Here is a 125,336-nt window from a genome sequence, read left to right on the forward strand (position 1 = left end):
TCAATTAATATTTTATGCTAGGATTTTTTTTATTACAAGATAGACTACATCGGTGTGGCTAGTATATATCTCGCACACTTATATAAATTATTAATGGATCCGGTTCTATTTCCAGTAGAGGTTATATGACCAAAATTGATTCTGAAAGGAATGAGCGCAAAAACAATAATGGCCGGAAGGCCTTAAAAAAGAACGTTATTTTAGGAGGACGGGGTATGGTATAACAATAGTGATAACAATAGTGAAAGTCATTGAAAGTATCTTATAATCAAAACAAATCCATTCAAAGATAAGTGAACTTAATCAATAGAGAAAATACACCTCTTGGTCCACTGTAAAACATAGAAATATACTTTTCGTGTGAAATGAAATAATGAAAGGTCGCCCTAGAAAATTGTTGATATCATCTTCATGTTAAAATAAATAAACAAATAGCTAAACCCACATTTTTAATGACCATTGAACAATTTTCTATTTTGCTTAGAACATTCTTGATGACTTAAGGGATGAACTTTTTTCAACGGGTAAAGACAATAAATATTATACCAATACAAAATCGATAAATACATTCTTATCAATTAATATTTTATGCTAGGATTTTTTTTATTACAAGATAGACTACATCGGTGTGGCTAGTATATATCTCGCACATTTATATAAATTATTAATGGATCCGGTTCTATTTCCAGTAAAGGTTATATGACCAAAATTGATTCTGAAAGGAATGAGCGCAAAAACAATAATGGCCGGAAGGCCTTAAAAAAGAACGTTATTTTAGGAGGACGGGGTATGGTATAACAATAGTGATAACAATAGTGAAAGTCATTGAAAGTATCTTATAATCAAAACAAATCCATTCAAAGATAAGTGAACTTAATCAATAGAGAAAATACACCTCTTGGTCCATTGTAAAACATAGAAATATACTTTTCGTGTGAAATGAAATAATGAAAGGTCGCCCTAGAAAATTGTTGATATCATCTTCATGTTAAAATAAATAAACAAATAGCTAAACCCACATTTTTAATGACCATTGAACAATTTTCTATTTTGCTTAGAACATTCTTGATGACTTAAGGGATGAACTTTTTTCAACGGGTAAAGACAATAAATATTATACCAATACAAAATCGATAAATACATTCTTATCAATTAATATTTTATGCTAGGATTTTTTTTATTACAAGATAGACTACATCGGTGTGGCTAGTATATATCTCGCACATTTATATAAATTATTAATGGATCCGGTTCTATTTCCAGTAAAGGTTATATGACCAAAATTGATTCTGAAAGGAATAAGCGCAAAAACAATAGTGGCAGGAAGGCCTTAAAAAAGAACGTTATTTTTGGAGGACGGGGTATGGTATAACAATAGTGATAACAATAGTGAAAGTCATTGAAGTATCTTATAATCAAAACAAATCCATTCAAAGATAAGTGATCTTAATCAATAGAGAAAATACACCTCTTGGTCCACTGTAAAACATAGAAATATACTTTTCGTGTGAAATGGAATAATGAAAGATCGCCTAGAAAATTGTTGATATCATCTTCATGTTAAAATAAATAAATAAATAGCTAAACCCACATTTTTAATGACCATTGAACAATTTTCTATTTTGCTTAGAACATTCTTGATGACTTAAGGGATGAACTTTTTTCAACGGGTAAAGACAATAAATATTATACCAATACAAAATCGATAAATACATTTTTAACAATTAATATTTTATGCTAGGAGTTTTTTTATTACAAGATAGACTACATCGGTGTGGCTAGTATATATCTCGCACATTTATATAAATTATTAATGGATCCGGTTCTATTTCCAGTAGAGGTTATATGACCAAAATTGATTCCGAAAGGAATGAGCGCAAAAACAATAGTGTCCGGAAGGCCTTAAAAAAGAACGTTATTTTTGGAGGACGGGGTATGGTATAACAATAGTGATAAAAGAATTCATGTCCCACCACTTGTACCGAATCCCATCTAACACATACGTGAATTGTCATTGCATGTAGAGGCCTATCGGCCTGGTAGACGAGAGGGAAAGGCTTGGCCCCGAATTTCATCTAGTACATATGCTACTTGTCTTTGCCTGGATCACAAATGGAGAGGCTGCCGACAAGAAGTTAAGACATTTCTTTCGACCTAGTATAGGAGACAGAGAGGAAAATAAAGCGATATGAGAAGCGCCCCGATAATCGAGAGGCAACCCCGATTGTCTTGCTCGATATCTTTGCTTTTCAGAATGCCACGAGTTTGTTCTTCATTGTGGTTCTAGAGCTCGTCTTAATTTGACCATAATCAATGAGACAGTCGAAATTATTGAACGTGATCACTTGACCATCAGCAAGATATAGGAAAATGTGAAGTTCTACATCAGGTTGGTCTTCCTTATCGCGTGAAAAAACATGCAGATAGCCCTCAAATTTGTTAAATTAGATTCAAACATGACTCAGAGACCTAAAACGTTCCGCATTTATGAAATCTGGACGTCGAACTTTCATTGGGCAAAGAGAAACACTAGAACAAGAAGTTACACCCGTAAACTCATCGGAATTTTTTTTTTTGGATAATGAAACGAGGCAAGTGCCAGAAAAATCATTGGAAATTAAATCGAGGATGCACATAATTATCTTAAGATTCACCCTTTTACTTCGTTAATAAATCAACATATTAGCTAAGAATATTCATTTTTCTCTTTTTAGTAATTTTTCGAAAACCTTTTCTTTTTTTTTATGCCCATAATTTTTTGGTTATTTACTTGATTACAAACTTCTTTCGGTGATAAATTGATCCTAATTAAAAGCATTTGCTTATATAAATCAACGTTGATAAGCGTAAGCAAGTGCTCTTACTCTCGTTTGAACACGAGGAAAAATATAGTATGATGATAGCCGTACAACATAGTAATCAATTATCATCTCAATAATAATAGATTATTTAGCCAATCATGGAAAAAACTGAGGCGGGCCTAAACATATATATTATCCCGGTGGAGCGCCGGAAAGAAAATGAACAAGAACCAAAAATAACAATACATATATATATTATTTACCCAAAAAAACTAACTTATATATATATATATATATATATATTAGTTGAATCTTTGTGTTTTTTTAATAATTAACCAAAAATTAGTAGGAGCTAGTCCAACTCTTAACATCACGGCATACGCAACGTATAATGTATTTACACTTCTTGGCTCCCGTCAGTGGGAGTCCACATCGTCTGCAGTAGTGACTTACCGCCTTGTCGTTCGCACTATTTGTTCCGCATATCATGGCTTCATCATTTCGAGCCACTAAACTAAATAAATTACGAGAAAGAGGTATATCTGTATAGTGGCATTCGTCTTCGATTATGAATTAATTGAATTAGAACTTAATTTTCGCTAGTGAAACTTTATGCATCCTTCTACTTCTTAAAATATTATGTCCGATTAGATTCACGAGTTTTATAATATGCGTAGAGAATTCTCTCCTCATATATCGGGTGCATTATGGCATTTTATAGTCTCCACGTTTGGGGCATAACATGTTGAACAAACCTAGCTACGTTATCTTGCAAAGAGAGACTCAGGTGACGAATGACTCCACTGTTACATAGCATGGGACGTGCAGCGCGTAAAATTTTCATTAAATTTATAAATAATTGGGTTATCTCCAATTTAAAAGCTCTATTAGGGGGGTCTATAATTCAACAAAGTGTGTCCCATCCGTTGCACAGTATCCGCACCACATGGTAGGATATACTCGGTGCTAATTGTTCCCGCAAATGAAAGGGTTGACTGCGAAGGCCGTTGTTGTTGCGGAACCATCAGCCTTGCCTTCCCACCGTCTCTGTCATTTTCACATAAACAGTCAGAAACATCGTCCCGTATTTTGAATTTCTTCCCTTGAATCTTTCTCTCTGTTTTTTTTTTAATAAGTAAAATGGTAGACAATAGCGATGGCAATCTTACCGCCCCGCTACGTAATGTTCGGACTCTCGTATTCAATCCTGAATATATCAGATAAAATAAACAACTAGCGTAAGCACTAATCTCGTCGGCTTAGTACTACCAGAGAGCCCAGTATAGTTAACAGAAGCCAGTATCTTCTAAATCCAAGCGAAGAACACACTTTTAGCAAATGTTTTGACACAAATGCATAAAGGAGATACATTTGAGTCCCTGTCTCCATCTCTGAACGTGAAAATATTAGATGACATTAGCGCATATACTGTAATCTTTTTTATTAGGATTATTCAGGAAACTAAAAACATTTTAATTAGAATCTGAGGTATTATAGGGTGATACCTATACAATCTAGTTATTTGTTTCACATTTATCTTAACATTTAGTTGAAATTTACATATACAATTTTAGTGAGTGAGTCTCATCTAATAATTTTTTGATTTATATATTACAGTATGCGACTTTCTCATCAGAATCTGACTCACTGTTTTGTAAAAAAATCTACCCAATCTAGCTATTTATCACATTTATCTTAACATTTAGTTGAAATTTACACATATACCATTTTAGTGCGTCAGTCTCATTTAAAAATTTCCCGATTTATATATTGTAGTACGCAACGTTCTTTTATTTCACATTAACATTCGATTAAAATTTACATGTGCCATTTTAGCGAGCTAGTCTCAACTAATAATTCCTCTCTGATTATGTCCAAATTCACAATCCATTGTCTAATATTACGCGGTAAAGAAGTCAAAGTCAACAACATGCTCTTGCTTCTTTCTCTCTCCCTCTCCCTCGCCATTTAATAAGCACTTCCCTCTTCTCCCCTGCATACATTTCAAACTACTACTGTGCTGAAGCCTCCCCACAAAAAATATTGTCCTTCCTTCCTCAACTTATCTCAAGAAACCTCGTCCAAGTCCGACCCAATTCGCCTGAATATACTCCAGCACGAATTGATCCACCAGCCGCTGAAGCAGAGGCCGTGGATGAGCTTGGCCGAGTCTCTTCCCTTCTCCTCTCCGCCGAAGCCTAATAAGCTTATTTCTCCAGTTCAGTACATCCCATGGCGGGACCATCTAACGGCAGATCGCTGGAGCAGACACCAACATGGGCAGTCGCGGTCGTCTGCTTCGTCCTCGTTCTGGTCTCCATCATCATCGAACACATCATCCACCTCATCGGCCAGGTATGGAGAGCTTCATCCTTCTGGTTTTACTTCACCACGACATGATGAAGAGGGAAAGATTCTTTTGTTTCTGATGGGCAATGGTCACTGTTATTTTAAATCTGTGCAGTGGCTGAAGAAGAAGCACAGGAGAGCACTTTACGAAGCCCTTGAGAAGATCAAATCAGGTAATACTCATCATCACCCAGGGAACATTATGATCGATGACCCAAATTTTCGGTCGTGATCTATGATTATTATGGTCCGTGAGGGCTGCTAACCGTTAGATCAACACTTGAGATGGACGATATAAAATGGTCAAGACCGCGTCATATAAAAATGGCCAAGACGGCATCATGAACCGTAAATAATATGAAAAGTGAATTTTTGTTCACACTTGTTAATGATTATGTCTTGTCGGCGGGCTCGGCTGTCATATGTCAGAGCTGATGTTGTTGGGGTTCATATCGCTGCTGCTGACGGTGGGGCAGAGCACCATCTCCAACATCTGCATCTCCCAGAAGGTCGGCTCCTCCTGGCACCCCTGCAACGAGCAGGCCGAGGAATCCAAGTACCCGTCCACCGAGGAGGACTCTTCCGAATCCGACTCCAACCGCCGGAGGCTGCTCTCGCTCGCGGGCTACCGTGGCCGTGTCCTCGCCGGCGCTGCCACCACCGACAAGTGCGCTGCCAAGGTGTGTGTGGATGCTGTAGATTTTATGTTTTTTGTCACTCGTAAAAACGTCGGGACATCCCACACCTGCGTGGGGCCCGTAGGATGTCGGCTCTTCTTACCTCTTTCTTTCGCCCAGTTCAGACCATAAATCGTCTCTCGTTCATACGCGAGGCACAAGTTGGATACCTCTCTAATTTTGACACCCGGAAAATCGACATGAATCGTAGTAATGAATCCTCCAATAATACAGAAGAAAACCTTTCCCGGAATCAGCGCCATCTTGGCTACTCGCGTCTGCCAGCCTGATTGTTTTAGCAAAATCTTTACGTGTATTATCGGGACATTCACATTGAATATGACATAGGCAATGTCATGAATCCGAATTCATCTTTTTTCTCTTTTGTTTTTTTTTTTGTTTATATGATGCGAATATGATATTTGCAGGGCAAAGTTCCATTTGTGTCGTCGGATGGGATACATCAACTACACATTTTCATCTTCGTCTTGGCCGTCTTCCATGTCCTATATTGCATCCTTACCATGGCCTTAGGGAGATTAAAGGTAACACTAACATGCACATGCATGCAAAAATAAGAATGTTCAGGACTACGCAACGTTTTGTCATATGAATCAAACGTAACGCTGGGTTGTCACGGTCCGTTACGGTTGTTTTCAGATGAGAAGATGGAAAGCATGGGAAAAGGAAACGAGGACGGCCGAGTATCAATTCTCGCACGGTTAGTAAACCTTTTTCCCCTTGCATTTGGACATCATGTTCCAAAATTACTCTTATTATTGTAATTAGCATATAACATTATAATTTTCTTCATAAATATTTGTAATTAATTAAGGGAGCAAGAAAGGGTTAATGAATTTTTATTTGTGGTGTGGAGCAGATCCGGAGAGGTTCAGATTTGCAAGGGAAACATCATTCGGCAGGAGGCACATGAGCTTTTGGACTAACACTCCTGTTCTCATTTGGATTGTAAGTGCAATTACTCCTTGGCCCCTCTTTTTTTAAAAAAAAAATTTTATTGCACAAAGCTTTATTTCTATTTGCGAAAATAAGAAAATAAAAGTTGGATGATGCAATTGTTTTTCTTGCTTTCCGCGGTCTCTTTCTTCCATGACATTCATGCTAATTCTATTTTACTAATATATTCTCAATCATTTCCTCGCTTATTTATCGGTGTCGGTCTCGATTAAAATAAAAATCATATTGTTCCAGTTTAAAGCAGGCGCAATTCATAATTATATAAAGAAATTACAGATCTTTCATTGATGCACATAATTTTCAAACGGTCATGGTTTATGCGAGACCGATTGATTAATATTTTCCGGCATTTTTAATGTTAAGAGCTGCAAAACAAAATGATTTTTTAAATTTCATCGAAGTCGTTGACTTCTACTTTCTGATCTATGAAGGTAGCGGTCTATGAGGATTACGTTTGAGAATTAAATATGAAAGAAAGCGGCAACAGAGGAAACGGTCTAATCGGGGCGGTTTGGATGTGATGACACGAACAGTGACACTGTTGGACCAAGCATCATTTTGTTTTTCGGTCTGAACCCTATATTCAAAAACTCATTTGGGCCCAACTAATCTAATCGAACTGTCTCGACCTATTAAGAGATGAAACTCTCATATCATGGATTTTCTACATTCACAAGATCTCAAATGTGAACATTTCTTGAGCGGAATAAGTATCGAATCGTTTGAATAAATTCATGGTGATCCACTACTATTTTGAGGATTCATTCATTTTCACTAGTAAATATTAATATCTCTTTAGTTTGACCACTTGATCATTTGACTTTCAATTTCTCTTTTTTTTTTTAATTATCAATCCGTAAGGAAAAAAACTAACTATTTACATTTGTAATTTTCCCACAGGAATGATTAGGCCTATTTGAATTCTTAGCTGTAATTGGTTTATTATTGTATAATGACCGCGTAATTACATAAAGGTTTTTTAAGGATTATTTTTAGTAATTGTCATATATTTCATCTCATTGTTTTGACTTATCATGAATGATGATGATTTCTATTATTTTTCCATGGGCATGTTATTATCTTTTATAATTATAATTGGAAAAATCTGATCTCCTGATTCCCCGAATTAGTCTCTAGAATCTCTTTGATTTTCTATGTTTGACTTGGGCAGGTCTGTTTCTTTAGGCAATTTGTGAGGTCGGTTCCCAAAGTTGATTACTTGACCTTGCGACATGGATTCATCATGGTAACTTATTAAGCTCTAATTTAATAATAATCACCCGTTTCATTTACAATTTATATAAAGTCCCGACATAATACTTTCATTATTTCAGGCACATTTGGCACCACAGAGTCAAACCAAATTCGACTTCCAGAAATACATAAACCGGTCCCTCGAAGAGGATTTCAAGGTGGTCGTAGGAATCAGGTCTGTTCTACTGATAATCCATTATTTTCTGCCATATATACATTATTTTCTTGTCCAAAATCAGAGTCGATATAAGTTGCAACGGTTAATGTCATTTCCAGTTCGTGCACAATCTGATGGTCAGCCTTGTCTGATCTGTTTTTATAAAGTAGCTAATGGGGAAAAGCTTGTTGAAATGTTTTCAGCCCTCCAATCTGGTTCTTCGCGGTGCTCTTCCTGCTCTTCAACACGCACGGTGAGTAGAGAATGACCCGATTCTTACTTATCGACATGCATTGCTTCATTTTCAGCAGTTTTGGCTGATCTTCTTTATATGCGTAGAACTCATTTCAATTTGTGATCTTGGTCAGGTTGGAAATCCTATTTGTGGCTGCCCTTTATCCCACTGATTGTAAGTACAGCTCAACTCTACCACATAAATCCGGTTTCTCAGGCCTGTTAGGACGTTGGATCTGACAGCAGAAACTGAATGGACTTGATGCAGATAATCCTCCTGGTCGGGATGAAGCTCCAGGTGATCATAACCAAGATGGGTCTCAGAATCCAGGAGAGGGGAGAGGTCGTGAAGGGCGTCCCAGTGGTGCAGCTTGGCGATGATCTCTTCTGGTTCAATCGACCCCGCCTCATTCTCTACCTCATCAACTTCGTTTTGTTTCAGAATGCGTTTCAGCTAGCTTTCTTTGCATGGACTTGGGTAAGCAGACTTCGGTATATATCATCTGCATATGGATCCATGTATCTTCATATGGTGAACATGAAGTGTAATGAGATCTTATGTTCAATATTTTCAGTGGCAATTTGGGATGCAATCTTGTTTCCATAAGCAAACCGAGGATGTCGTGATCAGAATTACAATGGGGTGAGTTTCAGTTCATTCTTCCGGTGTTAAGCACGGGATCCCAAACAGTTTACTTACCTCTTGGAAATTGATTTTGGTACAGGGTCTTGATTCAGATACTCTGCAGCTATGTCACTCTACCATTATATGCCCTTGTGACACAGGTAAAAAATGCTACATCGACACTCTTGATTTTTGTTGTTCTTGTGATTGCCTATACTTGATCCAACCAGCATATGCTAGGAAACCCAAAAGAAACCGGAACATGAATTCAAACCTGACATGATCCGGGCGAACCTGAGATGGATTGCTTCTTAATAATGCTATAAAATGATGTACAAATAGTACAATATCAAAATTCATGTATTGGCATATACAGATGGGTTCAAGTATGAAACCAACAATATTCAACGAGAAGGTGGCAACGGCACTGCGGAACTGGCACCAGACGGCGAAGAAGAACATCAAGCATAACAAAAGCTCTGTCACGCCGATGTCGAGTAGGCCCGGGACGCCCTCCCACCACATGTCGCCGGTGCACCTCCTCCGGCACTACCGGAGCGAGATGACCGACAGCCTCCAGACAACTCCAAGGAGGTCCAACTTCGATACGGAACCCTGGGAGACGGACTCTCCCTCTCACCCCCACTTCTTGCACCCCGGCGAGGGCTCCTCGTCCTCCCATCACCACCCTCTCAGCAGCCGCCAATACCAGCGAGAGACAGAGCTCAGCCCTGTTGCCACTGAAATGGCAGAGACCCAGAGGTCGAGTCCAACCCAAGTGGCTCCAACTTCTCTGCCACAACCGGATCGCACACAACACGAGATCCATATCGGGCCCAAGGACTTCTCATTCGACAAGAGAGTGGGCGGGACATGATAGAAGCAACGTGTGCCACTAAACACGTGGGGAGATAGCGAAACGGGAGAAAGGAATGATGATTTTCACTGACTAAACTGATCTGGCATCCTTTCTCGGGCAGTTTTTCTTGCGAAAGTTCATAATTCAGTGCAGATATAAATTATAATATGGTAATTAGTTTTGGTTTGTTCTCCTGGTTCTTTCCTTAAGACATGTAGTTAGTAGAATTCGTTAATGTAAATCGAAGTTCCAAACCACACAACTAGAAACGTTGTTGTCTAGAAACATGAGGGATGACATCTTTCTAGTGTGATGTGGTTGAGAATAGTCATTATTTTTTTGATAATAAGGTAACTCTTCCGAGAATTCCTGAAGCTTAGACACACGTTCTTATTTGATCTATTTTTTTTTTCGGTTACATATTTGATCTTGTTTTTTATGTTATACCTTGTTGTACACAACTGTGACTTTTTAAAGAGCCATGGAGATTATCGACGGAATCGGTGCTCAAAGGGTTAAGGAAATTTACATTCATGGATATTCATGCATCCAATTATTAGTAACTACAGGGTTCATCTAGCTAGCAGAAGAACTGATGATATCCTGTATTTGCTGCGCTTTCTACGTCTTATTCTGTATAGCTGTTTAATTTCCCCTTCCGAGTTTGCTAATTGTGGTACACGAAGGAACGGAAACTTCCGGGAAAGGAATCACCAACGTATAAGTCGCGGCTGTTACCACCTTTCCATTCGGGTTTTATCCCTTTGTACCATACGTAATGCCTTACGGCAGGGCTGTGAGCAGATGCTTCAAAGCCCAGTCATTGAGCTCCGGGAAATCAATCATGCAGTCTGACACCTGCAAATTGAACAAGTCGTCCTGATTCCGGCGTTCATTGTATTGGTTTGTCTCTAGCGTGCCGAGAAGCAGATCTTCATCCGTGATGTCTTCCTTCTGCTTCTTTTGCGGCTGAATAAGGTCTCCCGTCACATCATCCTCCACAGATGTCCTCTTCAACGTGTTGACTTGATCGTAAATGTTGGGAACTGCACCGGGAGAATTGTTAGATCCCTGAAAGCTTATGCTGCGAATGTTTTCCATGGCAGGCAGGGATTGACCGGCAAGTAAAGAAGCAATCGCTTGGCAATCTCCGTACAGATGGTCCATGTTCATGCTGGTGCTGTATTTGGACATGGGGCGTGCAATCTCAACCTTCGGTGACTGTGAGTACCACACAGGCTCGGAGCTTTGTTTCTCCTGGTCGTCTGCGTATTTTGGAATGTTAACTTTCCGTCGCACTCGGCATAAGACCCAGTCGTCCAACTGTCAAAGAGATCCAAAGCACTTTTCACGCGTTCTATGTCATCCCAGAAATAACAGAAAATGGTGATCAAACAGAAAGCTAGTGTATATGAACTTATTATTTGAATATTTCATCTTAGGAAATATTTAAAACTATTTGTAACTGGAGTTGGGTTCAGAGTTTAAGATGTACCCACTTACTCTCATGGAACCTTTCAATCTCGGCAGTTTGATGGCAGCATCGGGCAGTCTGTACTCGCTCATAGTCCAGTCCGTCTTGACCCCCTTAGGAGGCCGACCCGTGTAGAAGACAAGAGATTTCTTCACCCCTATGCTCTTTGATCCACCAAATGCAAGTATTGGCTTGTCAGTTCCAGTAGCTTTCCAATAACCCGAGGCTGCTGCCCTGTTCGGCCTCGCCCCATTAGGATACTTCCTGTCTCTTGGACTGAAGAAATACCACTCATCCTCCCCGAACAGAGCTTTCTCTGCACACATAAACAAAGGAGTATTTAGCAAACTTGTCGAATGGATATGGAAAATGAAAGGAATATATGGAATGTAAAAGAGAGGGAGAGTGAATGGGTTTAAGAACAGACGAGGCAGCTCCCACGGGTTATACTTATACAGGTCAATTTCAGCGATCACCGTTGCTGGAAGTGGGTGTGAAGTCACTTTGTTCTGCAGGTAGTGAATGATGAGCTCTTCATCTGATGGGTGGAACCTGAAACCGGGAGGGAAGTGGAATCGGGTTGAAGGGAGCTCCAGTTTCTCCATTTCCAGAAGGCGTTCTTCCTTGTGAAAGGAGAATGCCTGGGATGGGAACAAGAGAAGGAGAATCAGTCCGATGATATCGATTGAGTAATTTTTCGGAAAGAGGGAGAGAGCACAGTGTCCTTTCGATGCAATATATGGTGAAAATTCCATGCAGATGTGGACGTCGATTAAGATATTCGACAGGGAGAAGCCAAAAATAGTTGACAAAGTGAGAGATTTAAGAACAGGTCCGAAAGCAACCGGCCCTCCCTGTTGGAAGTCGCTGTACAGTACTACCCGATCATAGTAATGGAAAGTGTACATAATTGCAATGGAAAAAGCTTGATTGGTTTGAGGTTTAGGTCCGGCCAAACTAATGGTTTCGGTTTTGAGATGTTTTGTTTCGGTGTTAGTCATGGAGCCTGCTTTATATTGAATCTGCATATGATTCTCATGTAATCATGATCAGTAAGTAAGTCTTTGGGCCAATGTTTCTGATAATGTAATGCAGAGTTATTGGACCATTACATTTTAGTGTGTGCAGCAATAGTAGAGCTTCTATATTCGTGAGCCACATTTCGAGGAGCTTCAGTAGATTAGAGTTCCTGTCCATAGAACATAGTTTTCTCCGGGCAAAGCAAAACGTAGGTGCTGTCATCACTCATCTCCGACGACATAGTAATGCCAAGTGCCAACTGGAACAAGCTTGGACCCTTCCCTAATTTGAAGTTTGGACCCGAAAGACTTCTTCGTCTTTCATTCCAACTTTAGCCCAAATCTCATCTATCTGGAAACTTGCAGCATATTTTGCCTTCACTCGCAGCAACTCTGTTCCATTTCATCGTAAATGTGTAAGAACGCAGCCCGTATTTAAGCCACTTATTTTCTTCCGAGATTGATTTTGAAGGCTATCCACCAGATCACTTCTTTCTCAACTGATATCCTAAAGTGAAAGAGCGGAGTCATTAGACCGATGTCTCAAGATTTCTTGATCACACAACCAGAAGGATATGAAAAAATCCTTACGGTGTTCTCAGAATCAGATGTCTTATCGATGATAGTTTTCAATGATGATGACTTCTTAGAACTAGTCGAGGCGGCTAAATCTGTCAATTAAACGCTTCCATCTGTCGCGTCATGATAAATCCGAGAATGATCATCTCCTCGAGACAATCCTTGTTCGTCATATCCACTAGTCTATACACACTTGAGGCCTATCCAGTTCACAGGGATGGAACAGGAATGCATTTTCACGAATATCCAATTCCGTCCCGACGGCTTCCCACCGTATATCGTGCAGCCATTGTATGATGCACTTATCTGTGCCGATTATAATCGAAATGACCTGAAAGCCGAAAGTCAGGATCTTTCAACTGACAATAGGGGAAACAGGTTAGGAAATTGGGAAAAAAAATATATTTGAAATCTTTTATGACTACAAAACAACGATAATTCCTAGGTTGTAATGGAAGCCGCAGAATAAACTTTGAACAATATCTGCTAGTAGTAGACTAAGCATACAAAAACCTACACCTTGATGAGATCGATGCGTATTGTGTCGATGGAATCCTATGTGCTTTTGTTTTATATTTGCAATTCTGTCAATAATTTAACAGTGGATATCGTTGTTTTATTCGTTAATGGCTCGATAGGAGGAACGAGAAGCTATCCAATTCCCGGAAATTCTGGTTCTCTTTGAATAGACCGAATCAATCTACATAGACAGATTCTGGACCCGTCGACGATGGTCGGTGAGATCGGGTATATGTATAGCTTTCATTGGAAATTCTTCGCTCCATGTCAGAAGATTTATTTTCATTCTACAGGCCATTAATCTTGAGCTGCTATTGAGGATTTTACTGTTGTCTGTCATATGAAACTCATGCTCGGCAAACTACAAAGTAGATCGACGAAACGTAACTTAATTTGATCCGCTCGAGAATTATATTTGGCCTAACGTATAATGGTGCTCTTCCTTGTTCAGGAGAAGTCTACATATGTGCGTGAATATGCTATTTGGCCTAACCTATGCGCGACGGAGAGGTATTATACCCTCACTTCGGGCAATTGTGTCATAAAATTTTCTAGATAGGCCTTCATTTTTCACGCACACACGCACGTAGAGAAGGTCGGTTTTAGTCCTCAATCTTTGAAACATTAATGCTGCGTTTAGTTTGTAAATAACATTTTAAAATTAGATTTTAATTTTGAAAAAAAGTTATATAAACGGTTATGTATGGGACTCACTCTTTAATTTTGTATGAGTTATTTTGTTTTATTGTTGGTAGAATTAAATTAAAGTGTAATTTTAAAATCACACTAATAAACCAAACAAAGCTTTATCATTATAGTCAATTTTGTTTTGGTCGATATTTGCCCTCAACCTTTTTCAAAAGAATTGGTTTTAGTCCTCCCGTCAACTCAATTACTTTTTCCGTTCAAAAAAAAAACTTTTCTTCTACCAAAATTATTTTCAAAATAAAGCAACTGAAAATTTGCAAAAGGGGGAAGAGTGGCGGCGGGGCCTCGCCGGCAGCCCTACTGGGCCGATGGTGGTGTGGGCGTGGGGATGGCCCCACCGCCCCTCCCCTTCCTCGTTTGATCTCTTCAGTTTTTTTTTTTTAATTATTTTGTTTCTAATAAATTATAATTTATAAAATGACTTTTTTGGACGGAAAAGTTAAGAATTTGACGAAAAATTGCCTAGAGGACTTAAAAGTGATGCTACTGTGAAAGGTTGAAGACAAGCTCAACAAAAAAAGTGAACGATTCAGGACAAGTTCTAGCACAAATAAAAGTTTATGACTAATTAAAATGGAAAAAGTGCGAAAGGTTGAGGACCAAATATGTCATTTCCCCCTTTCTTAAATGTTCGTACTCATTAATTTTTTGAGCATTTATCTAATTTTGAGATTTTCATATGAATAATAAATTTTAAGTAAAATACACATATTTTGAATAAGCTAAATAAATTTAAAGTCAATTACTTGGTTAATAATGATCTTTTCAATTTTATTACAACAAGTGAAATAAATCACACGGATTTCAAAAGTTTATACTTAGACTTTTAGTAAATACTTGATTATAACATACTAGAAAATAGGGGTTTATTACAATCGTGGCACCACCATCGATCTGAGGTGAAGATTTCGTTCAAGTCCCGATGTTATTCTTCTTGCCCTTATATTTTCCCTCCTAAGACCGTGGCCCTTCGTTTATTTTAAAAAAAAAATTAATTGTACCCTGCCTTCATTTTTATTTATTATACTATAAGATCTTCTCAATATTCACTATATCTATAAGATGGCAACCGAATTATTGGTCCATGACATTTTATTCTTGAATATCTGGGCCATCCGACAAATAGTAGATATTTATATGCTTAAATCTAAACAAGGGTTCTAATAGCACACTCCAAGATTAAGGTGGCATTTGGTTTGAGGATTGTTTAGGTAACTGAAAATACCTTAAAAAAATCTGTTTATCAAAATCCTTAGAAATATAGGTCGAGCTACGAAGATTGTTTAGGAAGTATATTGGATTTTGATAATATCAAAAGTAGTATAATATTATAGCAGTTGATATGTGAAATAATTTGACGAAAATGATGGAATTATTTACAGCTATGTACATGTTTGATAATCATAATATATTCGCTGAAAAAGTACAACATATTGCCTCAGAATTAGGAGATTGGTCTTACCTTAACTGAATTAAAGTCAACTGCTAGAAACTAATAAATTATTTATATTAATTCAGTTATTTATAAGCACAAATTGCAGTTATCTATTACAATTTCAGGAGTAATAAGGAAAAGAAAGAATGACATACTGACATCATAGCAATTTTTTCACATTCCCTAGTTTGTCCCACCTCTCAAGATGGGTATCTCCAGGAATTGCGGGATTTTAAGAAGAATTAGATGGTGAAATATTAAAAACTCTATGCCCAATTGGCCTTTCAAATATCAGTGTTCGTATCGAAAATATAAAAAACTTTTCATATTTTTCGATGAAATCATGAATATCCTCAGTCTAGTGGTTGAGACTAATTTCATTCTCGTTCGAGTGTTACTTGACCTTGTCAAAAAGTGTTTTCAAAATATTTTAAACCTCCGCATTGAAAGTAAAGTCCGGTCACTCACAACAAACTTGTCATTGCACCACGTCCTCATGGCTTAGAAAGCATTGACGTTTGGTCTTCTAAATAAATAGTTACCTAATTAGTTTTATTCGTTATATAATCATTTATGGGGTTAATAGCAAAAAAAAACATAACATTTATACTTTTTTTTTTATTTTAGCACGACCTTTCGAAAATTATTCAAAAAAGCACGACTTTTCATTTTATATCTCAAATCTAGCACGACATTAAATTTTCTGTCAATTTTAACGGTAGTGTCACGTGTCATTACGTTATTGGATGAGTTGATCCTACTTATTTTTATTTTAATAAAAAATTTCTTTAAAAAAAAGGGATGGGTCGATTGAGGCTCGAAGGAGAAAGGGGTAGGCGGTAGTGGCCTCGACCCCTGCTATCGTCACCGACCCCGATTGAGGTGGTGATGGCCGCAATCGAGATCACCACTATCGGAATCGAAGGAGCCCAAAATTGGAGCTCCTTCAATTTCGGCGGTGGTGGCCACGATTGCGGCCACACAACTTTGATCAAGGTCGGTTACGACCCCCATCATCATTGCTGACCCCAATTGGGGTAGTGGTGGTCACAATCGAGGCTGCAACCACCGGTCCCCACCTCCTTCAGGCCTCAGCTCATCAGCCGACTCTCCTTTTTTTTTAATTTCATAAATTTTTTAATTAAATAAAAATAAGTAGGACACACTCATCCAATGACTTGACGACACGTGACACTACCGTTTAAAATTGACAGAAAATTTAACATCGTGCTAAATTTAAGACTAAAATGAAATTTCGTGATTTTCTAGACAATTTTCAAAAGGTTATGATAGAATTAGGGAAAAAATGTAAAGATGGTGATTTTTTAGGTTATTAACCCTTATTTATAAAAAAAGTAGCATATAATAGGTTATTTCTTTTTTCTGAATTGATGTTCACCTAGTAACGTCTTTCCATAATTTGATGCTAAGCCAGTAATTAACCAATAATTATTAAAAATAGGATTTATTATCAATATAATGATTTCATTAGAAAAATATATTTTGTGTCCTGCTATTGTAATATTATTAAAGTTTCATACAGATCATTTCCAAGTTTGCTTCATATAGAGATATTTTCAGGTTTTACATGGATATTTCTCCATAAAATTCAAATAAATCAAACATACGAACTACTATATATTTTGTGGATTGGATTGCTGATACAGAGTTAATTAGATATACCTTTTTCTTAAAAAAAAATAGAAATAGAAATAGAAATAATTGAGGGAGAGGAAGCAAGGTTTGGTGGGGGCACGGCCTTGAGGATGCCACAAGCTTTACTTGGGCATTTCGCCAACCCACACCCCCTCTCTCCCTTCTCAGCTTCGATCATCTTCTTTCCTTTATAATTTTTCAAAGTTGTATTTTTAAAAATTATTATTTATTTTTCTAATGAAAAATCTAATGAAAGTTACAAGTGGTTATAAATAAAATGAAACTATTTTAAAGGTACACGCTTCAATTTCTAGCAATTTTGGATTTTCACTATCTATAATCTATACCTATATATATAACATAAATAAAAATGTAAAGCTCACAAAAGTGTTTTTCGCTTTTTTAAAATTCTAGTTTTGCCCTTCAATGTACATAGACATTTTTTAAAATGCCTATTTTTTTCTGCTCAATGTTTCTGGCATTGTTATCGAAACCGGGCCGCACCAGTCGGTTCGACCAGTCGAATCCGAAACCAACACCATGACCAGTCCAGTTCCAACTTTAGATCGAAAATGCACTTTGAACCGTTGAACCCACAGAACCGACCGGTTCATGGGTTCAATGGTTGGACAAATATATAAACAAAATTATGAAGTTAGTCAACAATGTGGAGTTTTGAACCTCTCCCCTCTCATTCCAAGTGCACAACTTCCCCTACTTCTTAACCAACTAGGCAAAATCCGGCGTTGCTTTGTTTCTTTATCAATTAATTTTCTTCCCTAAATATTATGCATTTTTAATGAAATTAGATACATATTATGCATTTAATTATCATTAATATTACTTTAAATATTAAATATTATGATTAATTAAATATGCGGTCCGACCCATCGAATCTCCAATTGAACCCATAAGTCCATGAACCCATACCTATGTGGTTCGATGTCCGGTCCGATTCTAATAATACCGGTATCTTGATACATCTTCGGTTTTTTGTTGTGCCTTGATTATTTTATAATCGAAATGCCTTTTTTAGTGGGAACTCCTCACTCTATATTCACACATGACTACCCATTGTGCCTTTTCAATATAAATTTATCTTCATCTATAAAATTAATATATATGTTAGTATAAAACTCCTTAAAAGTGTTTTTCGATTTTTACTTCACAAAAATAACATTTAATCTATCCGATATGTAAAAGTATGAAGCTCCTTTTGGTATTTCTTGATCTTTTAGGTTCCAAAAATAGCCTTTTCATTTTCTCTACACGATGTTTCCCATATAAACCCAGTCTCTGTTGTTATCTGAACTCCAATAAACGCTCAAACTGTTGATCCCTCCTTCTTCCCTGCTTAGTGCCCACCAGATGCTCGACAAATTGGCTCTTCCATCGCTGCTTGAGACCTTACAGAAACATAAAAACATTTGTTCCTATCTTATATTCAATTACTCGCATAGAAGATTACCGCCCATGTCTGCCCAGATTGTTTGAGTTTGTTGATTATGGTCTACGCTCATTAACATGAGCCAGCCACAGAGTTTACACCACCAATGTTGCTACCACCTTGTGCATTTTTGGTTTGTATCTGTCCCTAACATGTAGGGCCATCTCATTTTGGTGATCAATCATACGATATAAACTTTCGTGCTGCCTTCAAAACGTACTGGTTCGAGTATTTGACCGGTATTAAAGGTTTGTATTTGATCCGTAAGCAAATAATGTCTGGGAAACTTAACAAAGGGGAGAAATTATTGTCCCCAATTTGATTGGTAGATGCTTTCAAATTGTTTGCCAAGTTGTTTCCCTCATGACAGTCCTGTTGGCAATATTGGAATGGCCAAAGCTTCTTCGATCCCAGTTTCCCTCTTCTTCTTGGCCTGTATTATTATACTTTCACTGAATAAATAGATATTCCTCTGTTGATAAGGACTATAAAGTATGACCCATGACTTCCCTATGGTACTATTGAAACAATGTTGCTGTATCTGACAGGAAAAAAGAAAAAAAACAATGTTGCTGTAATGAGCTTGAGAATATGCCAGACCAGGAGCCGTTGAGGAGCGAAATATCGTGGATTCTTTATTAAATATCATTGGTCCCATGTTTGGCTGGTTCAATAGGATTGGTAAGGCTCATAATTTTATATTTCACGAGGATTTCTTGTTGCTGCCCATTTCGTGATTCATTTAGTTGATTAACTTGATGTTTCGTGCATGGCTTCTTCTGTAGTAATAAAAGAGTACTAGAAGATTGGATGAAATGCTAAAACCTTAAAACTTAGTTTATGAGCGAAAGTAATTGACAAAGATTGGGTTTGTTCCCCGCTATCTCAGGAGCTCAATGTCTGGGTTTTGCTAGAGACTTGCTCTATAGTGCTAGCAAAACGTTAACAACGGGTACACTTTGGAGAATGAATTGAAATCAAGCTATGAGACAGTCGTCCAAGGTAGGCTGGGAAGGCCATGACAAGGTAAATTGCAGAAGAGAGCAGCTTTAGTGAGATCTATCTGATTCCAAAATGGACCAATGATCTTTATTTATTTTCCAACTGATCCTTTTTGCGTAATGGCCAAGTACTCTAATGGATCACATACTAAAACTTCTGCAGATATCTTAGCTTCAATAACTTTAAAGGTGAAATTCTCACGGAGCTTGCCGATCGTCCAGGACTTCGCTATCTCTATCGACAATAAAAATGTATGACTGGGAGAATACCGACGGGATTATACTCCCTTCCAAATCTTCAGCATTTATAAGTCTCTGATCAACTAACGCATCTCCAGTTACCTTGCTTGTGATCATTAATCTTAATTGGTTTTCTTGTAGGGATGTTGGCAACAGCCACTTGGTACTCTGAGGGAGTTGACATGGAATTAAAGGTTGCTTTCCAGCTCTGAGAGTATAAAACATGTGAGTCACTTGTGCTTGAGTACCTCTTCTGAAATTTGTTCTAAAGTACATGCTCCCGGGGATTAAATCGAATCGCAGTTTCCTGAATAATAACTACTTAACCAGGGAAATTCCCTCACAACTTGCCAATATGGTCAGCTTGGAAATTTTGATTTCCTCTTCAAGAGCCCTTTGTTCATTTGTTAACATGTATATTTATATAATGTATTGAATTTTCGGAGTACATATATTTTTCTGTTTATAGACATAATTCACACTGCTTTCTCTATTTAAAGTACTTATAAAACAAGAAAACTTCTGGAGCAATGGCTACCGAACTTGCTAGTATGTAGCTCTCAGTATCTGTCTACCTTCCACAACTCGTGATATGCAACTTTACAATCTGTTCACATATGTTTATAGGTACATCGAGGGGAATTCACTCAAACCGGGTGTGAAACAGATCTCCACCTGGTCCTCGAATTTTCTGACTCGGAATTCATATTTTAGTATGAGAGTCCAAAACACTTAATATGGTTCCACATCATATTGATCCTTGAAGCATTCTGACTTTCTCTCTTCTATCTTCCTTTTCTTTCTTCGGTGCCTTCTTCTTCTTTTTTCTCTTTTTTTAAGCCGGAACATGATGACCTGGACTTTTGTTCTTGCATCTCAATTTAATTGCACACTCCTATATCTGCAAATTGGACATCAAGACTCTTGAGTTTTCCAGTCGCGTAAGTTTACAACAACAGTTGGTAGAATGCCTGTCAGGGAAGTACTCCGAGTGAGTTTTTCAATCATTTCTTGCTTTCTTTTGTCAAAGAAACCTCTTATGCTGTACCTGCTTCAGAGGTCAATATAAACTTATTTTGAAATACCAATATGTAATGCAGTTTATCGCCCGAGCTGCGTAAAATTAGTTTAATTCTTTGTATTTTGTTGATCTATAAATAATTATTTATAGTGTCGTGTTACTTGAATGCTTGGCCATTCTCTCTGGATTTTCCTTTTGAACAGCTTACGGGCCATGTCAAAGAAATGATCATCTTTGTGATCCTCCCAAATAGAAGCAAATCAAACACTGAAACTTATCACTGCATTTATATAGTGCAAATATGAAGGATTGTCAATATGTCCTGATTTTTGCATTGATATTTGAGATTCACAAAACAACAGAAACACGTGCGTGTTCTTTTACTAATATTTAAAAAAAATGAGGAAAAAGTAGTTTGTCACTGAGTTTTGAAAGTGGTAAAGGTTTACTCCATGATCTTTCAAAAGTTGCACGTTACCCCTAACCTCTATAGGAAATATGCAACTTCTGAAAAGTCGGGGAACAAACTTTTACCACCGTCAAAGCTCAGGTGGCAAACTGCTTTTTCATCTAAAAAAAGGAGTATGAACCCATTAATTTTATTAGCCCAAAGCTTTTCCCAAAGGTAATTCCCAAGGAAACTCTATCAGAAATAGATAAGGCAATCTAAGCATTAATAAAATCTAGGTGTCAAGTTATATAGAGTTTTTCCCCATATTAGACTCTCTCTTTTTAACTTATTCTCAAACTAGATTTACTTTGAAAATAATTTCCAATCTAGACTTTTTATGTAAAATCATTTCAATTCAATCCCTATTCTTTAAAGTCTTCTAAAAACACCCTAAAAAAGTATAACTGGATAACCATTAAAAAAAATAGTTGTTTTGACAATTTGGTTAACCGGTTAATCGTGTTTTTAAAAATAATAAATTCTATATAGAAATTAACCGGTTCGGCTATTTTGGACAAAATTCTTAGGAGTCAAATGTGAATTGAAGCCAATTTTTGTACCCATAAAGATACTCCTATGTTTTATTTACTATACCCATTTTTCCGATTTATTTAACTAAAATCTACATAAACATTAATTGGGTTCGGCTATATTAGACGCAATTTTTAAGAGTCGAATGTAAATGGAAGTCGATTTTTGTGGATTTTTTAGTTTTGCTAATATAATTTTGAATTAATTTTACTATTTAAATATTTTAGTTATTTTACTTAGTCATTTTATTATTTTATATTTTTAAAATTATTTATAATTAAAGATCAGTGGACTGTGGGTAAAATGATTGTAGTAAGTCACTAATCAAATCGGTTGTTGGTTACAAGCCAAATTGAAGTAGAATTGATCCTCAAGTACATTCTTGATTTTTTTTAACCAAACATACCCATCCTCGGGCGTTTTGTGGATGAGCAAACATTTAAGAATTTAATTAAGGATAAATGATAATGGTGTTTTTTTTTTCACCTATCCTCTATTGAGTTAAGGACTTAAATCAAACAAATTAAAATGTTTCGGGAATATACGTAAAAAGAGGAATAATGTTACCTATTTCTTATTGGGCAAAGGACTTAAATCAAACGAATTGAAAATGGGGAATGTAAATAAATAAATAAAATAATGTAAGTCTATTATGGAAATTAGTTTTCAAAGAAGTTTATTATGGGAAATATTTCACAAAAGAGATGCAAATACTTTGCTCATCCACCAAGGCCAATTAATGGGTCGAGCGGATTATCTAATACTTTATTAGGGTTGGATTCGAAAATACAGAAGCAAGGGAGAAATTTTTAAGAAAACGGAAATCGAAAATGTGAAAATAAATGGTTCGAAATATAATGATCAAATCATTTGGCCTAACAAATCAACCCAATTAACTGGTACTTTATTCGAACCGAATTCAATTCGAAAACACGAAATAAAGAGAAAACAAAAAAAACTCAAAAAAAGGAAAATAAGTGGCGAGCCAGGAAATGTCCCCATTCGCCCCAGGTCCACTAAATAAAGGGGAAACAAAAAAAAAAGAAAGAAACTCAAAATATAAATAAAATAAAATAAAAAGAAAAATAAGTGGCGAGTGGAGAAAATACTCCCACTTGCCCCCAAGTCCCATAGTGGGACCCGGTTTCATGTCTCGTATATTATTTGGTAGTTCAATTAAAGAAGGATTTGGAAAATGTATAGAAATATATACCAGGCTTATGGACCCTTCTCTAGCCGAGGGGGGCAAAAAAAAAAAAAAAAGCAGAGAGAGAGGGAGAGGGGGAGTGGGGGTATCTGAAGAATGTCCTTTGGCCACTTGTCATCGCCATGAAACAAGTATAGAAGCTAACAGAAAATAATCTGTGATTGCCACAAAAAATCAAAAGGGGTTTACCATACTAACGCCACCCAATGGGTTCTAAGTTTGACATCCAGTAAGACTATCCGTACCATTTTATTAGCTATTAATATTTCTATTTCATTATACTATGCCTATGGATCTTCTTCATATTCGAAAAAAAAATTCTTAAAAATATTACATTTCAAATATCTGGATGCAAAAAAATATTATATTTTTTGATTGATTCAAGCGGTTCACCGCTTGTTCTCCTCAAGTAAATGTATCAAGTTCGAGTCTTGTGCATATAAAAAATCTACGCTGTGAGAGTTTTATCCATTTGCGGGCCGACTCGGCTCGACTAGATTAGTCATGGCTCAATTGAACTTCCGGATACTAGAGTTCACACTGAAAAAATATTTGATTTGAAAGAATTGTAATTTTTTATATTTTACTCTTTATAAAAGAAACTTTACTAATATTTCTTTATAAATTTACTTTTCACTGTTTTCAATTAAACGAATAATATTATATATGTGAAATAAAAATGGTGTTGAATTAACTAAATGTGCCTTTTTTAAAAATATAGAAATTAGAAATTGAATAATGAAATAGCAATATTAAAAATAAAGTTTGAAAAAAAATCGTTGCATAGAGTATTATCAATATTAGTAGAAATAGTGCTTGAAGAAAATGAATATATTGAAAGCATATCATTTTTATTTTTTGAAATTTTTTAATCTTATAAGTATTCGTATCTTTTATGATTTTGGAATATAAAAATTTTTAAAAATCAATAAATATAACTTTATTACACTTGATTTTGCTTCTGATATGATTATGTAGAATATCTATCTAAAAGATTTTGGAAAATAATGATTATAAGATAATAATGAAAAAATTTGGAGTCAAATCGTGAACTGAAAAAAGTTGGCCAGAGGTTGTAAAATAATATCATAGTATGGGGAGTAAATTGTAAAAAAAACTGAATAACGAAATTGAAATAATAAAGGATGGGAAAAGAAAAAAAAAAAAAAAAGAGTTGTCACCCCATGGGAGAGTTAATTGTGAAAATAAAAATGATGTTTAATTAATTAAATGTACCATTCTTTTTAAAAAAAATATATAGAAATTTAGAAATGATGATATAGCTAGCAATATCAAAATAAAGTATTGAAAAAAAAAATAGAACCTTAGAGTATTATTGACATTAGCAGAAATAGTGCTTGAAGAAAATAAATATATTATCATTTTTATTTTTTAAAAATTTTTTATCTTATAAGTATTTGTACCTTTTATTATTTTGGAATATAAAAATAAAAAAGCACTCAATAAATAGAACTTTATTGCACATAGGTTTGCTTCTGATATGATTATGTAGAATATCTATCTAAAAGATATTTAGAAAATAATTTTAAGGATTATAAGATAATAGTGAAATTTTTTTGAGTCAAATTGTGAACAAAAAAAAGTTATAAGACATAGAATAATATCATAGTATGGGGAGTGAAAATATATGTGCCACTTGATACTTGTCAGCCGTGGGAGAGTTACTTGCAACTCTCCTTTTATATATATATATATATATTCTCTATCGATTCATCATATCAAAAGGGATTGACAAAATGTTCTAGAGAAATTTTAATGAGAAGTTAGCATCATCAAATTAACTCATACAATTGTTTTCCGATCAGGAAGCGTGGGCTCGTATGTAGAGATCACAAGCATATGATGAACTCATGTTTTCCCAAGTTCTATAAATTTAATTAGCTATTTATCTGTTGCATGACTAGTGCATAATTAAAAACAATTAACTGTAGAGGAAGATGCTGAAAAGACTAAAAAGGAAGACATCATTGCTTTAGACATAATACCAAACAAAAAAGAAAAGCCTTAAAATTTCCAATACATAAAAAATGAAAAAGAAAAAAACAATGAAGGAAAAGAAAAGAGAGAGAGAGAGAGAGAACAGAAGAAGCACAAGACTCAGACTTGACATCTGTTTGCCCTCATCACAATTTCTCTCATACTACACTTTGACACCCAAATGACATGCAATTATTCAAACGAATTCACCTCCACTCCCATTCACCAAATTCTCATACCATAAGGCAAAATTTCACATTCTTAGATCCCACGTCACTTCACCTTTCCCATGTCACAAGTAAAACTTCCCAATCAACATCGCCCCGATGATCACCAGCCAGTAACTTGTGCTCGATTTCACCGCTTCTGATGCATCGACGGGGGCACTATCTGCTGCAGGCCCTTCTGTGGTAGCGGCTGCGCTCTTCTTCTTGGACTTGGCGGGTGCCGGAGCCGGTGCGGGGGGTTTGGCACCGAAGATGCTCATTGGAAGCAAGACCTGGTCGACCTGATAGACAGCCAACTGGCCGTCGGAGAAGATGGTGTTATCAACTGCCGCGTTGGTGACCCCAGTGGAGACGTTCACCTGGTTTCCCGAGGTGGTGATGTTCATGGGGAACTCATAATCGCCGCTTCCGCCAGCCTGCGTCCTCAGTGGGTTGCTCACCGTCTGGAACTGTGCCGTCGAGAGGAAGTTCGGAATGACGTGGAACTGGATCAGTTCGACCTATGCATTCGTTCATATTGGAAAAAATCAGGAGATGTTGCATGTTAAATGCAATATTATTAAGTACTAGGTCCCTTGAAGACCCATTTAACGTGGCCTATGAGAAATAGGTCAGCACAAATATTTAATCAAAACTCTCATATAGTGGACCTTAGTCAATCTAGACATGCTTATTTATATCTCGAATGGATGAAATTCGAAAATTTGATGAACCTGGTCCTCGTTGGAGAGCGAGTTGAGGGTGCCAGACCGGAGGCTCGCAAACGCATTATCGGTCGGGGCGAAGACCGTGAGGCCATTGTTGGAGTTGTTGAGCTGGGCATTGATCTGGTCAGCCACAGCGGTGCTCTTCATCAGCTTGAGAAACACGGTGAATTGGCCGGCCTTCTCAAGGACCTTGGTGATGTTATCGGGGCCTGCTGGCGCTGGAGCCTGAGCAGGCTGGGCTGATGTCGTGCCGCATTGGAGGAGGAAGAAGGCCACAAGGAGGGAGAGTAGGACTAGCTTCACCATCTTTTCTATATGGAAAATAAGGAATGGAATAGTGAATATACAAGTGAAAGGAAACTCTATTAAGGTTGTGTGAGGGGGAGAGGGAGATGGAATGGTATTTATTTGAGAAAATGGGGAGAGGGGTTTATTTATTTATAATCATTAAAGTTGGAGAAAAATATTTAAAAAATTAGGTAAAATGTTGCAATATTAGTTCGGGGGTATTAAAAATAGTAGTTAGCACATTATAATTGGACATGAGAGGTCGGAGAATGATTAGAATTAAAGCTGTAAATTTCACTGTTGCAGCCACTAGCTTGCTTGAGGAGGCAGGAAATAATGCTGGATCGGAGGCAGATCCCAACTGGGCATTGCCCAAATAAAAGTCATGAATGATTGCATTATCGCTTAGCTCGTTTTAGGCCGTATGAGTGTCACGAGGCTACGATCATTCATGGTTTCTCGCAATGAAAATACTTCGTGAATAAGTATTCTTCAGGGCAAGCTACGCTAGCAGAACGATCGAGGGTGATTTGAAGGTCGATGTCTAGACTTTCTTATAGTGTTTCTATGGAATGAAGGAATGTCTATGAATGGAGGTTTATGAGGGTTTCTCAAATGGGACCCAACTTCCTCAAGTCTTATCACGTCCCCCAATTTCTTTCTTCTTCTTCTTCTTTTTTTTTTTAACAATGCTTGTTGTTTAAATCTCAGTGTGGGGCCTTCCCATCAACACCATTGCAGATGAAGGGTTGACTTAGATGTATGATATTTTCATCTTTTGTTTCCTCTCTAGAAACTTTTTATCTCATTCTTTTTAGAATTTTTTCGGATTATTGAAGGGACTCGTAAGACTAATATGATATAAGAAACGAGGATGTGCACTATACAAGGCATGAAAATTCCTATTAATAAGAACTGAACTCAAGATCTCTTGGTTCAGAGTTTAGGGCGCGTCACACTGTCCCGAACTCCCTTTTTCAGTAAAATTTATCAAGTTAAAATCTTAACATAATTGAAATTTGTGAAAAAGGAAAATCGTTTTAGTTTAGATATGGCCTTTTAAATTGGGCCCCCAATAATCTCACTCACCATGCTCCAAGCCAACTGGATGTTTGTTGGGCCATCTCTTCTTGTTTCTGCTGTTGAGTGGAATCAATCACCTTGATAGAGAGATGATCAGACAAGATGGCTTCTTTTTTAGGTTAATTTCATGCCATTTTCATTCCCTTTTCCAATAGCTGGCAGAAGCCACAGGACAATTCCAGATTTAGATAAGTTTCCGGACCCGATTTCAAAATTTTTACAGTTCTCACGACACCGCAAACTATCATATCACGCAAAGATATTTGATTCTGAACATAGAGATCGTACTCTATTTCCATAATCCTCAATGCTCATGCAGATTTTTGAACAAATCAGATGTTTAAAGGGCCTCATATCCCGTTGATACCGAAACTCAAATGCTTGCTTGTAATATGGATTGCTTCAAGTAGACAAGAAACTTGAGAAATTACAGAAATCCGACATCTGAGAAAGAAGTATGCTTCTCAAAAATTGATCAGATTCGATCATATATTGATTACAAGATGTTCTGCTAACTCCTGCGATCCATAAAAGTTAAAGGAACAGATGTCCTACTCTCCTTCACGATGCTACCTACAATTTTCCCGTGCTCATGTCTAATTCCTAATTATAAGCATTGTTCAATCTTTCAGGGACCAAACAAGTAAACACATGGCTAGGCTGTCTGTTTTGTGGCATTTCTATGTGGTTCTATATGGATGCCATTTACAATGACAAAAAGAATTGGTAGGAACGGGTAAATCCAAGAAGCCGCTCATGTCTCTTCCTGTTCAATCTCTTTCAAGGCATCTTCAGCTTTCATTTTCTCGGGAACAAAATCTGCAGCATCGACCAATGCAGCTTTAACAATTGTAGGATCATACAAGTGCAAAACATAAAGGATAAGGATATAGAGAATTAAGATCGGGAAAACCAGTTAGTCATATTGAAAGTTACCTGAAAGGAAGTCGTATCTCCTCTCTTTAGCAACAAGTGAAGCTGAAAGAACAAGCAGCAGCAATCAGTATCCCTTGAACAGTTTCTTGCCAGGGAAAGACGAGTTGCTCTATGAACTACTTGATCTTTGATTTGTCAAACATATCGATCTTGTCGAATAGATATAAGTTACATGAGAAAGGTCAAAAGATAGCTTCAAGATAGTACATAAGAACAAGCAAAAGGGACCGAACTAAAGCAATGGTAACTCTAAGGTTTTGAAGGAGAACAAAGACAACTTAGTTCATACTTCACCCTCATCCCGACTCCATCCGTAGAATATTCAATATAACACTACATTGCACAGACCGAATGCTAACACCTTTAGAAATCTCCTTGAGCAAACCGATTTACCAGGAACCGACGCGTTTATAATTAGATTCCATGTCAGAGTTGTTACACATAACTATCTTTCCAACACGAAGCAAGATCACCAGGCAAGAATAGAGCTCATTTTCATAAGAAGAGAGAGATCATGGGGCCACTCACAGAGGTGGCTATACTTGAGATATCTCTTGCGGTCCCGAGCAGCAGCCGAAGTAAATGCGTCTTCGCAAAATTGTCCAATGAATTTTTCCTGCAAACAATGACATAGCAAATTCATGACAACCTCAACATTACCAATTAGCATTACATTGTAATCTCCCAAAAGACACATTGGTGCATTGGGCTTCACATTCATCGCACATATATTGCACATTGCTCATCAGCAAACCTCCAACATTGTACAATGTTGCATATATTCAGACACAACGGCAGCGGCGGCCATCATGCGGCCGGAATTTGGTGGCTTTCATCGGCATAAGAACTGCCAGTTCATGCATATTCATAGAAACACAAACCAACATTGCAATTAAAAAAGAAAATAAAAATAAAAATTGCAGAAGGAAGGGGACAGGATTGAATTACAGTAGCTTTGTTGATGAGGAAATAGGCCTCCTGATTGATTTTCAAATCGGGACCTCCGCTCTTCACAATCCTCTGCACTCTGTTCATCGGAATCACATTCAGCTTCGCCTCCTCATCCACTTCCTCTTCCTGTTCCTCTTCCTCCTTCCTCCTCCTCTGCTTCTTAGAGCAGCTGCTAGGGTTCCCATTGCTCGTCCGCTGCCGTTTCGAAACCACACTCTTCTTGGGTTTCTCTCCCCCTCCATGGGATTCCGAGCTCGAAGAAGGCACAATCAACACCTCCGGTTTGTTCACGGTGCCATTGGGTATGATGCTCTGCTTGTTCTTCTTCTTCTTCTTGTTCTTGCTCTTCTGGTCTTGCGTCTCTCTGGGTCTGTGGTGGTTTGATGTCTTGGCGGTTCCCATGTTGTCTTTCGATTTGTCTTTCGTTTTCCCATTCGTTGCCTTCTTCATCCCCTCACTCACTGACCGGCAAATCAAATTTCACAGTCTTACTGATTTTTGGGGGAAGCAGAGAAAGACAGGAACATCTGGGCAGTGTTTTGCTGGCGATTTTGTTATTTTGGGCTTAGGGCACAGTTTCTCCTCCTCTTGGGCTCCAAACTCCTCTCCATGTCAAGGCCCAGTTGGTTAATTTATTTGTTCTTGCATCGATCGATCGATTTACGGACTCCGACGTCTCGATATTCCTAGTGCAGGTAGATGTTTGGGTTCCCTTGATAACCAAATGATTCGATAGTTGTGATTGATCCATTCAAAAATGATACATTTCATGGTCTTGAACCGATCAGATTGCAAAAGATTTATGTGAAACCTATAATGAGATCACTCGTAAATTAATAGGTGGATAACTGAATCAGTGTTACAATGTACGGTCTAGGACAATACGATAACTTTCCGTGAGGCTTAAATGGTTTTCGAATGTTGTAATTGTTCATTTTTTGGTAAATCACAAGTATTCACAACTTATTAACAATTAATTTCATTCGGATATCGACTTGGCTCTGACCATAAAGTGCTTCCAATGATATTCAAACATCTATATTCATATACTGAGAGCTCAAATTGTTGTTGAATCATATCCAACTTATTAATGTTATACTTGTCCTTCTTTAACAACAACGAGATCAATGAGAAAGAACAGGAAAGATTTGAGTGAGTAAGAAGCTGCAAAGAATTAAGCAATAAGGTAGAACATAAATGATGTTTGACTATGACACTACATAATCTGACTGAAAGTATTTGAGCTTATTATAATAGCCAAGCTTTGGCCTTTATTTCTACACACAAACCCATGAAGCAGAAGATCAAAACAAGATCATATATAAGCACATACATAAGACAGACGGCTGCGCTCGCTAGTTGAAACCTTGGAGAAAACAAAACATCAGACTCCTGTTAGATTGATGGTCTCTCTTATCAGTACTGAGAAGCTCCTTCGGTTCTCGGGTGCTTGGACAGTGGTCTCTGGAATCTGCAGACTTTGCAGAGAGGCGAGTACAGGGTCGGTGTCTCGTACCTGTCCTCTCCTCCCATCATCGGCATTGGGACCCCGACCTTCACCGGGCTAACATATGCAGACCTGTATGTCTTGCCCAAGACTCCTTCCACGAGATCTGTTAGGTTCTTGAACCTGAACTGCATCTCCAGATGGGCAAAAGCATCGTGCGACGGTAATTGATAGTTGTGGACCCGGTTCTCCTCTTCCCCAATTGGCATTATGTTTATGTCCATCTCCACGAGCCCGGAAACTGTCACCCTTATGGTGTTAAGGTCGTCAGTCCTCTCAACCTTTACAACTCTTTCTTCTGTCTCCACCCTCCACTCGGCCTCCCCGTCAATGGGGACATTTACAGCCTCGCCATCCCAATGAACGAGAAGGGAGTCGAGGTTATCGTCCCAGTGCTGGACCCTCTTCGCAGCGATCACAAGGGTGTGGGTGTCAAACATGACAGACAGTGCCTGGACCCAAGTGAAGTCCCGGGTTCTGCCTTGGGGCCGGGTTCCAATGAAGTGGGCGTTGATGTGGAGTTTCTCATCAGAGACAATCGCAAAGTTTCCTCCCTTGGCACCGTGGAAGTAGAACATCACCCCATCTCCACCTACAAACCGAGGATCGTAGCAGAGAGAGCCGAATCCCGTGCATCTGGCTTTTCTAACTGTCAAAACAAAACGAGCAGAATTTAATCGGTGCATAACCGCATTTTTTCATGCTTAGTGAACGTTGTTTTCGACCGACTACCGATGGTCATACCAATGGAAATTCTTTAAAGAATATTCCATCGGTAAAGCCAGGGAAATGCCTCACAACCAAGCTTTTTACAACGGAATATTATCCGTCTAAAACTAGTGGAAATTCCGTCTGAAAACTTTATTTCAGAAGGTGTCCTTATGAACGCATTCCTCGGTCAGAATATAGCTTACTCCGGGTAGTGTTTTTAGAAATGATCTGAAAACAGCAGTACCAGAAACACTTTCCAATCCAAACAGTGTTGTCTTTCAAAAATCCAGAAGAAGAGAACTCCGTGAACGTTTTCTGCATAAATAAATGGATACACAATATCTCCTTGCTACTCCGTAAGTATCTTTGATTTCTGTCGGCCTATTCCGGCCAATGATATATGCCAGCAAACAGTAAGAAGAAACTATAATGTAGAAGAGAGGACAGAGCAGAGGCCCTTACACTTGCAAGTGGCTTCACACTTGCTGCTGCAGTCGAGGAAGCAGCCCTTCACCTTCCTGTTGCGTTGAGGCTTCCTCTCGGGGCATTGCTCGGGACATGTGAGGATCTTATACCGGCAGGCCCCTCTGGCGAGGCAAAACGCCCGCGCCTGATTTGTCCCAGGAACAGGATCAAGCAGCACATAATTCGTCGAGGCTGGATCAAGATATCCCTTCTTATAAGTTTTCTGACCGTCCGTCTGGCCGATTACCGATAACAAGAGCACAAGGAGAGTCGTTAGCATTGTGGACGCGCTCCAAATGCTCTCCATGGTTGCTCCCTGGTGTGCAGACTAATCCTGCTTTCAGCCACAAGGTTTTAGGAGGGGGTTTATATATACAGGGGGAATTCCTTGCACTTTAGCTTAATCCTAGTTGGGCTTTGCTGTCCCTGCAAACAAACAGGTCGAGGTAGAAAGAAAAACATTTTTTTTTCTTTTTTGGCGTGCATTTTAGTACCCGAAAATTTTAATGGTTCACAACTAATTCAATTTGAGTAAAGTTAACCCACTCAAGAACAAATCTCTCACAACATGCATTTCTTCTATTCACAAAACTCGAACTCCAGATCTTATGTAATGGAAACAAGCGTAGTTAATTAATATTTTTACATCTGTCCTGTTTAGGAAAACCTGAAGCTTTCTATATACTTGGATCATTGAGTGTTCTTTAAGCTTGTTACCTTGACCATGTCCATTCAAATTGCATTATTATACTAGAATCACTTATGCTAATCGATTTCCAAAACGGCTATCTAATCAATAAAGATGCATTGCCAATCGTCTAAGAGAAACAATTACTAGACAATGGGTCCTAAACTCTAAACTGTCGATATATATCAGATGGATCACCACTATTCACGTATTACACCTGAGTATCGTAGTTGCTTTACATTTTTTTTTTTTCGATGCGTTCTCCCATTCGAATAGGCCATTGGAGTGTCTTGAGGCATTATAATAATTTGATTTCGAAATAGTTTTTCCCCCCTTATATATGGTGAGTACGTAAATTTAAATATTGGTTTTAAGGAACAAAGTCATAGACGGGCACATGCATATATCATTGTATGAGGGCACTTCCCTCACTAACGTTTGATGCTACGTAGAGATCAGTTTCTTGTGGTCTTCAATTATCTCCAATTACAGAATATCCCCATGTCTTCTCCACTATTGATATTATATTTTTCTTAATTACCGTACGTTCTCAACCTAGTATTAACTGCGATTAATTGCTGTTTGGACATCCACTCGGACTTTCCATATAATTTCTCACTTCCAATGAGTTTTTTGGTGTGTACCATGGTATTCAAACGGCCAATAAAAAATAATTCAATTTGAATCAAATTAGCCCACTAAAAAGTAAAATTCTCACAATCAATAATTTTCTCTATTAATAAAACTCGAACTCGACACCTTATTTAAGGGAAATAAATGTCGAACCGCTTGAACCAATCATCGTTAATGCACTTCGCAATAGCTTAGTTTACCAAATACTTCACTCGTTATTATATATTATTATCAGTATTAATATTCTTATTACTTTCCGTGCATATATCTTCTAAGAGAACCACCAATGTTAATGCTTTCTCGAGATCTAAAAGCCAATTGGGTTTGCTTAATTATATATATGTATATATAGCATATGATCTATTTATAATACCCTCTCGCTAGATTCTAGAGGACAGCAAACTCAATTCATCAGGTCAATGGGGGCTTATTGCTTGGCCCCCAAAAAAAAAACAAAACAAAAATGGGATGCTTATTGATATGTGAGCCGCCCCATGAGCTGTATTAATAATACATAAATGTTAAAATAAAATACCGCGTTAATATCGCCAAAACAATTCGTTGGATTTCTCTTCTTCCTTTCGATTCATTTGGCATGAAATTTTTTTAATCTTTGGATCAAATTAGATCTGAGACTGTCCATTAGAACAATTCCCTGAATTCCTGCAGTAGAATAAGGTGACCATGTGACAGGACCACTCCTCAACGCCTGCCTAGACCTGCAACTGCATGATTATTCTCCTAGGGATCAGCTTCCATCCGCAGCCTCCTTAGAAGAAGGAATTTATAAAGACGAATCCGAGAGCCCTACTTCGTAGTACATTGTCAATGAACTACATAGTTAAATAACAAGAAATATACCAATATAAAATAATTGAATGGGGAGCGGCTACAACTCCTAAAAGAATGAGAATATAAGTTTGAGTGCTGGACGCACTGTTAGTGATATGCCCTAGAACTTGATTTGTGTATTTGGATAATTCCTTTTATGGCAATAAAATTTATTCTATTATTCGTATATTGTCTATATTTATTATAATAAAGTCCTTAAGATATTTTGAATACTTCATTCTTAAGAGTTAAGAATATGAGTGACGAAGTAATTCGGTAAAAATATCTTTAAACTATTCACTATCGTAGGAGACTTAACTGGACATTATTTCTCCAGATAGATCGTCACCTCTATCTATTTCCATTATTAGTATACAGATACTAATGAAGATCGAGTAGTGAGTCTCATGCTATTTGATAACTGTTATCATGACAGATATGTAGATACTTATATGATAAGTAGTCGAACGTGACGTGCAAATAATATTCATACGGTAATTTACTAATGTCAATGAATGTTATCTGGATCGTATTAGTGCATATAGTCCTTAGACCTGAGATGGAACGCTATCTCAAGTATAGGTAATTAGGATTTGCTACTGCTAATGTATTTGTGCTTAGCGTGATTATTCGGCAGATAGTGGTCCTAATTAGTTATACTTGGAGTTAGGTGTCTAATCAAGACGGGATTCACTAACCTGAGTAAACAGGGAAAATGTCCTATGGATATGAGTTTTATTCTGGATCGAGAAATCCTCGGCCGTGGTAGATAGACTTAAATAGAAAGGAGTTTCTGTTCAAGTGCTACGGATCTAAGAATGAAATTAGAGAGTCCATATGATCGACTATAGAGTTTGGCATTTACCGTATCTCTAGCTAGATCGGGATCTTGTAGTGAAAGGATTCAGTGCATGGTATATACGATCAGAGGTTCATCAGGATGTTCCAATTATACATTCGTCATCTTTTGGATTGTCACAATATGCTGCTAGGTGTCACTCGTGAACTTTGGGAATCAAGGGCATTTTGAGAATTATATTTTTGGTTACGGAAAGAGTTTCTGGTAGTATCAAATGAGTCGATATTATAATCCCATTGACATTTGATGATGAACCTTGTTAGTCACACACATTGAGCGTGTCTAAACCGAGAAAAGAATTAATTCTAATTAAGGAAGTTAATTAGAAATTAATTATCGAACAAGGTTTGCAATGTGGTTGCGAGGGTGCTAGCACATCCTGAAACCGAGTTCAATATCAAGGATAAATCTAATTAAGGAAATACAATAGTTTCCTATTTGGAAAGTTTCTGTAAATAGATCGTCTATTTATGAAAACTCGTGTCAATGACTTATTTAATCTTTCTTTTTAACTATAAGGGCAAGTCATTGGATGACTTAAATTGTGAGGACTCATTTGTGATTTATTAATTAATTCGGATTAATTAATAATTGCATTTTAGTCCCTAGGGTAAGAATATATATAGATATGTTCTTACGGTTAACCCGAGAGGTTAATTAATCGAAAACCCTAATATTACAAAGAGAGAAAGAGGAGAGACGGCTGAACAGTTGTTGTAGTGAACTCCCAAGGCTGATCAGAGTTCTTCTCGGATCCGATTCGGCGTTTCGGTGTTGTCCTTGGCGTCCTTAAAGAGATCCTTTCATTCTGTAACGATTCGGTTCGAGATCAGTGACCTAGATCGGAGTGTACGGGTCGAGAGGAGTCTAATCTCGGTGGAGACGTGCTCGTGTGGACGAGCTAGAGGCCGGACACTTGGATGGCTAATTTGATCGACTCGAATCAATAAGGTTAGTGAAAAGTTCGTAACTTTTCTTATGGATTCATTGTGTGATGTTATCTATTCGTTTAGAAGGCGATTCTTATGTCAAGATGTGATCTTGAAGTTTTTGATTAAATGAGCACGCGATAAAAAATTTTGATTTTTACCGTAATTAAATTTTCCACTGCGTACGTGCTCGGTTTGCTAATAGTGGTATCAAAGCCAAGTTTCTGTTCAATTAGATACATGTTTTGTGCCTAATTTGATGGTTGATTGTGATTTATTGAAGTGTTTAATAAATTGGTATCGAATCGGGCACAAGAAATTGTTTGTCATAACTGGCCCAAGAAAATTCAATTTGATTAAGTCTCTTGGCTGCTCCCTGCTTGAGAAGGTCTCGAGCGGCTTGATTACTCACGGGCAGAGTTGGATTTTTTTTTTCTGGTGATCGCTCATGGGAAGCCTGCTAGTGGCTGTTCTTCTCGACAAGAATAAGAGCTGATTGGTGACTCATTTAGCTGCTTGTCTGGCGCTGTTCAAGTGGGTTGATTGCCCGAGCCGACCGTAATCGCGTAATGGGCATTTTCGATAATTTTGGAAATTAGATTTCTGAAACAATTAATTACCAAAATTGTTTTCGTAAAATTTGATTTTATGGAAATAGGATATTTGATATCCTATTCTAATGAGATTAGAAATTTGATATTTGATATCAAAAAGGAATTTTGAAGATACACTAGATATATGATATCTTGTATATTTTTCAAAATTGGAAATTTCCTAATATGTGATATTTGGATATTTTGTAAAGAGTTACAAAATTGGCACGAAATTTATTTTCTTTTATGCTATTAGTTTCGTTTTATAAATTTCAAGTATGGTGTGTGATTATGGGCTTTAGGAAATTTTGCTTAATTCTTGTGGCTCTAGGACTAGGCTAATAGTAAGTCCATGATCATGTTTTTATCGATTTCGAGTGCATATTTATGCATGCGATGTGTGAATACGGATAATGTGCAAAGTGAAACCGAATAGTAATTAGGTCACCTTAAAGAAAATCTTCCAAATTAAAATATTAAGTCGAGAATGGCATGAGGTTGCGAACCTCTGTCATTGCTCTCCACCAAAGCATTCTCCAGAGAGTTTTAATTTGTTTCGTTGTCGATCGTGGACACACGGGGGCACGAGACAAACTAAGAGATCTTTTTGCATGAATGTTTTAAAACATGTGATGTTTTAGATCGTCGGTTACCAATAACAGCAGGCACCTGAGGTAGCTGACATCTAGGGTTTTGGTAGGTCAGACTTAACTATGCATGATGGACCAATAAAGGCAGGCACCTGAGGTCCAGAATACTAGGAGCCGAATTGATTGAGCCGTACATAGAGATGTACTGAATAAAGAGTTGTTCACTTGTAGATTACTTGTTTCCAATAATGGCAGGTACCTGAGGGAATTAGTATTTTATGAGAATTCAATCACCCGCTATGAATTTTTTTCGATTAGGATTCTCGTTTCCTATTTTGGAAGTGTAGGATTCGAAAAGATAGTGGAAGACCATTTTGATTGAAAATCCATGATCATTATGGTTATATATATACATAAATTCATTAATTTAATCTTGTTATTTTCTGCAGTCATGATAAGTATGAAATCTATGAATCCTCTCTCGTGCATACTGAATGATAATAGGCTCACTGGGCCTAACTTTTCGGATTGGCTCCGTAACCTGAACATTGTCCTGAACATGGAGGCTCTGGGATACATCCTGGAGACTCAGGAGATTGAACTCCCTGGCGGGGATGCTACGAGTGATCAACAGGACGCATATGATCAGTGGTCTGTTGATGACACGAAGGTCCGCTGCTATATGCTTGCTTCCATGAGCAATGAGTTGCAGAAGCAGCATGAGAACATGAAGAGTTCTCGTGAGATCTTGAAGAATCTCAGGGAGCTCTATGGGGAGAATAGAAGGACCGCACGATATGAAATATCGAAGGAATTGTTCCGTGTGAGAATGCAGGAGGGAACTGAAGTCGCAGCTCATGTGCAGAAGATGATCAGGCTGATTCAACAGCTTGAGAAGCTTGAGTTTCAGATGGACAAAGAACTCCATGTGGATTTAGTTCTTCAGTCTCTCCCAGATTCTTTCTCAGGGTTCGTTGTGAACTTTCACATGAACAAGTTATCATGTTCGTTGTCTGAGCTGCTGAACATGTTGGTCACTGCACAGAATGCTATGAACAACAAAAGGATGAATAAGGGAAAGAAACCTTTAGAAGGTATGTCTATCTCTTGTTATGTTAGTTCCAATGGTTCATATAGCTCATCTACAGCTTGGGTTCTTGATACTGGTGCAAGCTCACACGTTTGTACCTCTATGCAGGGGCTAGCAAGCAGTAAGGTCCTTGGAAGGAATGAAGTTTGCTTAAAGATCGGCAATGGAGCAAGTGTTGCGGCCAAAGCTGTGGGGTCGACTTCATTACATCTGGATGGACATGTTTTATTTCTAGATCGTGTTTTAGTTTTACCAAACGCCTATCGGAACATTATTTCTGTTTCTAGTTTGACTAGAAGTGGATACTTGTTTGATTTCAGACATGATGTTTGCAACATTTATTATGGTAATAAAGTTATTGGCGTTGGTTATTTACACGATGGCCTTTATTATCTTAGAGCTAGAAATGAAACGATTCCGAATACGATTGAGATCAACACCGTATCCGAATCTATTCCAAGTCTAAAGCAACTTTGGCACCTTAGACTAGGGCATGTTGCAGATGATAGGATAAGTAAGTTGGAGAAGATGGGACTTATAGTTCCATTGGGTTCTGAACCCATTCAACTTGCGAGTCTTGTCTTAAAGGCAAGATAACTAGGACTCCATTTGTGGGACAAATGGAGAGGGCTAAGGAAGTTTTAGAACTCATACATAGTGATGTGTGTGGTCCATTTAGTGAAGTGGCTAGGGGTGGATATTCCTACTTCATCACCTTTACCGATGATTATTCTCGTTTTGGGTATGTTTATCTTATGAAGTATAAACACGAATCCTTTGAAAAGTTCAAGGAATTCAAGGCTGAAGTGGAGAAGCAGAAAGGAAAGAGCATCAAGACTCTTCGATCTGATCGAGGAGGAGAGTACATGAGTACTGAGTTTGGTGATTTCCTGAAGGAACATGGTATTGTTTCTCAATTTACTCCACCAGAAACATGATATGATCCAGCTAGAGGACCCTTCACACAGGCATGTGGAAGCATTCCAGGATGATGGGGCATGGCATGAAGTCGAGCATTGGGACATGCACGTGTTAGCTGGACTAAGAAAAAGAGCACGAGCCAAGCGAATCGAACTAGCCATGCAAAGGATGTTATTGCATGTCCATGGAGAAGAAGTCGAGCTCTTGGGCGAGCTGCATGTAGAACATGAAGCCACGACCGTTCATGTCCTAGAAATCTATTTAGAAGATGATCCTAGTTCAAAGGGTTGAATTCAGTTGCTTTTCAATTACTTTGGCTTATTTCATTTTGAGCTCATTACACTTAGGATTTATTTTAGCCAAGCCCATTAGCCCATTTAGGTTATAAGCTAGTATCTCTCTATAAATAGGTATGTGGCCTCCCTAAAAAAAACAGATCAGTTTTCATTCAACTTTGTGAGAGAGGTTTTCTCTGAGCTGTTCTGCAGCAACTTCGACGATATTGCAAGTGTGATGACTTGTGATTCCCGACATTTATAATATTGGTTTCTACCTCCTTATAGCTAGCGGGTCAATATTCCATATTATAATATTGGTTTTTGGCTCTTTATAGTCAGCGGGTCAATATTCTCTATCCTTGAAACCTTCACTGGACGATCTCGGGTTTGATCTCATTCTATTATTGTTGGGTCTCGCGGCAAGTTCGTCGAGGTTCGCATCAGAACACCACAGTTGAATGGAGTTTCTGAAAGGAGGAACCATACTCTGTTGGACATGGTTCGGTCGATGATGAGCTATACATATCTCCCAATTTCGATGTGGGGATATGCACTGCAAACCGCGTGTTACTTGCTTAACAGAATTCTAAGCAAGTCGGTCTCTACCACTCCATATGAGATATGGAATGGTAGGACACCTAGTCTTAAGCACGTTAAGATTTGGGGTTGTCCTGCATTCATTAAGAAGCAGAAGACCGATAAGTTGGAAACCCGATCCGAGAAAGACAGGTTTGTTGGTTATCCAAGTGACAGCCTTGGATACTATTTTTATTTTCCTACTGAGCAAAGGGTTGTTATTAGTAGAGATGTGATCTTTTTGGAGAAACAGTTTGTCCAGGAAGGTGGCATGGGAAGGCAGATAGTACTTGATGAGGCGTCATTAGTACCACAAACCGATCAGATGCCTATTTCGATGGACATTGATAAACCAGTTGAGACACCTATTCAGATTGAGAATGTCACAAAACCTCGAAGGTCTGGTAGGGTAACTCATACTCCCGCGAGATACCTTAATCTCCATGAGAACATACAAGAGTTGTTCGTTCATGGAGATAATGATCATAGGGATGATCCTATTACTTATGAGGAAGCTATATCAAATATAGATTCTTCTAAATGGCTAGAGGCCATGAAGTCCGAGATGGACTCCATGAGCAAGAACCAAGTCTGGGATCTTGTTGACCCTCCTAAAGGTATAGTACCTATAGGGAACAAAAGGATTTTCAAGAGGAAGATTGGTGATGATGGAAAGGTAGAGACCTATAAAGCTAGGCTAGTGGCGAAGGGTTATCACCAAAAGCAGGGAGTCGACTATGAGGAGACTTTCTCTCTTGTAACCATGCTGAAGTCTATCAGAATAATGCTAGCAGTTGCTGCGCACTATGATTATGAGGTTTGGCAAATGGATGTCAAGACCGCCTTCCTCAACGGATACATTGAGGAAGATTCATGGACCAACCCAAGGGTTTTGAATCCAAGGATAAGTCCAAGGTGTGCAAGCTTAAGAGATCCATTTATGGTCTTAAGCAGGTTTCGAGGAGCTGGAATCGACGTTTTGATGATACTGTAAAGTCCTTTGGCTTCATCAAAAACGAAGATGAACCATGTGTGTATGAGAAGGCTAGTGGGAGCATGATTGCCTTTCTTGTATTATACGTGGATGACATTCTGCTGATAGGTAATGATATTGGCATGCTCACTTCTATAAAGGTCTGGTTGTCTGATATTTTCTCCATGAAGGATTTAGGAGAAGCGACTTATATTCTGGGTATTCGGATCTATAGAGATAGACCAAAAAGATTGATAGGTCTATCCCAAGCCCTGTATCTGGATAAGGTGTTGAAGAGGTTCAACATGCAGGATTCCAAAAGAGGATTGCTCCCTGTGAGACACGATATCCATCTCTCTAAAGCGATGTCTCCCAAGACTCTTGAGGAGAGAGAGAATATGGCACAGGTGCCTTATGCTTCGGCTATAGGTAGCTTGATGTATGCTATGCTGTGTACAAGGCCGGATATCGCGTATGCTGTTAGTGTGACTAGCAGGTATCAATCCAACCCAAGACTTGATCATTGGACTGCTGTCAAGAACATCCTTAAATACTTGAGAAGAACTAAGGATATGGTTCTGGTATATGGAGGAGGTGAGTTGAGACTAGATGGGTTTACAAATTCTGATTTTCAATCAGATGTGGATGATAGAAAGTCTATCTCCGATTATATATTCACCTGTAATGGAGGTGCAGTTAGCTAGAAGAGTTCTAAGCAAGAGACGACTGTAGATTCCACTACAGAGGCTGAGTATATTGCGGCATCTGATGCAGCGAATGAGGCAGTTTGGATTCGAAAGTTTGTGACTGAACTCGGTATTGTTCCCTCCATATCGTCACCAGTAGAGTTGTATTGTGATAATACTGGAGCGATTGCTCAAGCAAAGGAACCGAGGTCACATCAGAAGTCTAAACACATTGAGAGGAGATATCATATTATCAGGGAGATTATCGGGAGAGGCGATGTAGCTGTGCAGAAAGTAGCTTCAGCAGATAATATCGCTGATCCACTCACAAAGGCCATGACACAGCAGCAGCTAGAGAAACATCTTGAGAAGATGGGTCTTAGATACTGTACTGAGTGGCTCTAGTGCAAGTGGGAGATTGTTAGTGATATGCCCTATAGCTTGATTTGTGTATTTGGATAATTCCTTTTATGACAATAAAGTTTATTCTATTATTCGTATATTGTCTATGTTTATTAGAATAAAGTCCTTAAGATATTTTGAATACTTCATTCTTAAGAGTTAAGAATATGAGTGACGAAGTAATTTGGTAAGAATATCTTTAAACTGTTCACGATCGTAGGAGACTTAACTGTACATTATTTCTTCAGATAGATCATCACCTCTATCTGTTTCCATGATTATTATACAGATACTAATGAAGATGGAGTAGTGAGTCTCATGCTATTTGATAACTGTTATCATGACAGATATATTGATACTTACATGATAAGTAGTCGAATGTGACGTGCAAATAATATTCATACGGTAATTTACTAATGTCAATGAATGTTATCTGGATCGTATTAGTGCATATAGTCCTTAGACCTGAGATGGAACGCTATCTCAAGTATAAGTAATTAGGATTTGCTACTGCTAATGTATTTGTGCTTAGCGTGATTATTCGGCAAACAGTGGTCCTAATTAGTTATACTTGGAGTTATGTGTCTAACTCCAAGTATAACTAACCTGAGTAAACAGGGAAAATGTCCTATGAATATGAGTTTTATTCTGGATCGAGAAATCCTCGGCCGGGGTAGATAGACTTGAATAGAAAGGAGTTTTTGTTCAAGTGCTACGGATCTAAGAATGAAATTAGAGAGTCCATATGATCGGCTATAGAGTTTGGCATTTATCGTAGTTCTAGCTAGATCGGGATCTTGTAGTGGAAGGGTTCAGTGCATGGTATATACGATCAGAGGTTCATCAGAATGTTCCAATTATACATTCGTCATCTTTTAGATTGTCACGATATGCTGCTAGGTGTCACTCGTGAACTTTGGGAACCAAGGGCATTTTAGGAATTATGTTTTCGGTTACGGAAAGAGTTTCTGGTAGTATCAAATGAGTCGATACTATAATCCCATTGCCATTTGATGATGAACCTAGTTAGTCACACACATTGAGCGTGTCTAAACAGATAAAAGAATTAATTCTAATTAAGGAAGTTAATTAGAAATTAATTATCGAACGAGGTTTGCAATGTGTTTGCGAGGGTGCTAGCACATCCTGAAGCCGAGTTCAATATCAAGGATAAATCTAATTAAGGAAATACGATAGTTTCCTTATTTGGAGAGTTTCTGTAAATAGATCGTCTATTTATGGAAACTCGTGTCAATGACTTATTTAATCTTTCTTTGTAACTATAAGGGCAAGTCATTGGATGACTAAAATTGTGAGGACTCATTTGCAATTTATTAATTAATTCGGATTAATTAATAATTACATTTTAGTCCCTAGGGTAAGAATATATATAGATATGTTCTTACGGTTAACCCGAGAGGTTAATTAATCGAAAACCCTAATATTAGAAAGAGAGAAAGAGGAGAGACGGCTGAACAGTTGTTGTCGTGAACTCCCAAGGCTGATCGGAGTTCTTCTCGGATCTGATTCGGCGTTTCGGTGTTGTCCTTGGCGTCCTTGAAGAGATCCTTTCATTCCGTGACGATTTGGTTCGAGATCGGTGACCTAGATCGGAGTGTACGGGTCGAGAGGAGTCTAATCTTGGTGGAGACGTGCTCGTGTGGACGAGCTAGAGGCCAGACACTTGGACAGCTAATTTGATCGACTCGAATCAATAAAGTTAGTGAAAAGTTCGTAACTTTTCTTATGGATTCATTGTGTGATGTTATCTATTCGTTTAGAAGGCGATTCTTATGTCAAGATGTGATCTTGAAGTGTTTGATTAAATGAGCACGCAATAAAAAATTTTGATTTTTACCGTAATTAAACTTTCCGCTCCGTACGTGCTCGGTTTGCTAACACGCACTTGTTAGGAAAATGAGTAAATTTTAACGCTTGATCTCTTGGAATTGAAATAGTAATGTCTTTCATAATTTCATTATACTAGCCCATGATAGGGCTGTCCAAAAAAATCAAAAAACCAAATCGAATTGTTGAACCAAATCGAACTGAACCGTTTCGAACCGAACCATAGATTTTAATTGGTTCTTTTTGGCGTAAACAGTTCAGTTTGTTGCTTGGGAGCTCCAAGCCAGTTAACTTTGGTTAACCAAACCAAACCGTTTTATTAAAAAAAATTAAAAAAAAGTTCAAAATCCCCAAATCCCTAAGAGGGCGTTTAGTGGATTACTAGTAATGCACATCCCACTAAAGTGGGAATCCACATTTCCACCCCTCCAAGATAATCTACATTACAACTCAAGTAGGAATGTGAGTGAGAATGTAGATTATCATGTCCAAATCAAACATGGGACCCATTATAATTGCTTTTAGTGGCCAAACTAATTCGAATTGAATTAGCCGGAGTGTTGGACTCTTAGATACTAAGATACACACATAAAAAATAAGAAATTTCTTTTTTTAATATAATAAGACACCTACTAAATAATAAGAACATATCAAGCCCCAAGGATCAGCGCAAGTGATAGGATGTGCTTATACTCTGTGATTAACTCACAAGGTTATAGATTTGAATCTTCCTTACGCGCTTAGCTTTTATTGAGGACTAAAGGCACGCACACATGTGCTTGCCCATGGACTGACCAGAATCCATAAACTTGTGGATTGTTCATTGACTCAGAGAGAATATACTCCTAATAATAGTAATAATAACAACTTACCATTTTATAAGATGACGCTTTCTTTTGTACGAAACTTATTAGATTGAATTAAATAAGGCTCTTACTAAATAATAAGTTGTCTTGCTAAATAGCAACAACATCCTTAAAGCTACACATTTAAGGAGCATCCTTACTAATTGCAGAGGATTTTTGGATTGTTCAAGCTTCAAGGTGGTGAAATCCAAATAAATTGATTCAGGATAAATCAAAGGCCAGGTTCTTATCAAGTGGAAAGGAAAGATAAGGTGTCTTGACAACGCAGAGATAATCTCATAAACGAATATAGAGAGTCTTATTCATAAAAAACCCAAACTTAACAAGCTTAAGCTGAAAAGGCCCGATCACGAGTATTGAAGGTCCAAATAAGATACTGATATTGGTGGAAATGAGAAGTAAAATATATATAATAATGAAGTACGTGGTGACTTGATTTTGGAAGTCCAAATTTGGAATTAAGGAGGAGCCATTATTCTTTATAACTATTTTTAGTTTCCAAAGATGAAGTTAATGTTTTTTTCTTATTTTCTGATGTGGGTGTACTTCATATGGGGTTTCTTTCTATGTCTATATATATTCATGTATGCTGAATTTAAAAATCAAAATGAAATCAATATGAGTTGATTCAAGAAGTTCGGCGTTTGTTCCGCTAAAGTAAGATTTTGGATTCGAGTCCTTGTAAATGCATAAAATTTACGTTATGAGAGATTTACTCCTTAGTGAACCGACCCAATTCGACCAGATTAGTTGAGACCCAATTAAATTTTCGGATGTCAAGGCTCACATCGAAAAAAATCAAAATGAATACAGGAACTCCTCTCTACTTATTGGCATGTATTTGTTATGTTTCTCGTCTATACAAAGATTCTGGCATGTATTTGTGATAGAGCTGCATCACTTACCCTAGCAGCACTCATTCTCCTATATATCCTATTAATGATGATCCCGGATAACTGGTCAATAATTGGAAAACAACAATGATCCCGAATTATATCATACGTACAAAGTCGTCATTCATAGACGTATTCCTAATTTACTCTCGGCTCCTGGGATTCTATGTTCCCTAGCCGCATTTGGTTTTCATTCCTGTTTGGTTTTAAAAAAAAATTTTAACTCTACTTATCTTCAATTCAATAATATAATTATTACTTTTCAATTTTTTTAACCATTCAATACTAAATTCTCTCAACTATTCATTGCTTTTTCTCAACTATTTATTATTTTTTCCACAATTCAACAATACAATTATTATTTTCTTTCAACTATTCATTATTTTTTCACACTTTTTCTCATAATTCAACAATACAATCATTATAAACCAATTAAAACCAAAACTCAACTCTAAAACCACTCGACTCTAAAACCAAACACGAGGCAACCCCAAGAGACTCCCATCCGATTTAGCTACCAAAGGCTCTATAGAGGATTACCGGGTAACAGACTTTTTCATACGGGCTGGCTACTTTCAGCTAGATAATTGGCATATCCTAACTTCTCTTCTATGACAAAGTAACTAACAGAGGGCCAGATCGAGTGAAAACGTTATATATTGATCAACTTTATTTATCTGAAATTTCAAGAATTAACATCGTGGGCATACTTAGCCCTTATTTGTGAACGTCATCATTAAGAAAACAACGACTTATGTGTTATTAACACATAGAAACCAGAGGATCCAAGACAAGAAGTATGATTAGTACTGGGCAACTCCTCCAGTAATCTTAGGATGCTCCGAAGTTGGCCTCTGGAACCTGCAGACTTTGCAGAGCGGCGAGTGCAAGGACGGTGTCTCATACTTGTCCTCTCCACCCATCATCGGCATCGGTACTCCGATCTTCACTGGGCTAATGTATCCTGGCCTATAGGTCTTCCCTAGAACTCCCTCCACGAGATCGCTTAAGTTCATGAACCTGAACTGTATCTCCAAGTGAGCAAAAGCATCGTCTCGCGGTAACTGGTAGTTGTGCACCCGGTTCTCCTCTTCCCCGATCGGCCTCACGTTTATGTCCATCACCACGAGCCCCGAGACTGTCGCCCTAATAGTGTTGAGATCGTCGGTCCTCTCCAACACCACGGTTCTCTCCTCAGTTTTCACTCTCCACTCGGCTTCTCCATCCGTCGGGACATGAACTGCCTCCCCATCCCATCGGACGATGAGAGCATCGAGGCTGTCATCCCAGTGCTTGACCCGCTTTGCAGCGATCACAAGGGTGTGGGTCTCGAACATGATGGACAGTGCCTGGACCCAAGTGAAGTCACGGGTCCTGCCTTGGGGCCGTGTACCGATGAAGTGGGCATTGATGTGGAGGTTGTCATCCGAGACGATCGCAAAGTTACCTCCCTTGGCTCCATGGAAGTAGAACATCACGCCATCTCCACCCACAAACCGAGGGTCGTAGCACAGAGAGCCGTATCCGGTGCATGAGGCTTTCCTATCTGTCCGAAACATTTGAGCAATAATTAGTCCAAACGACGAGAACTGAAAGAACCGATTGGAATTACATATGTCTAAGATTCCAATCATAATTATAACGTTCTGCTGCATGAGAGTCGGGCATAACATGTGGACCACGGTGGTGATGATTGTCATACTAAGAAAGAACTTATTTTTTGAAAGCCTTCCGAGATTTGGTTTCCTGCCATCCAAAAATAGAAAACATTTTCTCGGCGCAAGTACAGACCTTTTTGTTTTCTTGAAACTGAAGGGAATATGTACGAAAAGGATTCCAAGCTTGTCTTCCAAGAACATACGAAAACGTTAAATCAAAAAATTCGTGATCTACAGAGCCAAAGAGAGCTCGAATCCCCCATGGGCCATCGTTTTTTCGTTTATACACCAGGTTTATTATTGGGACATGGAAGGTCCATCAAACACTGTCCACCTTCAATGGAACTGGCCCGGTGCATACATGTGCAACGGATGGCCTCCAAGGGCTTTACGTCAAGTGAGATGATTGATTGAAGGTTACCGTGGCCTTCTTTTCATGTTATACTCATTGCTGATACTTCATTCATCAGCAAGCTCGGAATATTTAGCCTTGCGTATCGGAAAATAAGAGTGAACAAATGAAGAAGATCAATCAAAGAAAGAGAGCAGAAATGCTTACACTTGCAAGTGGCTTCGCACTTGCTGCTGCAGTCCACGAAGCAACCCTTCACCTTCTTGTTGCGCTTCGGCTTCCTCTGGGGGCACTGCTTGGGGCATGTGAGGGTGTGGTGGTAACACGCCCCTGCCGCTTGGCAATACACCTGCTCTTGCCCTGTCCCAGGCACCGGAGTTAACACCCTATAATTTGTCGTGGCTGCGGCATCCTCTCCACTATTATTACTGTTGTTATTGTTACTGTTGCCGTTTCCATTTCCATTGCCGTTGCCGTTGCCATTGTTGTTGTTGTTGTCGTTGTCGTTGGCGTCGTCATTGCCGTCGTCGTTGTTGTTGTTTTGAGCATTGATCGCCGTAGCAGAGATCAGAATGATGACGAGAGCCGTCAAGATGAAAAGCCGCCGACTGCTCGACATTGCTACGTGATGAGAAAAAAACAGCAAAGCTTTGTTGTTTTCAGGCACTCACTGGCTAGGACAAGAGAGGATGGGGGGAATGAAGAATGTTTATTGTGTTTATGGAAAGAATGAGGAGCTTTTTATAAGGGAAGATAGCTTGTGGGACTTAAAAAGTAAACCTTGGAGTTCGGCTTAATCCGTGAGGGTTTCCTCGCTCTTGCATGCAATAAAAATCAACATGTCCACTTTTCAAACTCGAAAACTTGGCCAAAACACTTCCCACTAAATCTTCCTAATAAATCTAAATTTGTGCCACTATAAGACTCATTGGTGGTATCTGGTATTTGAAATTTCAATGAATTCAAACGTTGGACGGACGAAAGATTTTTGGGCGCCAATATTGTCATCTTCAACAATATTCGATGACTCTTTTTCATTCGAGTTACTCATATTCCAATTTGTGAGGGATGAGAATGTTCAAGACTTCAAGACAAGGGGAAGGTCATCACGAATTCATCGTCATGATCAAGTTAAGAGAAAGGAGAGATATGGTAACAACAATCAATACAATCTATTCATATTAATATCTATATGATCTACTTTTGCGAGGTCCCTAAAAGAACACTTAATAATGATTCCAATCGGAAAAAATAGGATGCACGAAAAGGTTGCCCAGTGAATTATTGGGTGGTGACTCGTTGATTAATCAGAAAGTGAAAGTATTTAGCAAAATAATGTCATTTATACAACTTATAAAATCCCCTGACATTGCAACTTTTAACTTCCAAAAATATCCTTAACTAAATATTTATAATTAATAGCAATTACTGGATTAGAGATATAATTATAATTTGGGTAAATTACAAAAAAAAACCCAAATTTTGTAAAATGTCTCAATTTTGTCCTAAATTTTGTTTTGTAACAAAAAAACCATAAATTTTCTAAAATGTCTCAAAAATGACCTCCGTTATAACTTCCGTCAATTTTTGCTGCTGATGGTGGGTCCCTTTAACAGTCCACGTAGGTCACACGTAGGCAAAAATTGACGGAAGTTATAACGGAGGTCATTTTTGAGACATTTTAGAAAACTTATGGTTTTTTTTGTTACAAAACAAAATTTAGGACAAAATTGAGACATTTTACAAAATTTGAATTTTTTTTTGTAATTTGCCCTTATAATTTTGTCAGAAAAACCACCCCTATTTTTTCTTCACTACTCCTCCCAGTGTTCTCTCTATCTCTATTTCTCTCTCCTCATGTAATGCATTCTCCCTTTTATTTTTTTCCATTTTGTCTTAAATTCTATCTTTTTTTGTTCAATATATTTAATTGAATTTAATAAAAAAATTAATAGCACCGAAAATATCTCAAATTCGACATAATAAACCTCATCTAGATATAAATTCTCTTTTTTAGCATATACTTTATCCTTTTGAAAAATTTCCACGTAGCACGTGTATGCTTTAGTTTTGATTATAAGATCAAAAAGGAGGATAAATTACAATATTGTTATAAAACTGTTTACTAATTTAACACTTTATTAGGACAAAAGAGAAAATTTGTAATAATGTGGTACACAATTTATTTATTTTGTAATAATCAGCTGCAAACCATCAATTAGGGTTGATGTCATTAACTTTTGATGATGTATTTCCCGTGTTGCTGTTGAAGTAATAACATGGCATTTTTTATAATGAAACATAAGATCTCATGTTTCATGATTCATTATATATGTATATATATGTGTGTGTGTGTGTAAATTGGATTATTTTCAAGCTCCTAAAAATGTACATTTTTGGAGCCTACTTCCAATATTATAAACCCATGGTGATATAAAACATACATTTATTTAGATTCAGTAAAAGTAATCCGCTAATCAATTAAAATATATAAAAGTTACTTTTTTCATGTTGGCTAAAAGTATGTGATGATATCCTCAACTCTACATTTTTTCATGTTTTGAATATTCAAACCTTTGTTTTTCATTTTTTGAATATTTTGATCCAAACGAGATTATGACTTTGAACTATTATATTGAAAATCATGAATAAACATTAAAAGTTTTCTTGAAAAAATTTAAAAGTTTCTCAATTCACCAGTAGATATTAAATTATATGTATAGGGAGTATCCCCGAAAAAATTAGTTCTGATAAATTCAAATAATTATATTTTATTAATTTTTAAAGACACCAATTGCAATGTTCGTGCTTGTAACTACTTTCCCTACGAACTTTTCATGTGAGAACCCTACTTATTTTCAGGATATCTTTATTCTCTCCCATATATGTCACATCTAAAGTAATTCGAAAAATCATGTTCTATATATTAGTAATTTCAACGACAGGTTTAATTTCACAATTATATTCATATTTACGTCTTCCTACCATTTTTCTACTTCTCATTAAAAATAGAAAAAAATTCCTTTCATTTTTAATATATCTTAAACAAAAATCCAGTATGAAAATTGTATCCTATCATATAAAATACGTTATAAGATAAATAAGATAAATTCTGAGGATCATTTGTTTAGTTGCAATTGCAATGTAGATTACGGTTCATATTACATTTGTAGTTCTTTTTTTTTTCCCAATCAGTAACCATAATTGGTATTATGAAAAGTGTGATCCATAATAAATGTCGAGTTCTCGTGCTCCATAGGGGCAGACCTACACTCAAGAGAGTAGGGTCAACTGACCCCACAAAATTTTGGCTAATAATATATATTAGCAAATAGATTTGTGGTCCTATAAAATTGATCTTTAATCAATTTTGATCTTATAAATTTTAAAAGTATCGAATCAATCATAAATATTTCACTACTAGAAAAACGTCAATTTGGAAGGGAACAATCCTTGCATTTCCCTCTCAAAATCTTACTTTCATTCGGATTTGAGAGCAATTTGTGAGAGATGACATCCATCGCAAAATTGCTGGTCTTGCGAGGGATAACATCCATCATAAAATTGCTAGTTGCTTTTTTTTTTTGCGAGGGATTTACGAGAGATATTTCCCTCGCAAATGTGAGGGATAGTTCCCTCGCAATTTTTGCAAGGGATTTGCGTCCGCCATTATCCCTCGCAGAGGGAAAAGATTCCCTCGCAAATTTAATTAAAATTTTAAAATAATAATTAAAATCATTTCTGAACCGAAATTGGGACCGGCTAGCTGGAGCTAGGGGCCACGAATGGTGCTGCTGGGATGCACCAAATAGGACAGCAACGAGTTGGAGGCCAGCGATCTTAGGGGCACCGAGCGAAGGCGGCAGCTGGGGGCACCATTCGAGCTGCGGGGCGGCGGGTGGTGTCATCGATTACTTGATTCTGTTATGAAAAATTCATAGGCCTATTTTGGACTCGGGCTCATCCGCAACTCAAAAATTTTCTCTTAACTTTTCCATGTGAGACTACCTCCAACACCTACCCTCACCATTCTCCATATAGGAGAAAAACAGTCTCAACAATTCTCCTCCTTCTCTACTATGTAGAGGATTTCGAGCCGGGCTTCTACTTCTAGACTCAGATATCAATTGTTAGGACCTTCATTAGCCACGAGGCTTCTACTTCTAGACTCGGATACCAATTGTTAGGACATTCACTAGCCACGAGTTCCACACTCGAGCTTTGGTGTGATGTGAGTTTCCACGCATAGCGTGTGCGGTTTTACAGGATCATTACATTGGGCTCTGATACCACTTGTTAGGAAAAATTCACATGCCTACTTTAGACTCGGGCCCATCCGCAATTCAAAAGTTTAAGCTTATGGGTTGTTAGACCGCTGTCTCTTATAAACCTATGGATTTTCTCTCAACTTTTCTATGTGGGACTACATCCAACACCTACCCTCACCATTCTCCATATAGAAGAGAAATAGTCCCAATAGATTCCTCTGCCAATAAGTAGTTGATGCATCAATTTGAAGAAGTTTCGAAGCTCAATTGGGAGACAGAGGAGTGAGAGGGGGGCGGAGAGATAGATATACTCGTGAGCGAGAGTAGTCGAAGCTCGATCCAGTTGCTTGAGTTTGCGATGGACTTCATCTTCCTGCAGCTCGGTCCAGGTGAAATTCTAGGGCTTGGAAATCGAAGACCTCCCCTGTGTGTCTCTGTGTTGTCTCGAAGGAAGAAGCCAGGAGGAAGACGGAAAAAAAAAAATATATATATATATATATATATATATTGAAGGGTTGTGAGGGAAGATCCCCCGCAAATCCGAGTTCGGATTTGCAACGGATATATCCCTCGCAAGCCTTTTGTTTTATGCAGTTTTTTCAATTTTTTTAAAAAAAGAAGTTTGCGAGGGATTTGAGGGGGAAATTTTCCAAGTACTACTTTTATCGTCTTACCAAGTACCAACGACACTGAACACAAAAAATATATATATAATGAGGCAAAAGCAATATATATATATATATATATCCCTCTTTCCCTTGCAATCTATATTTACTATGATCGCCAATGATTTTCCAAATTTTTTTCCTTTTATAAGTGACTTTTCCAATTTCATCCCTTGCATAAATACACATGATTTCTCTCAAATAATCTATATCAATCTAAATGAATTTCCCTCCTCGCTCTTTTAATCTGTGATATAATGTTCTATCTTGTACTTGTAACTATTATTATTGTCCATTTGAAAGAAACACAAATTAATAATTTTAAGAAACTTTCTATAGATCTGTAAAAGTTGTGATCCTTTGTTAACTAATGAATAAACACTAATACTATATTACAATTTAATTTCCTCTATCAGACATAATAAAATTTTGAATGATCCTATCTCATAATGATATGGTGAGGAAGAACTAATAAGATTGCTTCAATTAAGAAGACTTACTACAATTAATCGAGTTATTAGCACTTATTATTTAGTTTATTGCAATTTAATTGGTTTTTTCTCATGCCATGTGGCGAGGTAGGATTACTCAATAATATCTCATCAGACATATATGTCATCTATATTATTATATTAATATCATTTTTTTATTATTCTATTAATATCATTTTGAAATTCTCCATTATGTACGTCTATATGTGTTTATTATCGAGCAAATTTTATATCATTTATAAAATAACATGCCGTGAATATTATCGTATCCCCAGGAGAAGACAACACAAAAGAAAGATGTACGAGGTTTTATGAAATAAATTCGTTTTTTTTTTCGGTGGATAAATAAACTCGTTTTTATAGTCACAATAAGCTTGATCATGCAGAAATTTTAAAATGTAAATTTCAGGGAGGACTATTTGAAAAGTATCAATATATTCAAGATCTTAATTACTTTCTTACTTGAAATTTCTTATATTATATTATTATATAAAATTATCAATAATGACATAGATAATAATCTAATACGTTCTAACTCGGGGGTCCTGGATTCACTCCTAGTTCTCCACCACCCCATATATAATCGGTACTAATCTATTCTTTGATTATTCATCAAATTTTCAATTCCCCCTTCTCCCGTCTACTACTCCTTCTACCGTCCTCCGTCCATTGTCCCTCCGCCGTCGTCATCGGCCAAGTTCCACCTTCAGTGGCAGCGACCACTGCTTCCAGTTGGTCTCAAGGCCGTACGCAAGATCCAACCTCGAGTTGGCCACAAAGACCGAGATCTAAGCCAGCAATGCTTGGAAAACCACGAGCTTGGGATCCAGTTTTCAGGGCCAGTGGAACCTTGACACAATTGGGGCTCGTGGAACCCAACCCTCGATTCCGCGAGCCTGTGAAAAAGATGAGCAATACTCTCTTTATTTTTATTTTCTAGATTTTTAAATTTTTAATAGATATTATTTTAATAGTTTTTAGATGGGGACATTTCGGTCTTTTATCTTTCCGATTTATGCGTACATTGTTTATCCTGACTAACCAAACACGAGATTTTTGTTATCTATTTTTTTATTACCTCCAACCATAATTTTCTTTAAGTTTTGCAACTGGGCTCCCTGCCAAGTCATATCTCTATCTATCCAAGTCCCAGTCAATTAAATTACAAAGAAAGAACCAAACATGAAATAAGTTGTGTAATATTAAAGATAGTGAAAATTCTATGGTATATAGAAATAATTATAGTTGTCTTGAAAAATGAGAAATTAGAAAATTAAGGGCCTTTTTAGTACTTTTAAAAAATTAAATTTCACTTTTCATCTCTATTTTTCTTATCATTTTCTAAATTTATTTCTCCATAAAAAAATATAAGAATATGTTCACAAATGTTAAATTATAAAAATCTCTAATATGAGAATATTTGGAGTAATCACCATAAAAAATTATATAAAATAAATTTATTAATATAAAAGTCAATAGAAATGGAAAGCTATTAATTAGAATATGAAAAGGAAATAATGCACAAATGAGAAATTAGAGAACTAAAAAAAAAAAGAGGTTCTCTAATTTATATACAATTTAAAATAATGGAGAAGAAAAAAAAATTCAAAAAATTAATTCAATTCAATATAAGGAAACGTATTTTTTGCGGTTTTTTTATTTTTGAAAAATTTTCCTAAAAAAATTGAAGAATTCTCCATAAGTAATCAACCCAGCTTTTTGAGATCGCAAAAACAGAAAAGGGGAAAAATAAGAAATATTGAAGGGATGGTGATTAAAGGGTCCAATACACCTTTCTTTGCAGTATGTAATATAATTTGATTGCAATTTCGAGGAGATCTAATGGCAAGTCCAAATGTTTTATTATATAGGAAATTTCGAAAAATTATCTATATCTGTTGAAGGAAGGGAGAAAGCACTTCAAGTTGATCCCTCAACATTGCTTAAAATTCACAAACAATCCATGTTCTCTTCTTTGTTCGATTAGATCTCTAAAAGTCGAGTAAAAATTTTCGTCCCTAGACACCGGTCAAATAACTGGTCTTGCTCCCCAACAGCACATAGTAACTAAGAACGGATACGGGATTTGGATTAAAGAGAGATGAAATCCTTAGAAGTAAATAGGAGTGTGAAATTTCTAACTCGGGATAATAACTAATATATATAATTTCATTCCGAATTATAAAATAATAAATAAATTTTCAATAACGATTAAAATTTTAGGGAAGCGACTACCTCTGTCGTTTCCTCCCCCGCAAATGCCTCCCATGGCTCGCCATGTCATGTGGCTCCTTTGAGTTGACCCATATGCCTCTGTCGTTTCTTCCACGCGAATTCCTGCCATGGCGCCATGTCATGTGGCTCCTTTGAGTTGACCCACATGCCTTCTGTTGTTCCCATGTGTACTCCAACAATTCTTCCAAACCTTCACAGCTCAGAGAAGCCTTAAATTGTACAGTTTGATTTCACTTTTATACAAAACCCTTCTGGGCATCTCAAAAAACAACTTAATAAATTCGCATCGGCCTCGAGGAATAACATTTTTTGAAATTTCTTGAAATGCAATTACTCCATTGCTAAGGTGCCGACTTCGAGCCCTGCACGCGACGATCCATGTGGTACCTTGTGGAGCTTGCAGGCCGCGGCAAATCCGTAGAAATATAGAAAAGCTGAACTCGAGAATTTAGTGGTTTTTTAGCGTCGGTCGTGGATAAAAGGACATATGTCAGGATACACATTTCGGTTAGATTTGAGGGGCTAACAAGTAAACATGGACCAGATGTAAACCAAAAGACATTTCCTTGAAGCATCGTATGTACACCAACACATGAACATGTATATAAATTGCATCAAACAGCATAAAAGAATATCTATGAATTCCAAGCATGCATGCCGTCTGAAAGATTATCAAGAATCATCTTAGAGGGAATCATCAAGATATAAAAATTAGGAACACAAAGCCTTTTTCAGCTATTGGGTTGGTGTGATTCTACTGGAATATCGGGAGATCGATCCTCTGATGTTGATCAAGAGTCATATCAGATCCTTCAATCGTCACAATGCTGTTCGACGCACCTTCTTCAATCTCACTTGCCATCTTCAAGAAGAAAGTGTGCCTACGATGATAAAAGCAGTGACAAATCCGCAAAACAGCAAAGTTAAACGGCTCTTTCGAAGTGCAGAAATTTTAACTCACCATCGAGAATCTACTGTCAACTCGGGATGGAAGGCTGTTGCGAGCAGGTTTCCTTGCTTGACTGCTACGATTACTTTCTTTTCACCCTAACATATGCAGCCAAAAGGAAATCATAAGAAGGAAATATTCGCCACCCGGGCACAAAAACATCTATGATTTCCACAGAATAGCTGAGCCCAGCAATGAGATAACTTATTAACCTAACAGCAGTAGAAATCTACATCCATGGAAGCTTCAATGTAAAGCCTAGGAAGTGTTGGTGTGAAGCTGAGCTAGGACTCTAATCCCCAAGTTGTCGCTATGTGATTCAATTACAATAGACTCAACTAAGAAGAATTAGAGTCAAGCCTAGGACTTTGTTCAAACTCATATTTAAAGTCGTGGCCAATCAACCAATCCACAGAGAAAAATTCACTTCAGTGAACACAAGTTCAAACTGAGAATGCAATACATTATTATATAAAATCTTTCTAGCTCCTCTCTAGCCATAGCTGTTCCAGCAACTAATAATATAGCAGCTCGTACATATCTAAATTTGTGATTCGAAACTTTGATGAGTACATATGCCAATAACAGGTTACAGAATTTTTTTACCAAGTTAGAGCTGCAAGAGATGATCTCAGAGATCAAATCAATCCACAAAGACTTGTAATGCACTAGAAGAAAATAAAATTGTAATAAGTAAAATGGATGATTTAGTCAATACGGTAAAGAAAAGCATATGGCAAACCTCTTGAGAGTCAACTAACTGATCGATAAGTGCACTGTCGGGTGGTACAGGGTACACTGCAAGAACTTCCACATCTGGTCCTGCTTCTAGCACAGCAGGTGCACGAATGAAAACTCCTCGGCATGTTTCTGGACCTCCCTCCTTAGATGCAAGATTAGGTACAGGAAGATCCGCTTCAAAGCTCTGAAGCTGAAAGAAGAGATTTTAGGCATTTATTATGGAAGAAAAGGAAAAACAAGAGCAGTAAGACAGCCCAACAAAGTTGGTTGATAGTGATAAAATTTGACTATGAATTGTGTTACAACTGTAATGATCTGCATAAAAGGTCTCCGCAAATCATGTTCAGGTTCTTTCACATTTTGTATGCATAATCACAGACAATATAATCATTTGAGATAACTATCAAAATTTCTCAGGGATTTGCTTTCCATCATTCAGATCACCATTATTTCTCAATACCTTACTAATTAATCATGTATATAATACTATCATTCACATCATGCGCAGCAAAAGCTAAGCAAAGAAACCAAATAAAATAGAATGGGTTAATCAATAAGACCGGTGTCCACACTTACTTGACTGCCAAAGAAGTTTCTGTGGACAGTGCAGTCAAGGCCCCCGATCAGCTCTTGTCCCCCTGACTTTTGGCCTGAAAAACAGAGGAACCTTACTTTTAAATGCCATAACAAAATCTCATTATCTTACCTCTGGTTAATCCCAAATCTAATGCTGACTAATAATTAGAAAACCCACCAACAACTTTATCTGCCAAGAAGATCAGACCAGCACAAGTTCCCCAAACAGGCTTTCGCATCTTGACAAAATCCCTCAAAGCTGGAAACTGAACAAAGAAACAACAGAAAATCTTTAGTTCAAGAAAAAGGACAAACAGAGTATTCATTTTAGCTTCACAAGAGAATGAATGCAAATAAGTACTCGTCTATAATCCCAACATATTCAAGTTTAGTGTTCCCAATTTCCAAACAATATATTCAGTCTTCTTAACTCATTACAAAGGAAAAACGTACCAAACGCGAACAAAGAGATCGTTTTGATTCGTGTTGTTCATAAATCCTGTGAACATTGTCATAGGAGCAAATGCTACTCACTTGGATGCGACTAAAAAAAATAAAAAAGGCCTAACTTTAACCCGCGAGAGCATTAATATTATAATGGCCGAAATGCTGCCAACAGAAGACAAGACAGGGATTCTTTCTTTTGGTTAAAACGTTGTTCTGTCAGTCCTAGATGATAAGAAACGAGAGGGTGCATGTATATATGTATATATGTATATAGATAGAGAGAGAGAGAGAGAGGGAGGGAGGGAGACCAGGTTGTGGAACTCGGCGAGCTTGGCCATGGTGGTGCTCTCGCCGCCGGGGATAATGAGGGACGACACATACTGGAGCTGCTCGGGCTTCCTCACCTCCACTCCCTTCACCCCGAGCCTCCTCAGCGCTGCCGAACGACAGCAACAGCTCATTCAGGCACTTCCACAGGTAAAGAGCGCGCAACACGAGAAGGATTAAACGCAGCAGAAACATCACAAAAGAAAGAGGGGACCAGACCTGCAATGTGCTCGTTGAAGGATCCCTGAAGAGCGAGGACGCCGACCACCATCTCTTTCTCACTCTCCCTCCCTCCGTCAAAGCCGCCGGTGAATTTCGAGCTCTAATGGAGCGCTGAAGGAGGAGAAAGAAAGAAGAGACGTGGAGTGATCGAACTGTCGGGGCCTTTCGTTCCCCTTTCTTCCCAGCGGGGGAGCCGCCTCACCTCTATCTCTTGTCACCTTTCTGTGAACCCGGTGCACGTACACCCAGGTGAGCCGCCGCGAAGGTAGCTCCCGGGCCTACGTGAACCCGGTTCATGGAAATCGTCTGCCATCCCTCACTCCGCCTTCATGCAATTGGTGGGCCGACTCATTCCATTCGACGAAGCCCAGGTTTTGTCGAAGACGGTGGGCCTCCCACTCCGAATAGCGGCAATACCATGTAACGTGAATCTTCCGTTCATTATCTGCTATCGGAAATGTCAATCCTGTTTATCCGCAAACAGAAAGATTACACCACTGGTCAAACTGCAGTCGTGCAGCCGGCCTGTTTCTTAGTTTCAGGCTGGTCAGATGTTACGATCGAGCTGTGGAGAGTGCGTGTGGTCCATGGGAGAAACAATTGCAAACTCGAGTTCACGGAGGATACTCGAGCGTGGAAGCAGGAAATGAGCGACCTGATACGGGCAGGTCAACACTCTTTGCCTGCAGGCAAGACTGCACCTCGGCGATATTGGTTATGCGACACTAGAAAAAAAGTGTACGAGATAAATTGTCATTTTCGCAATCTAGTATGAAATTACACTCTTTCGGGTGGTCAGGTCATGGTCCGAATTGCCATTTTCCGTTATCTAAAGACAAGTTATGCTTTCGAAGTCGACGTAACGACTAACTGACGTGTTTCAAACTTTATTAGAAAGGACATCTCATGGCCTCAATTGATGATTGCCACGTTTCCAATCCAAGAACAAACATGATTGATGTGTGTGTGTGTGTGTGTTTTTTTTTTTTTAACCTGCTTGGGTAAAACCTGAAATTACCAATCCGAGGAAGTTTCGTGCCCAAATGAAGCCAAACGGAAGTACGTCAACGAAAATATGGGGGAAGCAATCTTTTCCCACGTCCTTGGTTATTTATTATGAGGTTAGGTTGATAGTACAACGGCATGTTAAATAAGAGGTTTTTTTTTCTTCTTTTACTATTTCTAAACAGAAATTTCGTGAAATATTTTAAAATTATAATTTTTGTTTAGTTTTAACGGTTTCTAATGTAATTTTTCCTGGTAGGCCATTAAGTACTTATAAAATTTACTTATACTTACGAGTACCACACCTAATCGAGGTCTATAATGACCTCCTCTCACTTTCCCTTTTGCCACTTTCTTTTCATATGAATAAAAATCTTGCAACTCGTGTGAGAGCTAATAGTATACATAATATTTTCACGTGAATGGAATTCAAATATTTTCTCCCGCATCATCGCATGGGGCTTTATCCCTTCTCAATTATCATGAATATAGAGTATGATTTATCGAATTTATATATAATAATTTAGCCTCCTCTTATGAAATTCTTCTATTTGTGCAACGATGGCCTTTCATATCGAATTAGACAAACCTTCAGTTTACGATCGGTCATTTCTTCGAGTCTCCCATACATATAAACTTAGACATTTTTAAAATTCTCATAATATATTATATAATTCAAAAACACTAAATCCTCCTAATTTGTATACCTAAAAATCTCCTAATTACCTCACTCACATCTATTGAATAGCCTTGGATATTGTGCGCAATTAGAACCAATATCATTATGAGTGAGATTTTGAATTAGGAGGATTTTTAAATTGATTATTAGGAAGATATAACAAATATTATTTATAATTTTATTACATGCTCCCAAGAAGACTTTTATAATTGATTTAGAGATATTAATTAATGAAAATACTCCCAATGTCTTTTATTTATTTATAATCTTTGTATTATAAAATTAGTAAATTTAATAATATTAAGTAAAAAATTAAGAAAAGTAAATGTCTACGCAATGCACGTATTACCGGGCTAATTATGAAGAAATTGACCCATATATTCATATTTACCAAAAAAAATGGACAATAAAGAAATCTAAGAATCCGAATATATTAATTAGGAGAATTGAATATGCTTCTAGTTTTGTTTTATGTCGGGGCCTACTCAACTTTCTCTCCTCAATGTGCCCTACAATTTAGAGCACTTCAATAGTTGAAGATGGAGAAAAGAAAATAAACCTTATTTATTAAAAAAAAATTGTGAACCTCTTGTAATTGTTCTGATGTAAGTTTTTTTTTAAAAAAAAAAGGGAAACAGAAGAAAAGGGCAAAAAAGTATCTTATTTTACTAATTGTTCGTGATTCTATTTTCCACTCGATGCGGAAAGCTGAAAAAGTTGGTAATTTGAGAAATTGCGGTGCTTTCTCGGTTTTTAAGTTAAAATTGGTTTAAAATAACTGTAAAAAAGTTTAATGGACTAACACAAATTGAAGTAAAACAGAAATTAAACAGAGAAAATTATTTTCATAATTTGTTTCCAGTAATTATTATTAATAGACAAAAAAAAGGCAAAAAAAAAAAGGGGACCAATCCCAAGGCTGTTCTCTTTCTTCTCCCTCCTCTCTCTCTCTCTGTCGAACTCTCCTCTCGTGTCGTTGGTTTGCCTTTACCTGCCCTTCTTCGACGGACGCGCTTCGGGGTTTTCCTGTTTTCGCCCCTCAACTTTCCCATATTTACCAGACGGCCCCACAAAACCTTCCCCTATTTTGCTCGCATTCAACCCGACTCACCACCTCACCATCCTCTCAATTCTTGAACCTCCAATTCCGATCAATCCTCGCCTCCGATCCTCAGTTTCCCCCTCGACGCTGTTCCTGGAACCCGATTAGAGCTTCGGAAATTGAACCCTACAGCCTCGGCTCGGATCCTTGCTTGGTTTTCGTTTCCGACGAGGAACCTTGCCCATCTTCAGGTCAAACTTCCCTTCGCAGGTTTAAAGCCGGTGATGGGTCCGGAAATTTGAACCCTTTTTGGGTTTTTGGGCCATAAGTTTTAGGTTTCATTTGAATTCTTGCGGTTGCGATTGAAGAAAAATCTGTGCTTGCGTCTGAGAGTTCAATGCGAGCTTGTCTTACAACTCAATGCGTCTGACGATTTTGAAGAAAAATCGTCATTCACTTTTCATGGAGAATATTAATTATTGTTTTTGTTTATGTTATGTTCTTTCTGGTAGAGGAAAAGGTCAACATTTGTCTAGTTGCTGGTGACGGGGAAGCGGTGATTGAGCCCGGAGCCCCGGTTTTAAGGTTTATATAAACTGGAGCTATCGGGATGTTAGTTTTCAGTAGAAACAGCTTCAGCAAGATCATCAGCTGTTTCTGTCATCTGTCTGAATGGCACCCACTGGAATAGCAGAGCTGATCTGGGCTTGAAAGCCCCGCATCCTCGCCCCTTCCAAGCATCAGGTTTGAATCCTTTTCTGCAAATTTGAGTTTTTATCCTAATGAAGATGATGAGAAACCCATAACAAATTCCGAAAGGCATGTTCTTTTTCAGCAGATATTCGAGGTGCTAATGGCGTGTATGTTTATTTTTTCTCTTACAGTTTTGGTATCCATTTTTTTGAGTGCTGAGATATTGGGAACCTGGGACAAACCCTATTTGGGAATCTTGTCATGTTTACTAAGAGCTATCCACTTGCAAGATTCATGGGCTGCTGCAGCTGCTTTGGGTTTGCCCGGAGGCCGAAAAGACCATTCCAGCCCATTCCGGGATACAATAACCACCTGTCTCAGTCCCAGGAGCTGTTGTTGGATGAGGAAGATGATATAGAAGACTATGATGATCGCTCATATAATGGTGATACCACCAACACTGCCCACGGCGACGACGGGGAACTGCAGAGCCGTGCAAAACGCTCTGAAGAGATTTTGAGGCTAAGAGAACAGAATGGCTTGATTTGCAGGCAGTATCCTGTTAAGGAAACCCACCAACTTATTCGTTCAGAGGTAAATTTGAGAACTCTTTAGTTTCAGTTCAGTATGATATTTCGTGGAGACCAGAACTGCCGATGTTGGATTTTACAACTAAGTTTTTCATGCCTGATCAAATTCAGCAAAAATTTATTCCATTCACTGATAAAAGAATTGAGTCCAATTTTCTTTTCTTAGGATGAAGATGGGAACAAGACAATCAATGAGTATGTCAGAGAGCGTAAAATTGGTTCTGGTAGCTATGGCAAAGTGGTATGTCTTTTAATTGGAAATTTTTATCCTTTGACTCTGTTTTACTGGGTTCAAGTTTTCTAACTTTTTTACTTCACATAAACTGCAGGTTTTGTATCGAAGCCGTGTTGATGGGAAGCATTACGCAATAAAGGTAGACTTTCTCATTTACTCACATAATTAGCAGGCTTTCTCTACTCTGTGCATGTTTAATTCCTTAGAGTTTTCTCAAACTCTTATTCTGGGCGTCTGCGTACCTCAAGCACTACACATTTGGAACTGCATCTTTTCTAATGAGCTTGGTTTTCTGATGCAGGCCTTTCATAAGTCTCACTTGCTGAAGCTCCGTGTTGCGCCTTCAGAGACTGCTATGACTGATGTTCTTCGAGAGGTAAAGTTTTCTGTATATATCTTTGTCTATATACTGCTATACATTGGGTGGTCCTCTACTGCACAACAGAGCCATTCCAAAGTAATTTAAGTTTGCCAATGAACGTTGAATTTAATAGGGGGTCCTCTCTTGCAGGTTTTGATCATGAAAATGTTGGATCATCCTAATATTGTCAACCTCGTTGAGGTGATCGATGACTTAGACACAGATCACTTCTACATGGGTAACTTATCCTATTTCCATTTGCTCTCTTAATAGAGTGTCTAGTTTCCATCTTTTCATATGCATATTCTCCCATTTGGATTTTCAGTTTTGATTACCCTATCATGGTGACTGATTGAGATGTCCCCAGTATTGACATGAAATAATTGTTTTCCTGTAGTTCTTGAGTATGTTGATGGCAAATGGGATTCCGATGGATCAAGCCCACCTGTGGGCATTGGAGAAAATACTGCTAGAAAATATCTTAGGGATATCGTGTCAGGGCTGACATACCTCCATGCACATGTATGTTGCTGGCATTTTTTAAAAGTTATCGAACTGAGGTTCAATTGTCTCCTGTCAACTTTTCTGTTGCTCATAATTTCCCCCTTTTCACCTGAAAAACAGAACATAGTTCATGGAGACATCAAACCTGATAATCTTTTAGTGACTCGTGCTGGCACCGTGAAGATTGGAGATTTCAGTGTCAGTCAAGTATTTGAGGTAATGGCTGCCTTCTGCTTAGCCCCATGTTCAAGATTTCCACATGAGACAGTTGAAGTTGGTCGGATATTTGTCACGAGGAGGAAAAAGGAGAGAATAAGGGAGGAACTAAGGGAGAGACTGCAGAAGCTTTTAAAGATCCAATTAAATCAAAATCACTTTATCAACTAAGTTAGAAGAATTTAATTTATACGTAATTGATTGTCAATCCTTTCTTTTCCTCCTTTCCTCTCATTTTTCCTCTCATGTTTCACTCGAATTTATTACTAAGTTCACTAGGGAATGGAATGGAATAACTTTTAAATTACAAGTAATGGGAAATTGCATTTCCCCTTTATTCCATTGTTCTTTTCTCAAAAGCCACCACCTTTTATTCTTTTACTGTTGGATGGTAACATCTCTGTAGAGAACATTTTTCATTCTTAAAAGTTTTGATCTTTTCTGAATTGGTTATGTAGGATGACAATGACGAGCTTCGGCGATCTCCAGGGACCCCTGTCTTCACTGCACCTGAGTGCTGTCTCGGTCTGTTCCTTTTTCCAGAGGAGATGAAGGGTATATTTTATCCTAAAGAATAATAAGAAATGGCTTATCATTACATTCAAACCTCCTTCATTATCAACAGGTCTTACTTACCATGGAAGGGCTGCTGACACGTGGGCCGTTGGTGTTACCCTATATTGTATGGTATTAGGGCATTATCCATTTCTTGGGGAAACTCTCCAGGACACATATGACAAGGTTCGTCGAAAAAAATTTTGTCCTTGTTATCTTATTTTTGCTTCTCACTGTTTGACGAATCGGGCTTTAGATTTACCTCTTTTTTGTTCCGCTTCCAACAATTTTCCAGATTGTTCACAGCCCATTAGTACTTCCCGACACTATGAACCCGCAGCTGAGGAATTTACTGGAGGGAATACTCTGCAAAGGTTAGTAAATTATTCAAAATTTTGATTTTGCCAGATTAATGCTGTCTTGCTAGAGAAATCGGACCAGACTCAGATAGTCCAATAAAAACCAGGAATGGCACCCTCTCATTTCCAATAGTATGCTCAGAAGTTATGGCTGCTTTACTAACATGTCAAACCTGGTGATTTTGCTTGAGAAAGAGATCAATTTGAACTGTCAGCTCAGTCCAAATTAATGATTTCAGTTTACCATACTATATAGTCTGATGCATACGAGGAAAATTTAAAGAATTATCATTAATTTCTGGCCAAGGATATTATAGTTCTTCGACTTCGGTGAACCAGTGGACTGTCCAACAATGGATACCTTTCCAGTTGGTAACGCTGCAGTTTTGGAATGTGTTCTAGATATCCTTTCTGATATTGCTTTGAATCCTCTCCCCTTTTTAGACCCAACTCAGAGGTTGACATTAGAAGCTGTTGCATCACACGAGTGGCTCATCGGAGAAGACGGTCCTATCCCTCAATATCTATGCTGGTGCAAGCGGAAGTCTCTGCAGGGGGCTGAACCCAACATGAACAATGAAGAAGATATGTGAAAATTTCACTAACTGCAATTTTTGTTTGTTCATTTGTAGTTTGGAAACTGTCGATATGTATAGGTGAAACCCTTGTAGGTTACCGTTTTCCATCTGGAGGTAGCTGTGAGGAAGACTTCTATCCTTATATTAAGAAGAGAGGATGTAAGGCTGTCTCATTTATAGTATGAAGGTGGAGGAGGATGTGAGCTTTTGGTTGCGATTCGATGAGGAAAAGATTTGCTCTCATTGCTCGCTAAATTTTTCCTTATTTTCTTGGTAGATTGATCGGCAATGGTTCCTTGTGAGTGTGAGCACATACTTGATGTTATTGTGCGTTTCATTCTCTTCTTACTCGGTTGCAAGCTTGTCTCGATCCATTGCACGTCTATTACACACACACATATATATATTGAACCTACTTGCCTTGCGATGAACTGGGTCAGGAAATAAAAGCTAAATTTTTGCATTCATTATTACGATACTTTAATGTTATTTCCTTGAGTCGCAAATTCTACAATACTCTGTATGAAAGATCGGTTTCGGATGCTGTGGGTGAAATTTATTGCAGCGTAAAGGTTAGAAACGCATCTGAAGCACCCTGTAGGGTTTTAAGTTGGTATCCGAACGCATCTGAAGCACGTTGTCGGGTTTTAAGTTGATATCCGAATAGAATTAGTATTAGCCAATGAGCCGAGGAAAATCGTAACCTCACTGTAAAATGAGAAGAAACGATTTCCTAGTCAACACTTTCAATCCGTCGAATTTGTTCTTTTACATCTTATCCATCAAAGTGGAGGTTTGGAGACGTTATTGGCCATCTTATATCTTTTTTCATTTCTTGTTTTTATCCATATACTCCTGGAATCGATAGTTTGTGCTAGTTGGATATTTTTCGCACTGAAAAACGACTAGTGTCGGCGATAGCTGATTGCTTCTTCGATCAGCTAGACAGATTTGAGTTCATCACATATACCGATTTAAACTTATCTAGGCGGTATGAGGATCGCAGAATATCGAGGATCACAAACAATGTATCGATACTTTAATCCTATTGAATGAATAAAGATCGAAAGAGACGAATGCATCGATACTTCTAATCTAACGAGCACTATCATAATTGGATTTATTGATCTACGGCATGCCTACTAATCTCTTGGTCAAGACATAAAACAATACTCCCATATAATTGAGAAGTGGCTGCCCGAATTTTGTCTACTTCTATAATTATCTTCTTTGAAAAAACGCGAGCTGCAATATACATTTCTTTTTTTCTTAACAGTGCATTTTTTCTATTTAAAAAAATTAAAGGGTTTGGAGCAATGATCAATCACATCCTCTGGACTGTGGCAACTGTTGGCCAGTATGGGTACCCTCTCGGGAAAGAACCCACCATCAAGGCGACAGAGATCGACATGTATCGGCTTACATGAACTCCCCAAAATCGTAGATACTGTTACAACATTTATGACTATATACAGAACTCATATCATAAGAAAACTGCAATTAGGAGATTTTTTTTAAAAAAAAGTTTTGCTGAGTGCTTTTTTTATTATTATTATGATAAAAATTCGTGAATTTAATATAATAAAATAAAATTTTTAATAGATAATAAAGAGGTACGAATAATTTCACTTAACATCGAATCTGTAATCGGTAAATTGTCAGGCAAGAACTTTTGACAATAGTGTTTTGCCAATTGATACTGTTGGGAAGATATTTTTATCAAAAGAATATAATAAAATTATTGTCGCGTTGTATCTTTAAGTCAACATAGAGGCAGTTGGCTCCACCAATCGACAGGTAAGTGTTCTCTTGATAAATAAAAGGGTCAATAATAAAAATAAATAAATTTTTTTGACATTTTAATAATTCTTAGACGATATATTTTTTTTTAATTTAAAAATACATAAATTTTTAATTTGATAACAATTGTAGTACGATATCAAATTTTTCATTAATTTGGACGGAAATTGACGATGTGTAGGCCGAGTGGGGGCCGACGACGAGACTCTCACCACCGGCCTCTGCACCTCCTCCTTGATTTTGCCTCTCTTTTTCTTCCCTTTTTCAACATTTTTTTAAATTTTGAAATAATTTTATCGTTAAAAAAGTATGGTGGCTCCACTCGACTTATACGTCAGTAATTTCCATTCAAATTAACGAAAAATTCGACGTCATTTTAAAATTATTATAAAATCAAAAATTTACATATTTTTAGAATAAGAAAAAAAAATTCGTTAAAATTATTAAAATGTGAAAAAGATTGTGCATTTTTTTTCTATTAATCCATAATAAAACCTGGCCAATGCAACCACCACATGAGAGAGGTCATGGCTCTTCGCGCTTCATTCGCCGACAACCGAACGGAGCAAATACCACGATGGGATCTCGTGAAATGTTCCTGCTTCGACAGTCGTCCAATTCATTTTATTGGAAGCCGGATAATAATATCGGCTTGTACGGGGGGGGGGGGGGACCTCGAAAGTTGGATACTAATTTTACAAGTACTTTTAGCGAATAGGGGTGCGACAAACCGACTGTTCCCCGTGGCCCGGGGTACGGCCCCGACCGGACCTCAGAACATCAAGGAAAGGTTAAAAAGGAAGGGGTTGGGGTGGTGGTGGTGGTGGTGGGGGTGTAAGGTCGGTACTTAAACTGGGACCAATGTTGCAGTGAGTTATCAGATTAAATTGAATGATGGGGTGATCTTTATTTGATGATCTAACGGCAACAGCTGGCTCTCACTGTAGAGTCGACCCCACACTGCAAAATCTCTCCTATCTCAGTTCTGTTTTGTTTCGGTGTTTTGTGTGTGTTGGGGAAGAAAAGAATTTTTTTTACTTTTTTTCAAGGTCCCTTAAACGCCGCCACTTTGATTCCTCCCTCGAGCCAACTCAATTTGGTGGTTTGACGTATTCCCACCTCACAAAATCAAGAATCTTTCCCGCGATCGCGAGAAAGAATCAATTAAATTTTTATACTTTTCTACGATAAAAATAAGAATGAGAGATTCGTGCGTAGACCATTTGATGTATTTGATTGTCGTCGTGGATTGGGAAGGTCATCCGAGGGTTCCATGTATCGACCTGCACTTCCTCCGTAGGGTGATGTGATGGACTGCTCGGCCCCATGAAACCCTATTTTTTCAAAAGTGAGATTTGGGTTTTACCAATGGTAAAGTTTTTTATCGTCATCTGCGCGAGGTTCTCGAGAGAGACAATAATTATAATCTATAAGACGTATTGTAATAAAGTATAATTTATACATTTAATATGTATTAGATATTGCAATCCAATATATTTACAAACATATTTTTCAAGAATTCTAGATGCACTGTAAATCTTTTTATAAAATAGTTAATACAAGAAAAAACATGAAAATTTTCCCCCCTCGATTACATTTAACATCAACAATTTTCTTTGTGAATTTATATTTTCTGTTAGTATGTAAATACATATTTTTGTATCCATATCTATATCTATTCTAATTTGAAAAGCAGAAGCGACTAATTAGTCTAACATTCCGATTTAATTAAAAATTAAGAATAGTTAAATATAAGGTTAACTCTCAATCCACTTTTTCGTCTTGAAAGTTTTCTGATTCTTCCTCTCTCTCCTTCCACTTCCACGACTTCTTATCTACTTCCACCCATGTTTCTCTCTTTCCCTTCTTTCTCGCCCTCTCTCTTCAACAAGACTTCACCCGCATTATCTTTTTTTTTTTTCCCCGTTAGTAATTTGTTAACTTTTATATTTTATTCTTTTACATTTTAATATTAGAAATGAATCAATATAATCTACAGAAAAATACCAATATAGACATATATTTAATATATTACAGATAAATAACTCATACATACTTTCTGCAATTAATTTTATAAAAATGTAATTACAATAATAGAAAATGAATTTTATCTTAATAGTTTTGCATGTACGGCGTTCTTTTTTATCTTAAAATTTCGCGCATAGAGCGGGTTTACGTCTGGTGTACATATATGCAAGTGTTTATCCAAAAAAAAAATGCACATATTTCTTAATGTTTTGATATTCAACCATTGATATGCTTTTAATTCTTCAGTAAAGATATCAAAAGATAGATTATTTCAAATAAAAATACTTCAATTGTAATTTAAAAGATTTAACAATAACTTAATTTTTACAAATTGAGTAAAATATGCCAAAATTTGTGCATATGGACAAAAAAACTAGTTAACCAGTAAAAATGAACTATTGTTATTGTTAATTATCATGAAATTTGGTGTGCCATAGAAGAGGTCCGAATAGATGTAAGATAAATTCATCGTTGTAATGATTTGTGAGAGCTGTACTTTCAAGAGAAGATTTGCTCTTTTGAGAGCCTCTACTTTTATTGACTACCCAAATCCATGCATGTAAAATGGCCGCCGATAATTGGTTGATTAATTGATTGATTATTGAAAAGAAGTTATCGATCCTTATGCAACTTTGTCATGCTAATGCTAGAAAACTCATGATGGGGATATATGAAGTGGACAATACATTTTGAACTCTTATGCACTAGTCATAAAATAGCACACACATTCGGATCATATGTGTACTTGGAATCAATTTTAATGAACATTGTCATGGAAAATTCAAAGCATCAACAAGCCTAACCATTACTATCAAACTTCCAATACGAGCATGGGAATTGTATGTAGAGACGAGTTCTTATTTCGAGGATTGTGTAATTCGCAGTATGGTCAAATTTCGCCCCATTGCTAACTTAAAATTCTACGACACAACTTCCGAAAGAAGAAATCAATCGTGAAATTGCGAAATGAAATGATCTATGCCATCTTCAATATACTTATATCAAATGGTGCTCATCCCTTTACAATGCTATAAAATTAATTTAATGGAGACTTTTGATCAAAAGATAGACAGGAAAAGTGGGTTGAGACATGGGATACGGTTCTAATGGGTCGGCCATTCTTGTTTTCTTTATATTTGAACGGGTCTAATTTCCATTATATGTCTCCTTTAGTACAGACTTTTGGCTTGTACGCACTTCAACTTTCTACTAACCCCAATTTGATCCCTAATTTTTTTAGGTGCATCCGAGAAAAATTGAAATCTCAATGAGCGTGGGTATAAACAAATGGTGCAAAAAAGATAGTCTTGTGGATAGTATATCAGATTATTATTTTTTAATTGACGATGAACATAATATTATACACATGCTAATGTTTGCAAAAGACTCCGGGTGTTAAATAGATGATTTCAGTAAAAATATTTTATATATGTTTTAATTTTTTTATATAATATGAAATTTTAATTGTGAAAAAGATATATTTTATTAATCGGCACACATAATATAAATTAAACTATCACATGATACTGTTGGCGCTTAACCCAACCACGACGCTGTTAGAGTCTATCCTGGCCATGACACTGTCAGTGTTTGTCCCGGTTATAGAAATACTGGATAACAACGTACCCTTTATTACAAAACCAACAAAGAAAACAAACCACACATCGTACATAAACCGATCACAACCACATGATACCGAGCAGATTAGACCCGATAATAGATCTTCCAAGACTAACCAAGCACATACACAACCTAAACAAATTGGAAGCTCTTCTAAACAGACACCGGGGGTAAGTAGAAGAGAACACGACCACGGCATCGGATTACGTCGTTAAATCGTCTACGATGAATGTCCGAGAGGCAAAAATTTTTAACTTGGGACGAAAAAGAGAAAGAGGTGACCATCAAGAGCTCTAGAAGAGTCACGCTTAAGTTAGCCTGATACGTCAAGGCATGAGCTGAATCGATATTGAGCTGCGAGGGAATCAGATGGCAAAAAATCAGGGTGGGCTGCACTTCTGCGCGGCGGTGGATCGACAGTGGGTTGGTGGGAGGATTGGGATGGGGTCAACGGGATCAGCCCCCATTTGAAATTAGTTAATAAGATTTGATGCTAATCTGAAAACTTTCATAAAGTTTGAGGCAAGAACGAAATTTATAAGAATGTAGGGGCGATGCAACCAAACTTCCCAAAAACCTTTTCTTTTTTACATATTCATTTAAAAGAAAAAAGAAAAAGAAGGTGCGAGCTTACATGCTATACTCAGGCCAAGGCTCTATCGATCGAAGGCTATATCGAACCCATTAGACCATAGCGCAGCAGAGTACCCGGTGCATCTCTTGGCCAAGGCATATCTCGATTGACTTGCTCGCCTTGCAGATATATATTTGAGTTATGTCTTAAATTTTATCTTGATTTTGTTTCTTATTTTTCTAGAATGATCTCTTTATCTTTTGTTTTGGTAATATTTTATGAATATTATATTTTAGGATTATTATAAATATAAAAAATATTGGAAATATTTTGTGGAGAGATAATGGAGGTCAATATATATATATATGTGTGTGTGTGTGTCGAGAGATTTCATGTCAAAGTGCAGGAAGAATGCCTAATGAGTGGGAATTTGTTTTGGTGAGATCTTGGAATGAGAATCTCTTCGATTAGGGGTCCTCTTTTCGTTTCAATTGTACCTTCGAGAAACGCACTCGTTTTGTATCACTCAACTATTATTGTTCAATGAGAAGTTACCGTCGAATCTCTTTTGATCGTGATTGTTTCCTTCAAATATTTGCACTGCATTTGAAGGCATTTGTATGCAATTTCTTTTTTTCTTTTTGCATTACTTTCATTATTTATTGAGTCGAATTTTCTAAATATACATGTACATATCTATATAAATGAAGGCAATGATAAGGTTAATATGGATTGATTTAAGTAATTTGATATTTGTTTCACTTGAATAGAGATGCGGATTAAATTTTGTAAATAGAAAAATTTTACGATTACGAGAGTTTTACTATTTATTAAGAAAAACAAAAAAGGAAAAGGAAAGACATCCATTTCACTTTGTTATATAAGCATTCTCTCCGAAGTAGAGCCAGCTCACAGTTTCCATTCCAAAGCAGCTCTCGGTCCTCACCTTATTCTCTCTCGGCGGAACCCGGCGCCATGCTCGTCAGCGAACGTTTCCCGGCCGCTCCCGGGCTCTGAGATTTGACTCCTGATCGGCATCGCACGGTACGGGCGAATCGCTTCGCGTCCTTTTCGCTTCCTGGAGCTTCCTTTTTGTTCACCCTGCTTTTGTTGATCTCGCATGCGCTTGCCTGAATCGGTAATCCCATGCGGATCCGAGCTCGATTATTGGAATCTAGGTCTAGATCACCTTACGCATGCGGTTCCCGATCGGATTCTTCTGTTAATTTTTCTTTAGGCGTTCAACCTATATGCTTGTCTGTGCGGATTGCTTACTTTGTTTTGTTTTGTCAAATTTCAGATGAATCTGTTTGGGTAGCATGAATTCAATTCCTGGAATGAGGTAATATTACACCGCACTTCTCGGTGGAAGCATTTGTCTCACTGATTTTTTCGCTATCAATTCATTGCCTGAGCTTAATTTGCTTCTACTTTTCCCCGGTTTCATGTCAACTGCAGATGACGATGGCAGGGGCTAGCTTGAAATAATGGACTGGATTCCTGAGATGCGGTACAAAGTAAGACAACAGTTCTCGGCGAAAGTGCCCGTCTTTGTGGATAAAGCTCGGTTTGAAGCAATATGCTTTTGCACTGCTATTGTTTTCAAGAATAAAGAGATGGAGATTGATTGTGTGCAGAGGTTGGGATTGGTTTTCTGAAAAGAGGGGGACACGGTAGAAGTTTTGTTTTGTGGTTTCTGATTTTGGGGATTTTCGATCAGTTTGGGGCATATTCAAGTTCTGTTAACATGGAGGGTTCCAATAATTCCAGTGGGGAGGTTCAAGAGGAAGTAGATACTGTTTTGAGATTAAACTTGAGATTAAACTTGAGGGCAGGAGTAAATGATGGTCATTCCGCCTTCAGGCTCAGATCAAGTGATTCGCTCCTTCCGGGTCTTATAGATGATGTTGCTTTGACTTGTTTTGCTTGGGTTTGTAGATGTGATTACACTTCATTGGCGTGTATAAACACAAGGTTCAATATGCTAATCAAAAGTGGGATTTTATATGGGCTGAGGAAGCAGATGGGTGTTGTCGAACATTGGGTTTATTTGGTTTGTGATCCTAGGGGATGGGAGGCGTTTGATCCCATTAGGAAGAAGTGGATGACTTTGCCTAAGATTCCTTGCGATGAATGCTTCAACCATGCAGACAAGGAATCTTTGGCTGTGGGTAGTGAGTTGTTAGTTTTTGGCCGTGAATTGTTGGATTTTGCCATCTGGAAGTATAATTTAGTTCACCGAAGCTGGGTCAAGTGTGAAGGAATGAAGCAAAGGCGGTGTTTATTTGCATCAGGTAGCCTTGGTTCTATCGCTATTGTGGCAGGAGGTATTGATAAGAAGGCAAATGTTTTGAAGTCCGCTGAGTTGTACAACTCTTCATCAGGCAGATGGGAAATTCTACCTGGTATGGAGACACCACGTAGATCATGCTCTGGGTTTTTTATGGATGGCAAATTCTATGTGATTGGTGGGATGTCAAGCCCCACTGATTCGTTAACCTGCGGAGAGGAGTTTGATCTGGAGACGAGGAAGTGGAGGAAAATAGAGGGGATGTATCCTAATGTGAGTGAGGCGGCTCAGGCACCTCCACTTGTTGCAGTTGTGGATAACCAGCTTTACGCAGTCGAGCACTCAACTAATATGGTAAAGAAGTATGACAAAGTGAAGAACACCTGGGATGTGCTGGGCAGACTTCCTGTCAGGGCTGATACCTCAAATGGTTGGGGACTTGCTTTCAAGGCTTGTGGCAAGGAACTTCTCGTTGTTGGAGGACAGAGAGGGCCTGAAGGAGAAAGTATCGTGCTGAACTCCTGGTGCCCGGAGTCAGGGGTGAAGGATGGCCTATTGGAGTGGAAGGTTCTGGGTGTTAAGGAGCATGTTGGCGTGTTTGTGTATAATTGTGCTGTCATGGGTTGTTAATTTTTCGTTAAAGTTTGACCCTTGTAGAAAGGTACAGCACTTCGCCACCTGACTTGGCCTTTTTAGGATGCTTCCCTCCTTATTTATCTGATTGACTGAATTTGATATTTGGGGGATAGAAAGAGCTATGTTCTTTTTCATTTTTCTTCTTTTAACGTTGGTACTTGGGGGTTTATTTGCCTATTTCATTGTTTTATTTATCCTTGCAATCCAAGTGGTGAATATTGTAGCTCTGGCCGTGTTCCCGGTTCTGCTCTGATCCACTTTCGACTCATTTCTACAAATCAGTATAGATGGCTTGTCATGCTTGATAGATGCTTTCTTTGTTCCCATCTAGTCACACTCAGACTCACAGCATGGGAAAATCCTGTATCTACTATTCAGTCTTGATTGCTATGCATGTCTGATATTGATATTACACCGTTCATGGGACATTGCGTATTTCTGCTTGAGTTGATGTCACGGCTTGTTTCGGGAATTATAACTGCATAATATTCTGTTCTTACTGGGAAGCATGTATTGAGCTGTGGTGCCAATTGAACTGAATCACGTTGGAGTTATACCCTCAGCTGCTGCCTTTTCCGTAGTTTCATGATTCATTATTATTTGAGTCTTGCTTTGTTGCACCTTAGCCCCAATACATGCTGATATCCTAATGCGCAATCCTAACTTTTCATCGAGCTTCTGTTTCAATAGATGTCCTGCATGTATTATCATGTGGTTCCTTCATGTCTGTGTCTTGTAATTTTTGTCATCGAATAAGATTTCGTGTTTCATTTGTTCATCGTTCCTGTCATATTTCACCCTTAATGTTGCCTGTCAGAATCATGAGATTGGGGAATTCAGCATATCGAACCGGAAAAATCTGTGATGTTTAATATTCTATTCCTTTTAAATGGGGAGAGATTCTTGCAGTAATAATGTTATGCTGGAATCACTTAAGCATTAAGCAAACATATGGGGCTTCGAATAATATGCCTGTCTTAGGAGCATATGCTTTGGTCATTGGATGCAAAGAGGCAATTTGTCTTGCATCTCACAGCTAGTTGCGTACTTTACAGAGTCGCTGTGCAGTTTTTCGAATTTGCGAGGGTTATCATACGATTAATATAGGTCCTTCGCCCGATTACATGAAGGCGTGCATCCTTGGCCGTGTTATTTGTTTTTGTACTACGTAATGCACTCAACTCCAGAATGCACTCATGAGTAACATGGTTTATTTCTCGAGCCGTATCCTATGATAGTCATAATATTGTTGACTCCATTGTCCGATGTAGTGTGAACTTGAGACGGTAGAAAGGATGTCGACCTATGCGAACTTGATACAGTGGATGTTCCACAAACGGTACCATGAGGGCTTGGCTAGTCCTAAAACACCACCTAATCATTTTTGTACCAGATTATCAGTCGCATATTAACCTGACAATTTCATGAATCTAATCAGCCGTACATCGATGAACAATAATTGAAGTCCGACATGTACTTTTTTCGAATAATAATGAATGCAATCAATTATGATTTTTCGCGAACTTATGATAGTCGCATATAAATCCAACAATCTTATGAATTTAATCGGTTGTATATCGATTAACAATGTACTCTGTATATATATATATATATATTTATTTATTTTTTATTTTGAATAATGCACTCAACTTACACCCGATATCTTCGCGAATAGATAATGTATGGGTTTTTCAGGATAATAGATGGGTTGATTGTGGGATCTCATGCGAAGTGAACCTGGGCGTTGCGCCTAGAAGGCTGTGCACGTGAGAGGCACGTGATATGACTGTACCGCTATGCAGTCGCCTCTTCTCTTCCCCCTCCAAGAACCTAGGGCGACGTTCGACAGAAAACGGTCAAAAACCCACCGGAGGACACCGAGACTCTACCGGAAAACCTCCGACTGATGAATGTTCCTACCAAAATAGCCGACAGACTCCCTCTCCATCTCCTCCTCCCCCTCGCCTGTCGTCTCCCTCTTCCTCACTCAGGTCCTCTCTCTCTCTCTGTAGATATTTCTGCTCAGTCACCGCACGCTGAACTTGTCCTCGCCATGTGTTAGGCGTGCTCAGATTCGGAACCCTAGGAACTCCCCAGCGGAGAAGAAGACCGGGACTGGGCGGGAGCTTCCCGGCAGAAATGGCGCGGAGCTCAGAGAAGAATCTGAGCGACGCCTGTATGATTTCCGCGGTTCGTCCGGCCACAGAAGCTCGTGCCGAGGAGGCAATTGAAGCCATTAAAGGCGGCAAGGTCATTGCCGTTCCCACGGACACGCTCTACGGGTTCGCCTGTGACGCCTGGTAATGCCCTGACGCGAAAACCTCTCAATTCTCTTCAATTTTCCGGAAGAAAGTCAATTGGATGGAGCCGTCATATCCATATTTTTACTCTTGACCTCACAAAGATAGTAAAAGAAGCATCTTCAGTTTCAATTTTGTATGTGTCCTGTGGTTGATTGGCACTATGTTGACAGAAATTTGATTGTTTTCCGCGTGTAGTTCGCAGTGTTGTTTAAGATTTGCAGCTTATTGTGATTGTTTTTGCAGTTCGTCAGAGGCCGTGAACAGGATATACGAGATCAAAGGGCGCAGACACACGAGTCCCCTAGCAATCTGCGTTGGTGATGTCTCTGACATTCCGCGTTACGCTGTCACAGACCATTTGCCCAGTGGTTTGCTCGATGCGCTCCTTCCCGGGCCTGTCACTGTCATATTGGGACGAGGTGTGGTTTATTTATTCTGGCTAATCCATGGAGCCAATAAATTTATCTGTAATACTCTATTGAAGCATCTAAAGTTACTTATATCTCTCATACAGAGAGGTCCACCATTTGATACCGCCGTTGCCGTTTTACTACATCGACAATGCTTCCAGTGTTTGACTGGTATGGGATGTTGACTCAGGAAACTGTTTGTGCATTTTTCAGGGGATTCGAGTATCCTTGAGAAGTCTCTGAATCCTGGATTGGATAGTATAGGAGTTCGGGTACCCGACTCTGATTTCATAAGGGTCATTTGCCGTGGTTCAAGAAGCGCATTGGCTCTAACTAGTGCAAACCTAAGTGGCCAGCCCAGTAGTGTCTCCATCAAGGATTTTGAGGATCTCTGGGAGCACTGCGCCTATGTTTATGATGGAGGCATTCTTCCTTCAGGGCGTGCAGGATCGACAATTGTGGACCTCACGAGGCTTGGCAAGTACAGGATTCTTAGACCCGGAAGGTAACCATTTTATTTTGCTGTTAACTGCTCCATTGAACTCTGTGAACTGGCATTGAGTAGTTAAAATGAGCGAACTGAGGCCTGGTGACAGGTCTCGGTTTCAGCCTCTCGTCCCCTCACTTGACACTATCTACACGGGCTTCATGAGAACATCTAAATTTCGCCCGGTTCCATTGTTAGTTAGCTCTTCATGGACCTGTAGATTAGCTCTATAAATGCTAACTTTCAGCAAAAAGAAAAAAGCGAAGAGTATATGCATATTTCATGGATATTATTTGCATATTTCATGGAAGTATGTTGCTGAACATCTCGCACATGTCCAATTTGATCATGTCAAAATAAAGATATCATTTTGAGTTGCTCCCGTGCAATGGCCCGTCCTTTGAGTTAATTGTTCTGACACTATCTCCATGCATTCACAGCGCGAAGGAAGAGACCATCGCCATCCTCGAACGCCACTCATTGACCGAAGGAAGTTGACCGATAGATAGAGCACTATTGTGCGATCACAGTACTCTTTGTTTGGTCTGAAGTTTTAATGGACAGGTGCAATTTTCTTGTGCTGATCGATTTCAATCCCATGGTTATTCATGATTCGTCATTGTACGTGTTCTACGACTCGAACAGTGATTTCGCCCCCACTTCTGTACAAGGTGTCATATTTCCTTCTTTCTGTATGCGACGGCATTCCAGAGGTCTCAGCAAGTCCTGTTAGGTTGTACGCGTGCAAGATGACAATAATGGTGATCGTGGAGTGTAACATATGAAATCGAGTTTCACGTGGCTTTTATCAAGCAGCAGTCAACTCGTGTCCAATGTGATCCGCGAGGGCGGCCGACTATTCTGTGTTTAGTGTTGGCATGGGCGCGCGCGCACACACACACTTATATATTTATATATAATGTTCAAATGTGCTTATCAAAAGTAATGTTCATATGTGAAACGCGGGAACATAGATAATGTTACTCAACATTTGGGCGCTGGGAACTAACGTGCACGCGCCGATTCAATCCGCGAGTGCATTGCAAGCAACGAACGCGCGCGTGGGGATTAAAGACAGCGAGTGAGGGTTTTGTTTTGAACGAACGCGAGCGGAATATTGCAGCGGGGGTATCCAAAAGATTCCTAATGTTCGCGTCGAGCCCATCTGACACGTGGCGGCTTGTGATTGAGGACTATACTTTCACATATTTGTCAGGAAGCCCTCGTACTATCTAATTTACTTTGATGGTTCGTTACTCTCCAAACCTCTTTTAGAACGCTTGCTTATTAATCCTTCTAGACAAAACATGTTAATAAAACTAGAAAGGAATCTTAAGCCCTGTTTACGTTGAGAAAACTCTCCAATTTATTGGAAAACTTTTATAAGAAATAGAAAACCGTAAAATATGTGTTTATCTATCTAAAATGAAGAACAATTTTTTAGGAAAAATAGATTTTTCTGTATTTTTTGGGTAGAAGTTTTTTTGGATAGAAGGAAAGACATTTTTCTAATTCCCAAAATTAAAGCAATTTAGAGAAGTACTTTTGATAGTTTTCCAATTTTCTTCTCTTAAATTGGAAGATTTTCTTATCAATTATTTTTCTCTTTTTTTAATTATATCAATTCTCCTCCATTTAATTGAAAATTCTCAACTTTGAGTTCTAAACATTATTTCTTAGTTTTTTTTTGGAGAAATAAATTCAGAAAATGAGGAGAAAAATGAAAAAGACAAATAAAGAAGACTTTTTTTTTTTACAGTAAACTGACCCTTAAATAGTTAAGATGAGTAAAACTCAAATGTGATTCTTGGGACGAGATAAACTTAGATGACCATAATAAGAACTTTCGATTAGCTACTATGATTTTCAATCGGTTTTACACACTCAACCATAGAAACCGTTAAGAAGGCTTGAAATCAAGGTTGCTTCACCCAGTTCGGCCTCCCATATCTAAATAAGTCACAACTTGAAACAGAGGTTTTAGAGAGTGAATAAATGACCGTGGAGGAATACGAAGGAAAATTGGACGGTTTAGGTTCTACTGCATACATATGCCTCTTAGCCAATGAGGTGTCATTGTGTCTTCAGCGATGGCATGGCTTGTCGATACCTCTTTACATTTGTCACTAACGGAGTTGTAAGTAAGCTTAAGCCAACATTTTTTAGTGCCCAAATTAATGTGTCATATCATTGATATATTTACACAGATTCCAGAATAAGATATAATGGATGTTGTTGAAGGTTTTTCTCAATTTTATCAACTGATCACCCTCTTGTATATATCGAGACACCAAAGCACCGATAAACTTTAGGCAAGCCTATGAAAACTTTTAGGCCATGTTTGGTAGGCTGAATAAAGAGTGAGAGAGGATTATTGTAATCTTAAATCCATGTTTGGGAACGACAGATATCACCAAAGGATAGGTGAAATCTGAAATTTCCAGAAAATGAAGGGCAGGAATGCAAAAGCACAGATCTAGTTATGGGAAGGAAGTTAAGCATGCAATTTGTGGCCCCTGAGGAAGAGAAGCGACGATGCTGAGGAAGACGATTTTTGTCTTGTTGTTGACCGGAGGACGTGTGTTGTGTTTTCCGTGGCTTCATCCTCGTCTCCTCTGGTGGTGGATTTGGGCAGCTCAAATAGCTTACAAAGTCCCAAATTTCAATGGAAGATCCTCACTAATCCCACCCCACAAGAACGCCCAGACACCCATCTCCTACCACCACTTGTTACTCTCACCCTCTGTCTCTCTCGCTCTCTAGATCCTTCGACTTCACTATCAATCACTCTCCGTTAACTCCTTCCTCAGAAAGGATTTATTTCCAGGAGACCCTGCTCCAGCCCATTTGAGGTATGCCGATAATTCAGCTATGCAGTAATTTGTTCGTCCGACAAAGGGTCTTGGTTCTTGGGTGTGGCATTCTTGTCTGACCAATAAAGGTCTGAAATTTCACCTTAGCCACTGGTGGGTATGAGAGATTCGCTATTGGGAGCTCGCAGAATTGCTGCGTTCCATTGTTTATTATGGTTGCAGTCGAATTTTCGTATTAAGCTGGGTCATGTTCTTGATTTTTACCGATGCAATTATAAATTTCAAGTTTAATACTTTAGGATTGACTAGCTCTTTGTTTGTGCTTCAGTCTTCTGGGTTTTTTGAAGGTGGGTACAGGGCTCTGTTCAGATGGCGAGCGGTACGGTGCCGGCTTCTTTCATGGGGCTGAAGGGGAGGGAATCGGGATTGGGATTTGCGAAGAGTGTGGATTTTGTTAGAGTTTCTGATGTGCAGAGGGTCAAGTCTCAGAGGAAAAGGATTGCTGTCATCAGGAATTCTACGCCCAACCCCGAGATCACCCAGCTAGAGCCAGCATCAGAGGGGAGCCCTCTATTAGGTATGGTTTTCGAGTATGGTGCTGTACATCCTGATGTGCTTGATCGATTTTTTAATCCAAAAAGGACTTGGTGATGTGAATCGAATCAGAGAAACAATCTGTTGCTCTATTCATTTCTCCTCGCGTTGGATTTCAACAGACTCTGCAATATGAGACTTTTTTTTTTTGTGAGATTATATGCTAGTGTCTGTTTATCCCCGGCGTAGGGCAGAAGGGAAATTAAGCAATAGATTTGGTTTTCTCGTTTTTGATTCATGATTGCAGTGTTGAATATGAATGAGATGCTGACTTTTTCATTGACTCTCCTCGTCCCAGATAGAAATTGTTTTCATCTTATCTGCTGCCTCAGAACTGAAACCTGAATGCCTTCATAAGATGGAGAATGAAATTTTTTATAATGAGAATGACTAATCGAATTTCCCTTATAGTGAACAAAGCAATATTTTATGGGTTAGTAATCCTTGACATTTTACTACAACAGAAGACTATTCTCAGACAGCAAGTTGTTGAAAGTCAAATATTAGCTTTTCAAATCGGTTAAATTTTATTATTCTCTGTCATGTAGTTCCAAGGCAAAAGTATTGTGAATCTCTGCACAAAACAATGAGGAGGAAAACACGGACAGTGATGGTGGGAAATGTGGCCCTCGGCAGTGAGCACCCGATAAGAATTCAGACTATGACAACAACTGATACTAAGGATGTATCTGGAACAGTAGAAGAGGTTATTCACTGTCCTTTGTTCTCACGCAATTGTACGACCTGCAGTTTTTAGAGAAATTCTCCCCTTTATATTATATTCTGTCCGTAGGTGATGAGAATCGCAGACAAGGGTGCCGATATCGTACGAATAACTGTTCAAGGAAAGAAAGAAGCGGATGCGTGTTTTGAGATCAAGAACTCTCTCGTGCAGAAAAGGTAGGTTTCATTTGCAAGGACCGTTGTGTAAATATCAGAAGAGGGTCCTCCAAATTAGATTGAAAGGATCACCAGTTTCATCTTCTTCTTTTTTCCCTTCTCGTGGCAGCTACAACATACCATTGGTGGCGGATATACACTTTGCTCCTTCTGTAGCATTGCGAGTTGCTGAGTGCTTTGACAAGATTCGTGTCAACCCAGGAAATTTCGGTATATAAACTTCTTAACTTCCTCTTTTCTTAACATAAAAATCTCTCTTGAGAATTCACTCTGAGCTTCACGAAGTAAATAATTGCAGCTGATAGACGGGCTCAGTTTGAGAAGTTAGACTACACAGAGGAGGACTATCAGAAAGAACTCGAGCATATTGAGGAGGTTGGATAATCAATTCTCTTCAATAGCATATCTGATTATGGCACTTAAAAGATATTTCTGTGCTATGATCTGCAATTTAACTTCTTATATGGCTATATTTTAGTATTTAATTGGACCTTTGGTGCTAATTCACTAGGTTTTCACCCCATTGGTCGAGAAGTGCAAAAAGTATGGAAGGGCTATGCGTATTGGTACAAACCATGGAAGCCTCTCTGATCGTATAATGAGTTACTACGGCGATTCGCCTCGGGGAATGGTAATTTCTTTCACCTGCTTACAAAAGGTCTTGTGAATTATTCTTCAATGGACATTTGATAGTAACTGTTTGTTACATTAATTTGTTTCTTCAAGTAGGTTGAATCTGCATTTGAGTTTGCAAGGATATGCAGGAAACTGGACTACCACAACTTTGTCTTCTCAATGAAGGCAAGCAACCCTGTTGTGATGGTTCAGGCTTACCGGCTCCTTGTGGCTGAAATGTATGTTCAAGGATGGGATTACCCGCTACACCTCGGAGTCACTGAAGCTGGAGAAGGGGAGGATGGACGGATGAAATCGGCTATTGGCATTGGAACCCTCCTTCAAGTAGCACTCTGAACTTAAAAATAAGTTTTTAGAATTATGTATCAAACGGAACCCAATATTTTTTTAGAATTATGTATCAATGGAATCTAATTGACTGATTGTTGTGTAGGATGGGTTGGGTGATACAATCAGGGTGTCTCTCACCGAACCACCAGAGGAAGAGATAGATCCCTGCAGAAGGTTAGCAAACCTGGGTATGAGAGCGGCTGAGCTGCAGAAGGGAGTGGTGAGATTTTAGTGTTAGCTTCTTTTAATTGATACCGGTTTGAGAATCCGAGTTTTTCTGCTTTGCTTTTATTAATCATGGTTTTTATTGTCAGGCTCCTTTCGAGGAAAAGCACCGTCACTATTTTGATTTCCAGCGGAGGACTGGTCAATTGCCTTACCAGAAAGAGGTTAGAGCTTCTCTCTGAAAAGGTTCAACTTTCAGTAGACGACTTGCTGCTTACTGAGCAGATGATATTACGTGCATAGGGTGAAGAGGTAGACTACAGAGGAGTGCTCCACCGTGACGGTTCCGTTCTTATGTCTGTTTCTCTGGATCGATTGAAGGTAAGATATTTATTCAAGAGTTTATATTTTAATTATTCTATTAGTGATTCCAACCCCCCCCCCCCCCCCCCCCCCCCCCCCTCTTCATAGCTGTTCTTTGAGGTTATAACTTTTTCTTTCCTATCCTTTTGCAGTCCCCGGAAACTTTATACAGGTCACTTGCTGCGAAACTTGTCATCGGAATGCCATTTAAGGTAGTATCCTTCTCTTCGAATAAAAAGAATTATGGTCTATGATTATATTATTCAGTTATTAAACTTAAACACCGCTATTTTCTTAATGTAGGATCTTGCGACAGTTGACTCAATCTTACTTAGAGAGCTTCCACCAGTGGAGGATGCTGATGCTGTAAGAACCAGCAAGTCCATCCTTGGTTTTTTTTTTTCCCCTGTTTTTCTTTCTTTCATTCTGTTTTTTGTTTTTCTGATATAGTTGTTTCACAATATTTCGAGATTGGTTGATTTATTATTCTTTTTCCCCATTACCAGCGATTGGCTCTCAAGAGACTGATAGATATAAGCATGGGAGTTATAACTCCTTTATCGGAGCAGCTAACGAAGCCATTGCCCAATGCCATGGTTCTCGTGAATCTTATGGAGCTGTCATCTGGTGCTGTCAAGCTTTTGCCTGAAGGTAGTTTTCTTCGTGATAATCGATTTACATCATTCTCCGATTTCTTATCATTTGGCCCCACAATTATTCCTCGCCTGAGAAATGATACCTTGTCAGGCACACGGTTGGTTGTGTCTGTACGAGGAGATGAGCCCTACGAAGAGCTGGAGATCTTAAAGAAGGTTGATGCCACAATGCTGCTTCACAATCTACCGGTTAGTGAAGATAAAGTCAGCAGAGTCCATGCAGCAAGAAGGTAATGATATCGTTCCTAGCAACTCATCTCGTCGCCTCTGGTATCTAAATCTGTTTTCAGCTTTGGGGAAGTAGATGCATGTTCTAGTGTTACCATAAAAATAAATTTATTTCTTGTCACTGCAATGCATCTTCGGATTTATGTATAATGTCTTTTGCAGGTTGTTCGAGTATCTACAAGAAAATGCTCTCGAATTTCCTGTGATTCACCATCTTGATTTCCCCAACGGGACCCACAGGTAATGACCTTCCTTCTGTCAGACAGGAAGTTTATTTGTTTATGTGAAGGTTATAATTTCTTTCTTCGTTTTCATAGGGATGACTTGGTCATTGGTGCTGGAACCAATGCTGGGGCCCTTCTAGTCGATGGGCTGGGAGATGGTGTCCTTCTAGAAGCACCTGACCAAGATTTCGAGTTTCTGAGGAACACGTCCTTTAACTTGCTCCAAGGTTGCAGAATGCGTAACACTAAGACAGTAAGAGGCTGAAACTCCTGATAAACGAAACTCTTATTTTGATTAATGCTTCTTTGTTAATCTACCTTGTGCCGATGTATGCTCGCTCATTTGCCTCTTCATATAATTCCTTTGGTGGACTTTGGGAAAATCCGACCTCTATTAACAGTATCATTGTATTGTCTTTCACAGGAATATGTTTCGTGCCCATCCTGTGGTAGGACTTTATTCGACCTTCAGGAAATCAGTGCGCAAATACGGGAGAAGACTTCCCACTTGCCTGGAGTTTCGGTAAGAGTCACAGTGCTCCTTTCAAATCTTGAGGAGATGATATTATACAATCACACTGACACGTGAAGTTCACTCCAACTCAAAAAATTGACGTTCATGGTCTAAATTTGCACACGTCAGATTGCCATCATGGGTTGCATCGTGAATGGACCGGGAGAGATGGCCGATGCTGATTTTGGATATGTTGGAGGAGCCCCGGGGAAGATAGATCTTTATGTTGGAAAGGTACCAGAACTCATCTTTTATTCTCAAATCTTCTTTCTAGTACTTAAGAGTCGTCTGATCTATTCGGTTTAATGGGACAACCTCTCTTTTGAGACATTCGGGCTTTATGGTGTGTTTGGTGATTTTTAAACAGACGGTGGTGAAGAGAGGAATCGCGATGGAGCACGCGACGGATGCTTTGATACAACTGATTAAAGACCACGGCCGGTGGGTGGATCCTCCTGTGGAAGAATAAAACGACTGGGAAGACTCATTACAGAATTCAAAGAACTCTGAAATGCGAGTCTGATAGTCACGCTATGAACTTATGGTACTTCGCGATGGTTTGTTTGTTAAGACCGCCATACGAATGTATTGGTGATATAGATGCGCAGTGGTACCGGGATGGTATGGGGCGCTCGATATTGGAAGATAGTAGACATTTGAATTCAATTTAATAAAGTTGAAGTAAAGGAGTAATTTTTGGATTTGGAAATCCAAGGAATATAGATATCACCGGCTTGGATAGTGGAAGAGTATTCGATACATTCATAGAAATATAGCTATGACCGCTCTTAAGAACGTGTAGACAAATCATCACCTTGGAAGGCACGCTAAGGATACACACAATATAGTATGGTTCCACTCTTATGGAAAAATTTAAGAGAGACAGAATGAAAGATGCATGAAGTAAACTGAATGTATTCAACGAAAAACCCTCTTCACAAAGTGGTGTGGGGTAATATGGGTATCTATTTATTTATTTATTAATATTAGGATTCTTTTCCCGTGCATTGCACGGGACTTCTACGACATATATATTTTTCTTTATAAATTCAAACTTAATTGTTTTAGTTAAATTTTAAAAATTTCAAGAAAAAATATTCCTTCTTTCTATAGTATATAATGCTAATTATATTCAAATATCTTAAGGAATTTTGATCAATTCTTATATATATATATATATATAAATATTATAAATATATTGTAGAAGCAGAAGAAAAATAGTCGTGTAACGTTTTCAAAATTATCATTTTTTCAATTTGATAGAAAATTAATAACTATAACCTCTTTTCATTGCACTTTCTTTTCTATTCTCTTTTGTTGTCGTGGATAATCTATTGAAATCTTGTTCTATAGAGGTACTCTATAATATTCTCTTAATTGGAATTTTTGATGAGTTACCAAAAAAAGTTTTGAGGATCATTTTTATTTATTAAAAAAATCAAAATTTAGTATTTATTGTGCTATTCTTACTCAAATCTCATATACTAAATTTCGTGAATTTGAATGAATTTAGCTCAAATGAATCAATTATTTCCACGAGAGATTTAATTTATTGAGCTTTTATATGAATTGCAATAGTTTTAAAACATTATTCAATAAAGTTTAAATGCATATAATTATGAATTTTCTTTATTTTCCTACAATTATGAATGTTTATTTACTATTGAAATAACAATAATGATTCGAATAAATGTATTTTTCATTTTTCATATTTGTATTATTATTTATAATAATATATAATATTAATTAATTTGTATTTGACACATTAATCTATGAATTACAATCATTTACTATTATACCCCATTTATTATAGAACGTTGAGGTAAAATTTACATTTGGCATTGATGGTAAAATACTATTATGAGACCATTTAATGCAAACAACTAGTAGAATTTATTTTTCATAGCCGATTTATTAGTGTTGGGATGTGAAAATTGATATTTCTTAATATCTTATTTAACAATTTAAATTAATGATAATTTATTTCTCTCCACACAAATATATATAATATTTCTCCACTGAGACTTTTTTTTTTGTTTTGCAAAATTCCACCAAGACATATTGACCATAAGGCATATATACACTCTAATTCATTAATTGTAGTCAAGTTTATATATATATATATATATATATATAAAGTTAGCTAAAATTTGTATAATTTCAGCTAAAATGATTCAATTTTTTTTTATGAGGGATCGAAGTATATTTATTTTAATAAAACCTCATACAATTATTTAAGTTATGAGGATAATTTGAAAAATATTTTATTTTTTTTAGTTTTTGAGTATATATGTGAATTAAATGTATTTATATTTACAATAACGTCGATCTTTATTTACATTTAATTCATGTAAATATATCATTAATATAGTATTATTTTCTTTGAGATAGTATTTTTAATCTTAAATATTATTTACACATTTACCATTATGACCTTATAATATTTAAAAATTACCTTTCTAATCCTATTTGATGCGTGAGATATAACTTTCTATGTATAGATTATATATAATATAACCTTTATAAAGCGATTTGAAATCTAAATCAAATAATCAAATAATAAAATATAATATAATCCTTTCCTTCTATCATATCTTTTAGATCTTCGGCAGCCTTGCGCTGAACCTACGAATTGTGGCACATGCTCCCGCATCACAAAGGTTCATCGTGAATTCGTGTTCCTATCGTGCTTGCATAAGAAGGTCGATCACACGATAGCATCGGTTTAGAATCCTAACTATTTTAAAGCAGAAAGCTGATCCAGGCCCTTCGTCGAGCTATGTGACGGGCCCTCGTGGACCAGAAAAGTTGAAGCTATGAAGACCGATCAGAAATGGCGGAAACTGAAAGCTTTGAAGGCGAACAAAAACATGATAATGCACGATAAAAGAAATGCATCATAATTATATCCGATATTATCACTAAAAATTAAACAATCTATCAATGTCGGAATAACTAAAGAGATCTCTATTAGAATACAAGCGCCAGAGATTGGACGAGACGATGCATGCATGGTACTCACTGTTCTCGCCAAGCAGATATCAATGGCTGACGGTACGAAGAAGAACTGTTCCTCCTACAGGATATCTGCTCCAGCAGCGTAATTGTACCGAGCTCGGCGTATGTTATCTTGCCTCTTCTTGTACACCAATCCTCCGAAGATGACGAGTCCTGCCAGCACGATCACTCCGAACGCGATCCCAAACTTTTTGCCGCCGCTCATTCCACCTCCGGAGGACTTCTCCGGATCCACACCGCTGTGGTTGAAGTCGTCCCATTCGCTCGGCGACGGCGAAGGAACAGGGGATTCGGACGGAAGGTGAGGAGACATCGCCGGAGAGGAGCCGTCCGACGGAGGGGGAGCAGGCGGCGACGAGAACGGGCTCAGAGGCGCACTCGCCGGCGATCCAGCTTGGGGAGGAGAGGGTGATGGCGCGGTCGGAGCATCGGCGGGGAGTTCAGGAGCGGGAGCAGGCGAGTTGGCGGGCTGACCGTCGGAGGCCGCGATGATGCTGAAGACGATGAGCAGAAGAGTCAACACAGAGAAGGAGCGGCGCAGCAACATTGCGACCGAGACGATGGAAACTGCCAGCAAACCAAGGCCGATTGCTCAACCGACGAAGCAACCGATGTGAGAGAGAGAGAGAGAGAGAGAGCGCTTTGAATTCGAACTTTGAAGAGAGGGTTTGTGAAGATGAGGGGAATGCAGGCAGATCTGATGGAGTGAAAAACGGCTCTTTGCTTGAAGATGAAGACGACGACGAAGACGAAGACGAAGACGAGACTTACGGAGGACGGGAAAGAGAGAGGGGAGAATCGTGAGGGCCGCTGAATTGCCGGCGGAGGAAAGGCAAACAGATCTCAGAGAACTGAAAACTGACGCCGCCGGTGGAGTAGGATTTATGAAAAGGGCGCGAAAACAGCGGATCGATCTTCCTGGTCTACGCTACAGATTGACATCTGACAACGTTATTTATTTTTTATTTTAAATCAATAATAATCTTATTGTTCTCTCATAATTTTTATGTTAAAATAAAATTGTTTTAAAGTCAAATCACTACTATTTGGTATATTGTATTTTTTATTGCTGTGCGTTGCCCTCTAGTTCATTTAATTTTTTTTTTAAAAAATTAAAGCTTGTTATTAATTGAAATTCTGAAATTGCCCTTCCAATATAAATAAAAAAAAAACGACGAAACATAAATGAAAATAGAGAGGGGTTAGATGGATATAGAGAGAAGTGATATATAGTTGCTCTCTTTTCTATTTCAGCTTCGGGGGACTAAAGTACGTATATCGTGACCATTAAGTTATTCTCAGTTTTAAGATTGCATCATGTAATGAAATCCAATTATGTTATGATCCTTCTGATTATTAACTCAATTGATGAAGAATTCTGCCAAAATTAGATAGCGTGTACTAGATAATTGGAGATTGAAATTTAATGTATTTTGTCACATATAAAATGATAGAAGTTGATATATATATATATATTCCATAGAACTCATAGAGTAAGATTGTGTTTATTTAGACTTAAAATTTCAACACTTAATTTTAGTGCTCTTAAGCACTTGCTAGAATCAGTTCTTAAGAAAATAAATTGATTTTGTTTGGCGTGGAGGAAAAATTTAGATAATTAAAAGCTTGATTTTTTTTTTATAAAAAAAACCTTCTGTTACAAAACTTTTCTCTTTTAAACTTTTACCCTTCTATAACATTATCATTTTAATTTTTAATTTTAGTAAATATTTTTTTATAAGTAGAGAAAAGGTTTTGTCAGAGAAGGAGAGGGGTGGTAGAGGCTCCGATATAGGCCATTATCGCCCCATATGCGGTCACCGACAGCCTCAGTGGTCGCCAACAATCTCATTTGGGTGGTGGTGGCAGGGATCGAAGTCCTCACCTTCTGGAATCTCTTCTTTATCTATCTTTGATCAAAGAGAGAAATGAGAGATTCCCAGCAATCGGGCCACTACCATCGTTGGCGAGGCATCGAATGACCCCTGAGTTGGCCGGCGACCTCACCTTGTGCGGTGATGGCTGAACCGGTGGCTCTGTGGTTCCATCGCCCGCAATCGCTCACCTCTCGAAAAGAGAGAGGCTAGCGATTATGAGCGGTGGAACCTCTGATCTCAGTCACCACCGCACCAGTTGAGGTCACCGGTCGGCCCAGGAGTCACCATCGACTCGCTATGGGAGCCCTCCATTGCCCCCTTTCCCTCTAGTCACGCGGTCCTTTAGAGCCCTCTCTCTAGAGTTCCAGTGCTTCAAAGAGAAATGGGACTGATTTGTAAACCTTCAAAAATTTTGAGGTATGTCGTTGCAAATTTTTAAAAATACTTAAGTAAAAAAAATAAGTAGATTTTGAGTATGAATAAGAGGTTTTTTGACTTAATTTATTAAGTTAAGTCAATTAATTTTGGTTTATCAAACGAATTGAGTCTAATTGAGTGCTTAAAAATTAATTTAGGCACTTAATTGAGTAAACAAACGCCACCTAACTTCTTTTATATGTACCAACAAAATATTTTTTGAATCTTTTCTCTATTTAATACTTTATTTTTTCTAAAACAAGAAGTATTCCAATTTCCCTTGATAAATCTTGACGGTCCATGTAAACACCGTGCAAGTCACTATTTAGAGATGGATCTAGGAATTATGTCTAGGGGTGAAATTCAAAGGGCTTTTGTATTGAAAAGTTAAGGGACAAATAGGATAATTAAAAAAAAAAGTGATAAATTCGGCTAGATCTAATTTTTTCCTAGTTCAAGAGGGACGACCGCCCCCTCTCCCTGATCCATCCCTGCCAATATCATAGATAAGTGCGTACATACCTACTGTACATGTGGCCTGGTAAGGAGATCTTTATTTTATTATTATCCAAAAATTACTTTTTCAAACTAATTTGCTTTCAAGGGCTATTTGTTCATTTTGCTACGATTGGGAGGCAATATTTCCATCTTTCATAGTTGAGGAAGTGGGATTTTATTATTTAAAGTTTGGGGAGTTCCTTTTACGAAAGGTCATAGTTTGGGAGGAGCACTTATATTTTTCCTAATTAATTCCTTCTCGATTTAATAGAAAGGAAAAAAAAAAGGGAAATTACATTAGTAATAGCATTATTTGTAAAGCGTTCATCATCTTTACATCCTAGCATCCTTTGTAAACTTGGCTTGTCATTGCACAAAATCGAAGTTTTTTTGTTAAATTTGCATGATTTGTTTCTCCTTCTTTTTTTTTTTCGCTGGATAATTTGTTTCCCCTTGTTAATTTTTGCAGAAACCTTCCTGTGATGTCAATGTCGATTGAGGATTAAGAGCAGGATAGGATTTAGAATACGAACGATGGGGTTATTAGAAAGTATGCATGAAAAATAGATGAATGTATTCACCTTATTAAAGATACGTGACATTGAAACTCGACTGGCACTTGCACCACGCTGTAACAAATACATACTTAGGTGAGGCAGACTCCGAATGAGAAAATTATGCGTCAATCGCAAACGGATCGCCAAATGAGAACACAACTACCCCTTATTACTCGATTATAAATAGTCAAAATTACACAACTTTTGGCTCGGGAATGATAAAATTCTTCGCTTGCAGGGTTTTCCTTCACCAATAACCCTATGTTTCTTCTATATGATCCGGGGAGCTATTTTTCCTTAACTACCTCCTCAACTAATGAGAGATGCAACTCACGTTCCGTTTCTGCATCTCTCGGTTTAACTTACTCATAGTTCATCCTTCACATCGGCAGAGATGCTCTCTTCGCTTGCTTTGGTTTCAGTGCTCTTGGGTTTCAGAGTAGAAGCCGGCTTCTGAAGCTTGAATGGGATAGATGCGTGTTTCTTGAGGAACTTGTAGAATGCAAGCACTGTGCGGTCGGTGTCTACAGTGATCTGCCAATGCCCAAAATACATTACATGTGAAGCAGAAGATGGCAAACAGAATAATCAAGTCACAGAGACTCCTCATATCAACAAATCTTATGGAAAGAGCTAAAATCCGTAATTACAATATAGGCGATAGTTATAAATTTGGATGGTTCGAAAGCCACTTACCGGATCAAAGCTCTTGTTTCCAGCCGGGAAGAACAGAAGTGTGGGGAATCCATCAGACTGCAGAGAGGGAATAAAGAATTAAGTAGCAAGTTTTTGTCTGCCTCAACCATCAACAGCAAACCTCTTTGAAGTCCCCATTGGACTGCTCTGATTAACTAAACAGGCAAAATCTCGTAACTTACCTTTGCCCTGGGATGCTCATTGGTTGTCCCATCCATCTTTGCTATGACAAGCGAGTCGATGCCTCGCAGATGTTTTGCAAGCTTGTTATATATCGGCTCAAGTGATTGGCAATGCCCGCACCATGGGGCATAAATCTGTTATCAGAGGATAAATATTACAGTGACCGCATACAAAAGATATGAAGGTAAAGTTCATTGTATTGCTTGGGTTTACCTCCAGAAGGACATCTTTCGACTCATCCAAAACAATCTCATCAAAATTGTTCCCTACGACAATTTTCACATCTCCATCATTCTGCACAAAATTAGTTATAGTTAACATAGAGTTCAATCACTTGATAAAAATTCAGTATCCCTGTGACACACTCACCTTTTCAGGAACTGGGTCAGACTTATAGAAAGGTTTCAGCTTGTCTTCCAAAAAGTTCTCAGCAAAAGCCTATACAATGTGACAAAGGCATCAGACTAAACATCCCTGAAATACAAGTTGAGGAAATGAAAAGGAATGCTGAAAGAGAATTTTGACCTTAATTTTTTCCAAGGTCACTTCACCGTCCAGTACGAATTTCCTGCTATCATCATTTCCTGTGTACCCAAGTACCTATTCGAAAAAGATATGATGATAAAAGCTGTCATTCTCATGCCAAATACATTAACCTTATTCAGATCCAAATAAGAGATGTGGATGACAGGTATATTACTTGTGGAGCATCACCAGTGATGCCAAAATAATCTGACACAGGCTTTCCAACATCTTCATTATCCATTTCCACGTATACAAAGATGAGCTGTAAATGATAAAAACATCTTATTATAAGACAACAAGAAATGCTAGAGTTTCTCACGCATTTGGTCATATGTAGCCATGACAACACATCAGCAATTAGATAGTCTCAACATTGAACAATGAGAAATAGATGGACGCAATGAAATCCAACCATTGATTGAATCTACAAGGACCTCAGACTGGTTAATACAATATATATATCACCTTTTTACCATTGAAGAACATGACATGTAGATTCCTTTACTGATGAGATTTTTTATTTTAAGCACAAACCCCATGGTTGTTAAAGGCCCTTTTAAAAATATTAATTCTGCTAGCCAAACTAGATAGAATAGCATAACAAGTTATTTAGAATCAAAGAAGACGTAAAAATCCAAGCCTGTTATTCACTTACCTTTCCCTTGAACAGTTTTGCAGCTTCTTGGAACTTGGGTAGAACCTTCTCTGAGTCATTTGACACCGCAAATAGCAGCAGCTGAAAACAAATATTTTCAGTATTATATCATCAGCCACCACTTAATGCTAAAAGGAGAACATTATAAATTACACTGAAAGAACAATGTTAATAGCCATGCTGAAGTAGATCATAATACCTGCTTCTTGATCGGACTTTCAAAAATCGCAGGTGCGCTTTCGCGGGTAAAGACAGTGACGAGAGGAAGTTTGTTGGCAAATACAAACTCAGCTATTTCAGACTTCACAAATTGACCACCTGAATAACAGGAATCTGATGAGAAATCCAGATCCAATATGAATTCACGATTTACTCAGTGCAGATAGCAATTACAGCAGAACTAACCAAAATGGCTCAATTTCTCAGCTTCCTTCTTAAGCATGATCAGGGCAGGGCGTTTGACCTCAGGGTCCAAGTGAAAGAGCTTCGCAACATCAGGATTAACGGTTTGGTAGAAATTGACATCATCTTCCATTCTCGAGGCGGCAGCAAGCTCCTCACTCTCAGGACCCTACCATCAATTCCGCAAGGGGGGGAAAAAAAATCAAGTCTTTTGAAATGCTTATCCAAATTCACCAACACAACCCATCAAATCTGTGATCGGTAAAATCTCATCGAATGGATTCAAGCAGCACTCGACTCCATACCTTCAAATGGTTCAGATAACCCAACACAACCTTGCTCTCAGAAGTCAAAATGCGTTCGGCATCGTCCAATGTGGTAATGTTGTACACACCTGGGCCTGTTTTCTTCCTGATCCATGTCACTATGGCATCCCTGAAATGCGAGTAAAAACCCGTACTTAGATTGACCTAAACAGCGACCAAACAGATCAATTGCGCATTTGATCGGTCTATCTATTGGATGAATGAGGAACCGGCATCGACCCGAATTGAATCTAAAGAACACAGATTGAAATGGCTTACTTGGTCCTTTGGCCAGTGTAAGGCTTGTGAACGCCATCGACAAAGAAGTAAACAGTGGGGAACCCTTGCACCTCGTACTTCTGAGAGAGCTCTTCCTCCTCGGTAGCATCCACCTTGGCCAGGGCCACCTCCTCGCCCTTCAGTTCGGTGGCGGCCGCGGCATACTCGGGCGCGAGGGCCTGGCAGTGTCCGCACCACGGCGCGTAGAACTCCACCATCACGAACCTGTTCCTTTCCACGAAGTCGCTGAAGTTGCCCTCTTTGAGAACCACGACGTCCTTGTCGTCAACCTCGGGCTCCTTGTACGCCTCCTGGTCGACCTCCGACTCGTCGAAATCGGACAAGTCCTCGAAGTCCTCATCGCCGTACTGATCGGCGTCGGCGAAATGGTCTCCGTGGGAGTGAGGCGTGGCGTCGGTGTTGTCCTCCGGCTCCTCCAGGAAGCTGAGATCTTCGTCGTCGTCGGCGTCGGTCTGAGCTTCCTTGCTCAGGGCGGGGGCCAAGGACGAGAAGAGGAGCAGGGCCGTGAGGGAGAAGACGAGGAAAAGACGAATCGCCATTGTTGTGGGAGCTCAGTTGCAGAGATCGCAACGAAGATGGAGGGAGGGAGGGAGGGAGGGAGGGCGAGATCTGTGCGTGAGAGAGAGCTGGGGTTTATAGTGAGAAGAAGGAAGTCAACGGTTAGGATTGACCTCGAACGACGCCGCTTTGAAGTTTCTTTTTGCCTCGAAGATCACTTGGAACAGAAAATTAATTAATTAATTAATTTTAAGGTACTTTAATTAATATGCACATTACCGTTTGTGGTATCTTCGCTTAATTTCTGCGTTTCTCATTTCATTTTTTTTTCCACCATCGCATGCATTGCCTGAAAATAAAAATGATAAATAAACCATAAACCAAGACATATATAGAAAGCAACATAATTTATCGTCAGATATAGAATACAAATTTAATGAGAGATAAAAGAAGTGAAAATTATGATGGCAATGGTCCTGTTATATGTATATAAGTGCTCAAAATGGGAAATATCATGTAGGGATTAATTTGTAATAAAAAACTGTAGCGTAATAGAAAGATGATACATAAAGTCAACCTTTATTAGGATATAATCGAGACTTTTTAATATATCCTAAAAGAAAGATGATACATAAATATTAGGATATTTAATATATCAAATGGGCGGGCCGAAGCCCAGGCCCAGAGGCCCTCTTCTTCTTTTTTTCCCCTACAACCCCCCCCCCCCCCCCCCCAACCTCTCCCCCCTTCTTCCTTCTTCCTTCTTCCCAGTCGGGTTTTCCAATTAACCTTAATTTCTTCCATCGTTGATCCTTCTAATCTGAGCTTGTCGTTCAACCATTGCCCCTAAATCTTCGAGTTTCGAAGAGTTCTGCCCTAAATCTTTCATCCACCTACTTCTCCCGTTCTCCGAGCTTCTATCCACCTGCTTCTTCCGACGAGCTAGCTTGTCCGAGACTCCGATTGTATTGATTTTGTATCTGTGGTCTCAGGTCTGTACTCTATAGACTCTGTACTGTCTCTCTCTGTTTTCTTTCGGATGTATTTCATCAGCAAGTTTTTGTATTTCAAAATCGTCTTTTATTCCTATTCATGAGCCCTCATTCTAAGTAGTGCCAACCTTTCTTCCTCCCTTATTCCAATATAACTTTCTATCTCGAAGGCTTTAGTGGGACATGCTCTTGATTATATGACAGAGTAAAATTCTCTGCCTATTTCAAGCTTACACTAGTCAGCAACTCATTGGCATTTTCGAGCTTATTATTGTCTTTTGCATATCTATGCAGGAGCCAGCCATTACATTCAGCGTTAACGGCAACATCAAGTGCCAAGATTTACGGTTACTTAGATCACAGGTGGACAAATCGTGATTTCATAGAGCTTAACACTAGTAGCGCAAAGTACTGCGGTTGGAACAAACTCTTTCTTTTAGCTTTCTCTGTTCTTTTCATCTCAAGTTTACAGTAAAAGAATCCTCACTCTTCATTTTCTCTTGTATACTTGGTCAGGCAGATTGGACAAAATTATCGTATGAATAATGCTCATGATAAGGAGCTACTTGAATGATATTAGGGACGGAATTGTCAAGAACACAAATAGGTTATATGATATGAGATAGAGGTGATTGTTCCCAACATCAAGGATTGATTTTTTTTTTTTTGCTTAGGAAAGTATGCTACACACACACACATATATATATATTTGTTTTTTAATTACAGGTAGAATCTTACAATTCACGATTCGAATCGCGATTCACGATTCTACGACCCTTGACCGATTCTTGATAGTATAGATATTGATAACATATATTAAATGTAGAGAGGTAAATAAATAACATTCATTAAATATTAAATTAGGTTGATTCAAATGGTTCAACGCTTGTTCGCCTTAAGTAAGGTTCGGATTCAAATCTCGTGAATAGAGAAAATCTATGCTGGGTTACCTCCTTAGTGAATCGACCTGGCTTAACGGTTAGGATTGACCTCGAACGACGCCGCTTTGAAGTTTCGTTTTGCCTCGAAGATCACTTTGAACAGAAAATTAATTAATTAATTAATTTTAAGGTACTTTAATTAATATGCACATTACCGTTTGTGGTATCTTCGCTTAATTTCTGCGTTTCTCATTTCATTTTTTTTCCACCATCGCATGCATTGCCTGAAAATAAAAATGATAAATAAACCATAAACCAAGACATATATAGAAAGCAACATAATTTATCGTCGGATATAGAATACAAATTTAATGAGAGATAAAAGAAGTGAAAATTATGATGGCAATGGTCCTGTTATATGTATATAAGTGCTCAAAATGGGAAATATCGTGTAGGGATTAATTTATAATAAAAAAACTGTAGCTTAATAGAAAGATGATACATAAAGTCAGCCTTTATTTGGATATAATCGAGACTTTTAGGATATTTAATATATCCTAAAAGAAAGATGATACATAAATATTAGGATATTTAATATATCAAACTTGAAAAATATCTCATAATTAAGAAATTCTTTTCAATTAATCGGGAAAACTTTTAATTTTTCAAAGATTTCTTTAATTATATATATAACTCCATATAAATAATAAGGACAAACATCTAAGATTTGCTGAATATAATATGAAAGAATATAGCAAAAATTCTTTTAATTAATTCAAAGATTAATTCAACATGGAACCGAGATTATATAATTCAAGATGGATTGGTCACATATTAATTCAACGTGCAACCGACCCCATCCTGCTCTCCCACTTTTATATATTTATTTACTAGATTTTGAGCCCACACTATGTGCAATGGAATATATAGTCTCAAGAGAGAGTTGTGTTGTGTGTATGAAATTAGTCCTAACAATGTCTTCAATTTTTTTCTCCCAATATGGATAAAGATAATAAGGACAGTTTGGTAAAACCAATGAAAATACAACTGATGGGAGATACCAAGTCCTCTCTTTATATAGTAGTATAGATATTGATAACATATATTAAATGTAGAGAGGTAAATAAATAACATTCATTAAATATTAGAGTGCGTTTGGATTTAGAGTTGAGTTGAATTGAGTTTTGATTTTAATTGATTTGTAATAATTGTATTGTTGAATTATGAGAAAAAGTGTGAAAAAGTAATAAATAATTGAGAGAAAGTAATGATTAAGTAATGATTGTGGTGTTGAATTGTGAAAAAGTAATAAATAGTTGTGAGAATTTAATATTAAAAATTGAATTAAATAGTTAAAAAAAATTTAAAAATGAAAAAAAGTAATGATTGTGATGTTGAATTGAAGATAAATGAAATGGAGTTGAGTTGAGTTGAAATTTTTTTAAAAAACAAACACATTAAATTATGTTGATTCAAACGGTTCAATAGTTGTTCCCTTTAAGTAAGGTCTCGGATTCAAATATCGTGAATAGAAAAAATTTATGTTGGGTTATCTCCTTAGTGAGCCGACTCAGCTCGAATTAGATTAGTTGGCACTCGATGGACTTTCGGATACTAGTGTACACATAAAAAAAAAAGGAGGTTTTGGTTAATTAAAGAAATTCTTCTTGGCCATATCAACAACATGGGGATAATGAATCATAAATTTTGAAATGGAAAAAAAAAAGAAGAATCATATAAAATTTTCATGATTAAAATAGTTGCCCGATTATCTAACAAGAGACTTATGGCAATGGGTCAGATAAAGAATGGGCTTGGTCGGATATCCAAGATCACGTCTTTAGCATGATATGGCCCATCATGATTATTTGGTTACCCCTACCTCTAGATAGAATTGCACTAAACTTCACATTTCATGAATCAGTGACAATATTTGGGCAATACCATAAAAAAGAAAAAACAATATTTGGGCAATAAAAGGAACATTTGAGATATGGGAGGGGACTAAATGTGAAAATTGATGCACAATATATATTGGAAATCGCTTGGTATTTATGGAATAAAATCCATATATATAAGTAAAATTGACTCCGGTAACAATAAATAACCTATCATTAATGAAATAAAAATATTAAAATAATTTGGTGAAAAACTTAAGAGAGTTTATTTAATCATGTTAAATCCGTTTTATGAAAATTTAATATCTTCTTGACTTATTAGAAAAAGCTAATTTTGAAAATAAGATAAAATAAGGACACTGTTATAAGCATTTATTTGAATGTTACCCTAATTTCTACTTTGTAAGATTGTTATTATCATGTATGAACTTATAGTAATTATAAAAATAAAAAATTAAAGACATGAAATAAGGATGTCATAAAACTTTATATTAAGAAAATGTATCATCAAGTTTGTAAGAGTATTTATAAGAATCTGTCTAATACAAGCAATTAAGTAAATGAATTTTAGAAAAGGGTAAAAGTGGAATAATCCAAATATATAAGTAAAATTGACTCCCGTAACAATAAGTGACCTATCATTAATGAAATAAAATATTAAAATAATTTAGTAAAAAAGTTAAGAGAGTTGATTTAATAATGTTAAATCTATTTTACGAAAAATTAAAACTTCTTGACTCATTAGAAAAAGCTAATTTCGAAAATAACTGAGAAAATAAGTACACAAACGATAAGCATTTATTTGAATGTTACCCTAATTTATATATTATAAGATTTTTATTCTAATGCATGAACTTATAATAATTATAAAAATAAAAATAAAATACATGAAATAAGGATGTCATGAAACTTTATATCAAGAAAATGTATCATCAAGTTTGTAAGAGTATTTATAAGAATCTGTTTAATACAAACGATTAAATAAAGGAAATTTAGAAATGGGAAAAAGTAGAATAATCCATATATATAAGTGAAATTGACTCTCATAACAATAAATGACCTATCATTAATGAAACAAAAATATTAAAACAATTTAGTAAAAAAGTTAAGAGAGTTGATTTTAATAATGTTAAATCCATTTTATGAAAAAATAATATCTTCTTGACTCATTAGAAAAAGATAATTTCGAAAATCAATGACAAAAAAGTACACTAACAATGAACATTTATTTGAATATTACCCTAATTTCCATATTATGAGGTTGTTATTATAATGTATGAACTTATAATAATTATAATATATAAAAATTAAATTCATGAAATAAGGATGTCATAAAACTTGATATTAGGAAAATGTATCATCAAGTTTGTAAGAGTATTTATAAGAATCTATCTAATACAAGCGATTAAGTAAACATATACAATGCATATTAATTTAAGACCATTGCAAAATGTTTATTCAATCATTCATATCGATCTAATTTTGTTAACAAATATTGTATAAAACTTAAAATTAATCATTGAAAATCTTTAGTTGTGCTAAGAAGCAATTATGTATTCAAAAAATTAGTAATTGCTATAAGAAATGACGTATAAATGTTTTTAAATGAACATATACAATGCAAAGGATATAACTTCAAGAAATTTATATTGAACATATAAAGAAGTTATAGAAAAAAATTATGACCACGTGAAAGGAAAAAAAATATGATATAACTCTATGAACTTTAGCTCATAAATATAATAAAAGATAAATTTAAATTTATGATGCATACTAATTGGAAAAAAAAATAGTCTAATTACTAACTTAACATATATGACAAATTTAATTAATAATTAACTTAAATATGTGATGCATATTAATTGAAACAATTAATTTCAAATTATTATTATTACTATAATACTCCAATTTAAAAAATTATTAAATATTTTTAAATTTAAAAATTGAAATTACTAATTGAAAATATTATTATTATTATTATTAGTAAATTAATGTTTTCAAATGTAAATAATTACAATAAAAAATAATATGGCAAATTACACAAAAAACCTAAGTTTTGTAAAACGTCTCAGTTTTGTCCTAAATTTTGTTTTGTAACAAAAAAAACCACATGTTTTGAGAATCGTCTCAGATTTGATCTCCCGTTACCATTCTCCTAACTACTCCAGGGCAGGTGGTCGTCCTAAAATGAAAAGGACCAAGGGCAATGATATTCCATAGGATCCATACAAGGCAAAAAAGGAAGTATAGGAAAATAAGATGTGGAATGTGTGGTCAGCCAAGGCATAATAGGAGAATATGTAAGGGCACAACTGTGAATGACAAGGGGAACAAGAAAGTTCCTGATGCTGTCACTAGCTCACCCGCAAATGATCCAATGGTACCAACTTTGTTTTTTTGGTTATGTCGATTTTTTCAACTTGTTTGGTTATGTCCTCTGCTGAATTTGTTGCATCATTTGAATGAAAGTTCAAATGACTCTGTACTTGTTTAGTTTGCTGCCTTTATTGCCTCTGCTGAATTGTTTAAATTTGTGTTGAGTTTGCTTCCTCTATTGCCTTTACTGCCTCTGCTGAATTGTTCGAATTTGTGTTGAGTTTGCTTCCTCTATTGCCTCTGCTATTTTGTTCGAGTTTGCTGCTTCTTTACTTGTTGAATTTGCTGCCTTTATTGACTCTGCTGTCTTGTTCGAATTTGTGTTGAATTTGCTTCCAATGGTACCATTCCAATGGTTATGTCCTCTGCCAACTTTGGTTTTTTTTTTCTTTACTCAGATGAAAAAGAGAAGAAGGGAAGCCATTGATATAGCTGGGCCCTCAAGCTCAAATGTTCGAAAGGTAGGAGTTAGTTGTTTGCTCTGAACTTGTTTGCATTTGTTTCTCTCCTGAATTGTGTATGTTTAATGCATTATGTAGGGGAGGAAGGGGGCAGAAAAAACTGTTGAAACTGCTACTCCTGAAGATTCAAACCCTCAACTGCATAGGAGGAAGAGAGCAAGGACAACTCGAGCAAGTACTGCCACTGATATAGTTGGGCCCTCAAGCTCAAATGTTCGAAATGTAGGAATTAGTTGTTTGCTTTGAACTTGTTTGCATCTGTTCCTCTCATGAATTGTGTGTGTTTAACGCATTATGTAGGGGAGGAAGGGAGCAGAAAAAGCTGCTAAAACTGCTGCTCCTGAAGATTCAAATGCTCAACTGCATAGGAGGAAGAGAGTAAGGACAACTAGTACGAGTATTGCCACTGAAATTCAACTATCTGGGCCTCAGTCATCTCTGTCGCAGAAGAAGTGCAGGAAGAAGTGTACATGAGGCTTTCTGTTGGCTGCATTTGATGATTTTTGTATAGAGAATGCAGGAGTGGTTTAAGTGCAATTGTATAGATGAGCTACTGTTAGGATTTGTATAGGTCATACGCTCAATGCAATTATTAGGATGATTAAATTTTTTGAGAATGATTATGAGAAGTTGGTATTTTGGTAATTTGGTTTGGTCCAAAGTTGAGGCATAAATTGAAGCTTCCTGTACTGGTATGTGCTTCGAGACAACATTGAATGCTAAACAATTTGCTTTGACAGTCTAAACTCTTTAGTGTTTCTCTCTGTTCTTTCATGTTATTATTTCATTTCTGTTTACTTTCATCCATTCATTGGAGAGGTAAGATGCCATTGGAATTATAATTTGCCTAATCCACTGTGTGTTCATAGCCTGTATCCTGAGAATGGGTGAATTCAAAAGAATGATTTTATCCCCGATATGAATTGTCTGTCACTCAGTACAAGAAGTGATATCTCTATTTGAGCATAGAATTTAGTACCAGATCCAACCAAATTCATAACAGAGGAATTCAACCAAATTCATTTGCATTTGCATTACAACCACAAATCATTCCTTAACTAGAGGAATTACATCAGTCACCAAACAAAGAGCAACTCCCTAACAGACCACATAGACAATCATACTTCATTTCGTCATAACCAAGTATCCTAATACAACCACTGTCATAGCTAAAATGAAAGATAAATGCCTCCATCTCTTTAGCTGCATCTCTCTCATCTATAAATTCTTCCTTAACTTATTTATTATCTTCTATTCTTGGGACAAGCTTCTACTGATATACAACTCATCCTCCCACTGAAAATACTTGCACTTCCTTGCATAATCACCCTAAAAAGGGCACCTGTAAAATGAACGCCCTGGATTTACTTTTGTGTTGGATATCATCCTCACTGCTGGCATTCTGCAATAACATAGGATGCTTCCACCTCTATCCATAGTCGAATCACCCTTGTCCATGCTCGAACAACTGTACTTGGAGGTTGCTGAGGCTTGATCAGGGTTCGTAGGGAAACTATCATACCCAATGTGGCATTTGCAGCAATAGGTGTGCGAGCGATGGGAATGCGAGCTCATCTTGAAGGTGATACCTTGTTCGACTTTCTTCTACACCCTCAACTCCTCTGCTCATTCCCTATTCTCATCATCCTCTCCCTCCCCCATCGAAATGTTACTGCAATCAAAATTATGGCAGACCGACAGTAAAACCATGACACAAGAATGCAATTGGCGACAACGACAGAGAGAATAATGCAACATCCTCACGAAGGACCATCAATTTGTTGAGATTTGCCTGTCAACGACAGAGAGAATAATGCACATCACCTCAACAGTTGTGCTCTATCTAGATTCAGAAGGCATCATATTCAAATAGTAGTGTAAATTTTTAGGAGCACGAGTGAAAATCAATCGGTTTCTTATTCATGTTCAACTTCGAGCAACACCAACCGTTTAAACCTGCCATTCATCACCAAATCAAGTGAAAATCTACTAACCTCGAGAGGGATGAACTCGTCTAGATTGCAATGGAGGTTGCAGATGAACTGCAGCTAGGATTGTAGGAAAGACCAAATTGGTGGTCGAACCCAAGCTCGAGAAGTTCGTTTAGCCTGAGTGCGACTCCCGTGCGGTTGTCGACCAGCGCCGCCGACTCTTCTGAGGGGAGGCGACGTCGGGTTCCTTCGGTGTGAGTCCACCGCTTGCCCTAATTTCCCTGATTTCCGCTTGCCCAAACTCTCCTGTTGAGCTCTCTGTATTTTGTTTGCCCTAATTGACTGCAGATGGGGGTGGGAGGGAAGGTGACGACGACTTTAGGTAAAACCTTTTTTTTTTTTTTTACTGGGGTGACAAAAACGACGTCATACATGATAACGTGTACCGTTAATCGGGGCCGTTTGCCTACTAGATACCACATAAGCGTCCACGTCATTTTCTCGTAATGGCACTTATGGAATCTTGACGGTGGTACCAAAATGTTATGAATTCTGATCTTTCAATGATCATTTTGTTTAAAAATAACTTTCAAGTAGTATTTTATTAGTTTTAAAATCTTTCGATGACCATTTTGATAGTTTTCTCAATAATAACTATATATATATTGAGAATTTTCATTGTAACCAACTATAAAAAAAAAGTAAGTTCAATAACAGTTAATGCATTGTAATCCATTGCTCATTCATTGTTCGGAAAATTTGTCAGCTTAGTCACTCACATTACTGTCCAATAACAATCTAATCATTAATAATGAGTTCGCATAGATTATTTATTGTTTTCCCTTGGTGCAGAAAAATGAAACAGAGATAACTTTAATCAACAAAAGAAAAAAAAAAGAATTACTGAGCTTGATGAAGCTAAAAAAATAGGAATTGGTGAACTTGTTGAAGCTAAAAAAGATTGAACACGAGCTTAGATGATAATTGAGAGAAGTGCGGGTTGAGCTAGACAATGTGATGAATGTCAGATGGTGCAAGTTTCTCCTCACGCAAACTTGGCCCAGCCAGTATCGGATGATGAGCGTCTATGGCAATGGTCGATGAACAATAGCTCCTCTTGATAACATCATTTTTCTAGATGCTTGAGTTCTCTCCTTACTTGTCTGCCCTGGGTTGTTGGGTCTGAGATAGTGGGAATGCAAAACGCAAATCAGATAGACAGCAAAATATTAGAAACCAATCACAAAATCTGGTCGATAGCTCCACACCCATTAAAACTACGAATAGTTTGATCATCCCCATCAGCTACATAGACGAAAATTAATCATAAACTCGATCGAGGACTGAAATAGCTCGTCAATCGGTCACCCAAAGTGAACCACTCTAGCATAAGAAAAGAAGATCGAAGAGGCCATTCAAAATGAGCAAGGAAAAATCCATGTATCAAAAGAAAATAAAGACAACATAACTTTTATTACCAATATGACGTCGTAGCGCAGTTATTCATCTAATATATAATTAATGGGCAAATTGACACAAATTAAATGTTAGTGATAGAATGATACTTGCTAGAAATGCTAGTGGATAATAGAATGATACTTGCTAGAAATGCTAGTGGATAAAATGTCATTTTGCCGACAAACTACTAGTGTAATACTAAATTTTAGGGGATTAGAGATCACATATATCGGGCTGAATGCTCGTACCATACATCCTTTCAAAACTATCCAATATTAACACTTCGAATTCGAGATATCAATAGGCCTAAGAACATGAAACCCGAATCACTTGTTACAAGCACTCGCCAGTCCAAATTGTCCAATGCAAGAGGAAAAAATATTTACTCGCACTTCTGTTACAGGATCAGATAATGAAGACTGAAATGAAAATCTATTCTATTCGGATCCTAATAAAAGTCGATCTCCTCGTGATCATGAAGTCTCCAATCGATCCTACATTTGCCTTGGCATGGACGGATACGGCCTCCTTCACGAGCTCTTTCTTCAGCATCAAGTTGTGCTGATTTTCGTCCACGTTCCTCAGGAGCATCTCCTCGGTGATGTTCCACGGGTATTCATGGTCTAGCTTGCTTCGAAGTCCCATACCTCTGTTCCTAAATATAAACCTTCGTACCATAAAAAGGAAGAGATGGATTTTAATTCTTAACTTAATGCTCGACATAAAAAGTCGAAGGGGTCGGTTGGAGTATAACATGAGGGACCATAATGAATCTGGGTGTTTGGAGTTATGAAGGTATGGCCGGTGCACATATTGTTGATAAAAGGTTCTAGTCTCGGAAGAGATCTAGCACTACGAGGTATACCTAGTGCAAATCAATTATTTCTTTCATTGCCCCAAACATGCCAAATCCAATTTGAATAGATGTCCTGCATTGTTATCGAGCAAATCAACTGTGTCATATTGAATTTACAGCATCAAGGTCATGGTGCAACATCAGACGGAAACCGAAACTTTGGGCTGTAAATTTTCTCCATTGTAAACTTCGAGGTCCAAAATCGAATTTTCAGAACATTAGGGGACCGCGACCCAATTGTATGGGCCGTGGGTTTTTAGAGATGGGGCCTTGGGCCTGAAAAAGCCCAAAACAAGCCCAACCTGATAGTCCGCCATAGTCGTCTTCGTCATCTTCTCTCATCTTCTTCTCCGGTAGAACAGCTCTTCCTCTCCGTCTCCCCTCTCGAGCGACAGCGAATCCGAACGCGACCTATCAAGTCAGGCGCCATGATCAGCGTTCTTGCACAGGTAATCAAGTCCGATTCCCAGCTCTGCTTTGTCATTTAGCTGTTGGATCTTTTTATTCTAAAATGCTCATTTACCGATTCGGTTTGTTGTTGTTTGGCAATGGCGGCCCAGGAACGCCTGCTTGGAGCTGCTCTGGGGAGCGCTCTGACCGGAATAATCGTTTTTGAGGAGCGGAAAAGGATCTACAGATCCATTTCCGATGATCAGTCCCACGGCGCCACCAAATCTCAGGTAGTTTATCCTTCAAGTCGAAAGAAACGACCCGATATGACTGAGCTAATCGGAGATTCGATTTGGTTTTAATTTTTTTTTTCTGGGTCTTATATGACTCTGGTATGTATTGCAGTTCATCCACATAATAACAGAGAATTGTGCAGAAAAATCTTACGGCAACCTGTCCGTAGAAGCCGGAGAAAGATTCGGATTCTTAATGAAAATTAGAAGAAAAAAATCAAAATTTCAGCAATTTTTATGATTATTGACTGGTCAGAAATGAAAAAATGGTGGTACTGCAATGGAATTAACTTTAGCAATGGGATCCTTACGACGGCCCAATGATGTTAGTTTTCATGTTTCTGATCTTTTCTGAGACCTGAGATCAGATTTAGATTGCTACTGAGATTAATGTTTTCCCTTGAACTGTTGTAGATTTCAAAACATTTCATTTGTTATCGGTCCTTGTCGCTTTTCGAGCTGCTACTTGTTAACTTGCCCCGCATTTGACCTCTTCTATTCCAGGTGAAGGAGCCTATGTTCGGGAAAAACTCGCGCTCAGAACTTGCACAACTCTGGAACAGGACAGTGGACAGGACACTGGGACCTATTATTGAGTCTCTCAGCTCCCGTGGGTGGTAGATATGTCTGAAATTTTCCGCCATTATATGTAATTCTTACTCAGAATTAAACTTGTAATGATTGTCCGAGTTCATTCATTCAACCATGCTCTTAAAGAGGACCTTATGTGGCTGGGGCTGTAGTTTTGAGGACTTGTATCATGATATCGCCAGAAACTATAGCTTTAGATGCTTGTCTGTTTCGATTTCTGCTCTTCCTTGTATGCGGCAAAAACAGTAGTATACTTTGATATGTGACCTTTCCAATCCTTTCTTGTTGTCAATCTTCTACTTCTTGTGGATATCATTTTAACCTTAAATTAAGAAAAGAAATGATCCTTTCAATTGAGCATATATGGTCAGCAATGCTATATTACATTATAGTTACGGGATAAGCTCAATAAGTGCATGCCTTACTCCTTCAACGTTCCCAGAACAGTGCTTTGTCATTGTAATCACGTATTTCGCTCTCCGCAAGATTTTTCACAAAAAATTATGGAGGACCAGTGGGGGGAATGGGAGGCTTCATGAATGTATGCATGGACTACTTTTGCTTGGTCTTGCTAATTTCATTCATTTCACATTATTCAGCTGCATGTCTTGAATTCAGTCTATTGAATCAATCTAACCTAATAGTACTTACAATGCCATCAATTTGTTATTTATTGGAGAACATGTGATTAGGAGAGTGTTATGAGTCGGTACGAGTAGATTAGGAATGGATTAAAGAAATGTGCGTTCTGGACTGCACGGGGACACTGTACAGGTATGCAGTTAACTACTTTCTCGTTGGGAATGGATATGGTAAATGAGATTTTTGAGTGTTGCTTCTGTTCCATTATGGCTGCACATAAGTTGTCAATTGAATTTCTCTGTCACTCCAATTAAATCGATCGTTTCCAACGACTTTTTTCCATAATGTTACTATAGCCCTTCGATATTATGTCATGCATGCATTGGTTGGACTTTAGATACAGCAAATATAAGTCATAAAATTCATCAAAACAGTGGTTGGTTACTCTAATATCTTCTAATATAAACTAGAATATTACACAGCACTACAATGAAAGCTAGGAGGAGAGTTTCTGAAGCGGGAGGATTCTAAGTAGGTAGCACCGGAAGGAACGAGAAAGAGGTGGATAGAAGAGGGAAGCAAAGCCCTATTCTTTTTTTGTGCCTATACTGATTGTGAGCATTTGGCATCGGGTTGAACAGAATTGGCCCGTATCATGTTGTTCCGACGGGTAACTGTGACATAATAAACCCCCAATGCCAAAAACACAGCAAATGCTAGGCCAATCACAATGCCTGCAATACCTCCAGGTCCAATCCTAGTTCCACCAGAACGAGATTCCGAGAGTCTGGCTTCTTGTCCCTCCGCAGCTTCCACTTGGGCTGCCATGGGCAGTGGGGAGCAGTTCAAGCTCGAGTCCTCACATGGACTCTTTGTAGGTAACTGCTGCGTGTTGGGGTGGAAGAAATCATATGCTGATGGCGAGAAGGCCATTGGGTTCTGGTGGGCAAATCCATGGGGAGCTCGGTCTTCGCCGGAGACTGCATTCAAGAAGGAGACTGGCAGCAGGAGGAGGAGCAAACAAGGTGAGAAATTCATGTTCTTCTGTGCCTTACTTTGCTTTAAAGAGAAGTGACAAATGAAGTAGCTGTTCTTGGGGGTGAGGAACTCTAGGGTGATTCTGAATCGGGTTTTATAGGAGTGTTGGAGGGTCAGGTGTTGCTTGGAGTAGAATTCTGTTGAAAAGGATGGGATAGGGAGGAGGGAACAGAATGATGGGCAGGAATGTGATGTGGAGTAAAACTCCGAGAGCATTATTCTTCTGATAGCTTTAAATTTTTCTTATCTTATTTACATGAATTGGAGCTTAGCTGCTGCTGCCATTGTTGCTGAGAAGCAAAGACTAGAGTTATGATGGTATGCCGATGGCAATTAATAAAATGTTATGAGTTCAGTGACTGTGAATTCATTGGAGTTCATTATACTCGTGAGCCTATTCATTATGGGAGTGTGATGCCTTCTGAAGCATTTGAGTGCGTGCCCTGAGATGGAGTAAAACATTATGTTGCCTTCTTTAATCATTGTCTTGCTCCTCTGTGATGCCTCGTATGACTGCGACTGTCGTTCTATTTCTTGACCAGGTTGAATAAGAATGGGGAGTTGGGAGCAGGGTGACTCATTGGAAAGCTCGCTTCCGGCTTTTAGTTAGTTATCAGGTTTTACACTTTTATCCTGTGCAGCTCAGGTTTCCCAAGTTTAAGTGATAGTGCACTTGCATGTTTCATGCAGTGTCCTCTCATCGTGCGGCCACCAGAGGGAGACCATATACAACACGTAACAAATCAAGCAAATCCTGCGTTGTGTAAATACAGGTGTGAATTCCACGTGAATTCTGAAATCGTAACTTCCATCCTTTCTTGTGTAGTTCCAACTCCTAGTCAAGAGCAATGTTTCGATATGATTGAAGTCAGCCGAATCAAGTGACCTCAATTTCTTTTCTTCGCTTGTGGGATCAGCAAAGTGAAGGGCAAAGCGCATGTACTTATTAATATGCCTGTAATCATAACGTGCTGTGGTCTCTCTCCCTCTCTCTCGTGTCCCCCCCCCCCTGCACATTATTGTCACTGGCCCAAACGCATGCTGAATGCCAATATCAACCCTCCCCCTCTCGGAATCACTGCACATGAGCTGGGGAGCATCGGCTGGTTGGCTCCATCGATCTCCTCTCACGGTGCGATCAACTTTCGTTTGAAATGGAAGGTCTAAGCTACATTGGACCAAACCTTACCGTGGGGCTGCCGACATGAGAATGGCAGTCGTATCCATTACAATTAACAAGGAGCCATTACACATTATCGGGTTCATTTTCGAAATGCATTCAGCTTATCAGGATTTGGAGTTAGAGGGCTTGTTATTGCTGGTGGGAGTTAAAAACATATATGTGCACAAGATCCTCGTACAAGGAAAAGTGGAAATGTAAATTGGAATACTAAGCTTCACGTGTTTTGCCTTCCTCCGCGTCCTATTGGATGCAGTGCATAACGAGAGAGGCAGAAAGAGGTTGGGTCGGATGATCGCATTAACTATACACATTCGAAGAGCCCGTGAAGTGCTGAGCACGTTCGAGATTGATTCTTGCAACCTCTATGTTCAGATCGATCACGATCCAATCGAACTTGGTGCTTGTAAAATTCTTACTGTTCACTGGACTTATAAGCGATTAAGTCCATCTTCAACTCAAAAGCTCGAACCGATAGACTGTGGGATCCAATCTCATATAAACACATTTGATTCATCTTAACTTTTTCACTTGAGATTCTAAATCTCAATAGCCCCCCTCACGTAGCAACATGTGGTCAATCATGTGCCACGTGCCCTTAAATACTCGCCCTCAATAAGTGACCACAAGCCGAGCATTCTCTTCTGTGCTCAGGTGAGGGGGGACAAGCTAAACTAACCACGAGTTCTACACTCGGGCCTGAAGAATATGAAGCTCACTCTTGGTTGCCGCGAAATTGGATCGAGCCACATAGGGCCAAACATGGGCACCCTTTTTGCTCCCCTCTGTGTGTGTATATATATATACTATTTGATCAAATGGGTACAGTCGTGGTGAAGCCAACGCTTTCAAACCCGGTCCGGTTGTTGACCGGAGTCTTCACTGGGTCGTGGGTCAATCAGTTTAACCAGTTCAACCACTGATTTTACCATTTTATTCTTTTTTTAATAAATTGTAAGGAATTCATGAATTATAGAGACAAATATTGAAAAATATGGAAATGATTTAACATTGACCAATTGAGACATAATAATATTTCTATACTTTCTTAAATTAAAAAAAAAGTCACAATTTAAAACTATATGTAACAAACAATAAATAAAATAAAGACCATATATCAAGATTCTAATTTAAGTAGGAGTTTAATTTGCAAAATATATGTAAAATTTGAAAAAGGAATGATGTGTGCGTATATATATATATTCTAATTTGTATTTTTCTTCTCATTTTTCTAACCATAAATTATTAAATTGTGGAAAAAAGGATTTTTCCCGAAATAACTGTTCTAACCGTAATGGATGGGCTAATTGGGTTGACGAGTTGACTAGGTTTACTGGTTTTGACTGGGTTTTTCGTCTAATTGGGTTTTTGTCAAACTCGACCTAGACAAGGCAATGGGTCGCGGGTTAACCGGTTCAACCAGCCGGGCCGGGCTGGGTTTATAAACACTGGGTGAAGCTTGATAATCTCCATTGATACAGACATGGTGCAGCGAAACCAATTTATATCGTAAAACAATGATTGAAAATGTATACAGTCATAGAGATGTGAAAGAAAAATAGAAGGATATATTTTCAACCAATATATCATCACTTAAAATCATAATCGAAAATTTTTGTATCCACCATATCCCAAGTCTTAAGTATTAGTAGAAGTATACAGAATAGCTATAGCTGCCAATATATGCTTCTAATTGCGTTACCTTGAATAATCAAATAACAATTTCTTACGTTTCCATATTGAAATTACAAGTTCAGGAATATGCTTTATCTTGCTTTCAACAAAAGAAAAATAAACCCAAGAAACATTTCGTATAACGTGAGTATATTTTTCAACACGTCAGAATGATTGAAAACTGCTGTTATATCTTAAAAAAAAAAAAGAGAACATTCGAAAGAAAGTATATGGGAACGCTCAACTAAGATCACTAGCACGGTGGTCTAATGTTTAAGTTTCAAGCACTCCACTTAAACATCACAAGTTCGAACCTCACTGAGAACGTAGAGCTTGTCACTATATGGGTGTATTATGAGATGGCGGTGGCCGGCCCATAATACTTGATCCAGTGGGCCTTGGACTTAATTCACTAGTGTGTTGATGGGGCTATGGTGACCAAGTTGGACTAAAATCTCAGCGAGCTATGGCGAAAGGAACATTCCGTGGCAGTTAGATTCCCTTAGTTTGGACAGCCACAACGGGCTAATAACCCGACCTAGCCTTTTATTCATAAAAAAAAAGAAGAAGAGAACGCTCAACTAAGAATATTAAACTCAATTAGAAGAAACAAATAATGTGGCAAAAACCCAATGTACAAACTATTTCTTGCATGTACGCTTTGCTAATTAAGACCCTAAAATACAGAATTGGCTTGGAGAGTGTGAACTAGAACTGTCATAGTTCATTTGATGCTGCGTAATTTTCATCCAGGAATAGACCTTCATCCCCTGGAGGCCAAATGCTGAATCACACCTTACCTGCTGGCCACTACTTGTGGTATGAAAGCATTAACTGTCAATGAAATTACATAGCAAACGTAATAAAGTTAGTTCATTAATTATGCCTTTGTTATAGGTAAAAGTAAATTGTACCGATCAAAGGTTTAGCAAAACGCTTATTAAAGGAGGTCAAATATATAGTGATATTTAAGAAACCATCTTTTCAAACTTCCTTTAATTGATAAAATAACTCTCCAAAATACTATTGATCTCAACATTTAGTCCTTTTTTCTCCATTCTTATTTTGCTAGTCCATCCCAGCTATGATCATTGAATGCCTCACAGGTTGATGCTAAACCCCATGACTGGAACTTCTTATAAAATTGAAAAAAAAAAAAAACGAAGCTATTCTTGTATATTCATTTATACTAATGCAAGCGTTTAAGCTTAACTACTTAATGCGGAAATAAACTGTTTCATATTTCGGAGAATATTCAATAAAAGATCTATTGCATTTCAAGCCCCTATGTGTTGCCGGCTTAGCATCTTTCGAGCTAAAATCTTTTGGTCAAATTCAATGCAAAATTATGGTTGACAGTTCCCAACAGAACACCATATCCAATAATAAGTATCCCTCAAGACATACGCACTGTTAGTCGAATACATCTTGCCCTCTTATTGCAAGCCCTGGCGACAACGGGCCCCACGCGACAGCAGCTTTAACCTTTTCAATTTACTTCTTTTTGTTCTTAAATCTGGCCATCGGACATTATTTGTAGCTACGGAATCCACTGCCAGAAGTTGTTGGTTTTTTTCTTTTTTATTTAAATATGTACATGGGCCCTAATGAAGAGACTCAAAAATAAAGATAATGGCTAAGATGGTGAGCGTCTCTTTTTATTGAATGTGTCTTTAAATCTGGCCATTGGACATTATTTGTAGCTGCGGGATCCACTGCTAGAAGCCGTTGGTTTTTCTTTTTTATTTAAATATGCACATGGGCCCTAATAAAGAGACTCCAAAATAGAGGTAATAGTTGAGATGGTGAATCTCTCTTTTTGTTGAATGTGTCTTTAAATGATTTGGCGATTTTATGTGACAGTGATAGGACCATTTTAGAGATTCGAATTAGAAACCATGAATGGATATAGTCGAAGGAATTGCAGGATTAATCCAGGCCTGTCGCAAAAATCCCCGGAGGCCCACCCAGTACATGAGCTGTCATGCACGATGCGCATATGGTCCCATAGTAAGGTGGTGGCTGGGCCCGTGGCTTAGTCCTGGGTTATCAAAAAGAAAAGTGCATCCCAATGAGAAGAGGATAAAATGGGGTCGAAGAAGTTACCACTTGTTGATATGACCATTGCAACCGAGTCTAGACAATTGGCCACAATGCACTGAACAAACAATACCATAAAGTGAAAAATGCGAAGGTTGACACGTTAAAGAGACCTGGTAGATGAATTTCAATCGGGAAGGTACTAAGAACAGTGTAGCTTATTCACAAGACTACCACCCTTCAAGTAAATCAAACAGAACACTGCATTAGCCTAATAAGTTTTATCAAATTCAAATATCTGAATTGTTCAGTGATATAGATAGCTATTAGAAGAATTTAATCAAGACAATTTCTCAGTACCCTCATGAAAATCTAATCAAGAATAGCCAAATATCGTCCTTTACTTTTAGTTGATTAGTTCATGTTGTATCTGACTCATGCACCAGAGATATAAACCTGAAGTGGCCAAAAAAAAAAAAGAAATTTAAGACTAAATATTATCTGATTGCCAGTACTCGTGTCAATGATAAATGTTTACCATATATTCTAATAAACTAAGAAATACAAACATAGAATAAGGTCATAACAATAATACCTTAACCAACATGACAATGCATAATACAACAAGAATAAATTGTACTGGTGGTCCAAAATGTTTTACAAATGTTTCATTAAATTTAATTTTATAGACAAATATAAATATGTTTTTGTAGGGTGATTGCATTTGAGAGTATTTAAGTGTGATTATGTGGTATGGCCTACGACATGCCATTGAATGTGATATGCTATTAGGAAAATTCTAACATGACATTGAGTTATGATGACACGTTTGGTACTTTAATTCAAACGTTTAGTAATTCAGATTATGTGTTTAGTACTTTTACTATTTCTGATTATACTAAATACTTAAATTAGAATTAAGAGTAAAAAACACTTGTACTAATTATGACTATTAAAATTACTAAACACTTGAACTGAAATGTTAAATACTTGAATTGAAAGTATCAAATATGTTACGATGACTCGATATCATACTAGAAAGACCTATGTTATTACTATGCTCTTAGATGAGAGTTGTACTTTGTCATGCTTGTACATATGATTGATTGAAATAGATCAAACAATACTTATCCCAAAAAATATATATATATTTACTAAGAGATAAACTTATGTTCGATGCCTCCTTAAAATGAGGATTTTGCATAGGCCAATTAGAGATTGTCACGTTGCAAATTGTCGGATGTTTATGGGTAACGAAATAATAAGAAAACTTATTAAATGACAAGACAATAATTTAATAAAAACTTATTATTTTAAATATAATAAGATATTTATTAATTAATAAAAAATTATTATTTTACAAGAAAAATTTTATTATTTTGATTACAATAAGACTCTTGTTAAATATCAAATTACCTTGCCAAATAGTAAGAAATTTTTTTTGAAACGTCTATAAAAATATATTTAGACTCTATATCCTAGGCAGTCCCATTAACTAATTGACTAAGGGAAAAGTCTTGAGGAAATGACGATTCACCCAATAAAACGTTATCGTTACTTTTCCTGGTAGTGCTTTGCAATTTGTACGGATGATCTTTGTGGATGAGAAATTTCTAGGACATTTTATATGTATATGAATATAATTCAGACACATCAAGAAAAAGCAAAGAAACTTATCAATGTGCACTAGAAAAATGTTAATCTTTACCTCTTTTTCCACACTTAAAGCCAAAAGTTGCATCATCGAACAGCTCTGAAGCTCACCTTTTCGATTCCTAGAAAGCCACCATTATTTAAAGGTTCTGATAAGGACGAAGATAAGCTAAACTAATCAATGCCCTAATCATCTATTTGTTTTTAAAATCAAGAACTACAATCACTATTTGACCTAACACCCCTCTCTTTTTTCTTTTTTACTTTCTTTTTCAATTTTATATTTTCTTTTGGGATAAGCAGGAATCAAATGCATCATCTCCAACAAAAGCTTGCCCATTAATCAAACTCCCATTTTGGTCACATAGGTTCATGTATGCTTCATCTACTCATCAATAATGAGCCTAATAGGTTAGGGAGATTGGCCTCTCTTTTTTTCCCTCCCTACTGACTAAAGAGACGCACTCATTATTGAGAATAAGAATTATTCCGGAATATCTGTGTAGCTAAACTTCGCACTCCATACGTTTCAGCACATGGATATGTGCATCGATTGCACTCTCTACTCTCGGGGATTTTAGCCATATTATAGAGGGAGGCACTATTACATGAACCAATCTCCCGCATCGGAGATTGACTTGAGTATATGGTTGGCCGACACACTAATGGAAAGTGTTCGATCACTCCGTCCCTAGTCGGTGCCGACTGGTGCAGGGTCAGAACTCAGAAGAGTGAAAACCCGACTGTGAATTCTCAGACGGGGCAAGAGCCTGCATCATCGGATGTTCTTCATAATATGTATGTATATATAAAACATAGGAAAATGGAAAATATCAATTTAGGAGGGGAGAAAAAAAGAGAAAATAAAATAAAGGACACTAAAATAAAAAGGGTTCATACAAAACCAAAAAGCATAAAATTGAAGATTGGCTCAAAATACACAAACTTACACACAAGAACTTATTTACAATTTTTTTTTCTTCTTTTTTTGTCCACAAAGCCAAGGAAAATAGGAAAGGACTAGCAAAGATGATATATTCCTCACAAGAATGCTGGGATATTGATTATTATTTGTCGAGACTTAAGAAGAGCTCCTGAAGGATCCAAGGGCCTTGATGGCGGCTGCGCGGAGGATGTACTGGTGGTAGATGGCGGCGATGGCAGCTCCAATGAAGGGCCCGACCCAGAAGATCCACTGGTCGTCCCACGCCTTCTCCTTGTTGTAGATCACTGCTGCGCCGAAGCTCCTCGCGGGGTTGATGCCGGTTCCAGTGATCGGGATTGTAGCCAGGTGGACCATGAACACGGCAAACCCAATTGGAAGTGGAGCCAACACCTATAATGTTTTCATAAAAGAGGTTACGCCGAGATAACAATTAGTCCCCATAAGAATTCATATAGGATTCACAAGTTAGGTAGGTTGCAGCTGTATACTTACAGGGACATGAGAGTCACGTGCGCTCCGCTTGGGATCGGTGGCCGAGAACACGGTGTAGACAAGAACAAAGGTCCCGATGATCTCAGCACCCAGCCCGGTGCCCTTGCTGTACCCGTCCGCAAGTTCATTGGCCCCACCGCCGTAGCGGTTGTAGTAGGCCTTCTGGAAGGCCTTCGCCAGGCCACATCCGCAGATGGCGCCGAGGCACTGTGCCACCATGTACAGGATCGCTCTGATCAGCGAAACTTTACGTCCCAAGAACAACCCGAACGTCACAGCCGGGTTTATGTGACCACCTGCCAGTAGATAAACAGCCAGAGAACAGCTACACATCAGCCAAACGCTAAGAATATATATGTCTGGACATTAATTAAACATGTTCCTCGCTAGAATGAAAAAGCAATTTTCAAATCGGTTCGTGAAAGTCTCGAAGCTCACCAGAAATGCCAGCGGTGCAGTAAACAAGGATGAAGATCATGCCACCGAAGGCCCAGGCGATCCCAAGGATGCCTACTCCCCCGCACTCATCGACGCCGGGCTTGTTGGGGTCGGTCTGGCTCTTGTAGCCGATCACTGTCAGGACCGTGACATAGAGGAAGAGCAAAGTGGCTATGAACTCGGCAATGAGGGCACGGTAGAACGACCACTGAATCAGCTCCTCGGCATCGATCAGAGGAGCCGGAGGTGGGTCCTGGTAGTCCTTGGCTGAGTGCTCTGGCGGCGGCTCCAGCTCCACTTCCTTAGCCATGACTATAATCAAACGATGATCAGTCGATAATTGAACTGCGCTCAAACTGTCGCTCGTAAGCGGAGGAATGCGTAATAATGGCTGTTATGGTGAGGAAGAATGAAGAAGAGAGGATGCTTCTTATATGATGATGATGAAAAGAGGAAATGAGGACATGAGATTAAATAATTGTGGGGATTAAGTCCGGTTAAATGACATTATTATCAACATAATGTCATTCTTAGCTTTTCTTTGCCGCCCAGACCGTTTGATTTTGATCGTTCTCAGCTATCAAGGGCCCCACCCTGTTCTTCAACGGTTCTCGTGGCTTCACTTGATGGCCCACAGGGAAGTGTGTATGTGATTAGTGGTTGGTGATCAAACGGCTACAAATCAACGTCTCTTATCATGAATGGAAAAGGGGGAAAAAAACATAAAAAGGAATAGAAGGAGAAAAGGTGGGTCTAATCACAGTCCTTGGGTTCGAATGTCCTCTCTTTTCCCAGGGGATGCCATTTCCAATATGTTAGTATGTATGATTATGTGAAGGGCACTCAAATTCTTTGATAAGTAATAATTGTTTTTGAATCGTTAGTCAGGAGCTTTTGATGAATTTCAGATGTAAATGAAGATATATATATATATATATATATAATCGAATCATAAGGTGTGATACAGTCAAAAAATTGTACTATAACTAAATGGAATTTATCTTTAATATTAGCTTTTGAAAACTATTAAAAGTACTTTGTGGCTATGACAACTTGATGTCGAATTTGGAATTTATCCTAGACTAATAAGCTAAGACGTGGCTCCATTTGGTTTTAGAGTTGAAATTTTACTCTACTCCACTCCAGTCTAATGGTACAAAAGTAGATATTATTATATAATATATAAATTTATTATTAAAAAATTAGTTGTTAATAATAGTTAAGAAAAATAGATATGAAAATTTATTATCAAATGGGAGAAAAAGAAAAAGAAAATATGTATATATATATATAAAAGTAGATACGAAAATTTATTATTGAAAAAATTGATTGTAACAATAGTTAAGAAAAAATATATGCGAGAATACCACCGAAAAAAGTTAAGCGTGAGAATTTATTATTAAATGAGAGAAAAAGATTAAAAAAAAGTATGTTGTTGAATTAATGAAAAAATTGAGTGGAGTGGAGTGAAGTAGGATTCCAACTCTAGAATCAAACCGCACTTCTTATCTTAATGAAAAGGAAAAAAAAAAAAGTTTCAAAAATTCATTTCTACTATCTGGAAAAAAAATTAAAAATTCTATATAATGATGTAATACTTTTGATTATTTGTATGATGATGTAATCGATGAGAAGAGTCAATATAATTAGCTTTAGCCCTCTCTAGGGCGATTTGTTCGTGATAAGATGGTATACATACGAATTTCTTATTTTATGTATCTTATCTTATATGACCTGATATGAAAATTTAAAGCTTTCTTTCCAAGCGAAAATAAAAAAATAAAATAAAATAAAGTAAAGCCTGCTGAAGCTGGACGTGATAATATAAAATAAACTTTTAATGTTGGCAAATCCATACGGATATTGTAAATACTAATATACTACCATAATCAGTATTTTTGTAAAAGTAAATTAGCAATCTCATGGATGAGATTGCATCAACCGAATATGCTTGGGGACTAAACTGATGTTTCAAGGGACCAAATTGATGTTATAAGGGATTCATTGATGCAGATTTCATACAAAAGACCCAATTGATGCCAATTGACTACATCAGAGACGAAATTGCTAGTTTACTCATTTTTGTGGTATCAGAAGTGCAACTTGAAAATATAGTGCTACATATATCTTGAGCTCATGTGGCGATGCTAAGGTAGTGTTTAGTTTTGTAATAAAATCATACTTCGCTCCACTCTAATTCTTTCTTTAATTCAATAAATAATCATTATTATATTTTTATCTTTTTCTCTCATTTAATAATAAATTCTTTCATATATTTTTTTAAATCATTATTATAATTAATTTTTTAATAATAAATTCTCCATATACTTTTACATAAATATATATACACATATTTTTTTATATTTTTTATTATTTAATAATAAATTCTCACACATATTTTTTTATAACTATTTTTACAACTAATATTTTAATCATTACAACTATTACCTATTTTGTCGTATATGGTAAAATGAAATGAAGAAAAATTCTACTCCAAAACCAAACCAACCACTTTGTGCGGAAGGCTTGGTTTTGTTGCCTGAGGTTGCTTTCGTATGGCTCAATTCGACGACCAGCTGGTGCAATATTTACTTTCGAATTCACTACTTTTGGTGGGATACTCGCAACTTTTGCTGGTTTGTTTGTCTTTTCACGCATGCTTGTTCGAATCCTTCGACTTTGGACATTATATATGTTTGTTATCCCATCTAGATTCTCACATGTTGATAGAGTCCCTATGATATATAGGATTAGATATGTACGTGTTGTCTGTCAAAGTGCTGCTCGTTATTATAGTCTTACCGGTTGTCGGGACCAAACGGTCATCTTCACTTACCATGTTTGTATCATGTTCTGCGAGTTAAACCTAATGTATACGTAACTAACCTTTTTTTTTTTCTTTTGGGTTATAAATAATGATCACAAACGAAGGTATGTAAAATAAGAGACAAAGAAGATCTTATGCCAAAGTAAATCGAGTTCGTGATTTTTTAGTTTTCAAATCGAGTTGAATATCGCTCAAATAAACCTTAGAATGTACACCTAGCTGTCTAGTATCCAAAAATATAATGGCGTCCGACCAGTTCAGATTCGAGTTGGATAGACCCAATGAAGGGGATAAAATTCTCTCAATCGTGCATTTTCTTCATTTAAAAGATTCAAACTAAAAATCTTATTTTAAAAAAATACTGACCCGTATGAATTAACTCATGTTGCGATGCCAAGCTTTTAACTTATAGAGGAAGTTCACTTGTTATGCACAAAAAAGAAAATTCGATTTTGGAATCTGGAAATGCTTGTTTTATTAGTAATTGTGACTGAAAAAGTGACATGAGAAATCTATATTTTAAGTGGTTAATTAAAATATTTTTGCATGGAATTTTTTTTTCTCAAGGGACCTTTGCCCCTCCACAAACTTTTACAAAATTAATTAATTCTTATTAATTTATTGGATAATTCCTCCTTTTCTTCTAGTAATTATAATCATGAAGGAGGTGAGCATTCCACCTAATGGCGCGTGTTAGGAATCGGAGGGTTGTCATTGATGTGCCCTTGAAATGATTATGTGATTACTATTTAAAATCCAATAAGAAATGTTATCCACAAAAAAGAGGGAAAAAGACAAACTTATTAATTTCAATTAAAGTTAATGATGCAATTATATCATCTGGCAATAGTTTTAATTTAATTGAAATGGGTAATGATAATCTCTTGCCAGACAAACTTATCTGGACGCATACCCGAATTCCCCGGTCTCTCTTGTAAACAATAAAGGCATTATGATTTTAATTTAGCATATACAAATGTGGAATCATCCAACTATTCCAATATTCCGAATTATATTTCCTAAAACTATTTATTATTACTCATTAAATAGTATTCAAAATTTTTTATTAAAAATTCAGGAAAAAAAGGCCATGTACTGACTTATAAATTATGTATCAATTATTAATTTTTCTTATTTTTATCTACGAATATCTTTTAGCTGAATTTATTAGAAATTATGTATTAATGGTCGTTTAGCTTCCAAATTTTTCTTGAAATCTAGAAAAAAAATATGATGCTATGTTCTGATCGATGAGATGTACTAATTTGAACATTTTGTATTATAAAGACACAGAAAGTTCAAATATGTCTTGGTCACTGATCAAGAAAATTCACAAACAAAATTTATACAGCAAAGTCGACAACTAAGAGAAATTTTTAAAAAAATAATAATTTGCATGATTATTGCTTGGAATTTACTTCCACCGCCCCTCTTTTATTTACAGTATTAATATATATTAATCAGATGTTAGGCCAAAGCTTTTAAGTCCATTGCATAAGACAAGCATTTTGTTGTCTCGTTTTATTGAATTTTTTGTTTTCGAAATGAATTTTTAAAGATAATGGCTGGAAGAAGGCCACGTGTCATTTTCGAGTGCATTTCCACCGGTTTATTTATCGTTTAATTATGTCAAATATTTTCCCTTTTCGGGGGAGTCATATTCTTCTTCTTCATCTAATGATTGACTACCGGTTGGGCGGTGGGCTTAATTCAATGGTTGTTTGTTCAATTTTGTTATTTGTAGAATCAGTGAGCTCATTGACGGTAACTGGTGCGTTGATCCTCCTGTTCTCTTAAAATCTTTGCTAAACCATGAAAGAGAAATGACAACAGCCTAACGAGTGTTATATTTAATACTCATAATTTCTGAGATGACATATAATATAACATAAACATATAAATGCAATACAAAATTAACTAAGTGGATTTGAATGAATATAAGATAGGGAGGATCACCAAAATGGTCTTATAAATTTGTCTTTTTTTTTTACATCGTGTTCTATAAATTTCATTTTGATTTTTTCAGTCTAAAAGATTTGCTCTGTTAGATAATTATAATCTTAATCTTGATTGACCGTTACTGACTGCTGACATGGGTAGTAACGGAGTTAAATCATTTTCCACCTATATGTAATTTGTCTACATGGAATATAAGATACGATGTGGCGTCATTTCTCTGACATTAATGACGTGGCCACTTAATCTGAAATATTTTAATTTCCTTAAATACCTCAAAATCCCCAAAATCTCCTGAAACACCGAAGAACAGAAGAAACTGAGTATACCAAGTTCTCAAACCCCCAACTAGCATCCCAAATTCCCCCTCTAATCTCTTGTTCTCTCCGAGCAGCAAATCACGTTATGAAACCGTCACTCGTCGAGCAGCAGGTCGGTAGTCTTGGAGTGGAATGCATCAAAGGAAGGACGCCGCGGCGCTGGCAGCAAATGAGGGATCTTTGATTTTCTCCGGCAATAATATCGACCTCTGCAGCAATGGGTTGCAGTTGCGCAGAAGATTTCAAGCACACCAAAAAACCCGAGAAGGAGATTTATTGGATGTCAGATGTATCTCTCGAATGGACATTGTGGCTATTTAGGTCGATTGATTCACCAACGGAAGCTTCCCAACACGAACCGCGAGCAAAGCACAGTGGAGAAGAACTTTGCTCCTCATCTCATTTAGAAAAAAATGTCCCTAAAATTGAAGATTAAGGATTTGAAGAAGGAGTTGCGAGAAAAGAAAAGGCAGTGTCCGAGAATTTTCTTGATTACATCTTGCATCTGTGACGGGGTGACATTCTTGTTTAGTGTGTGGCAGCATTGGAACACATGTGCCAAAGATTGAAGTGTATGGGTGGGATGTAAAATGTTTGGTGTATGTATAGGACTCTTGCTTGGTCTATGGCATGGTACATGTGTTAGGAATCGGAGGGTTGTCGTTGATGTGCCCTTGAAATGATTATGTGATTACTATTTAAAATCCAATAAGAAAATGTTATCCACAAAAAAGAGGGAAAAAGACAAACTTATTAATTTTAATTAAAGTTAATGATGCAATTATATTATCTGGAAATAGTGTTAATTTAATTGAAGTGGGTAATGATAATCTCTTGCCAGACAAACTTATCTGGACGCATAGCCGAATTCCCCAATCTCTCTTGTTAACAATAAAGGCATTATGATTTTAATTTAGTTTATACAAATGTGGAATCATCCAACTATTCCACTATTCCGAACTATATTTCCTAAACTATTTATTATCACTCATTAAATAGTATTTCAAAATTTTTATTAGAAATTCAGGAAAAAAAAGGCCATGTACTGACTTATAAATTATGTATCAATTATTAATTTGTCTTATTTTTATCTTCGAATATCTTTTAGCTGAATTTATTAGAAATGATGTATTAATGGTCGTTTAGCTTCCAAATTATTCTTGAAATTTAGAAAAAAAATACGATGCTATGTTCCGATCGATGAGAGATACTAATTTGAGCATTTCGTATTATAAAGACACAGAAAATCCAAACATGTCTTAGTCACTGATCAAGAAAATCCACAAACAAAATCTATACAGCAAAGTCGATAACTAAGATATTTTTTTTAAAAAAAATAAGGTCAATTGCATTGGTGGTCCAAAAAGTTTTACAAATATTTCAATATGGTACAAAAAGTTTTTTTTTGCTACTTGATGGTTCAAAATGTTTCAAAATTGTTTCAGTATAGTACAAACCGTCATCTCGCCATTGACGCCGTCAAGCCGTCCTTTACAAAATCTGTAAATTTTGCACCATCATGTAACTTACGTAAAACATTTTGTACTATTAAGTTATAACTTCAAAACATTTTACACCATCGTGTAACATCCCATAAAAACCGGTTTTGTATCATCAGCGTCGGCTTGACGGCGTCAATGGCGAGATGCGGGTTTGTATTATACTGAAACAACTTTGAAATATTTTGTACCATCAAGTAGCAAAAAAAACTTTTTGTACTATATTAAAATATTTATAAAACTTTTTGGACTACCAGTGTAATTTATCAAAAAAATAATAATTTGCACGATTATTGCTTGGAATGGACTTCCACCGCCCGTCTTTTATTTACAGTATTAATATATATTAATCAAATGTTAAGCCAAAGTTTTTAAGTCCATTGAATAAGACAAGCATTTTGTTGTCTCGTTTTATTGAATTTTTATTTTCGAAATGAATTTTTAAAGATAATGGCTGGAAGAAGGCCACGTGTCATTTTCGAGTGCATTTCCACTGTTTATTTATCGTTTAATTATGTCAAATATTTTCCCTTTTCGGGGGAGTCATATTCTTGTTCTTCATCTAATGATTGACTGCCCGTTGGGCGGTGGGCTTAATTTAATGGTTGTTTGTTCAATTTTGTTATTTGTAGAACCAGCGAGCTCATTGACGGTAACTGGGGCGTTGATCCTCCTGTTCTCTTAAAATCTTTGCTAAACCATGAAAGAGAAATGACAACAGCCTAACTAGTGTTATATTTAATACTCATAACTTAATTTCTGACACAATATAATAATATAAACATATAAATACAATACAAAGTTAATTAAGTGGATTTGAATAGATTTAATGGTGTTTCATAGGGAGAATCATCAAAATTGTCCTATAAATTTACCTTTTTTTGACGTTGAGTCCTATAAGTTTCATTTTGATTTTAACAGTCCTAAAGGTTTGCTCTATCAGATAATTGTAGTCTTAATCATGACTGACCGTTACCGACCGCTGACATGAATAATAACGGAGTTAAATCATTTTCCACCTTTATCTAATTTGTCTACATGGAATATAAGAAACGGCGTGCTGACATTGGTGATGTGGTCACTTAAACTAAAATATTTTAATTTCATTAAATACCTCAAAATCCCCAAAATCTCCTAAAACACCGAAGAACGACAGAAACATATAATAATATCTGAAATTCTCAACCCCCCTTCTAGCATCCCAAATTCATCCTCTAATCTCTTGTTCTCTCCGAGCAGTAAATCACGTTATGAAGACCGTCACTCGTCGAGCAGTAGATCAGTAATCTTGGAGCGGAATGCATCTAAGGAAGGACAGGGCGACACTGGCAGCAAATGAGGGGTCTTTGATTTTCTCTGGCAATAATACCGATCTCTGCAGCAATGGGTTGCAGTTGTGCAGAAGATTTCAAGCACACCAAAAAAACCGAGAAGGAGATTTACTGGATGTCAGAGGTATCTCCTGAATGGAGGTTGTAGCTACTTTAGGTCGATTGATTCACCAATAGAAGCTTCCTAACACAAACTGTGAACAGAGCACAGTGGAGAAGAATTTTGCTCCTC

General features: G+C 37.6%; 16 protein-coding genes and 1 long non-coding RNA gene across 25 annotated transcripts; 7 read left to right on the forward strand and 10 right to left on the reverse strand.

The window, feature by feature from the left end:
• The first annotated feature begins 4,786 nt into the window (after positions 1-4,786).
• Positions 4,787-10,308, forward strand: LOC116201804 (MLO-like protein 6). The gene is made up of 14 exons (XM_031533216.1): positions 4,787-5,156; positions 5,266-5,323; positions 5,580-5,830; positions 6,256-6,372; positions 6,488-6,548; positions 6,708-6,796; positions 7,977-8,051; positions 8,140-8,234; positions 8,420-8,469; positions 8,585-8,625; positions 8,719-8,928; positions 9,026-9,093; positions 9,176-9,236; positions 9,452-10,308. Exons 1-14 carry the CDS (start codon positions 5,034-5,036, stop codon positions 9,950-9,952), a joined length of 1,800 nt encoding a protein of 599 aa, XP_031389076.1. The 5' UTR covers positions 4,787-5,033; the 3' UTR covers positions 9,953-10,308.
• A 26-nt stretch (positions 10,309-10,334) lies between these two features.
• Positions 10,335-12,092, reverse strand: LOC116201805 (NAC domain-containing protein 2-like). Of its 2 annotated transcripts, XM_031533219.1 has the most exons (3): positions 11,836-12,092; positions 11,438-11,724; positions 10,383-11,257 (listed from the first exon to the last, which is right to left on the reverse strand). In XM_031533219.1, exons 1-3 carry the CDS (start codon positions 12,011-12,013, stop codon positions 10,718-10,720), a joined length of 1,005 nt encoding a protein of 334 aa, XP_031389079.1. In that variant the 5' UTR covers positions 12,014-12,092; the 3' UTR covers positions 10,383-10,717. The 2 variants fall into 2 exon arrangements, with proteins under 2 accessions (XP_031389078.1, XP_031389079.1); XM_031533218.1 differs by having other exon boundaries at positions 10,335-11,257; positions 11,438-12,092.
• Positions 12,093-18,360: 6,268 nt separating this feature from the next.
• On the forward strand, positions 18,361-21,199 carry LOC116199004. Of its 2 annotated transcripts, XR_004155456.1 has the most exons (6): positions 18,361-19,019; positions 19,320-19,452; positions 19,661-19,797; positions 19,936-20,024; positions 20,154-20,237; positions 20,640-21,199. It is a non-coding gene; the product is annotated as an uncharacterized LOC116199004 (long non-coding RNA). The 2 variants fall into 2 exon arrangements; XR_004155455.1 differs by having other exon boundaries at positions 18,363-19,452.
• A 3,987-nt stretch (positions 21,200-25,186) lies between these two features.
• On the reverse strand, positions 25,187-26,565 carry LOC116198653 (fasciclin-like arabinogalactan protein 12). Its single transcript, XM_031528850.1, has 2 exons — positions 26,161-26,565; positions 25,187-25,947 (listed from the first exon to the last, which is right to left on the reverse strand). The coding sequence occupies exons 1-2, from the start codon at positions 26,458-26,460 to the stop codon at positions 25,513-25,515; spliced, it is 735 nt and encodes a 244-aa protein (XP_031384710.1). The 5' UTR covers positions 26,461-26,565; the 3' UTR covers positions 25,187-25,512.
• Positions 26,566-27,952: 1,387 nt separating this feature from the next.
• Positions 27,953-29,937, reverse strand: LOC116198761. The gene is made up of 4 exons (XM_031528992.1): positions 29,410-29,937; positions 28,990-29,077; positions 28,462-28,503; positions 27,953-28,344 (listed from the first exon to the last, which is right to left on the reverse strand). Exons 1-4 carry the CDS (start codon positions 29,860-29,862, stop codon positions 28,280-28,282), a joined length of 648 nt encoding a protein of 215 aa, XP_031384852.1. The 5' UTR covers positions 29,863-29,937; the 3' UTR covers positions 27,953-28,279.
• A 598-nt stretch (positions 29,938-30,535) lies between these two features.
• LOC116201193 lies at positions 30,536-32,441 on the reverse strand. The gene is made up of 2 exons (XM_031532332.1): positions 32,093-32,441; positions 30,536-31,568 (listed from the first exon to the last, which is right to left on the reverse strand). Exons 1-2 carry the CDS (start codon positions 32,400-32,402, stop codon positions 30,829-30,831), a joined length of 1,050 nt encoding a protein of 349 aa, XP_031388192.1. The 5' UTR covers positions 32,403-32,441; the 3' UTR covers positions 30,536-30,828.
• Positions 32,442-46,414: 13,973 nt separating this feature from the next.
• LOC116201467 lies at positions 46,415-48,415 on the reverse strand. The gene is made up of 2 exons (XM_031532713.1): positions 47,969-48,415; positions 46,415-47,297 (listed from the first exon to the last, which is right to left on the reverse strand). The coding sequence occupies exons 1-2, from the start codon at positions 48,378-48,380 to the stop codon at positions 46,555-46,557; spliced, it is 1,155 nt and encodes a 384-aa protein (XP_031388573.1). The 5' UTR covers positions 48,381-48,415; the 3' UTR covers positions 46,415-46,554.
• Positions 48,416-55,967: 7,552 nt separating this feature from the next.
• On the reverse strand, positions 55,968-58,840 carry LOC116198474 (probable pyridoxal 5'-phosphate synthase subunit PDX2). The gene is made up of 7 exons (XM_031528626.1): positions 58,680-58,840; positions 58,442-58,569; positions 57,865-57,952; positions 57,687-57,760; positions 57,112-57,300; positions 56,382-56,467; positions 55,968-56,301 (listed from the first exon to the last, which is right to left on the reverse strand). Exons 1-7 carry the CDS (start codon positions 58,729-58,731, stop codon positions 56,175-56,177), a joined length of 744 nt encoding a protein of 247 aa, XP_031384486.1. The 5' UTR covers positions 58,732-58,840; the 3' UTR covers positions 55,968-56,174.
• A 2,422-nt stretch (positions 58,841-61,262) lies between these two features.
• Positions 61,263-65,847, forward strand: LOC116200994 (serine/threonine-protein kinase GRIK1). 4 transcript variants are annotated; one of them, XM_031532039.1, is made up of 13 exons: positions 61,263-61,659; positions 61,921-62,152; positions 62,293-62,695; positions 62,858-62,932; positions 63,021-63,065; positions 63,228-63,302; positions 63,438-63,525; positions 63,685-63,809; positions 63,912-64,007; positions 64,466-64,562; positions 64,633-64,748; positions 64,858-64,936; positions 65,366-65,847. In XM_031532039.1, exons 3-13 carry the CDS (start codon positions 62,363-62,365, stop codon positions 65,512-65,514), a joined length of 1,278 nt encoding a protein of 425 aa, XP_031387899.1. In that variant the 5' UTR covers positions 61,263-61,659; positions 61,921-62,152; positions 62,293-62,362; the 3' UTR covers positions 65,515-65,847. The 4 variants fall into 4 exon arrangements, with proteins under 4 accessions (XP_031387899.1, XP_031387901.1, XP_031387903.1 ...); XM_031532041.1 differs by having other exon boundaries at positions 64,466-64,532; XM_031532043.1 differs by having other exon boundaries at positions 62,392-62,695.
• A 6,558-nt stretch (positions 65,848-72,405) lies between these two features.
• LOC116200002 (F-box/kelch-repeat protein At5g60570) lies at positions 72,406-74,754 on the forward strand. The gene is made up of 3 exons (XM_031530641.1): positions 72,406-72,565; positions 72,822-72,863; positions 72,980-74,754. Exon 3 carries the CDS (start codon positions 73,269-73,271, stop codon positions 74,439-74,441), a length of 1,173 nt encoding a protein of 390 aa, XP_031386501.1. The 5' UTR covers positions 72,406-72,565; positions 72,822-72,863; positions 72,980-73,268; the 3' UTR covers positions 74,442-74,754.
• A 1,379-nt stretch (positions 74,755-76,133) lies between these two features.
• On the forward strand, positions 76,134-78,340 carry LOC116200003 (yrdC domain-containing protein, mitochondrial). 2 transcript variants are annotated; one of them, XM_031530642.1, is made up of 5 exons: positions 76,134-76,438; positions 76,520-76,747; positions 76,994-77,169; positions 77,374-77,665; positions 78,088-78,340. In XM_031530642.1, the coding sequence occupies exons 1-5, from the start codon at positions 76,230-76,232 to the stop codon at positions 78,143-78,145; spliced, it is 963 nt and encodes a 320-aa protein (XP_031386502.1). In that variant the 5' UTR covers positions 76,134-76,229; the 3' UTR covers positions 78,146-78,340. The 2 variants fall into 2 exon arrangements, with proteins under 2 accessions (XP_031386502.1, XP_031386503.1); XM_031530643.1 differs by having other exon boundaries at positions 76,202-76,438; positions 76,510-76,747.
• A 1,851-nt stretch (positions 78,341-80,191) lies between these two features.
• On the forward strand, positions 80,192-85,779 carry LOC116200949 (4-hydroxy-3-methylbut-2-en-1-yl diphosphate synthase (ferredoxin), chloroplastic). 3 transcript variants are annotated; one of them, XM_031531963.1, is made up of 20 exons: positions 80,192-80,613; positions 80,789-81,037; positions 81,603-81,760; positions 81,848-81,954; positions 82,064-82,164; positions 82,253-82,329; positions 82,466-82,585; positions 82,684-82,914; positions 83,024-83,140; positions 83,235-83,309; positions 83,389-83,466; positions 83,601-83,660; positions 83,752-83,814; positions 83,955-84,099; positions 84,196-84,334; positions 84,495-84,572; positions 84,650-84,809; positions 84,981-85,079; positions 85,200-85,304; positions 85,438-85,779. In XM_031531963.1, the coding sequence occupies exons 2-20, from the start codon at positions 80,830-80,832 to the stop codon at positions 85,537-85,539; spliced, it is 2,223 nt and encodes a 740-aa protein (XP_031387823.1). In that variant the 5' UTR covers positions 80,192-80,613; positions 80,789-80,829; the 3' UTR covers positions 85,540-85,779. The 3 variants fall into 3 exon arrangements, with proteins under 3 accessions (XP_031387823.1, XP_031387824.1, XP_031387822.1); XM_031531964.1 differs by having other exon boundaries at positions 80,192-80,499; positions 80,808-81,037; XM_031531962.1 differs by having other exon boundaries at positions 80,193-80,499.
• A 2,168-nt stretch (positions 85,780-87,947) lies between these two features.
• On the reverse strand, positions 87,948-88,863 carry LOC116199192 (vegetative cell wall protein gp1). Its single transcript, XM_031529481.1, has one exon. The coding sequence runs from the start codon at positions 88,633-88,635 to the stop codon at positions 88,147-88,149; it is 489 nt and encodes a 162-aa protein (XP_031385341.1). The 5' UTR covers positions 88,636-88,863; the 3' UTR covers positions 87,948-88,146.
• A 2,573-nt stretch (positions 88,864-91,436) lies between these two features.
• LOC116201142 (protein disulfide isomerase-like 1-4) lies at positions 91,437-95,113 on the reverse strand. The gene is made up of 12 exons (XM_031532267.1): positions 94,483-95,113; positions 94,204-94,333; positions 93,902-94,067; positions 93,696-93,814; positions 93,497-93,577; positions 93,017-93,103; positions 92,842-92,916; positions 92,686-92,754; positions 92,530-92,610; positions 92,316-92,450; positions 92,134-92,190; positions 91,437-91,971 (listed from the first exon to the last, which is right to left on the reverse strand). Exons 1-12 carry the CDS (start codon positions 95,040-95,042, stop codon positions 91,804-91,806), a joined length of 1,728 nt encoding a protein of 575 aa, XP_031388127.1. The 5' UTR covers positions 95,043-95,113; the 3' UTR covers positions 91,437-91,803.
• Positions 95,114-106,156: 11,043 nt separating this feature from the next.
• On the forward strand, positions 106,157-107,427 carry LOC116202049. Its single transcript, XM_031533562.1, has 3 exons — positions 106,157-106,303; positions 106,415-106,534; positions 107,042-107,427. Exons 1-3 carry the CDS (start codon positions 106,283-106,285, stop codon positions 107,156-107,158), a joined length of 258 nt encoding a protein of 85 aa, XP_031389422.1. The 5' UTR covers positions 106,157-106,282; the 3' UTR covers positions 107,159-107,427.
• A 681-nt stretch (positions 107,428-108,108) lies between these two features.
• On the reverse strand, positions 108,109-108,964 carry LOC116200518. The gene has a single exon (XM_031531364.1). It carries the CDS (start codon positions 108,962-108,964, stop codon positions 108,314-108,316), a length of 651 nt encoding a protein of 216 aa, XP_031387224.1. The 3' UTR covers positions 108,109-108,313.
• Positions 108,965-116,154: 7,190 nt separating this feature from the next.
• LOC116201046 (aquaporin PIP2-7) lies at positions 116,155-117,620 on the reverse strand. The gene is made up of 3 exons (XM_031532117.1): positions 117,172-117,620; positions 116,734-117,029; positions 116,155-116,631 (listed from the first exon to the last, which is right to left on the reverse strand). Exons 1-3 carry the CDS (start codon positions 117,479-117,481, stop codon positions 116,377-116,379), a joined length of 861 nt encoding a protein of 286 aa, XP_031387977.1. The 5' UTR covers positions 117,482-117,620; the 3' UTR covers positions 116,155-116,376.
• Between the last annotated feature and the right edge of the window lie 7,716 nt (positions 117,621-125,336).

The sequence above is a fragment of the Punica granatum genome, chromosome 3 (assembly GCF_007655135.1).
Source record: "Punica granatum isolate Tunisia-2019 chromosome 3, ASM765513v2, whole genome shotgun sequence".
NCBI classification, from domain to species: Eukaryota; Viridiplantae; Streptophyta; class Magnoliopsida; order Myrtales; family Lythraceae; genus Punica; species Punica granatum.

Excerpts from the sequence above, each read along its gene's own strand:
- LOC116201804 (XM_031533216.1), top strand. The coding sequence starts at position 5,034 with ATGGCGGGACCATCTAACGGCAGATCGCTGGAGCAGACACCAACATGG. Across the intron at positions 5,831-6,255 it reads CCGACAAGTGCGCTGCCAAG|GGCAAAGTTCCATTTGTGTC; the intron begins GTGTGTGTGGAT and ends TGATATTTGCAG. Across the intron at positions 6,797-7,976 it reads CTCCTGTTCTCATTTGGATT|GTCTGTTTCTTTAGGCAATT; the intron begins GTAAGTGCAATT and ends TGACTTGGGCAG.
- LOC116201805 (XM_031533218.1), bottom strand. The coding sequence starts at position 12,013 with ATGGAGAAACTGGAGCTCCCTTCAACCCGATTCCACTTCCCTCCCGGT. Across the intron at positions 11,258-11,437 it reads GATTGAAAGGTTCCATGAGA|TTGGACGACTGGGTCTTATG; the intron begins GTAAGTGGGTAC and ends TCTCTTTGACAG.
- LOC116198653 (XM_031528850.1), bottom strand. The coding sequence starts at position 26,460 with ATGGTGAAGCTAGTCCTACTCTCCCTCCTTGTGGCCTTCTTCCTCCTC. Across the intron at positions 25,948-26,160 it reads CGCTCTCCAACGAGGACCAG|GTCGAACTGATCCAGTTCCA; the intron begins GTTCATCAAATT and ends ACGAATGCATAG.
- LOC116198761 (XM_031528992.1), bottom strand. The coding sequence starts at position 29,862 with ATGAAGAAGGCAACGAATGGGAAAACGAAAGACAAATCGAAAGACAAC. Across the intron at positions 29,078-29,409 it reads TCCTCATCAACAAAGCTACT|GAAAAATTCATTGGACAATT; the intron begins GTAATTCAATCC and ends CATTGTTTGCAG. Across the intron at positions 28,345-28,461 it reads GAGATACGACTTCCTTTCAG|ATTTTGTTCCCGAGAAAATG; the intron begins GTAACTTTCAAT and ends TCGATGCTGCAG.
- LOC116201193 (XM_031532332.1), bottom strand. The coding sequence starts at position 32,402 with ATGGAGAGCATTTGGAGCGCGTCCACAATGCTAACGACTCTCCTTGTG. Across the intron at positions 31,569-32,092 it reads GTGTGAAGCCACTTGCAAGT|TTAGAAAAGCCAGATGCACG; the intron begins GTAAGGGCCTCT and ends TTGTTTTGACAG.
- LOC116201467 (XM_031532713.1), bottom strand. The coding sequence starts at position 48,380 with ATGTCGAGCAGTCGGCGGCTTTTCATCTTGACGGCTCTCGTCATCATT. Across the intron at positions 47,298-47,968 it reads GTGCGAAGCCACTTGCAAGT|ATAGGAAAGCCTCATGCACC; the intron begins GTAAGCATTTCT and ends TGTTTCGGACAG.
- LOC116198474 (XM_031528626.1), bottom strand. The coding sequence starts at position 58,731 with ATGGTGGTCGGCGTCCTCGCTCTTCAGGGATCCTTCAACGAGCACATT. Across the intron at positions 57,301-57,686 it reads GAAACTTCTTTGGCAGTCAA|CTTCAGAGCTTTGAAGCGGA; the intron begins GTAAGTGTGGAC and ends CTCTTCTTTCAG. Across the intron at positions 56,302-56,381 it reads TTGACAGTAGATTCTCGATG|GCACACTTTCTTCTTGAAGA; the intron begins GTGAGTTAAAAT and ends TTATCATCGTAG.
- LOC116200994 (XM_031532039.1), top strand. The coding sequence starts at position 62,363 with ATGTTTACTAAGAGCTATCCACTTGCAAGATTCATGGGCTGCTGCAGC. Across the intron at positions 64,563-64,632 it reads TTTTCCAGAGGAGATGAAGG|GTCTTACTTACCATGGAAGG; the intron begins GTATATTTTATC and ends CATTATCAACAG. Across the intron at positions 64,749-64,857 it reads TCCAGGACACATATGACAAG|ATTGTTCACAGCCCATTAGT; the intron begins GTTCGTCGAAAA and ends ACAATTTTCCAG.
- LOC116200002 (XM_031530641.1), top strand. The coding sequence starts at position 73,269 with ATGGAGGGTTCCAATAATTCCAGTGGGGAGGTTCAAGAGGAAGTAGAT.
- LOC116200003 (XM_031530642.1), top strand. The coding sequence starts at position 76,230 with ATGACTGTACCGCTATGCAGTCGCCTCTTCTCTTCCCCCTCCAAGAAC. Across the intron at positions 76,439-76,519 it reads TCTCCCTCTTCCTCACTCAG|ATTCGGAACCCTAGGAACTC; the intron begins GTCCTCTCTCTC and ends AGGCGTGCTCAG. Across the intron at positions 77,666-78,087 it reads AGGATTCTTAGACCCGGAAG|CGCGAAGGAAGAGACCATCG; the intron begins GTAACCATTTTA and ends ATGCATTCACAG.
- LOC116200949 (XM_031531963.1), top strand. The coding sequence starts at position 80,830 with ATGGCGAGCGGTACGGTGCCGGCTTCTTTCATGGGGCTGAAGGGGAGG. Across the intron at positions 83,310-83,388 it reads AATTGCCTTACCAGAAAGAG|GGTGAAGAGGTAGACTACAG; the intron begins GTTAGAGCTTCT and ends TTACGTGCATAG. Across the intron at positions 84,100-84,195 it reads TGTCAAGCTTTTGCCTGAAG|GCACACGGTTGGTTGTGTCT; the intron begins GTAGTTTTCTTC and ends ATACCTTGTCAG.
- LOC116199192 (XM_031529481.1), bottom strand. The coding sequence starts at position 88,635 with ATGTTGCTGCGCCGCTCCTTCTCTGTGTTGACTCTTCTGCTCATCGTC.
- LOC116201142 (XM_031532267.1), bottom strand. The coding sequence starts at position 95,042 with ATGGCGATTCGTCTTTTCCTCGTCTTCTCCCTCACGGCCCTGCTCCTC. Across the intron at positions 94,068-94,203 it reads GTTATCTGAACCATTTGAAG|GGTCCTGAGAGTGAGGAGCT; the intron begins GTATGGAGTCGA and ends AATTGATGGTAG. Across the intron at positions 92,451-92,529 it reads CGAAAGATGTCCTTCTGGAG|ATTTATGCCCCATGGTGCGG; the intron begins GTAAACCCAAGC and ends CTCTGATAACAG.
- LOC116202049 (XM_031533562.1), top strand. The coding sequence starts at position 106,283 with ATGATCAGCGTTCTTGCACAG. Across the intron at positions 106,304-106,414 it reads TGATCAGCGTTCTTGCACAG|GAACGCCTGCTTGGAGCTGC; the intron begins GTAATCAAGTCC and ends ATGGCGGCCCAG. Across the intron at positions 106,535-107,041 it reads ACGGCGCCACCAAATCTCAG|GTGAAGGAGCCTATGTTCGG; the intron begins GTAGTTTATCCT and ends CTTCTATTCCAG.
- LOC116200518 (XM_031531364.1), bottom strand. The coding sequence starts at position 108,964 with ATGCTCTCGGAGTTTTACTCCACATCACATTCCTGCCCATCATTCTGT.
- LOC116201046 (XM_031532117.1), bottom strand. The coding sequence starts at position 117,481 with ATGGCTAAGGAAGTGGAGCTGGAGCCGCCGCCAGAGCACTCAGCCAAG. Across the intron at positions 117,030-117,171 it reads CTGCACCGCTGGCATTTCTG|GTGGTCACATAAACCCGGCT; the intron begins GTGAGCTTCGAG and ends ATCTACTGGCAG. Across the intron at positions 116,632-116,733 it reads CACGTGACTCTCATGTCCCT|GTGTTGGCTCCACTTCCAAT; the intron begins GTAAGTATACAG and ends AAAACATTATAG.